This window comes from Oncorhynchus mykiss, chromosome 7 (genome assembly GCF_013265735.2).
Source record: "Oncorhynchus mykiss isolate Arlee chromosome 7, USDA_OmykA_1.1, whole genome shotgun sequence".
Lineage (NCBI taxonomy): Eukaryota > Metazoa > Chordata > Actinopteri > Salmoniformes > Salmonidae > Oncorhynchus > Oncorhynchus mykiss.
This window is the reverse complement of record NC_048571.1, coordinates 57,322,470-57,448,669: the sequence shown is the minus strand read 5'-3', so window position 1 is coordinate 57,448,669 and position 126,200 is coordinate 57,322,470. Positions and strand designations below refer to the sequence as shown.

At 42.2% G+C, this 126,200-nt stretch overlaps 3 protein-coding genes across 9 annotated transcripts in view; 1 reads left to right on the top strand and 2 right to left on the bottom strand.

Annotated features, from left to right (window-relative positions):
• Positions 1 to 6,670: 6,670 nt before the first annotated feature.
• On the top strand, positions 6,671 to 42,923 carry LOC110528043 (ethanolamine kinase 1). 2 transcript variants are annotated; one of them, XM_021609827.2, is made up of 9 exons: positions 6,672 to 7,169; positions 19,391 to 19,528; positions 19,756 to 19,877; positions 22,267 to 22,407; positions 25,191 to 25,333; positions 37,122 to 37,205; positions 37,281 to 37,441; positions 37,567 to 37,640; positions 38,178 to 42,923. In XM_021609827.2, exons 1-9 carry the CDS (start codon positions 6,966 to 6,968, stop codon positions 38,248 to 38,250), a joined length of 1,140 nt encoding a protein of 379 aa, XP_021465502.2. In that variant the 5' UTR covers positions 6,672 to 6,965; the 3' UTR covers positions 38,251 to 42,923. The 2 variants fall into 2 exon arrangements, with proteins under 2 accessions (XP_036839497.1, XP_021465502.2); XM_036983602.1 differs by having other exon boundaries at positions 6,671 to 7,169; positions 37,122 to 37,441.
• Positions 42,924 to 43,416: 493 nt separating this feature from the next.
• Positions 43,417 to 112,072, bottom strand: LOC100135783 (rtSox23). Of its 6 annotated transcripts, NM_001124181.1 has the most exon segments (19): positions 43,422 to 45,795; positions 45,797 to 45,844; positions 45,846 to 45,936; positions 46,368 to 46,584; positions 47,288 to 47,458; positions 47,813 to 47,918; positions 64,000 to 64,118; positions 66,216 to 66,378; positions 69,016 to 69,089; positions 73,043 to 73,157; positions 73,257 to 73,325; positions 73,844 to 74,016; positions 74,544 to 74,630; positions 75,176 to 75,284; positions 77,124 to 77,257; positions 77,260 to 77,264; positions 77,267 to 77,274; positions 77,277 to 77,343; positions 111,717 to 111,871. In NM_001124181.1, coding segments are annotated over 18 exon segments (1,758 nt in total). In that variant the 5' UTR covers position 77,343; positions 111,717 to 111,871; the 3' UTR covers positions 43,422 to 45,792.
• A 13,550-nt stretch (positions 112,073 to 125,622) lies between these two features.
• Positions 125,623 to 126,200, bottom strand: part of snrpe (small nuclear ribonucleoprotein polypeptide E) — a 3,379-nt gene continuing 2,801 nt past the window's right edge. The window contains exon 5 of the mRNA XM_021609826.2: positions 125,623 to 125,884. Within this exon, the coding sequence (XP_021465501.1) occupies positions 125,829 to 125,884 (56 nt within the window). The 3' untranslated portion in view covers positions 125,623 to 125,828. The remainder of the gene's footprint in view (positions 125,885 to 126,200) is intronic.

Here is a 126,200-nt window from a genome sequence, read left to right as displayed (position 1 = left end):
GGATGGTCTGGAGGGGTGCTACTGTAAATATGTGTAAAAAAAAGCTTCAAGATATATTCTAGATATAGGACAGAGACACTTCAAAATCTTATGATACAAATTGTGACTGTCCTTTTTGACATTTATGAATGTGTTATTCTATGGCGTGTAGTAGTTAAGGCCAAATTCAATATTTTATTTAAAAATAAATGTTTATATACAGTACCAGTCAAAAGTTTGGACACACCTACTCATTCATGGGTTTTTCTTTATATTTACTATTTTCTACATTGTAGAATAATAGTGAAACATCAAAACTATGACACATCGTGTAGTAACCAAAAAAGAGTGAGATTCTTCAAAGTAGCCACCCTTTGCCTTGATGACAGCTTTGCACACTCTTGGCATTCTCTCAACCAGCTTCATGAAGTAGTCACCTGGAATGCGTTTTAATTAACAGGTGTGCCTTGTTAAAAGTTCATTTGTGGAATTCCTTTCCTTCTTAATGCGTTTGAGCCTATCAGTTGTGTTGTGACATGGTAGGGGTAGTATACCGAAGATATCCCTATTTGGTAAAAGACCAAGTCCATATTATGGCAAGAACAGATCAAATAAGCAAAGAGAAACGACAGTCCATCATTACTGTAAGACATGAAGAACAGTCAATGCAGAAAACGCCAAAAACTTTGAAAGTTTCTTCAAGTGCAGTCACAAAAACCATTAAGCATTATGATGAAACTAGCTCTCATGAGGACCGCCACAGGAAAGGAAGACCCAGAGCTACCTCTGCTGCAGAGGATAAGTTCATTAGAGTTACCAGCCTCATAAATTTGCAGCCTAAATAAATGGTTCACAAAGTTCAAGTAACTGACACATCTCAAAATCAACTGTTCAGAGGAGACTGCGTGAATCAGGCATTCATAGTCACATTGCTACAAAGAAACCACTACTAAAGGACACCAATAAGAAAATACTTGCTTGGGCAAATAAACATGAGCAATGGACATTAGACTAGTGGCAATTTGTCCTTTGGTTTGACAAGTCCAAATTTGAGATTTTTTGGTACCGTGTCTTAGTGAGGTGCAGAGTAGGTGAACGGATTATCTCCGTGAAGTTCCCAAGTGAAGCATGGAGGAAGAGGGGCTTTGCTGATGACACTCCCTGATTAATTTAGAATTAAAGGCACACTTAACCAGTATGGCTACCACAGCATTCTGCAGCTATATGCCATCCAATCTGGTTTGCGCTTAGTGGGACTATTATTTGTTTTTCAACAGGACAATGACCCAACACACCTACAGGCTGTGTAAGGGCTATTTGACCAAGGAGGAGATTGATGGAGTGCTGCATCAGATGACCTGGCCTCCACAATCACCCGACCTCAACCCAATCGAGATGGTTTGAGATGAGTTGGACCGCAGAGTGAAGGAAAATCAGCCAACAATTGCTCAGCATATGTGGGAACTCCTTCAAGACCGTTGGAAAAGCATTCCAGGTGAAGCTGGTTGAGAGCAGTGATGGAAAAAGTACCCATTTTTCATACTTGAGTAAAAGTAAAGATACCTTAATAGAAAATGACTCAAGTAAAACATTACTTGAGTAAAAGTCTAAAAGTATTTGGTTGAATATACTTAAGTATCAAAATAAAAGTAAAAATAATTTCAAATTTCTTATATTAAGCAAACCAGATGGCACCATTTTATTTTTTATTTTCCGATAGCCTGGGGCGCACTCCAACATTCAGACATAATTTACAAATGAAGCATTTGGGTTTAATGAGTCTGACAGATCAGATGCAATAGGGATGACCGGGGATGTTCGCTTGGAAAATGTATGGGGAAAAAAGTTCAATATTTTCTTTAGGAATGTAGTGAAGTAAAAGTAAAGTACAGCTACACAAAAAAACAATTTAAGTAGTACTTTGAACTATTTGTACTTAAGTACTTTACACCACTTGTTGAAAAAATGCCAAGAGTGTGCAAAGCTGTCATCAAGGAAAAGGGTGGCTACTTTTGAGAATCTCAAATATAAGATATATTTAGATTTGGTTACTACTAAATATATACTTTTCTGGTTACTACATGATTCCATATGTGTTATTTAATAGTTTTGATGTCTTCACTATTATTCTACAATGTAAAAAATAGTAAAAAATAAAGGAAAACCCTTTTGACTGGTACTGTATATATATATTTTTATACCAAAGGGGGTCCTAAAATTCTGAATCAAAAAGCTAAGTTACATATAATATGACCTTAAAACAATTCCATATGTCAGCTTAGAACCCCCCCACCCCCCCACCCCTCATCGATTTTTCAGCATACATATTGCGCTGTCTGTATTCTCCTGATTGTTGATTCATTTTTTAAAGGAACTAAATATGCTTCTCTGCATCTCTGCTGTCACAAACCGGCTCGTAGCCCGTAATAAAAAGGGAGACAACGCAGAGATCAAGGAATGGCAAAAATATATTTATTAACTAAACTATATACAATTAACAATGGTGTGTGTAGTTAGTAATCCGTAGTGCAAGTGAGTGGATGCGTGCATAGATGGTGAGGGGTGTTGAGAGGTGCAAAATACCACAACCAAAAATACATTGTGTCTACGTGGAGGGAGTCTCCTCAATGAATGGGGTAAAGGTGTATTTATCCCTGGGACACACCAGAGCCCAGGTGTGTCCCATTTTGCTGACAACCTTCGTGGCTCTGCCCACCGACATCCTATTAAGGAAAACAGCAAAGAGAAAGAATTCGGCAGACAGAGTGGGTGGGTCGTCACACTGCTAAAATCTGGGTAAAAGATTGAATGGAATGTGAATCTAATTCACTATATTTAGTTATTGCTTGCATTTCTAAAGTCTAAGATAGTAAGACAAGTTAGCTACTATAACTTGATTAATAGCCTAAAATGGCTTCTTGGTAGCTAGTTATGAGGTTGGGAACCTATCTGGGCTGGCTAAATTCATAAAATTGCTAGGTGGCCAGTAGTATTACAGAGAAGCAACAACTAGAATGATCATTATTATTTAAACAGGACAGAGCTGAGGGGGTACGTGCCTCTGTGGCCCCTATGGGCATGGTGCCTCTGTTTACAAGGACTGCATCAAGGCATTTCCAAGAAAATGTATTTGCTCAAACATTATATTTATTGTACACACAAAGTGTCCAAGTTTGTCACACAGGTCCTTTGTTAGTAAGTGGTTATACCGTATCCTGTTGTTTATACTGTTTGAATTTATATCATTGGATTTGCTGTTTAGTTCATCCCTTTTACCATAATAATTGTTGTGCCTTTTGGAGTTTGTTTGCCATCATTAACACTTACCAACAAAGGAACTGTGACAAACCTAGACATTTTCTGATTACAATAAATATGAGGTTTGACTCAACCAATAAATGACATGTCATGCTTTTTCTTGGAAACGCATTGAAACAGTCCTTGTAAAGGTGTGTAAAGGAAGTGGCCTATTAGTATGTTGGGGACATTATTTGACGCCACTACGAAAGTTGAAAACTGTATCTTAAGGCATCTTTCTAGCAGCAGGCTCCTATCACATGTTAGTGACACTATCTCAAAGCCTTTAAATACACCTCAAACAGCAAACTCACACTTGGCTACTTGGTGTAGAAATAACCATTAAAGGGAGATTCCACATAAATAAAACCGTTTTCATTCAATTTCTATAGGATAATAAATGACCAAAAAAACTTCTATACACATTTGGTTCAACATACAAAATGGCTCTAACATTGGCTTTACAAATCAGTCCTTGACTCCCTAGAGTTTAGAAGAAAGCTGTGGTTTGTATAAAATGGACAGCATGTACCTGTTTGAACTGACTGTGCCATGGTAAATGTAGGCAGTGAATGACCCTACCAACCCTGTGTGTGTGTGTGTGTGTGTGTGTGTGTGTGTGTGTGTGTGTGTGTGTGTGACAGATTAATGGTACTCTGATTAAGTGATGACATAGCTAATCATTAACTGAGCACCATCTAAAGACCATCTGTCAACTCTACAATAGAGTTAGATCCCCCAGTCAGTTAGATGTGTGTGTGCCTGTGTGTGTGTGTGTGTGTGTGTGTGCTTGTGTGTGTGTGTGGAAGCGTGTGTGTGTGTGTGTATGTGCTTGCATGCATGCAAGTGTGTGTGTGTGTGTTTGTGTGTGTACCGTGCACTCCCCCTTTACCACAGCTGTGCAGTCAGTTAGATGTGTTAGTGTGTGTGTGTGTGTGCTGTGTTTTTATCTTTGTCTTTTTGAAAGTGTGTTTGCATTTGTAGGTCAGCCATTATGTGATCATGTGTGTGTGCATGTGAGTGTGTGCATGAACCTTTGCGTTGGTATGTCACCTAGTGTTTGACAGTGTGATTGCATGTGTATAAATGAGCCATTCAAGACTTATGTCGAGAGGCAGAGATGCACTACTTCCCAAACACACCCATTCAGACTCACAATCTATCAAACTTAAAATGTGTGTGTGTCAACATGCACTTTGACATGAGAAACTGGGTAGGGCGTGGAGAGGGACAACTGAGTTTAGTTTAGAATGGAGGAGTTGCTTCATTGTGTGTGAGTGTGACTGTGTGTGTGTGTGTGTGTGTATGTGTGTGTGTGTGTGTGTGTGTGTGTGTGTGTGTGTGTGTGAGAGAGAGAGAGAGAGAGAGAGAGAGAGAGAGAGAGAGACAGAGAGAGACAGAGAGAGAGAGAGAGAGAGAGAGAGAGACAGAGAGAGAGAGAGAGAGAGAGAGAGACAGAGAGAGAGACAGAGAGAGGGAGAGAGACAGAGAGAGAGAGAGAGAGAGAGAGACAGAGAGAGAGAGAGAGACAGAGAGAGAGACAGAGAGAGAGAGAGAGAGAGAGAGAGAGAGAGAGACAGAGAGAGAGACAGAGAGAGAGACAGAGAGACAGAGAGAGAGAGAGAGAGAGAGAGAGAGAGAGAGAGAGACAGAGAGAGAGAGAGAGAATGTGGGAATGTAAACATTTCCTCATGGCTCAGATATTCATGGAACGCTGGTGCATTTAAGCTTTGAGCTGCCCCACCTGTGCAGGAACCTGTGCACACACACACACCAGTGGAGGCTGCTGAAGAGAGGATGGCTCATAATAATGGCTGAAATGGCGTGTAATGTCTGGAATGAATGGAATCAAACATATAAAAAACATTTGATACCATTCTATTTACTCCATTCCGGCCATTATTATGAGCCGTCCTCCCCCATCAGCCTCCACTGACATACACACTCTCTCTCTCTCTCTCTCTCTCTCTCTCACACACACACAAACACAGACACACACACACACATACACACACACACACACACACACACACACACACACACACACACACACACACACACACACACACACACACACACACACACACAGTGGCATGTCCAGTACATTTTGAATTGGGTGGCCAAGGTGGGGCACAAACCCAGTTTAGGGGGCCCATAATATTTTGCAACTTAATCGATGAAAGGTGGATTTGTTCAATATAATAAGTTCAAAGCATGAAATGCATCAGCTTCGGTTTGGTACATTTCCCTGTGCAAATAAATCATAAATCAATTCCAAAAGTCTTATTACAGTGTTTGCATTCAAGGCCAGCATTTTATATAAGGGTATTAGCATACAGCAGTAAACTCACTTGAAAGTGACATCCAGAGTGTGAATTACACCATGACATTTGGACGGTCACAATCTTTTTAACGGGACCTCCCTTTTTATGGGATTTATAGTAAAGACATATAATTTAACTGTAAAGAAATGTATTAAAAAATATTATGTAATTTAATGTGTCATAAACACAACCAATCAAGACATTTTGATCTGATTGTCAAAAAAGTTTGTGGAAAAAGTAAGGGGTCTGAATACATTCCAAATGCACTGTAAATACAGGAAAATCTATTTCTTATTGCACTGGGCATTTAAAGTATATATAATTATTGTGTGTATATATCTGTGATTGATTTAGTGATTGTAAAGGGGTTGATAACAATTTCTGTCTCCGGACTTAAAACTAATTGAAGATGACAGTTGATAAGCGCAGATGAAGGATATCAAGGATCTGGAAGGATTCTATATGAAGGAATGTTCTGAGATCTTTATCAATGTGTTCTCATATAACATTTTAGAAAAAGGTTCATTGCGCGTATCCTCGCAAGGTGAGGTATTAAAAGGAATTGAAAACAGGGGTGTCAATAATTTTGACTCCTACCTTTTTTTAACAAAATCTCTTTCTCTAAACAATTGCTTTAGTATAAAATAATATGAATTCCCAATTTTTGGCATATAATTCAGCTCAGTATTTGCTAAATCTTTATTAAGGGTGTCAATAATTTCAGACCCCATTGTATATTGAATGCAATAACATTGCTTGCACTGGTAATCGCCTGGTTTTTGCATTACAACACTGACACCCACTGGATGAAATTGGGGGCGCCCCGCACCAAATTATGTCTAGTGCCTGTGACTACTCAATAAGCCTAAAATGTTGTGCAAAAACAATGACATGTGAGGGCTTTCTGATCCAAAGTAGGTCCTCATTCAAGGTTATAAATGTTGCCCCTCATGTTATTTAATAAGGACTCATTGTATATGATTGGAAACCATAGCGCTGAAGAAGACTCTCTGGTGCTCTTCGGCTCCACTCGGACAAACTCGGCTTAAAAAGTGTGCGTGCTCCCCGTCCGCGGGTTGGAGTGCTGTCGTCACACAAATCTTTGGTTGTCATTCTCCGAGCCCACCGGTGTGCGTGTCGAGCATCGGATGATTTCACGAGGGCGGTGCCAAGTCGGAGGAAATCGTGTCGTGGACTGACCGGCTCCTGAGAAGACCGAAGAGGATCTCACCGGTAGTTGCATCTTCTTCATCAGCGCCGTTGCTTTTCACACCGACAAGCCCCTGGTTTAGCTAGCTCATTTGCTAACCAACGTTAGCCGTTTATACCAACCAGCTCATAAAACAACTGTTAGCTATTTTTTTTATGTCCCGAATTCCAGAAATATCTGTTAATTATTCGAAACGGAAAATTAACCACATTATGGAGACTGAGATACACGTGCCTGTTGGGTCGCCGGTAATTCGAAAATTCCCGATTTTCGTGGAGGAAAATAATGTAACGGATGGAGCAATGAAGCTGATAAAGCAGCTTCGGCCAGCGTGGGACATGAACCATGTCAAGACCAAGGTAAGGTTGACAATTCTCCACTGAATGATGCGCCAATGGTCCAACATCACTAGTTGACTAGCTAGCTAAAGTTAGCATAGCTATCAGACCAGTCCCTTGATATATTCCTCGCCTTGTGCATACATTTTATCATTGGCTTCTCTTGCATTTAGTTTGCAGTTAGGTATTCAAGCTGAGATGAAAGTTAGTGGTGTTAGCTAGCTAACGTTAGCTTGGTTGCGCCCTGGGAGTAGTAGTAACTAACTAACTAACCACTGATGGATTCTTAGGTCGAATGAATAAGACATTTTCGTGTCAGTCTTCAGTGCTCCATAGATATATTGATATAAATGTCATATGTCTCTCGCTCTTTCAAGACGTGACGTATTTAAAAGAGACCGTTACAGCAAATATAGCTATTGATAACTAACCCCTTTTGTCTGTGTTTACAGAAAGTGTGTGTGGATGAAATGTGTCCAGTAATCTGTATTTGTCAGTGACCAGCTGGCAATGACGTGAGTGTCAGGCAGCATTGATGACGTTAACATTAGACAGCAGAAATAGAGCCTGGCTGTATGTATTTGCTCAAAGCCCCTATCTAATTTACATTTTCCACTGCCCTGATAGCTTCTTGTAAATACAGGCACCTTGAAAGCTGTCCACTCAGATAAGATGGACATGGCAGTGGCAACGCTGTGTGTCTGGAGGATTACAAGATCCTGTGAGAGTCACCCATGGTCTGATGACCACTTCATATCCCCATCCTAATTGCCTCACTCCTGACCCCAGACACACACCTAATTTTGAATTCACACAAGACACACCAAACCCCCAACTGCATAGGCACACAAACACGCCTCACTCTTATCTCCATACAAACTGGAATTGATGTCCATTGATAGACCTAGCTAGGCCTATTTATTACCCTGTTTGTGTGAATTACTCTGACCCTGCCATGTTAAGGGTTCCTGTCAGTCATTCGGGGAAATGCATTATTCATTGGCACTAAGCAGTAGGTAGGCCTGCTATCGGGTGACGCTCGTCTCCTGCCCAAATGTCAGCAGTTTTATGGCAATGTGTTGACATGTGAGATATATGACATATGCTACCAAGTCTCACGTCAGAATTAGATGTTCATCCATGTTTATAACGTCAAATGTACAAGTTGTTCCAAACGTCAAATTTCAAAGTATTTAAGGCTAAAGTTAGGCATGAACTCCAAATGGTTAACATAACGGTTAAGGTTAGGCTTAAAATAAACATATCAAAAACAAATTTCTATTGCTGGATTTTAATTTGCGACCTTTGGAATCAGAGGCAGATGCTTACGCTCATCCGCCATCTCTGTCCACAAGTTAAACTTACTTGAAGGTAACAGCACTCAATGTTGCCGCTAGTGGCCGGTTTCCACGTCAGCTCCTGACGTCCTCAGACATGGATGAAGTTGAATACTGACTTGTATCACAGGTGACCTGGATGGAGATATGATGATGACACTAATGATACATGACACACTGGTTTCATTGGGGCCTTGCTAGTGAGAGTAACTTCCCACTCCTCTTCTAGTGCTGACAAATCTAACTCCCCAGTCATTCTGGGTTGTTTTGTACATTGAGGCCAGAATGTGACTGTCCCCGCTGGATATTTACGTGTGTGTGCCTAACCTAATCTGGGCTGGTCACCCCTTTTGCCCTGTAACTGAGATCGTGACACTGTTGACCGCCCGACACAGCTTTTCTCAATGGGAGCCACCCAAACGGGCTTTGTCTGCCTGCCTTTGTCCCTTTAACCCACACAGCCCTGTGCCAGCACAGCCCAATACAGCTGCCCCCCCAGGCATGGGCACATGCCAACTCTGAGAAAGAGAGAGGAGAAATTGAGAGAGAGAGAGAGAGCTGGAGGACAGATGGAGAGGGAGACAGATACGGAGGGAGGCAGAATGAGTCCAACGTATACGGAGACTGGGAGAAACTGGAGGGGGGGGGGGGGTTACTGGAACACAACTGACCTGACTGAGCCACCTGGACATGAAGGGGCGGGGGGCTTTCAGTTACTGTAAATATCTAGTGTCAAGTCCAGTCCCAAACATCCAGCCCTCTATCCCTGAAAACACCAGATGCTGCCAACACCAACAGCCAGTCACACCCCATTCCAATTATTTGAGCTTACAGCTGCTTATTATCACACGTTAATGCCATGTGGCCTTCTGCCTTACTCTGATGTGGGCGTGCAAGAGCTATTTAGTCACTTTTTATGTTCGATAAATGGCCTCAATGGCTAGAAACTTTGTTTCATTTGACCCAAAGCTTTTAAGCTTAGCCACAATAAAGTAATAGCCTACTAAGATATGCAGACGTTCTTTGAATGAGAACAAAACATGTCACCTAAAAGTATAATGTTTGCTAGTAGTTACCTCCGTTGTGTACCTCCACAGGCTTTATTACCTGTGACATGTGGAGCAACACACCACACACACACTGGTGCAGGATGATCACAGGTTTTAGTGGTGCATTGTGTTCTGGGTATGTGTAGACGGTCACGAGATAAATAATTCATTCATAAAGGCAGTGTGTGTGGTCGTGACATGGTGCCAGTGTGCCCATCTCTCTAGTCAACCATGCCAGGAATGCCAGCTATGTTGTGGTGGGTGGCCAGAGAGAGGGCCAGTGTCTATAAGGCTAGTCTCTCTGTGGTCTGTTTAGCTGTCAAATCACTCGTCAGGGATTGTCCACATTCCAGTGAACTTAAATATGGTCAGTTATTAGCTATTGGGTGCATCTCAATGGTGTGAACTGTTTGTAAAGGGAAGGAAAATATAAAAGAAAGCCACACTTGACTAGAGACTACAGATGCAGACCATGGGTTCCCATGTGTTACTTTCTCCCCCAACAGTAATCATTGAATGATGTGGCTGTCACTGATAATGCAAACAGCTGGGCCATTCCACCTCAAAAAGCACAAGAAAGAGGATTTCCACACCCACAATCTCTGTGTTCTGTTAGAGAAGATTAGCATTCCTGCAAAATTATTTTGTTGAAATATAATTAGATCTTTGAGACATTACGCTAATTGATTGCACCCAAATTGGCTATTTTAATTTCTAGGATTTATATAATATTCAATAATTATAGTACCGAACATCCGATTTGAAGCAAACTTTTTTCTAACAAAGAGAAAGCCACCCACAGACCCCCCAACACCAATCCCACCCCAACAACAAGTATATAGTATCACTTCCTCTCTGGGATATATGTGGGACACTATCCAGAGCGCCAAATTCAAAGAAATTACTATAAAAATCTAACTTTTATTAAATCACACATGCGAGATAGCAAATTAAAGCTACACTTGTTGTGAATCCAGCCAACGTGTCAGATTTCAAAAAGGCTTTTCGGCGAAAGCAATCGATGCTATTATCTGAGGATAGCCGCAGAAATAAAAATATAGTTATATGCCTTACCTTTGACAAGCTTCTTTTGTTGGCACTCCAACATGTCCCATAAACATCACAAATGGTCCTTTTGTTTGATTTAATACCGTAGATATATATGCAAAATGTCAATTTATTTGGCGCATTTGATCCAGAAAAACACTGGTTCCAACTTGAGCAACGTGACTACAAAATATCTCAAAAGTTACCTGTAAACTTTGCCAAAACATTTCAAACTACTTTTGTAATACAACTTTAGGTATTTTTTAAAATGTAAATAATCGATAAAATTGAAGACTGGATGATCTGTTTTCAATACAGGAGTAAAACAAACTGTAGCATGCTTTCTGGTCACGCTCCTCTAACAGTACACTTCAAGTGACCCTCGTTCAAGATGGCCGTACTTCTTCATTACACAAAGGAAAAACCTCAACCAATTTCTGAAGACTGTTGACATCCAGTGGAAGCGATAGGAACTGCAAGAAGGTCCCTTAGAAATCTGGATTCCCAATGAAATCCCATTGAAAAGAGTGACCTCAACAACAACAATCTGGATGGTTTGTCCTTGGGGTTTTGCCTGCTAAATTAATTATGTTACACTCACAGACATGATTCAAACAGTTTTAGAAACTTCAGAGTGTTTTCTATCCAAATCTACTAATAATATACAGATCTTATCTTCTGGGGATGAGTAGCAGGCTGTTGAATTTGGGCATGCATTTCATCCAGATGTGGAAATACTGCCCCCTGTCACCAAGAAAAGTTAACAAGGAGTATGGCGCTGCGTATTGTTTCATCCTATGTAATGTATTCTCTTTATTTCAACAAAATAATGTTTCTGGAATGCTTATCTTCTGTTTCTAATTACAGAAATGATTTCAGAACAATCTGAGATGGTGGGTGTCATGGCTTGCTGAAATGACATGGAATGACCCTTCTTCCTTGTCTGGGAGAAGTTAAACAAGTAACCTACCTGTAAAGCCCTTGCCCTTTGGCCCAGTTGTTAAGCTCCAGTGTAACCCAGAATACTGTTACTGGGCAATTGCAAGGGGTTCCACGTGATCAGGTGTGCTTGCGGTCTCAATTAAATACAGTAGGCTATAGCCTATGCACGGGCGCAGAAGCACAGGGCAGTTATCTTTCCAAGGAAATGTACTTCCTAAATCGGATTACGCTATAGTATACTTCATTACCTAGAAATTAATATTGATCATCTGTATTTGTCTCTGTCTGAAAATCATCCCACTCCTAAAAAGTATTCTATAAAGTGCAAGACTCTCCAACTGCTTTCTTCAAACTATGTGTAGTCTGTTGGCTGATATGCCCAGTAATACCAATAGCCAAATAAAATGGGCCATGTGAGAATCTGGTAATTTAACCTATTTCTTAGGTTTTTTAAATGTTTTATATACACTGCTCAAAAAAATGAAGGGAACACTAAAATAATACATCCTAGATCTGAATGAATGAAATATTCTTATTAAATACTTTTTTCTTTACATAGTTGAATGTGCTGACAACAAAATCACAAAAATAATTATCAATGGAAGTCAAATTTATCAACCCATGGATGTCTGGATTTGGAGTGACACTCAAAATTAAAGTGGAAAACCACACTACAGACGGATCCAACTTTGATGTAATGTCCTTAAAACAAGTCAAAATGAGGCTCAGTAGTGTGTGTGGCCTCCACGTGCCTGTATGACAACGCCTGGGCATGCTCCTGATGAGGTGGCGGATGGTCTCCTGAGGGATCTCCTCCCAGACCTGGACTAAAGCATCCGCCAACTCCTGGACAGTCTGTTGGTGGTTGGAGCGAGACATGATGTGCTCAATTGGATTCAGGTCTGGGGAACGGGCGGGCCAGTCCATAGCATCAATGTCTTCCTCTTGCAGGAACTGCTGACACACTCCAGCCACATGAGGTCTAGCATTGTCTTGCATTAGGAGGAACCCATGTCCAACTGCACCAGCATATGGTCTCACAAGGGGTCTGAGGATCTCATCTCGGTACCTAATGGCAGTCAGGCTACCTCTGGCGAGCACATGGAGGGCTGTGCGTCCCCGCAAAGAAATGCCACACCAAGACTGACCCACCGCCAAACCGGTCATGCTGGAGGATGTTGTAGGCAGCAGAACGTTCTCCACGGCGTCTCCAGACTCTGTCACGTCGTGCTCAGTGTGAACCTGCTTTCATCTGTGAAGAGCACAGGGCGCCAGTGTCAAATTTGCCAATCTTGGTGTTCTCTGGCAAATGAAAAACGTCCTGCACGGTGTTGGGCTGTAAGCACAACCCCCACCTGTGGACGTCGGGCCCTCATACCACCCTCATGGAGTCTGTTTCTGACCGTTTGAGCAGACACATGCACATTTGTGGCCTGCTGGAGGTCATTTTGGAGGTCATTTTGGGTTGTTGCCCTCCTACGGCCTCCTCGACGTCTCCTGATGTACTGGCCTGTCTCCTGGTAGCGTCTCCATGCTCTGGACACTACGCTGACAGGCACAGCAAACCTTCTTGCCACAGCTCGCATTGATGTGCCATCCTGGATGAGCTGCACTACCTGAGCCACTTGTGTGGGTTGTAGACTCCGTCTCATGCTACCACTAGAGTGAAAGCACCGCCAGCATTCAAAAGTGACCAAAACATCAGCCAGGAAGCATAGGAACTGAGAAGTGGTCTGTGGTCCCCACCTGCAGAACCACTCCATTATTGGGGGTGTCTTGCTAATTGCCTATAATTTCCACCTGTTGTCTATTCCATTTGCACCACAGACTGTCCAGGAGTTGGCGGATGCTTTAGTCCAGGTCTGGGAGGAGATCCCTCAGGAGACCATCCGCCACCTCATCAGGAGCATGCCCAGGCGTTGTCATACAGGCACGTGGAGGCCACACACACTACTGAGCCTCATTTTGACTTGTTTTAAGGACATTACATCAAAGTTGGATCAGTCTGTAGTGTGGTTTTCCACTTTAATTTTGAGTGTCACTCCAAATCCAGACCTCCATGGGTTGATAAATTTGATTTCCATTGATCATTTTTGTGTGATTTTGTTGTCAGCACATTCAACTATGTAAAGAAAAAAGTATTTTAATAAGAACATTTCATTCATTCAGATCTAGGATGTGTTATTTTAGTGTTCCCTTTATTTTTTTGAGCAGTATATATTCAATGTGCTGGACAAAATTGAGACTATGGTTATGAAGTTGGAGCTCTTCTCTGTCTGCATTAACAAGGACAACACACAGGTCTTTCCATTTTATTATTATTTTTGTGTGCAAATGAACTCAAGTTTACGACAATGTCAAATGTGGTTTTGCGAAGCACCTGAGTGAGGTACGTAGGTACTTTCCCCAAACGGATGACCCAAACAACTGGATTCGTTATCCCTTTCATGCCCTGCCTCCAGTCCACTTACCAATATCTGAACAAGAGAGCCTCATTGAAATTGCAACAAGCGGTTCTGTGAAAATTGAATTTAATCAGAAGCCACTGCCAGATTTCTGGATTGGGCTGTGCTCAGAGTATCCTGCCTTGGAAAATCTCGCTGTTAAGACACTGATGCCTTTGCAAACACATACCTATGTGAGAGTGGATTCTCGTCCTCAATAACATGAAAACGAAATACAGGCGCAGACTGAGACTCTCCAATACAACATTGCAGAGTTATGTGCATCCTTTCAAGCAGCTTTCTGTTTCGATTGGGTTATTTTGCCTAAAATCCATTAGGCCTAACTATAAAAAATAAACAAATGTAAACTCTGCATCTCTGCCCAGCCTGGCAAAAGTGGCCAAAAGGGTGTTTAGCATTCCCAGTGGCTCTGCAAGTGTAGAGAGGATATTCTCCACTGCTGACCTGCTCTCCAGACACCATCACATTAGCCTGAAGACAAAGACTGGCCAAACGCCTGTTTCTAAAAATGTATTCTAAAAATAAATTCAAAGGCTCCAAGTAATTTTTCATTTTAATTTGTATTTAATTAAAAAGTCACAGCCTATATTTGAAATGTATAGACTGTAATGATTTAATACAAAAAAATGGTTTAAATGCTGAGAGCTTCATGTCCCTACCAGCTTATTGTCGCACTCGCAAATGCTTCACAACGTATTTCTTTGTAGGCTATAGCCTTGAAGTAATATGGCCTAAATAATTCCTTTTCATTCCTTCTTAGGATCCCTGTCAACTTCTGACCTATTTAGTGTTTATATGCTGTTCAATATGACATGTAGCATATTTGAAAGGATGTGCATTCACCTTTTTCATGTTTATTCAAATAATTTTAATTATGTAACCTTTATTTAACTAGGCAAGTCAGTTAAGAACAAATTCTTATTTACATTGACAGCCTACCCCGGCCAAACCAGGACAACGCTGGGCCAATTGTGCGCCGCCCTATGGGACTCCCAACGGCCGGATGTGGTACAGCCTGGATTTGTAGTGATGCCTTTTGCCCTGAGACGCAGTGCCTTAGACCTTTGCGCCACTCGGGAGCACGCTCGTTTGGTTTCAATACTTCAAAACCAAATGGTAGGTCCAGGAAGTCACAAAAATAGATGGTTGTTTGTTAAATTGGGATTTTTAAAAAAATGAATGGAGCGAATTTGGAGCGAAGCGGTTTTTAGCAGAGTGGTTGGAATGGACCTGGAGGGTCCAGCCTCTCAACTCCTTTCACATACTGTCGAGAAGGAACCTGCTAGTAAGCATGTCATTGGACGGTGTATACCATGTGTATCCTGTACATACTGTATTAGTAATGAAACTTGTGACTACTATGATTTCCCATTGTGGCCAATTGAATTGCAGTCATTCTGTTACTGATTTTTCGGTCACTAACCAGGTTTCTATCCTCAGGTTTTATGCAAGTAAACTCATACCTTTATAAATAAAATAAATAAAAACAAGACAGCTGTCATGGAAACAGGAAGTTTTGGTACAATTTTACAAATGCCAACAGATCATTTGCTTGTTTGCCTTTATGCAGAAATATTAATATAATAACCATCATATCGAAGTAAATTTGGGAATTAAATAAGTTATGATGAACTTCACAGGGTGGTGAAAGTGCACTGTGATCTTGATGCTCCTTTCCAATAATTTGAGGGTCTTATTCTGTTGACATGATGATCGATGCTTGACTGACGTTTGACAAATAAATATTCTGGCTCTTCTCCATAATAACCTCATCATGTAGACTATACCCTCACAGCCTACCTGCACTGTATCTGTGAGCTCCATAATAACCTCACCATGTAGACTATACCCTCACAGCCTACCTGCACTGTATCTGTGAGCTCCATAATAACCTCACCATGTAGACTATACCCTCACAGCCTACCTGCACTGTATCTGTGAGCTCCATAATAACCTCACCATGTAGACTATACCCTCACAGCCTACCTGCACTGTATCTGTGAGCTCCATAATAACCTCACCATGTAGACTATACCCTCACAGCCTACCTGCACTGTATCTGTGAGCTCCATAATAACCTCACCATGTAGACTATACCCTCACAGCCTACCTGCACTGTATCTGTGAGCTCCATAATAACCTCACCATGTAGACTATACCCTCACAGCCTACCTGCACTGTATCTGTGAGCTCCATAATAACCTCACCATGTAGACTATACCCTCACAGCCTACCTGCACTGTATCTGTGAGCTCCATAATAACCTCATCATGTAGACTATACCCTCACAGCCTACCTGCACTGTATCTGTGAGCTCCATAATAACCTCACCATGTAGACTATACCCTCGCAGCCTACCTGCACTGTATCTGTGAGCTCCATAATAACCTCACCATGTAGACTATACCCTCACAGCCTACCTGCACTGTATCTGTGAGCTCCATAATATCCTCACCATGTAGACTATACCCTCACAGCCTACCTGCACTGTATCTGTGAGCTCCATAATAACCTCATCATGTAGACTATACCCTCACAGCCTACCTGCACTGTATCTGTGATCTCCATAATAACCTCACCATGTAGACTATACCCTCACAGCCTACCTGCACTGTATCTGTGAGCTCCATAACAACCTCACCATGTAGACTATACCCTCAACCTACCTGCACTGTATCTGTGAGCTCCATAATAACCTCATGTAGACTGTACCCTCACAGCCTACCTGCACTGGATCTCTGAGCTCCATATTAACCTCACCATGTAGACTATACCCTCAACCTACCTGCACTGTATCTGTGAGCTCCATAATAACCTCATGTAGACTATACCCTCACAGCCTACCTGCACTGGATCTCTGAGCTCCATAATAACCTCACGATGTAGACTATACCCTCAACCTACCTGCACTGTATCTGTGAGCTCCATAATAACCTCATGTAGACTATACCCTCACAGCCTACCTGCACTGGATCTCTGAGCTCCATAATAACCTCACCATGTAGACTATACCCTCACAGCCTACCTGCACTGTATCTGTGAGCTCCATAACAACCTCTACCATGTAGACTATACCCTCAACCTACCTGCACTGTATCTGTGAGCTCCAAAAATAACCTCATGTAGACTATACCCTCACAGCCTACCTGCACTGGATCTCTGAGCTCCATAATAACCTCACCATGTAGACTATACCCTCACAGCCTACCTGCACTGTATCTGTGAGCTCCATAATAACCTCACCATGTAGACTATACCCTCACAGCCTACCTGCACTGTATCTGTGAGCTCCATAATAACCTCAACATGTAGACTATACCCTCACAGCCTACCTGCACTGTATCTGTGAGCTCCATAATAACCTCATCATGTAGACTATACCCTCACAGCCTACCTGCACTGTATCTGTGAGCTCCATAATAACCTCACCATGTAGACTATACCCTTGCAGCCTACCTGCACTGTATCTGTGAGCTCCATAATAACCTCACCATGTAGACTATACCCTCACAGCCTACCTGCACTGTATCTGTGAGCTCCATAATATCCTCACCATGTAGACTATACCCTCACAGCCTACCTGCACTGTATCTGTGAGCTCCATAATAACCTCATCATGTAGACTATACCCTCACAGCCTACCTGCACTGTATCTGTGATCTCCATAATAACCTCACCATGTAGACTATACCCTCACAGCCTACCTGCACTGTATCTGTGAGCTCCATAACAACCTCACCATGTAGACTATACCCTCAACCTACCTGCACTGTATCTTCGAGCTCCATAATAACCTCATGTAGACTATACCCTCACAGCCTACCTGCACTGGATCTCTGAGCTCCATATTAACCTCACCATGTAGACTATACCCTCAACCTACCTGCACTGTATCTGTGAGCTCCATAATAACCTCATGTAGACTATACCCTCACAGCCTACCTGCACTGGATCTCTGAGCTCCATAATAACCTCACCATGTAGACTATACCCTCACAGCCTACCTGCACTGTATCTGTGAGCTCCATAACAACCTCTACCATGTAGACTATACCCTCAACCTACCTGCACTGTATCTGTGAGCTCCATAATAACCTCATGTAGACTATACCCTCACAGCCTACCTGCACTGTATCTGTGAGCTCCATAATAACCTCACCATGTAGACTATACCCTCACAGCCTACCTGCACTGGATCTCTGAGCTCCATAATAACCTCACGATGTAGACTATACCCTCACAAGCATACCTGCAAAAAAAATGCCATGGAAACATATTGCACTTTAGAATTTTGATTTGGTACATGGAAAAGTACATTTTGTGTGCACTAGGTTATCACGCAATTTTAAAAAAATGTATCTGCAAAAAGTCAATTTGGTGGAAACACCATTAGTGGGAAAATGCACATATCATCTTTGTCTGGATTCTTGAATTTGCATCAATCTGTTGCCAATTGAATGGGAACCTAGTTTCTGTTATCAATTTTGGTATGTGTGATTTTTAATCACTTAATACTTTTGTGTATGAATTATTATCAGTATAAACTAACTAATTGGTAGATCGACCTTAACTTGTTACTTCTGTGAACTTTCATAATCCTCCCTCATGAGGGAGAGAAATGATAAAATCTGAATGCTGTGTGGGTTTTGGTAACAATCACAAGACAATATTTCTTAAACTTACAGAAGGCAAATCATTTCTGCACAACTAAATATACATTTTGATATTACTTGGCAGGGGCCTTCAACATTGTATTTTTATGTATTTCTAATATTTTAAGACTTTTTCTAGTTGATGTTTTTAAGACCCCTTTGCGATCTGTGTAACCAGAAATCAAAGCCTTTGCTTATTCCTAATAATAATAACTTATTATTATTTTATTATTATTATTATTAGGATGAAAAATGGTTGAAAAACATATACCTTCATTTCCCCAAAATATAGACTCTTAACTCATTTGACACCAAATTTGATATACTCTGACAAACTTCACATTGATGCTCATGGGTCCTTTTACATGGACATGACCTACTGTTTCTGCTTTCTCAGCTCAGGAGAAAGTCAGACCTTCTTTTAGGAATTCACTGTTGTGACTTAACCTTCTCATGGTCATCTAGGCCTATGCTTTCTGATATGATTCCTGACAAGGACAGGCTTGTGCCTCATTATCTAGTGACAGTAAACTAGAGTAAACCCAATTTAACGATGGGATAATCTCAATTGCATACTCCTTGTGTCCTTTCATATCCAATGGGTTTTGAGGACATGAGGAGTATCCAGTTGAAATTCTCCCAGAATCTCTCCCTCCCAGTCCCTCTTTCCAGACCTTCACTGGTGATTTTTCTTTTTAAATGTTTTTTATTCTGTATTAAACTCTGTCTCTCCCCTTCTTCCTCTCTCAGCTCTTCACTGATGGGACCACTAATAAGCTGGTTGGTTGTTATGTGGAGGCGAGTCCAGAAGACGTGGTTCTGGTACGTGTGTATGGGAACAAGACGGAGCTGATTGTCGACCGAGACAACGAGCTCAAGAGCTTCCAGGTGCGTACACACGTTCTCTAACACACACCCTTCACAGTTCACACACTTGACACTTCAGAGCTTTCAGGTGCTTCACTAGAGGACATCTATGTAAATCAAACACCAGATTCTTCAGGAAGTGCATCTACACTGGTAGCCAAGTTCAACTCCCTGTGCATGGACCCATGTTTAGGCTATTTCCTGGTCTGTCTTAGGCCACCTGTGTCTAATAATTTGTGTGTTCCTAGGTGCTGCATGCTAACGGCTGCGCGCCGCGGCTCTACTGCACCTTCCAGAATGGCCTTTGCTACGAGTTCATGCAGGGGGACGCCCTCGGAACACAGGACGTCAGGGATCCAACCATACTCAGGTGAGAACATGGTGCAGTCCAACAGGGACCCCTCCCTACTCAGGTGTGATGGTATAGGTGAGGTGTGGAGGTGCCTGTTAAACGGATGAGGGACAATGTTATTCGAAAACCCTCTTCAAGCTGATCCTGATATCTGTCTAGCCTGCAGGTAAGGCAGGCTTTGATTTGTACACCCTCAATTTCAACACCCTCAAACTCCTGCAGGAGTGTATAGTACACACCACTGTGTACTGCTCATTCAGGTCCTTTCTCTCTCCAGCTCTTTCCAGGAAACCAGTATAGGAGAGCATCTTCAATGCTCTAACCTTGAGTTAGTGTGATACATGTTTTTCATCCATGGTCACACTAACTGTTCTGCTGGGTTTATGGGTTAGTTTGAGTGAGATGTTACGGTCAGGACTTTGTTTACAGCAGACTGAACACGGCAGCACATGGTGCAGTGCTCCTCTGTTCTACCAGCAGACAGTGCTGAGCCAACAAAATGTAGCAAGCTAGCCTTTGATAAGTATACTACAGCCAGATCTGTGTAAGTGTCTACAGTCGTGGCCAAAAGTTTTGAGAATGACACATATGAATTTCCACAAAGGTTGCTGCTTCAGTGTCTTTAGATATTTTTGTCAGATGTGACTATGGAATACTGAAGTATAATTTCAAGCATTTCATAAGTGTCAACGGCTTTTATTGACAATTACATGAAGTTGATGCAAAGAGTCAATATTTGCAGTGTAGTCCCTTCTTTTTCAAGACCTTTGCAATCCACCCTGGCATGCTGTCAATTAACTTCTGGGCCACATCCTGACTGATGGCAGCCCATTCTTGCATAATCAATGCTTGGAGTTTGTCATAATTTGTGGGGTTTTGTTTGTCCACCCGCCTCTTGAGGATTGACCACAAGTTCTCAATTGGATAGAGGCCTGGGGAGTTTCCTGGCCATGGACCCAAAATATCAATGTTTTGTTCCCCGAGCCACTTTGCTATCACTTTTGCCTTATGACAAGGTGCTCCATCATGCTGGAAAAGGCATTGTTCGTCACCAAACTGTTCCTGGATGGTTGGGAGAAGTTGCTCTCGGAGGATGTGTTGATACCATTCTTTATTCATGGCTGTGTTCTTAGGCAAAATTGTGAGTGAGCCCACTCCCTTGGCTTAGAAGCAACGCCACACATGAATGGTCTCAGGATGCTTTACTGTTGGCATGACACAGGACTGATGGTAGCGCTGACCTTGTCTTCTCCGGACAAGCTTTTTTACGGATGCCCCAAACAATCGGAAAGGGGATTCATCAGAGAAAATGACTTTACCCCAGTCCTCAGCAGTCCAAACCCTGTACCTTTTGCAGAATATCAGTCTGTCCCTGAGGTTTTCCCTGAAGATAAGTGGCTTCTTTGCTGCCCTTCTTGACACCAGGCCATCCTCAAATTCTTTGCCTCACTGTGCGTGCAGATGCACTCACACCTGCCTGCTGCCATTCCTGAGCAAGCTCTGTACTGGTGGTGCCCCGATCCTGCAGCTGAATCAACTTTAGGAGACGGTCCTGGCGCTTGCTGGCCTTTCTTGGGCGCCCTGAAGCCTTCTTCACAACAATTGAACCGCTCTCCTTGAAGTTCTTGATGATCCGATAAATGGTTGATTTAGGTGCAATCTTACTGGCAGCAATATCCTTGCCTGTGAAGCCCTTTTTGTGCAAAGCAATGATGACTGCACATGTTTCCTTACAGGTAACCATGGTTGACAGAGGAAGAACAATGACTCCAAGCACCACCCTCCTTTTGAAGCTTCCAGTCTGTTATTCAAACTCAATCAGCATGACGGAGTGATCTCCACCCTTGTCCTCGTCAACACTCACACCTGTGTTAACGAGAAAATCACTGACATGATGTCAGCTGGTCCGTTTGTGGCAGGGCTGAAATGCAGTGGAAATGTTTTTTGGGGATTCGGTTAATTTGCATGGCAAAGAGGGACTTTGCAATTAATTGAAATTCATCTGATCACTCTTCATAACATTCTGGAGTATATGCAAATTGTCATCATAGAAACTGAGGCAGCAGACTTTGTGAAAATGTATATTTGTGTCATTCTCAAAACCTTTGGCCACGAATGTATACCATAGTAGACTACTGATGAGTCCAGAGAGACTGAGTCTCAAGACGGTCCTAAACCCTGTTATCACCATGGAACTAGAATTAGAGGTCAAGCAGTCAAGTTAATACATTATCAGAGAAGGATCCAGGACCCAACGGTTTGTAGTGGATATGAGTAATTTTGGATGAGCACATTGTATTTTATTTCATTCATCAGAACAAACATGTTTGCATGAAAGGTGAGTACTGGTATACTGTATTAAGTAGTGTGTAATATAGTGTCTAATAATGTGTATCTTCCTCCTTAGACTGATATCCAGGGAGATGGCTCATATCCATGCGATCCATGCACACAACGGCTGCATCCCCAAACCCAATCTGTGGATTAAGATGAGGAAATATTTCTCTCTGGTCGCTACAGAGTTCACCGACCAAGCCTCCAACACCAGGTAAGAGGACCCTGAAACGAGACACACACACACCACAACAGGTAACCTGAAAACACAGAAGCTAAAGAAACTAGACTGACACTGGCTCAGACACACTTTGACCCCTCTTACTCAGAAGGGTCTTTTCATAACCTGGTTTATTGTTCATACATACTCAGTCATCTGGGAGGATTACGCTTTATTCCCATGGTTATTAAGTCCTCTATACAGGCTCTTATATAAGTGTGATCATAACTACAGTGCAGGGTAGATGTGGATTAGGGAGCCAGAGGCATGCATTGGGATATCAGATGTTTGCATACCACTTACAGTTTATCAGCCTGCCTAGAATGCCTGGGTAATGTAGCACACTGTGTCATTCAGCTATCCTGCCTCCACTGTACACACAGTCCTAGTCACACTCACACAAACGTAGACTCAACAACTGTGCCCAGAGAAGAGAAGGCTTCTGCCTTCTTGAGGGTGGGCGCTGGTTGCGCAACTTGCTCCTATACCCAGCCAACAACAGAGATCCTGGGCAGGCAGGGAGGAGAGAGCTGGGTGAAACTCTTGGAAACTGGGAGCTCAGTAAGAGAGCAGTGGCCTGGGTGCAAATGGTCCTCAGTGGGGATATGCTATAGGGAGAAGCAGCAGTAGTATCATTTGGTGGTTGGTTACTAGTCATAGGGAATATTCCCAATAGTAGTAACTATTGCTGTACTACTAATGGAAGAAAGTTAGAAGTGGGAATCCCGGAATAGAGAGTTAACACAGTGGGAGTCGGTCAGTCCTCCCCCTTCCTTTCTACTCTGCCTCTTCAGGCTAACTCTGGATTAGCCCTTTAAGCCCATTACCACAGGAGAGTGGTCGCTCGATTGGCCGAGACAATCACCCTTGGAATGATCCCTTTCCTCTCAGCACTGCTCCTCTGGGCACTCTCAGGGTGAATACAGTACACACAAATGACCTTACTCTCTCTTACTCTCACGCAAACACACATACAGTACACACATACACACCAAGGTTTATGATAGGAAACAATGGCGCCGGAAAAGTGACCGGGAAGATTTGAATTTATCGGACATTTGAGAAATGTACCGGTCATCCATATGGATTGTGTGCGTTACCCATTAGGGTGTCCACCCACGCAGCCAGCGCCATCAATAAACTAGGGATATTTGCCAAATGGGCCACATTTACCTGTCCTTTAAAACAGCTTATAACAAATTACAAAAACACTTTTCTTGTGTTTCGATGTGTAGCATATGCAGAACGTTTATAGCGTTTTTGTTTTTTACTTTCCTAAAACAATAATTGTCCACCTCACGGTTCAGCTGTTGGAGATTTGCGCACTAAATGCATCAGGGCATTGCATTCATGATATTGATTCCAAAAAATGTGTGTGTGTATATTTAAGCTTAGGATCAGCCCCAGAAAGAGAGATCGCGATATAGGCGTACGGAAGGGGGCTAATATGTTAGTTTTCTATAAAAATATTTTTTTATAATGTTAGATTATAGGAGTGACACTGGTATGCCAAGAACATTCTACCTCAAGTTCAACTGTCGGAGTCAACTGTACACTGCCTTCATATCATACGCCTGCAACATAATAGGCTTATAGCCAGGGTAATATCAAAAGTAAATCAAGCAAAAGTAAATTAGGGTAAAAGTAAATCAGGGTAATAGTTCAAGTAAATCAAGCCATTGTTTATAGGGAAAATACGAGCAGGATATTGTATTGCGGCAAACACATTACAGTTGGAACTTTAATTTGGCCAAAGAAAATGGCTCAACAAAATGAAACAAAACACTTGCGAACGAACTGGTTTAAACCTTCACAATATTGAACAGGCTATATTGCAGCAATTACTAAAAGGGCTAGTGCTTAATGTACCCAAAAAATGACAGCAATAGGCTAATTATATTTATTTTACAACCGGCTTACTTATATACCGATCTTAATCTGAATACAGAGCACACAATCAAAAAGACAGGTCAAACTTAATTTAGCCAATAAATGTTTAAACAGAATGGGAAAAACACATTTAGCATATTTAAAGAACTGGTTTAGATTAATACAATGATAGTTATAATTAGTTATAACAATGAACGCCTACAATGATAGTTATAATTTGTTTTAGCATTATTATTACTCTGAAAACATTTTATAAAGTAAAGAAATTGCATCCTACTGTACCTGAATAGCGAGTTGCACACTAGCTTGCATTTTGCTGCGCCAACATTCTTGTTATCTTAGTTCACTACAATATTGAAACTTGTCCATACGGGGGAGATTCCCCTTCTAGACTTTTCACGATAGGCATACTCTTAACTTTAATTTTACGTCCGTGAAAAGGCCTCCATCTTCACAATCAACAGTAGCTCAACGCTCCTCTCTTGCTCTCTCTCTCTCCTCAGCAGCAAGCTCATTCATGTAAGACATCCCGCAAGGAGTGAGAGAATGGTGCTGATGTGCAAAATTGAGATGTATACACCTCTGGCTACAATTGTATTAGTTGGCTGCACTCCCTGTCTGATTTGAAACTCTACCCTTTTGAGAGAGACTAGTGTGTGTCTGTTTTTGTTCATTCTACAAAGTCCCATGTTCTGTTGGTCCAACAACACTGTATACACTTTGGTGAAAACTTGGCAAAGGTATTTCAGTCACTCTAAATAGGGCCAACTTACTGTTGTTTTTATTTAACAATGAACATGGTGTCCTCGACAACAGTCACAGGGAGGAAACGGAGTCACTGATGTTAGTCTGAAAATGTGGACTCCCCCCACCACCCCTCTCTCTAGGATCCAGCAGGAGGTGCCCAGCCAGGCGGTGTTGGAGCAGGAGATGGTGTGGATGAAGGAGCACTTGTCCAAGCTGGGCTCTCCTGTGGTGCTCTGTCACAACGACCTGCTCTGCAAGAACATCATCCACAACAGCAAAGAGGGTGAGTTGGTTACAGCAACATTAGAACATCATCCACAACAGCAAAGAGGGTGAGTTGGTTACAGCAACGTTAGAACATCATCCACAACAGCATTGAGGGTGAGTTGGTTACAGCAACGTTAGAACATCATCCACAACAGCAAAGAGGGTGAGTTGGTTACAGCAACGTTAGAACATCATCCACAACAGCAAAGAGGGTGAGTTGGTTACAGCAACGTTAGAACATAATCCACAACAGCAAAGAGGGTGAGTTGGTTACAGCAACGTTAGAACATCATCCACAACAGCAAAGAGGGTGAGTTGGTTACAGCAACGTTAGAACATCATCCACAACAGCAAAGAGGGTGAGGTGAGTTGGTTACAGCAACGTTAGAACATCATCCAGTCAAGGTCAAGGACCTCTATCACTGTATTTTTATAATTTTTGACAGTATTTGACAGTGTTTTGTTTTTGAATAATACAAATTCTAAATTTGAAAATTGAGTAGTGCATGAGGCTAGGGTGGCAATACAAACATTCTAAGTGATTTACATGGATCTCTCTCCATTCTGACTGTTTTACAGTGCATTCGGAAAGTTTTCACACCCCTTGGCTTTTTCCACATGTTGTTACGTTACAGCCTTATTCTAAAATTGATTAAATCGTTTTTTACTCATCAGTCTACACACAATACCCCATAATGACAAAGCAAAAACAGGTTTTTAGAAATTTTTAGCTAATGTATCATTAAAAAATTACCTTATTAACATGAGTATTCAGACTCTTTGCTATGAGACTCTAAATTGAGCTAAGCTTCATCCTGTTTCCACTCATTTTCCTTGAAGTTTCTACAACTTGATTGGAGTCCACCTGTGGTAAATACAAATCATGACCAATCAAATGAAAAGGCACACACCTGTCTATATAAGGTCCCACAGTTGATAGTGCATGTCAGAGCAAAAACCAAGCCATGAGGTCGAAGGAATTGTCCCAAGAGCCCCCGAGACAGGTTTATGTCGAGGCACCGATCTGGGGAAGGGTGCCAATTTATTATTTTTTTTGCAGCATTGAAGGTCGCCAAGAACACAGTGGCCTCCATCATTCTTAAATGGAAGAAGTTTGCAACCTCCAAGATTCTTCCTAGAGCTGGCCGCCCAGCCAAACTGAGCAATCGGGGGAGAAGGGCCTTGGTCAGGGAGGTGACCAAGAACCCGATTGTCACTTTGACAGAGCTCCAGAGTTCCTCTGTGGAGATGGTTGTCCTTCTTGAAGGTTCTCCCATCTCTGCAGCACTCCACCAATCAGGCCTTTTATGATAGTGGCCAGACCGAAGCCAATCTTCAGTAAAAGGCACATGACAGCCCGCTTGGAGTTTGCCAAAAGGCAAAGATTCTCTGGTCTGATTGAACTCTTTGACCTGAATACCAAGCGTCACGTCTGGAGAAAACCCCTACTGGGAGGCTAGTCAGTATCAAGGGAAAGATTAACTGGGCAAAGTACAGAGAGATCTTTGATGAAAACCTGCTCCAGAGAGCTCAGGACCTCAGATTGGGGCAAAGGTTCACCTTCCAACAGGACAACGACCCTGAGCACACAGCCAAGACAACCCAGGAGTGGCTTTGGGACAAGTCTCTGAATGTCCTTGAGTGGCCCAGCGAGATCCCAGACTTGAACCCGCTCAAACATCTCTGAAGAGACATGAAAATAGCTGTGCAGCAACACTCCCCATCCAACCTGACAGAGCTTGCGAGGTTCTGCAGAGAATGGGAGAAACTCCCCAAATACAGGTGTGCCAAGCTTGCAGCATCTTACCCAAGAAGAGTCGAGACTGTAGTTGTTGCCACAGGTGCTTCAACATGTTTTTATTTATTTATATATATATATATATATATATATATATATATATATGCAAACATTTCTAAAAACCTGTTTTTGCTTTGCAATTATAGGGTATTGTGTATAGATTGATGAGAGGGGGGTCAATTTTAATCAATTTTAGAACAAGGCTGTAAAGTAACAACATTTGGAAAAAGTAAAGGGGTCTGAATGCTTTCTGAATGCACTGTTCAATTAAACTTGAACCACATTTTTGGGGGGCATTTTCACCAATTTCTGCTTTTCCTGTGCTCATTTAAGATAATTTCCACACTGCCACATAGGACTGCACAATATTGGCTAAATATCTAGGCATTATTTTTAACCAAACGTTGCAGTTGTGATTTGCAATTTAGATCAAAACACTTGGGTGAACGGTTGGGATCATGAAAATAGAATGATTATAATGATATAGTTAAATTATATTAGTGGGCACTTTGAATACAGTGTTTGACATGGCAATGAATGAAAATGCCAGGGAGGAGTTATTGTAACAGGGTAGGAAACAGTGTTTGTCAGTGTTTCCTAGGGGATCCTATAATCTTTGGCTTCATTAAATTTCTCTTAGTTATTTCATGTAGCTAACACATTCATGCTTCGTCTAATCCTCTTTGGTTTCGAAGATACTGTTGCAAAAACAACATGCTGATTTAGGCCTGCATCATCATTGGTATCAGATTGGCTACGTTTGCTCTGACTCAGTTCATTTTATTAGCTAGCTAACGAGCTATTAGCATTAGTGGCTAACACGATTTAGCCACAAATTGTTAAGAAAATACAAACTAGCAGTTTACAGATGTAAGAAACAAACTAATAGTGTAATTATGGAACTCTAGTGGATTTATATTAACTCTTTAGAGCCCATAGCGGCCGCAAATGGCCTTGTTTTTCGAACAATACTATCTGTGTCAATATCGCAAAATGAACGTGCTATCAACCTGTTGTCGTATTCGCGTGGCTGTTGTCATCAACCAGAAACAGGGTATGCTGTCATTTTAATTTTTCAACGTTTAAAAAAAAAAAAAAATGTTGTTGCCGAAGTGGTCGACTTTTCACTGTGAAAAACGCTGTCTTTGTTGGTTACACACATCCTTGCACTTTGAAAGCGTAAACAGCAGATATATGTTTGATGCTGTGAAACTTGGGGAATAGCTCTCAGATTAGAAAGTCCTGTCATGATAACTTGGTTGGTACAGGTTAAAACAGCAGCGGTGGAGCTCAAATAATGTGGACCAAAAGTCAAACATTTAATTCCAAAATCATGGGCAATAATATGTAGCTGGTCCCCCCCTTTGCTGCTATAACGGCCTCCACTCTTCTGGGAAGGCTTTCAGCTAGATGTTGGAACATTACTGCGGGACTTGCTTTCATTCAGCCACGAGCATTAGTGAGGTTGGGCACTGATGTTGAGCGATTAGGCCTGGCTCACAGTCGGCGTTCCAATTCATCCCAAATGTGTTCGATGGGTTTGAGGTCAGGGCTCTGTGCAAATCAAATTTATTTATATAGCCCTTCGTACATCAGCTGATATCAACTGCTGTACAGAAACCCAGCCTAAAATCCCAAACAGCAAGCAATGCAGGTGTAGAAGCACAGTGGCTAGGAAAAACTCCCTAGAAGGGCCAAAACCTAGGAAGAAACCTAGAGAGGAACCAGGCTATGTGAGGTGGCCAGTCCTCTTCTGGCTGTGCCGGGTGGAAAGGCCAGTCAAGTTCTTCCACATGGACCTCGCTTTGTGCAAGGGGACATTGTCATGCTGAAACAGGAAAGGGCCTTCTGAAACTGTTGCCACAAAGTTGGAAGCACAGAATTGCCTAGAATGTCAGTGTATGCTGTAGCATTAAGATTCACCGGAACTAAGGGGACTAGCCCGAACCATTATTCCTCCTCTGCCAAACTTTACAGTTGGCACTGTGCATTGAGGCAGGCAGCGTTACATCCGCCAAACCCAGATTCATCTGTCGGACTGCCAGATCGTGAAGCGTGATTCTTCACTCCATAGAACGCGTTTCCACTGCTCCAGAGTCCAATGGAGGCAATCTTTACACCACTCCAGCCGACACTTGGCATTGCACATGGTGATCTTAGGCTTGTTTGCGGCTGTTCTGCCATGGGCACCCTTTTCATGAAGCTCCCAATGAACAGTTCATTTTGAAATAGTCTCTGAATTGTTGTTTACATTGACATTGACAACTATTCTTACTTGTGTAATAATCAAATAGCCTACTTTGTGTGGGTTTTGAAATAATTTCTGAATATTGTCCTCTGGTCACATTTCGGATGTTTTTTAAATAATTTTTATATTTTAATGTAAATAATACGTGTAAGTATAATATATTATACTTAGGACATTTTGAGTGAGTATGTGAATGTGGTGTCATATTAAAGTAGAGGTTGTGCTCTTTTAAACTAAGTTAATATGTAATTTGTTCTTTGTTTTAGAGCTACGGCTGTTTTTGAAATGTGTGAAAAAATGAGCTTTATCTTGGAAATTCACAGTATAGCAAAATTCTAGAATACTACTGGCGTCTAAAGGGGTAAGACCTAAAGTGGAAACAGCATCATTGTCATCAACATTGTAACATGTGTCGCATTGACCATGCAGACTGAACACAAGTGTCTCGTGGTCGAGCAAAAACAAATGTGCGCCTTGAGTGACTGGGCGGGGCTAGGTCTGTGTGGAAAGCAGCATGGAGGGAAAGAGAACTCAAGTAGTGGAGTAAATTTTTAAAAAATGACTTTACACACAGAGTATCACATGTAACAAACTATTCAAACATTCAAATACCATTACAGAAGGTAAAGTAAAAACTTAAACCGGTCCATGTATTGGTATTTATTAGGATCCCCATTAGCTGCTGAAACATCTACTCTTCCTGGGGTCCACGTGAAATAATATATAGTACAGTATAGTAATACTAACATTATTAGTCAATGCACTGTATGTAGTTCAGTCCTTCAAAGTATTCAGACCCCTTGAGTTTTTAAAAACTTTGTTACGTTACAGCCGTATTCTAAAATGGATTCAATTGTTTTTGTTCCTTGTCAATTTACACACAATACTCCATAATGACAAAGCAAAAAACAGGTTATTTTAGAAATTGTGGCAAATGTATTAAAAATAAAGAACTGAAATACATATTTACATAAGTATTCAGATGCTTTACTCTACTCTGTTGAAGCACCTTTGGCAGGGATTACAGACTCAAGTCTTCTTGGGTGTGATGCTACAAGCTTGGCAAACCTGTATTTGGGGAGTTTCTCCCATTCTCTGCAGATCCGCTCAAGCTCTGTCAGTTTGGATGGGGAGTGTCGCTGTACAGCTATTTTCAGGTCTCTAGAGTCGGGTTCAAGTCTGGGCTCTGACTTGGCTCAATCGGGTTCAAGTCTGGGCTCTGGTTAGGCCACTCAAGGACATTGAGACTTGTCCCGAAGCCACTCCTGCGTTGTCTTGGCTGTGTGCTTAAGTTTGTTTTCTGTTAGATTGGGGCGGCAGTTAACTTTCCAAGGTCCTGAGCACTCTGGAGCAGGTTTTCATCAAGAATATCTCTGTACTTTTCTCCGGTCATCATTCCCTCGGTCCTAACTAGTCTCCCAGTCCCTGCTGCTGAAAAATATCCCCACAGCATGATGCTGCCACCATACTTCACCATAGGGATGGTGCCATGTTTCCTCCAGACGTGACACTTGGCATTCCGGCCAAAGAGTTCTATCTTGTTTTTCATCAGACCACAGAATCTTGTTTCTCATGGTCTGAGAGTCCTTTAGGTGCCCTTTGGCAAACTCCAAGCGGGCTGTTATGTGCCTTTTGCTGAGGAGTGGCTTCCGTTCTACCATAAAGGCCTGATTGGTGGAGTGCTGCAGAGATGGTTGTTTTTCTGGAAGGTTCCATCTCTGGTGCTCTGTCAAAGTGACCATCGGGTTCTTGGTCACCTCCCTGATGAAAGCCCTTCTTGAATTAACTACAGATGGACTCCCAAGTTGTAGAAACATCTCAAGGATGATCAATGGAAACAGGATGCATTTGAGCTTAATTTTGAGTCTCGGAGCAAAGGGTCTGAATACTTAAATAAGGTATTTTAAAAAACATAATTTAAGCCATTTTAGAATAAGGCTTTAACGTAACAAAGTGGGAAAAGGGAAGGGGTCTGGGTTAAAATGGGCAATTCTTTTTGTCCTTTTCTGGGTTGCTTGTTTGTTTCTGAGAGGCTGATCCGAGGGAGACGTCATTGACATTTACATTTGAGTCAAATTTGTCACGAAAGGAGACATTCCTGTCTTTGCAGAGTTTCTTCAGGAACTTGTTTAGGGCAGCTAGGCAGCTGTAATGTTTCATACCCCTTCTATAGCATGGCAGGGGGCTAGAGATTAATGTTCTCTTCCCTTTGCAAACAAGGATGTTCAAGAGAAAGTTGTAGTCCTCCTTCAATTCTTCAGATTGCCGAAAGCGAATTACATTAAATCCAACTTCGGTGCCAATAGTAGAGTAGCTGGCTAGAACTGTTTGCAGGAGGAAGTTGTCTTGGACACGGGTGCCTGGGTAACAATGGACCTTGGTCTGCCCACAGGCCGCAAGCAGGACAAAATCTCACCATTGAGCTGCCCAAGACGGTGGTGGTCATGATGGAATACAATGGGGAAGGAAGAGGGTGAACCGAATGGGCCTGCCTCTGGCAGGGGTAGGAGGTTTGCTTCGACTCTTGCCAGCCTGACTCAACGCACATATACCAGTAGCAGCGGATGGTGTTGGGATCCTCGGGGAGGTGGAAGAGGGCCCAAGACCTTGCTTCCTTTGGTCAGTGACCGGCTGAGCTGTGGAGAAGGGTGCCCCTGGACGGCTGCTGGCGTACACCGTCAATACCGCTGTATATAGTAAAATACAGTATACTGCCTAGCACAAGATAGAACAAAGGGATGTAACAATTCACAATAGGCATTAGTCCCTGGTTCAAATGTTTAAGAGAGACCCCAAAGCAGCGCAAATGTAGCATGCATCGGTCAGGAAATCTATTCAAGCATTATGAATCGCCGATTCACAAATGTTTTGTTCAAATTCCTTTATTTCTACCTTCTGAAAATACCACTCATCATTTGTGACAACTGCATCCTCTCCTTCACTTTGGAACTAAGCATGTAATCATGTTAGATGGTCATTTTGCAAACCAAACAAACCCAGGCAATATTAGTAGCCTAATCAAACTGCACGCTGTGCGCTGATCGAGAGGTATGCCTACTTCTGATCTGGCACATCTGCAAGTCATCTTCAGCATTCAAATGTTAGTCAAATGGGGGCCTACCGAGTAGTGCAGCGGTCTAAGGCACTGCAGTGCTTGAGGCGTCATTAAAGATCCGGGTTCAATCCCGGGATGTGTCGCAGCCGGCCGTGACCCAAGAGGTGACACACAATTGGCCCAGCGTCGTCCGGGTTAGGGTAGGGTTTGGCCGGCCGGGATGTCCTTGTCCTATAACGCTCTAGCTACTCCTGACGCATGCACGCTCACACGGTTGCCAGTTGTGCAGTGTTTCCTCCGACACATTGGTGCTGCTGGTTTCTGGGTTAAGTGGGATAGCCCCCGTTTTTCAGTTTTTGCCTAAAATGACATACCCAAATCTAACTGCCTGTGGCAAGGATATGTATATTCTTGGTGCCTCTTGAGAGGAAACGTGAATTGAATGTAGGATAATATAACACAATCGATCTGGTAGAAGAAAATTAAAAAAAAAATAATAATAATTCCCCTACCACCATCTTTGAAATGCAACAGAAAGGTCCCAGTTCTAGCAATCACTCTGGTTGTAATTTCGATAGTGTCCACAAGATGGCAGCATTGTGTGCTACGTTTCAGATTGATAACTTGAACTATGAGCGAACTACATGACATTTCGTGTGAAGTCACCCAGGTACATTTGGGAAAATCGTGAAGGAGACATTTGCATTCATATTCGATTTTTCTGCAAGAATTTCGTCAAGTCTGTATACTTGGACTTAGATTTAGCTTTTCCAGTATTAGTAGCCATATTATAAGTTCAACATTTGCAAAACAACCAGTTTTCATAACTCTGAATATCCTTATCATTTCTGTCCAAAAGGAAAAGGCATGCTGTCGTACAAGGTTAGTAGCTACATTTTACGACAGATACAGGGTTTCCGGATACTCCCGTAAAGCCCAGCTCATTTGCTATCTAGCTAGCTTTGTTGACCCCGATTGGTGCTTATTTGACAAAGTTAGAGTCGATCAAGTGAAGACCGCCCGCGTCATCGGCGGTGCCATGAAGGCGTCGCTCTCTGACCAAATTTGGTGTCCTATAGGATATACTACACCCCTAATGATATAGTGAAGTCTGGTTATGTTCTAGGATCTCTGAGGAATACATACGAACGTGATTTGACTGGTTGAAACAACGTTTAGGGTTAGATTTTCACAGATTACTTTCTTTGCAAATTGAATGAGTACACTGCTCAAAAAAATAAAATGAACACTAACACATCCTAGATCTGAATTTTCTCTACATAGTTGAATGGGCTGACAACAAAAGCACACAAAAAATTATCAATGGAAATCAAATGTATCAACCCATGGAGATCTGGATTTGGAGTGACACTCAAAATTAAAGTGGAAAACCACACTACAGGCTGATCCAACTTTGATGTAATGTCCTTAAAACAAGTCAAAATGAGGCTCAGTAGTGTGTGTGGCCTCCATGTGCCTATATGACCTCCCTACAACGCCTGGGCATGCTCCTGATGAGGTGGTGGATGGTCTCCTGAGGGATCTCCTCCCAGACCTGGACTAAAGCATCCGCCAACTCCTGGACAGTCTGTTGGTGGATGGAGCGAGACATGATGTCCCAGATGTGCTCAATTGGATTCAGGTCTGGGGAACGGGCGGGCCAGTCCATAGCATCAATGCCTTCCTCTTGCAGGAACTGCTGACACACTCCAGCCACATGCATTGTCTTGCATTAGGAGGAACCCAGGGCCAACTGCACCAGCATATGGTCTCACAAGGGGTCTGAGGATCTCATCTCGGTACCTAATGGCAGTCAGGCTACCTCTGGCGAGCACATGGAGGGCTGTGCAGCCCCCCAAAGAAATGCCACCCCACACCATGACTGACCCACCGCCAAACCGGTCATGCTGGAGGATGTTGCAGGTAGCAGAACGTTCTCCACGGCGTCTCCAGACTGTCACGTCTGTTCAGTGTGAACCTGCTTTCATCTGTGAAGAGCACAGGGCGCCAGTGTCAAATTTGCCAATCTTGGTGTTCTCTGGCAAATGAAAAACGTCCTGCACGGTGTTGGGCTGTAAGCACAACCCCCACCTGTGGACGTCGGGCCCTCATACCACCCTCATGGAGCCTGTTTCTGACCGTTTGAGCAGACACTTCTCAGTTGCTTCTTTAAAATCAGCACAACAGTTTTCAGCTGTGCTAACATAATTGCAAAAGGGTTTTCTAATGATAAATTAGCCTTTTAAAATAAACTTCGATTAGCAAACACCACGTGCCATTGGAACACAGGAGTGATGGTTGCTGATAATTGGCCTCCATACGCCTATGTAGATATTCCATAAAAAATCAGCCGTTTCCAGCTACAATAGTCATTTACAACATTAACAATGTCTACACTGTATTTCTGATCAATTTCATGCTATTTTAATGAACAAAACAATGAGGACATATGTTTTGTAAAATTACTTGCGCAATATTAGGCTTTATTAGTTGTGACAACCAATGTAATTTGCAAGGCAACATTTTATCAAATACGCTGTTAAATGGTGTTTTACCAGAATAAAGTAGCATACTGCCGGAGAGACAACTCTCATATGGTTTTAGGTAGGCAACATGCTGATTGGGGCTATTTTATTTTATTTTGATCAGGTTCACCATCTACAGTAGTTTTGGTAGTTTAGCTTGAAACAGTTGGTGTATATGGCAATTTTTTGATTAACAGGGTGAATCACTTTTGCTACCCGCAATGCATGGTCGAAGTGGGAGAAGAAGCGGTCTAAACCATTAGATTATGGGTGAAATCCAAAATTGTGCTATAGATTAATTGGCTTAGTCATAGGTCATTTTTTAACACTTAATCTGCAAAAATAACTAATACTGAGCAAAAATATAAATGCAACAATTTCAAAGATTTTACTGAGTTAAAGTTCATAAGAAAACCAGTCAATTAAAATAAATAAATTAGGCCCCAATCTATGGATTTCACATGAATGGGAATACAGCTGGTCTGTTGGTCACAGATACCTTTTTAAAAAAGGTAGGGGCGTGGATCAGAAAAACAGTCCGTATCTGGTGTGTTCACATCTCCTTCACATAGAGTTGATATGGTTGTTGTTTGTGGCCTGTGGAATATTGTCCCACTCTTCTTCAATGGCTGTGCGAAGTTGCTAGGGAATATATTGGTGGGAACTGGAACGCGCTGTTGTACACGTCAATCCAGAGCATCCCGAACATACTCAATGGGTGACATGTCTAGTGAGTATGCAGGCCATGGAAGAACTGGGACATTTTAAGCTTCCAGGAATTGTGTACAGAGCCTTGTGACATGGGGTCATTATCATGCTGAAACGTGATGGCGGCGGATGAATGTCACGACAATGGGCCTCAGGATCTCGTCACATTTTAGTGGCCTGTTATTGTCCCCGGCACAAGGTTTAACTGTGTAATGATCATGGTGTTAAATCAGCTTCTTGATATGCCACATCTGTCATGTGGATGGATTATCTTGGCAAAGGAGAAATGCTCACTAACATGGATGTAAAACTTTGTGCACAAATTGTTTTGCAAAATAATATTTTTGCTTGTATGGAACATTTCTGGGATATTTTATTTCAGCTCATGAAACATGGGACCAACACTTTACATGTTGCAATTATATTTTTGTTCTGTATAATTAGTGGGTGATAGTGATTTCAGAATGTGGGGGATGGGGTGGTAGTTGGCCAGTTTCCCATATGGCGTAGCTCAGGTACCCACATACACCATAGACATATACATCACATATACAGTACCAGTCAAAAGTTTGGACACACCTACTCATTCAAGGGTTTCATCATAGCGCTTCATGGTTTTTTGCAACTGCGCTTTCAAAGTTCTTTTAATTTTCCTCTTTGACTGACCTTCATGTCTTAAAGCAATGATGGAATGTTGTTTCTCTTTGCTTGTTTGAGCTGTTCTTGCCATAATATGGACTTGGTCTTTTACCAAATAGGGCTATCTTCTGTATATCACCCCTACCTTGTCACAGCACAACTGATTGGCTCAAACGCATTAAGGAACGAAATTCCACATATGAACTTTTAACAAGGCACATTTCAGGTGACTATATCATGAAGCTGGTTGAGAGAATGCCAAGAGTGTGCAAAGCTGTCATCAAGGTAAAGGGTGGCTACTTTGAAGAATCTCAAATATAAAATACATGTTGATTTAACACTTTTTTTTTTTTTGGTTACTACATGATTCCATACGTGTTTTTTCATAGTTTTGATGTCTTCACTATTAGTCTACAATGTAGAAATAGTAAAAATAAAAACCCTTGAATGAGCAGGTGTGTCCAAACTTTTGACTAGTACTGTGTATATACACACACACAATTCAGCTCAGAGAGGCTCATTAGTAGAAGATTTTAATTTGGAATTGAAAATTATTTATTTATGTAATAAATGTTTGCATCGTATTGCATCATACCGAATCACATCGATTAGTTTCTAACTAAAACGTATGGAATCGGAGCCCGTGTATCTAGATATGTATTGAATCGTCTTCAAAAGGGAAGATGCACATTTCTAGTAGAACATTGTCATCCATAACTGCAAAGGGTCACATCTTGGGAAAAAAGCCAGTAACTTTCCAGTGTTGGACAACATATTAGTAAAAATCTGTAACATTATCAAATTTTCTTTCCATCCTCTTTTTTTCTCCAGGCCATGTCCGGTTCATAGACTATGAATACTCTAGTTACAACTATCAGGCCTTTGACATTGGGAACCACTTCAACGAGTTTGCAGGTAAGAAGAGATACATAGGCTGTATCTTAGTCATGACATGTACTGTACACCATATATTAATATGTGTATGTTCAGGTATGAGTGAGCTGGACTATGGGCTGTATCCTAGCCGTGAGATGCAGCTGGAGTGGCTGCGTGTGTATCTGCACGCGTACAAGGCGTCCACTAAGAAAGGAGAGGAGGTCAGCGACAGAGAGCTCGAGACTCTCTACGTACAGGTCAACAAGTTTGCCCTGGTGAGGAACACGCTCACACCACTGTGGTCACTGCTCGCTCTCTTTCAAACACACACACACACACACGTGTGTTAGTACTGGGCTGATCAGTTTGGACCTGTCTAACCACTGACCTCTCTTTTTAGGCGTCACACTTCTTCTGGGGCTTCTGGGCACTCATCCAGGCCAAGTACTCCTCCATAAATTTTGACTTCCTGGGGTAAGTGCATGTGTGTTATGGTCCCTTGTTAAAATATGTTGGTTGGCCTGTCTGCTTGTGTTGTATGTGAGTGAAAGGAATCTCTTACTGTGAAAGACATACCAAAACTCAGTCAGTCTGTTGTAGAGCAATCTCCACTACACACTGTTTCCACACAGTGAGAGATGGAAAGGGGAGTAAGCGCCTGTGGAAATAGTGAGAAAGGAGCAGTTGATTAGAGAGAGAACTGTCTTGTCCCTGCTTCCCCAAGGGACCTGCAGAGGTGTAACTGACCCACAGGCTGGTGGTTTGAGTGTCTGCAACCCAATCAGTCCTGCAGTGACGACAGAACTGTCCCCCCGGTCACTCTTTGCCCCTGCCTGTATGAGTGACATATTGCTCAGACAGTTTAGCAGCTGGTCAATGGGATCTGTCTGGGCTATTGTTAGGGCTGCTATTGGATAGTTTGTGCACTCATTTAGTCAGAATGGGTGTTTAACTCTCTCTTCTGGTCTCTTTCAACATGTTCTTCCTTCCCTCACACTCTCTCTCCTTCAGCTATGCTGTGCTGCGTTTCAACCAATACTTCAAGACCAAGCCTGCAGCGATGGCCCTACAGATCCCAGAATGAGAGGGGAATACAAGAGAAGAGAGGTTCACCGGCACTGACCAGGGGAGCAGACCCACTTTGCGCAAGAGAGGACTGGGATGGGTGACAAGGGTTGGGGTTAATGTTTAGGGCTGAGTATGTGGTTAAGGCAGCGATGTCAAACTCATTCCATTGAGAGCTTAGTGTATGCTGGTTTTTGGTTTTTCCTTTCCATAAAGCCCTAGACAACCAGGTGTGGGAAGTTCTTTACTACTTAGTGACCTTTATTCATCAATCAAGTACAACGGAACAGCGAAAACCTATAGACACTTGGCCCTGGAATGAGTTTGACACTTGTGGGTAATAACATTAAGGGGACAGTGTGGATGGACCCCAACATAAAACACTATTTTATTCCTATTCAACTCAGTCCACCTGTCTCAGCACTCAAGATCCCAATCCGCCACGGTTGGTGTGTTTTCATTTGTTATATTTGATTTATTCTGTGAAGAATTGATTGATCCAGTGAGATTCATTCCCCAGACAGACAGGTAGCTGGAACACTAGTTTTTGGTGCTGACATGGAGGACAGTGTGCAGACACAGTTATGTATATGTGGGTTTCTGGGTTTACTCTTTGGCTGTCGCTGCACAAAGCGTGTGCTGTGGGACAGAGGAGGCTGTCATCGTCAAGCCCTTACCTTTGGCACTGATCTAATAGGATTTATTTTTTGATTTAGTAATGGAGAGACCTTGAAATTAGTGTATATGGTATACATCAAACTTTACAAAAGCGGAACAAAAAAAAACTTGAAAAAAGGGCCCGCAAACTGAGTGAACAGTAACTTGAAGTCCATTCTCTCAGATCAACACAAAGTGGCTAGGGGTTGATTTAGTACTGGCAAGTAGTTGATTTTCGGTAAAGGGACCATAAATGTGATGGGAAGAGAGGGGCTAGACAGGACAGTGATATGGTAGTTTTAATAATGTCTGATGGCAGAGCATCTTCAGTGGCCAGGAGCAGCTTTGCGTCATTGATGCTAAACTTTAAACCAGTTCTCCCTCTTAGCCTCTTTTCCACCACTTTAGCTTTTATGGTTATGGTGACTCGCTCTGTTAGACTTTCCACCCCTCCAGACCATTCGGAAAATCCCAACCTCAATCACCCTTGTCACACCCCTTCCCCCTGCCCCCTCTTCCTCCCCTTTCTCTCTCCTTCTTCTGCCCTATATCGCTTCCTCCTCTCCCCTCTCTCTTGATTGGCTGGGAAGGGACTTTTGCCTGATGTGCACATACTTACTATAACATCCCAACCTCTCCCCACCCCTATCAAGTTACAACTTCCCTAAAAAGGAGCCAAAACCTTATATAATGAGGTTACTTAAACCTCATTACTGAAACTGTGTGTTAGGTCAGGGCAAATCGAGGCTTCAAAGTGTCTGGGACCAGTAATCCTGGGCTGATGTTTTTGTTCTGAAGCTTGTCTATGAGGATGTGAGTGAGGTGACCAAGGACAAGACAGCAGGAAGTCCACACTAAGCCAGCAGTCACTTCTCTAGCTGGCATCACGGCACACAGGTCTTTGGAGGGTCGCTGGACCAAATAACTCCCAACACCCTTCCTTACCCCAGGCAGCAAGCCCCTCCAGACTAGTTCTGACCTCTCCATCCAGGCATTCAGTCCTAGTTCAGTTTTCTCTATTTGAATTTTTTGCAATTCAGTGCTTTTAAGGGTCACCTTATGTTGGCTCTTTCCTCTCCAACAAGCCCTCTCAGATCAGAGGGTCAACATAAAAAATAGAGAGCCGTGTTAAAGTATGGAGATACGGGTAACTGACAAAATAATGGAAACGCTTGCGTAAATGCAGCATATATTGAAAGCATGTGCTTCCACACAGGTGTGGCTCCTGAGTTAATTAAGCAATTAACATTCCATTATGCTTAGATTAATGCATACAAAATGGTGGGTAAAGACATTTTGGCCACATGGCTATGGATGACAATAGGATGACAATTCCCCCATCCACAGGTCACAAGTGGTCACTGAATGAGCATGAAAACAATGTAAACCATATGCCATGGCTGTCTGTCACCAGATCTCAACCCAATTGAACACTTATGGGAGATTCTGGAACGGCGCCATCAACAAAACACCATCTCATGGAATTTCTAGAGTTCCAGACACTTGTAGAATCTATGCTAAGGTGCATTGAAGCTGTTCTGGCTCGTGGTGGCCCAACGCCGTATTTAAGACGCTTTATGTTGGTGTTTCCTTTATTTTGGCAGTTACCTGTATATCGTCTAGCCTGTCCTGTGATTCTTCCAAATTACCACTAGGGGGAGAAAGGGAGTGCTGACCCCTGCCTTGCCCTCCCCTGGTTTTCTCCTGTTACTGACGGGGTTAATAATTCACCAGTCTGACAGAGGGGACATCAATCATTCAGCAGACCGTGACACTGTGGCTTACCAGCCTGAGCAGGGCAGGCCCATAACTCAGGCCTGGAGTCAAGAAGGCCCTCTCACCTGTCAGTCACTAACATGAGTTAATAATTTATTATTAGTATTTTTTTTAAACACGATGTTGAAGAGAAGGACTCCCTGCAATTCCTGCCTGGTTGTTATGAGGAGTCAATAGCCTCGCATGCCAGGCCTCTTTGTTCCCCTAGTAAACGCCAAAATATGTTGTCTGGCAACGTGGTGAGACTGATGAGTCCCTGAGCAGCCTCTTGGTTGGGACAGACTCGGAAGAGCTCGCCTTTTTGTCCCTCGTCACCAGCCGTACAGGCTGGGAGGGTAGATGGAGTAAAGCCATTGTCACCAACTCCGGTCCTAGATAGCAACAGTATAGATACTAACACACATGGTTCCACTAATCAACTAATCGGTGTGTTAATGCTGTGCTGGAACAAAAGCCTGCAACTCTCCAGGACCAGGATTTTTGACCACTGGAGTAGTGTTAATCAGGGCATCCACAACATATAGAAATGCAACAAATGGAATGGAAATGACTCGTACGTAGGATTGGGTCCACTCTATACGGTACATTTCAATCTGCAACATTCCAAACCTTTTACCCTTCTGAGTCTGTGTTTGAGGGTTTTTATGAGAGAGGAGTTGGTTGTGAGAAGAACCTTTTATTGTAGTGTTTCCTAAATGGATGATTGAGGCCAATCCCTCTTGTATGAAGGTTGTAAGACCATTATGGACAGAGACATTACTTTGACAGGCTTTATGTGAGTCACAACGCCCCATCTGCTCTACGTGATATTTGCCAGTAGACTTTGGGTTGAACCGAGAGCTGACAAGTGCTGATTGAAGAGCGCAATGAATTCTTGTTTATCGTAAATGTATATATGTGAATGTGTTTCCTTTGAATGAACCGTAACATTTCAATTGAAACTAAAACTGTATTCTCTTGTTAGGGTGCATCTCTGTGTTGCTTTCATCCTGTGTTTGGTGATTTTTAAGGAGAGATGAGTAGGGGAAGCCACTTTTAGATTGAGACACCATAAGAGTATGAGGAAGATAAGGTGGTTGAGATGTTCTATGCACCAAAGCACTCACTGGGGTCTGTGGTTCCTATTCAGAAGTCACTAGATGGCCAAACAAGTTCACTGATCAAGAACGTTTTTGTTTTTTGTTGAAGGGTAAATGTTGCAACAGGTATGAATAAGTTGGGATTAATGGTTAAAATCTCATTTGTGATTAGAAAGCAACAACCTACTTCTATCTTTAATAACATGGCCTGACGGTGGTGTTATAAATGAGTGCTTTCTGAATGCTCAATCAACCAAGAATGATCCTGGGTTTTATGGAAATGCACCCACTTATTGAAGGTTAAGGCTGCTTTTCTATTCTCAAACCTGCCCCACATTCTGCCTATGCCCGTGTTAACTCCCCCAGGCAGATTTTAAAGCTTTGGATAAGTGTAAATGGTGTGCACCATTTTTTTGATAGTAAGATGGTGGAAACGCCCTCCTGCCTGACACTCCAATCTTCTCAGATCTTTGAGGGCACATGGACGGGAGCGAGTTGAAGAATCGGACCCTACTGTAGGAGTAGCTATATAGTAGTACCATACACTACATCATATGCCTTCCCTGGAAGAGCATTGATTTCCATTAGTATTACTGAGGGTGTCCAAGAAGACGTTGCACACTTGCATTCAGTCATTCATTAAAGTTAGGTAAGATCCGGAACTGAGGTGTGCGTGCACTAATGTGGGACCTGATTTTGTTATTCCAGCATAGGATATGTGCTGGCTATGGAAGGCTTATATCTTGATGGTGGTGTTTTTAGACTAGAAATGTTTAAAGGAGGTATTTATTGGGTGAACCGGTCATGGCATTTCTTTCATAAAAAAAAAAAACAGTACATACCAAAATGGTTAGCGTCAAAGCTTGCAGTTCATTTGAAATTAACTTGTGTGAATGTACTATACTGGCTTAACTTGAAAACCCACTGTACAGAACTTGATTTACTTTCTAACTGTTCATTAGAATCTGTAAAAGAGGGCCCAACATTTCAAGATGTATGTAATGTTTGTGCTGGCGTGTGTGGAGTCAGCCACTCCTGAAGAGGACGCTGTAGCATTAAAGGCCAGCGGAGAGGAGACAGGTTGTAAATACTGTGAATCTGTCTACAGTGATCCTCCACACTTCTGGGAGAGTCATTTAAGTAAAGTAAATATTTCCATTAAAAAAAAACTTGTATCGATGGCAGTTATTCCGTTTCTATACCATTACCACTTGGTTAAACCATGGTTAAACCATTACCACTTTGTCAGCTGACCTGGCCCTGAGATGGGGAAGACCCAGGGGGGCTCCACTACGGAGGATATCCTCTACTAAAAACACATTCCAATACACAAGACTGCAGCATCCTCACACACTGACACGTTCCAACATCCTCTAGTAAAGTGGCCTCTCGCTGCCCTCAAGACTACAGAGAAAGTGTCCTTTATTTCTCATTTTTATACAGTTGGTTAGTAATTTGTCATAACTGATTATAGCATAGAGGTTGTTTTACTATAGGCCCGGCTGATGAGACTATATAAAAAGCCACCGTTTGAAATCCGAAATGGATGAAGACATACCATAAGGACTGGGGTGGAAAGTGACCTCCTTTGGGAGTCAGTATGGACTCCAGTGGGAAACGGCACACATGATTTCATCTTAGCAAGCAAAGGTGTACACACACAGAAAAATAACTTGGGCACAAATAACAAGCTATTTATTATTTTCTAAAAACAAACCACAACTTGGAAAATGTACACCTTTAGATTACACAGGCTCTTATAAACAAAATAAAGTCTATATTTACATCAGCAGGTGTGACAACAGGTGACAAAGTTTTTCTGTAATTATATAAAAATGTTCATCTGATATTTGTCTATGTACACAGTCTCAGCCTCTCCTAACAGTGCCATCCCCTTGGTTCTGGGTAGAAGTTGTCAGTAGCCACAGACCTAGGATCAATCTACCCCACCCACATAGCCTTAACATTTAATGGTGCAAATGTAAAACTGACCATAGATCAGTGTCCAGGTGCAACTTCATACTATAGTACTCCCCAATCAACGCACAAAGGTTTTACTGCAGTGTGACAGCAACTAACCACAAGCCTGTCTCCGTTAACATGGAGATTACATCAGAAATCTGACCCCTCTCTTCTGTCCAGTACATTGTGATGAAGGCTGCATCCCAATAGTGTAAAGTGGCTTCCTATTTTGGTTTCTCCATCTGCACTGATCTGATTAAGGAAAGGAGAGGAAGCGACGTAGGACTTTTGAGATGGATCCCTGTTTGTGAAGCCAAATGGCCCTACAGTGACTTCTGACTGCAGTACATGGACAGAGAAACAGCTGTGGTCAAGACAAGAGGCCAGAATGTCAGGGTACACAGACAAGGTGTTGAGGCCAACCTTTGAGTTCAATACTCCAACACATACGGAGATACATACATGTTACAGAACATTTGTAAAACATTCTGTGATGAGTACATTGTAAACCCAGGTCCAAAATAAATTGATTGAAAGATGCACTTACAGTTGTACACAACTAGAGAATAGAGAAGGATTAGATTAATCTACAATAAGGGCTTGGAAGGGGATTCCTTAAACATTTCTCCTCATTACACTAGATGTAACTGCTGATAGACTATCGCAAGTGCAATAACTGAAACATTGGGTGCATCTCGATAATCTAAAGTGAATTCCTCACCTCCCCTACTCCACTTGCACCAATGTGAAAAACTAGCAGGAGGAATCTCCCCTATTGCTTTTACTTATCCTCTGTTTTGTTGTTAGTGCATATGAAGAGGAGGATTTGAGATGAAGGCCACTTGACTATTTAGGTGAAGTCTTTGGCTCTGTTTTGGAAAGGAGATGAGTGTTGAGTGGAAGTGCATCGGGTAATGGGGATTATATAACCTATAATCACCACAGACCAGGTCATCTGTAATAATTGAAAATGAAATAAAACATGGGTATTTCACGGTGCTGTGCTCATCCCAAACAGCAGAGGGCAGCACTCATTCAGACCTCTCCCTAACTACTGATACCCGGTCAGATATTTTAATACCTGGCCTTAATGTTTCAGGTTTATAAGGATCCAGTCATCGGATATTGATCTGTGCTTAAGGGAAACATCTACGTCAATGCTTGTAGGGGACAATAATGGACTGCCAGTCTAAACCAGTCGATCTCAACTCATTCCGCTACACATTGTGAATGTGCCCTTTATCACTAGCTACACTCCTACCCTGTTGATTAGGTACGTAGCAGCAACATGAACAGCCCAATATATCATATGACCCATGATCTTTTAGATTCAGCTGCCAGATTCATGTAAAGGACACATACCTTTAATGATGTAACAAACAACTCTCAGTAAACGTAACCTGTCGAGCCAGTCAGAGAAGGATGGGCTCCTCCTCGAGTCCGGTTCCTCTCAAGAAGATGCCCCTGCTAGCACTATTTGGGATTTCATTGTTTAATTGTGAACTATGGGGGAGAATGGGAAATGTTTGACATGTAGAGCTGAATAACAGATACTGGTGGGCCTACAGCAGATTACCAACAACTAACATCTGGGATGACAACATCTGTTTGTAGGAAAAATAAACATACACAGATAGGGTTGATGTGTGTCTCTGTGTGTTTGATCAATGTCCAATTGTATTATTTTATAAGGGTGGGGCATTTACTATGGTCTATTTCCCATCTCTTGACTCTCACTTATCTAAAAGTGAGAACTATTAGTTTAGACCCTAGTCTTCTGTGACCAGATCAGTGATTAGATAAAGAATGGGATTCATCTTAGAGTGTTGGGACAGACACAGGCTCTGCTGACATGGTCATATGACACACTTGATATGGTCCAAGATCCCCTTCTAGAGACACACCCCTTTTTATTCACTTCTCTACACACATACACCTCTTCCCTTTCTTCTCTCTGTCAGTCAGTGAGGAGCACTAGCTCTCCCTCACTTCTCTCTCCGCCGTCGCTCTCCTCCCCCTCACTGTATGGCGGTCTCTCCCTCTCTCTGGGGAGAGGAGAGGGCGTGGCCTGTCCCTCAGGTCTGCGACTAGGCGGAGCCTCCAGCCCTCGCGGCAGGTAGTGCTCCAATAGCGTGGGGTGGAATGGCACTGTTGCCATGGAGACCGCCCCACCACCGCCTGGGTATTGGCCCTCGCCGGGGGTGTAGTGCAGCTGCTGTGGCTCTGATTGGCTGAAAAACAGGAAGAGATGGGACACTGGTGCTGTAACGTACGCCAAATCCCAAATCCTTGTCAAAATCTGAAAGGACTGGATAGGCTTTTGCCCTGAGACATGGCTGTATGTAGGAGGCTACCACCATGTCTCAGGACCCAGACCATACCCAGAGAAGAACAAACCACTAAAAGCTACTGCTACTCAAGTGCAGTTTTACAATCCGAGAACAATACAGCAGAGTTTTAATCACTATGAGAGACTAACATTACCAGCTGTAGCCCTGCACTTCTATTTAACCACAGTGGGTTTGTTTGTGTTCTTACAGAAAAAGCATGTGGGAAGGGAACAATTTATATTGTTTCATTTCACTAAGAGCTCTCTGCATAATAGCAGGTTCTCTTCTCTGCTAGGGCCACACTAACAGAACATCATCTGTGTGAGCGTTACCTGTGTGGGTATGCCCCTCTCTGCTCCTGTCTCCGGTTCTTCATCATGGCTTTGTACTCGCCCACCCGGAGTCTCCGCCCCTCCACGATGCAGGTGCGTTTGGGGCGGGGCTTGTACTTGTAGTCGGGGTAACGCTCCAGGTGCTGTCGGCTCAGCCTGGCCTGCTCCTCATAGTAGGGCTGCTTCTCCTGGTTAGACATAGACTTCCATCTAGTTCCTGGCGGGAGGGAGACAATTTCAGACTAAAGAACAGATGACTTAGTGTGTGAAAGAGTACATCTGCTTCTCCTAGTTGGACATAGACTTCCAGTGACCTACAGAGAAAGGGGTTGGCTACGTTAGATGAGGAGGGAGCGATGGCTTGAGTGCTTCACAATGGTATGGAATGTTTGGTCAGAGGAAAGGGGTGCGGGCAGTGTGTGTGTGGAGGGGGTGGGTGCGTGGTAGGAGGTTCCTGTCGCCAGTGGAAGCAGGTGGCAGATTGTGGCCTCGCATGCCCCACTGTGCCAGGTCTACAGCGGGTGACACACACACACACACACACACACACACACACACACACACACACACACACACACACACACACACACACACACACACACACACACACACACACAGAGTGCACACAAACACAATATGTATACAAAGACTATATATAAATACACACAGTGCACATTGACTGACAGCATGTGTGTGTGTTTTACGTGTCATTAATCCCAGAGGAGCAATTAGTGCATGCTTTATGTCCCCCGTGCGTGTGTGTGTGTGTGGACTCACCCAGTATCTTGTTGATGGAGGAGTTGTGCATGCTTTATGTCCCCGTGCGTGTGTGTGTGTGGACTCACCCAGTATCTTGCTGACGGAGGAGTTGTGCATGCTTTATGTCCCCCGTGTGTGTGTGTGTGTGTGTGTGGACTCACCCAGTATCTTGCTGATGGAGGAGTTGTGCATGTCAGGGAAGGCCTGTAGTATACGTCGCCTCTCGTCTTTGGCCCAGACCATAAAGGCGTTCATGGGCCTCTTGATGTGGACGGAGGAGGGGGGGCTGCGAACCTCCGCAAACACCCCAACACCAGGAGCAGATAGGGGGCCTGCAGGAGGGGAAGAGAATGGTGGGACAGCCAGTCAGTGGCCAACAAAACATCTACTTTCCCTCAACTTCACTGGTAAAACAACAGGAAAGGAGAAAACAAATACCGGACAAGCATCGTCCATGTTGTATCAGTGTAGCTAAAGGAGGAGACGAGGAAATAAAACCTCTCTAGACTACTGCGATGCTTGCCCACTCCCATGTTGTTTTTGATCAGGTAGTGTTGGGGGGCCTAATAATGATAACTTGTATCGAAAGCACTATACAAATAAAGTTAACAAAGTGCTTCACACAAAATAATAAAATGAAAGTACTAACAAAAGGAGTAAATAATTTCAGCATGAAATCAGCCTACCCTCAGAGTCGCTGCTGTGATGATCCTCGTTGGTTTGGAGGGTCTGTCCATCCTCCCCCCGGTCTGGGGGGGGCAGCCTGTTGCTGTGTCCAGCCACTTTATACTCCTACACAGAGACAGAGTTACACACACACACACCTGACACACACAGGCCTACACTTTAACACACAGCTACACAAAAGACAGACGGGATTTGAATGTTGCTGCAGATAAACAGGCCTGAAGAGAGCATTTAACATTATCTGTGTGTATGTGTGTGTGCGTGAGTAGCTATGTTTCCATTAACTTGTCCAGTGACTTTTTGTTGACATTTATAAAGTGTGCATATGGTGCGTTTCCATGGAACTATCTTGTTTCAATAAAAACAGCTGGACGTGAAGACAACACACCAAAAAAATAAATGTTTCTTCACAAACCTAAAGCGTCAAATAAAAATGACATGGTTGAAGTGTTTCCATGACCCGGCCTCCCGGGTGGCGCAGTGGTTAAGGGCGCTGTTCTGCAGCGCCAGCTGTGCCATCAGAGTCCCTGGGTTCGCGCCCAGGCTCTGTCGTAACCGGCCGCGACCGGGAGGTCTGTGGGGCGACGCACAATTGGCCTAACGTCATTAGGGAGGGATTGGTCGGTAGGGGTCTCCTTGTCTCATCGCGCACCAGCGACTCCTGTGGCGGGCCGGGCGCAGTGCGCGCTAGCCAAGGTTGCCAGGTGCACGGTGTAGCCTCCGACACATTGGTGCGGCTGGCTTCCGGGTTGGATGCGCGCAGTACGGCTGGTTGGGTTGTGTATCGGAGGACGCATGACATTCAGCCTTTGTCTCTCCCAAGCCCGTACGGGAGTTGTAGCAATGAGACAAGATAGTAGCTACTACAACAATTGGATACCATGAAATTGGGGAGAAAAAGGGGTAAAATTCAAAAAAAGAAAAAAAAAAGTGTTTCCATGAATGACCCTTTCAGGCAAATTGCGCATTAATAAAAAGCCTGTATTCCCTCACCTACAGTGGCTTCAGAAAGTATTCAGTCCCCTTGACTTTTTCCACATCTAAAATGGATTACATTGAGATAGTGGCACTGGCATACACAATATGCCACGGGCTTGGGAGAGACAAAGGCTGAATGTCATGCCACTGGAAATATGTCAAAGTGGAATTATGTTTTTTGACATTTTTACTATCATTAAAATAAGATGAAATGTCTTGTGTTAATAGGTATTCAACCCATTTGCTATGGCAAGTCTAAATAAGTTCACTAGTAAAAATTTGCTTAACAAGTCACTCTGGGTGGCAGGTAGCCTAGCGGTTAAGAGCATTGGGCCAGTAACCGAAAGGTCGCTGGTTCGAATCCCTGAAGTGGCAAGGTGGGAAAAATCTGCGTTTCTGCACTTGAGCAAGGCAGTTATCCGCCAACCACAACTTTCCCGGGCACCGTTTATGTGGACGTCAATTAATGCAGCCCCCCGCACCTCTCTCATTCAGAGGGGTTGGTTTACATGTGGAAGACACACTTCGGTTCAATGTATTCAGTTGTGCAACTGAATAGGTATCCCCCTTTCCCTTCCTAACATAAGTTGCATGGACTCACTCTGTGTGCAAAAAAAAGGTGTTTAACATGATTTTTGACTTGATACTATTAACTGGAGCTCAGTCGAGCAGTGCATTTCAAACACAGATTCAACCACAAACGCCAAGAATGTTTTTCAATACCTCACAAAGAAAGGCACCCATTGGTATATGGGTTTTTAAAAAATATACACTGTATATATAATTTAAACAGACATTGAATATCCCTTTGCGCATGGTGAAGTTATTAATGACACTTTGGATGGTATATCCATATACCCAGTTACTACAAAGATACAGGCGTCCTTCCTAACTCAGTTGCCGGAGAGGAATGAAACCGCTCAGGGATTTCACCATGAGGCCAATGGTGACTTTAAAACAGTTACAGAGTTTAATGGCTGTGATAGGAGAAAGCAGAGGATGGATCAACAACATTATAGTTACTCCACAATACTAACCTAAATGACAGAGTGAAAGAAGGAAGCCTGTACAGAATAAAAATATTCCAAAACATTCATCCTGTTTGCAAAAAGGCACTAAAGTAAAACTGCCAAAAATGTGGCAAAGAAATTAACTTTATGCCCTGAATACAAAGTGTTATGTTTGGAGCAAATCCAACACATCACTGAGTACCACTTCATATTTTCAAGGTGGTGGTTCATCATGTTATGGATATGCTTGTCAAAAGGAATAGAGCTAAACCTGGTTCAGTCTGCTTTCCAACAGACACTGGGAGACAAATTCACGTTTCAGCAGAACAACAACCTAAAACACAAGGCGAAATATACACTGGAGTTGCTTACCAAGACGACATTGAATGTTCCCGAGTGGCCTAGTTACAGTTTTGACTTGAAAATCTATGGCAAGACTTGAAAATGGCTGTCTAGCAATGATTAATAACCAACTTGACCGAGCTTGAAGAATTTAAAAATAATGTGAAAAACTCACAGATGTAATCACTGCCAAAAGGAAATTCTAACATGCATTGAATACTTTTGTAAATTAGATATTTCTGTATTTCATTTTCAATAAATTTGCAAATATTTCTAAAAACATGTTTTCACTTTGTCATTATGGGGTATTGTGTGTAGATGGGTGAGAAAAAATATCAATCCAGGCTGTATCACATCTGGCCAATATGGAAGCAAAGAATTGGCCCAGCGTCATCCGGGTTTGGCCGGGGTAGGCTGTAATTGTAAATAAGAATTTGTTCTTAACTGACTTGCCTAGTTAAGTAAAAGGTTAAAAAAAGTATAAACATTTTGTGACAACAAAATGTGAAATAAGTCAAGGGGTATGAATACTTTCTAAAGGCACTATATCTGATTCATGTCTCAGGTAGCCTGCGAAAGACAGCATGGATAGAATGCAATAATTTACCATATGCTAATAATTCTCATGTGCTAACGTATCACCAAGGTCCATGCCATGGTGACACTTGCTCTCCTGTAGATCTGAAATAATTGGATGGTGAAACTTGCAACCAGCCAACCAAGAAAGGCAAGGCAATCTTGTCTGCAAAGAAGCATACTTTTTACAGTGCTATATTAACCACGCCCCTCTGCAAACACGCCTTCTCCGATGTTGGTTGCAAGGCGGTAAGCTACCTTCAAAATTATTTTGATAACATTTACTAAAGAAATACAGTTTCCATCATCATTTGTCACAATAAAGAAAGTTAGAGAAAAGAAAAATCTACCGGTTAAATAAAAACAAAAACAAATGTTGTTGATCTTTATAAAAATTATCCTATATCTGCCATTTCCATTACACAATATTTTTGCGACATTGCTTTTGTCGAACAAACCTGGGTCAGTGAGTGAGTGAGTGAGTGAGTGAGTGAGGTCGATGCAGGGAAATGCCTCTCATTTCAGCTGGTGTTTAAAGTTCATGAACAGTCAAAATCATGTTTTTAATGAAATTTGATGATATTTGGATGAAACAAGATCAAAGTACAATGATCAAAGTATGAAAAATGACAGTTGCTTCGACACTGATAAAGTCTGCTCATAACGTTACTGTCCCCTCCCCCATGTCAAACACTTGGCTTTAGGAGGCGGGATTATTAAGGGGATAGGGTGAGATTTGGTAGGCCGTCATTGTAAATAAGAATTTGTTCTTAATTGACTTGACTAGTTAAATAACTCTCATTTCAATACACCAATGGTAACATGATAGTCTCTTTCCGATTTTAAAGAAGTGCTGCCTTGTAACGAACATCAGAGAAGACTTGTTTGCAGAGAGGGGTGGTAAATATACAGTTGAAGTTGGAAGTTTACATTTACCTTGGCCAAATACATTTGAACTAAATTTTTCACAATTCCTGACATTTAATCCTAGTAATAATTCCCTGTCTTAGGTCAGTTAGGACCACCACACAGGAAGAATTGGTTTTGGGGGTGTGTACAGGTCGCAGTGGTGGGTCTTTGGTGACGAAACGGATGGCACTGTGATAGACTGCATCCAATTTATTGAGTAGGGTACTGGAGGCTATTTTGTAAATGACATCGCTGAAGTCAAGGATCGGTAGGATAGTCCGTTTTACATGGGTAGGTTTGGCAGCATGAGTGAAAGATGCTTTTTGCGAAATAGGAAGCCAATTCTAGATTTAACTTTGGATTTGAGATGTTTGATGTGAGTCTGGAAGGAGAGTTCACATTGGACGGGCGAGCAGGTGCAGGCAGCGATCGGTTGAAAGCATGCATTTAGTTTTGCTTGTATTTAAGAGCAATTGGAGGCCACGGAAGGTGAGTTGTATGGCATTGAAGCTCGTCTGGATGGTTGGGATTCGAAATGGTCGGTAATCTGTTTGTTGACTTGGCTTTCGAAGACCTTAGAAAGGCAGGGTAGGATAGATATAGGTCTGTAGCAGTTTGGGTCAAGAGTGTGTCCCTCTTCAAAGGGGATGACCGTAGCTGCTTTCCAATCTTTGGGAATCTCAGACGACACGAAAGAGAGGTTGAACAGGCTAGTAATAGGGGTTGCAACAATTTCAACAGATAATTTTAGAAAGAAAGGGTCCAGATTGTCTAGCCCCGCTGATTTGTAGGGGTCCAAATTCTGCAGCTCTTTCAGAACATCAGCTGACTGGATTTGGGAGAAGGAGAAATGGGGAAGGCTTGGGCGAGTTGCTGTGGGGGGTGCAGTGCTGTTGACCGGGGTAGGGGTAGCCAGGTGGAAAGCATGGCCAGCCGTAGAAAAATGCTTATTGAAATTCTCAATTATAGTGGATTTATTGGTGATGACAGTGAGGGAGGAGGTGTTCTTATTCTCCATGGACTTTACAGTGTCCCAGAACTTTTTTGAGTTTGTGTTGCAGGAAGCAAATTTCTGCTTGAAAAAGCTAGCCTTGGCTTTTTAACTGCCTGTGTATATTGGTTTCTAGCTTCCCTGAAAAGTTGCATATCACGGGGGCTGTTCGATGCTAATGCAGAATGCCATAGGATGTTTTTGTGTTGGTTAAGGGCAGTCAGGTCTGGAGAGAACCAAGGGCTATATCTGTTCCTGGTTCTATATTTCTTGAATGGGGCATGCTTATTTAAGATGGTGAGGAATGCATTTAAAAAAATAACCAGGCATCCTCTACTGACGGGATGAGATCAATATCCTTCCAGGATACCCCGGCCAGGTTGATTAGAAAGGCCTGCTCGCTGAAGTGTTTCAGGGAGAGTTTGACAGTGATGAGTGGAAGTCGTTTGACCGCTGACCCATTACGGATCCAGGCAATGAGGCAGTGATCGCTGAGATCTTGGTTGAAAACAGCAGAGGTGTAGTTAGAAGGCAAGTTGGGTAGGATGATATCTATGAGGATGCCCGTGTTTACAGCTTTGGGGTGGTACCTGGTAGGTTCATTGATAATTTGTGTGAGATTGAGGGCATCAAGCTTAGATTGTAGGATGGCTGGGGTGTTAACCTCTAGCGTCGCGCAATCCCGTATCCGGGAGCGTAATCATAGCCTCAAGCTCATTACCATAACGCAACATTTCCTATTCATGAAAATCGCAAATGAAATGAAATAAATATATTGAAACACAAGCTTAGCCTTTTGTTAACAACACTGTCATCTCAGATTTTCAAAATATGCTTTAACCAAAGCTACACAAGCATTTGTGTAAGAGTATTGATAGCCTAGCATAGCATTAAGCCTAGCATTCAGCAGGCAACATTTTCACAAAAACAAGAAAAGCATTCAAATAAAATAATTTACCTTTGAAGAACTTTGGATGTTTTCAATGACGAGACTCTCAGTTAGATAGCAAATGTTCATTTTTTCCAAAAATATTATTTGTGTAAGAGAAATAGCTCCGTTTTGTTCATCACGTTTGGCTAAGAAGAAAAAAACTAAAATGCAGTCACTTACAACGCCAAACTCTTTTCCAAATTAGCTCCATAATATCGACAGAAACATGGCAAACGTTGTTTAGAATCAATCCTCAAGGTGTTTTTCACAATTCTATTCGATGAAAAATCATTCCTGGCAGACGGAAAACGGAAAAATGCTGCAGCTGGAGATTACACAATAATTGCGACGGCGGACACCAAGCGACCACCTGGTAAATGTACCACCTGGTAAACGTTGTTTAGAATCAATCTCTTATGGTCAATCTTCCAATGATATGCCTACAAATACATCACAATGCTGCAGACACCTTGGGGAAAACGTGGAAAAGGTAAGCTGACTCCTAGCTCCTCCACAGCCATATAAGGAGTCATTGCCATGAGGCGGTTTCAAAAAATGCGGCACTTCTTGATTGTATTTTTATCTGGGTTTTTTCTGTAACATCAGTTCTGTGGCACTCACAGACAATATCTTTGCAGTTTTGGAAACGTCAGAGTGTTTTCTTTCCAAAGCTGTCAATTATATGCATAGTCGAGCATATTTTCGTGACAAAATATCTTGTTTAGAACGGGAACGTTTTTCATCCCAAAATTAAAAGTGCGCCCCCTATATTGAAGAAGTTAAGCATGTTCCAGTTTAGGTCGCCTAGCAGCACGAGCTCTGAAGATAGATGGGGACAATCAGTTCATATATGGTATCCAGAGCACAGCTGGGGGCAGAGGGTGGTTTATAGCAGGCGGCGAAGGTGAGAAACTTGTTTTTAGAGAGGTGGATTTTTTAAAGTAGTTCAAATTGTTTTGGTACAGACCTGGATTTTTAAAAGTAGAGGTTCAAATTGTTTGGGTACAGACCTGGATAGTAGCCTGCAGAGTTCTGGCCTATCTTTGCAATAGATTGCAACACCGCCCCCTTTGGCCGTTCTATCTAGTCTGAAAATGTTGTAGTTAGGGATGGAGATTTCTGAATTTTTGGTGGTCTTCCTAAGCCAGGATTCAGACACGGCTAGAACATCCGGGTTGGCAGAGTGTGCTAAAGCAGTGAATAAAACAAACTTAGGGAGGAGGCTTCTAATGTTAACATACATGAAACCAAGGTTATTACGGTTACAGAAGTCATCAAAAGAGAGCGCCTGGGGAATAGGAGTGGAGCTAGGCACTGCAGGTTCTGGATTCACCTCTACATCACCAGAGGAACAGAGGAGGAGTAGGATAAGGGTACGGCTAAAAGCTATGAGAATTGGTCGTCTGGAACGTCCGGAACAGAGAGTAAAAGGAGGTTTCTGGGGGCGATAAAATAGCTTCAAGGTATAATGTACAGTGGAGGTACACCTAGGTATTGAGTGATGATGAGAGAGATATTGTGTCTAGAAACATAATTGAAACCAGGTGATGTCATCGCGTGTGTGTGGTGGAACTGAAAAGGCTGGAAAAGGTATAATGAGCAGGGCTAGAGGCTCTACAGTGAAATAAGCCAATAAACACTAACCAGAACAGCAATGGACAAGGCATATTGACATTAAGGTGAGGCATGCTTAGTCGAGTGATCATAAGGGTCCAGTGAGTAGTGAGGTTGGTTGGGGTAAAGGCGATTCAGACAGCTAGCCGGGCCATCGGTAGCAAGCTAGCATAGGATGGAGGCCTGTTTTTAGCCACCTCGTGCATTTCCGTCGGTAGATTAGTGGTGTTCCGTGTAGTAGAGGGGATCATTCCAATTGGCAAAATAGATATAGTTATAGTGACCCAAGAAAAATTGTCCGATAGACCTATTCAGATAGCACCCGATAAGACAACTAACGATTAGAGGGCCGCAGATGGGCATTCAGGTAACGTCGCGAGGGAGGGGCCAGTTGGATAACTCCCTCGGGCAAATAACGTCGGTAGTCCAGTCATGAAGGCCCGGTGGGGCTCCGCATCGGCAGTAAAACGGGTCCGGACAGGTGATTGTAGCCCAGGAGTGGCTGATGGAACTCTTCAGCTGGCTAGCTCCGGAATAATTGATGTTTGCTCCGGGATCGACGTAAGCCAATAGTCACACCGATAGCAGCTAGCTAGCTGCGAGATCCAGGTGTAAATGTCCAGAGCTTGCGGTTGAAATCCAGGGATATGATGATTGATTTATTCCACCTTTTATTTCTTTCATCACATTTCCAGTGGGTCAGAGATTTACATACACTCAATTATTACTTGGTAGCATTGCCTTTAAATTGTTTCGCTTGGGTCAAATGTTTCGGGTAGCCTTCCACAAGCGTCCCACAATAAGTTGGGTGAATTTTGGCCCATTCCTCCTGACAGAGCTGGTGTAACTGAGTCAGATTTGTAGGCCTCCTTGCTTGAGGTCAGGGCTTTGTGATGGCCACTCCAAAACCTTGACTTTGTTGTCCTTAAGCCATTTTGCCACAACTTTGGAAGTATGCTTGGGGTCATTGTCCAGTTGGAAGACCCATTTGCGACCAAGCTTTAACTCCCTGACTGATTTCTTGAGATGTTGCTTCAATACATCCACATACTTTTCCTTCCTCATGTTGCCATCTATTTTGTGAAGTGTACCAGTCCCTCCTGCAGCAAAGCAACCCCACAACATGATGCTGCCACCCCCATGCTTCACGGTTGGGATGGTGTTCTTTGGCTTGCAAGCCTCCCCCGTTTTCCTTCAAACATAACGATGGTTATTATGGCCAAACAGTTCTATTTTTGTTTCATCAGACCATAGGATATTTCTCTAAAAAGTATGATCTATGTCCCTATGTGCAATTGCAAACCGTAGTCTGGCATATTTATGGCAGTTTTGGAGCAGTAGCTTCTTCCTTGCTAAGCAGCCTTTCAGATTGTGTCGATATAGGACTCGTTTTAATGTGAATATAGATACGCTTGTACCCGTTTCTTCCAGCACCTTCACAAGGTCCTCTGCTGTTGTTCTGGGATTGATTTGCACTTCTCGCACCAAAGTACGTTCATCTCTAGGAGACAGAATGCGTCTTCTTCCTGAGTGGTATGACGGCTGCGTGGTCCCATGGTGTTCATACTTGCGTACTATTGTTTGTACAGATGAACGTGGTACGTTCAGACGTTTGGAAATTGCTCCCAAGGATGAACCAGACTTGTGGAGGTCTACAATCTATTTACCGAGGTCTTGGCTGATTTCTTTTGATTTTCCCATGATGTCAAGCAAAGAGGTACTGAGTCTGAAGGTAGGCCTTGAAATACATCCACAGGTACACCTCCAATTGACTCAAATGATGTCAATTAGCCTATCAGAAGCTTCTAAAGCCATGACACCATTTTCTGGAATTTTCCAAGCTGCTTAAAGGCACAATCAACTTAGTGTATGTAAACTTCTGACCCACTGGAATTGTGAAACAGTGAATTATAAGTGAAATAATCTCTGTAAACAATTGTTAGAAAAATGACTTGTGTCATGCACAAAGTAGATGTCCTAACCGACTTGCCAAAACTATAGGTTTGTTAACTAGAAGATTGGTGGAGTGGTTGAAAAACAAGTTTTAATGACTCCAACCTAAGTGAATGTAAACTTCCGACTTCAACTGTAGCTAAATTGCTACTATATTAGTGCCAAAATTTGACTGTAGGGTGTCAGCAAATATAATTAAAAGTTTACCCTATTCACCTATGGCAAAGATTATTATCAGACACAGATGGAAGGGAAACATATATTTCCAGCATGGAACAAAAGAGGGGGAAGGGTCGTTCACAACTCGCAGTTGTCATGTCAACACATCCGTCAGTGCTGCTGTGAAACGTATCACAAGATACATGCCAAAACGATGTATTAAAAATGGACATCATTGATGCAAGTTCAATGTTGTTTGAGTTGCTTTGAGTATCACCAAATATGCTTGAGATGATTTTACTACAACACTGCATCCAAGTTGCTTGACATAGGTGTTTCAAAGAGCTGTCAGTCAAGGCGAGCTCATGAATATGTGCTCGACACCCACTCAACCGGTCTGTTCAAACTTCCTGGTAGTTAGCCATTGAAAAAAACAAAAAACAAAATTGCATATTATGGGTGGTATTTTAGTTTCTCAAAAGGCTATTTTACCTGGGAATCAGAATGACTGTTCTTGACCTTTAAAGACAAGTCTGTAAATACAAAGGAAGGAAATAAGAGGTAGGAGACTATAACACAGTGTTAAGTACCTCAAAGGACCGTAAAGGTGATCACTCTACAAACTATCGTCACCGTGCCCTTAAGGAAATCACAAATATTATGGACACATTAGAAATAATGGATATTTGGAGACTAAAAACACTTAACACTTAAAACGTTTTAATAGGAGGCAGAATGCAATCGGATCATCATCTAATTGGCATTAACATAGCTCATAGATTTTCCACGTGGACGGGGATATTGGACATTTTATCAAAGTTTACTGGAGGACAACTTATTTTTAACTAGTACAAAATAATTTATAACTGAATTTTTCAGCAATTCACATTGTTTGGGATACCTTTAAATGTACCTTCAGAGGTCATTCAACTCAATATTCATCAATAATAAAAAATAATAAAAAAGCAGTTTCTGGCTAAAGAGACAAGATTAACAAGGGAAATCCATGAACTAATAGTACAAATAAATACAAACAATACTACAGAGATACAAAATAAGTTAGGATACAAAATAAGTTAGAGGAAAAACAAGATATTGAGGAACTTATTCAATAACGATCTAATGTAATATATTACAAAAATAAAGCAAACTGGATGGAATATGGAGAAAAATGCACAAAATTCTTCCTGAAAATAATTTGCAGAAACTCGTTACTGAAGACGGAATCATCTATGATTTTATTTCAAAAGAGGATCCAATTATTTTAGGCAGATATTCTCTTTTCCGCCTCATCCTCTCCCACTGAAGATTATGGTAAGGAATTCTTTCCAAATAATAAAAAAAATGGAAAATTAACAAATGTACAGAAAGATCTGTGCGAAGGCCAGATTACAGATGAATAACTTTGAGGCTATTAAATCCTTTCAGTCTGGAAAAATCCCAGGGCTTGATGGCATACCGGCAGAGGTATATCAAGCCTTATTTGATATTCCAAAAGCTCTATTGTTAGATTGTTTTAACTACTCCTATAGAAATGGTCGTTTGTCAGGTACTCAGCAGGAAGGTCTGATTTCTCTATTATTAAAACAAGACCCAGATGGCAAATATAAAGACCCGGTCTATCTAAAAAAAACTGGAGACCCCTTACACTTCAATGTTGTGATGCAAAAATACTAGCGAAATGCATAGCACTCAGAATTAAAAGGGTTTTACAAAGTTCTGTTCATCCTGATCAGACAGGTTTTTTATATGGATGATACATTGGAGATAAAATACGACAACTACTAGAATAGAACATCATGAAACATCTAAGAAGCCAGGCCTGGTATTTATAGTGGATTTTGAAAAGCATTTGATAAAGTACGACTGGATTTTATAATTGCCTGGATTTTTTTCAATTTCGGTAATTCTCTTATAAAATGGGTAAAAAATAATTTATAGCAACCCCGTGTGTAAATTAGGAAATAACAGCTACTTCTCAGAGATTTTTGAATTGTCAAAAGGAGTTAAACAAGGGTGTCCGCTGTCACCATATATATTCGTTATGGCCATTGAAATGCTAGTTATTAAAATCAGATCCAATAACAACAGAGGATTAGAAATCCAAGACATGGACGAATGCCGATGACTCAACTTTTATATTAAATCCGCAAGCTTACGTAATTGTACAATATTACGTATTGTTAGATCTTTAAAAAAAAAAAATGTTAAATACAACTTTCACATTACCCTGCAGTTTACCTATAAAATGGGCTGATGCTGAAGTAGACATACTTGGTATTCATATCAAAAAAGATATAAATAAGCTCTCCACAATGATTTTCAATAGAAAACATGTAAAAATAGACATGGTCCTGCAACCATGGAGAGGTAAATACCTGTCTATTTATGGAAAAATTGCCCTGATTAACTCCTTAGTCATATCTCAGTTTACTCACTTACTTATGGTTCTTGTTTTTCAAATTATATGAGCAAAAAATATTTAGCTTTATCTGGGACGCTAAACCAGACAAAATAAAACGTACCTATCTATATAATGAATATGAGTTGGGTGGGTTGAGATTATTAAATATAAAAGGACTAAAGCTTTCTCTAAAAGCTTAATTTATTCAAAAGGTTTACTTGAACCCTAAATGGTTCAAGTGGATTACTAATAAAAGCTCATTGATTGTGTAAAAATTGCCTTTGTGCATATTGCCATGTCTCATTTTCAATTAATTGAAAATTATACTTTTTTCAAAGTATCTCTCTTTTTCAAACGAGCATTGCAGGGCTGGCTACAATTTAAATTTCATCCCCCTGAAAAGATAGAACAAATATTACAACAAATATTATGGCTACTCAAATGTGCTGGTTGATAGAATACCTGTATTTATGGGAAAGATGTTTGAAAAGGGTATTTTGTTCTTAAATGATATTGTAAATTGGAATGGTAGAGTTATGTCCTTCATGGAGTTATCAGAATTGTACGGGAAGGTCTGCCCAATCCAAGAGTACAACCAATTGATTACAGCAGTACCCCAAAAATGGAGGAAGCAGGGAACTGGTCTGTCTGCCCATAAAGGATCCAAACTGGCAGAGGAATAAAAACAGCATAAACAGGAAAGTATACCAGTTTCATTTGAGGACCAGGATGTTGACAACTGTGCCATACAGATTACAAAATAGTTCGGAAGACATTTTTTTATGTACCTATTCCACGGTACAGGGTGTATGAGATGATATATAAAACACCACAAGATTCAAGACTTCGTGCTTTTCAGCTAAAAATATTATATAGAATTCCTGCGACCAACAAAATGTTGAATAATTGGGTCATAAAATCATCGAAGCTCTGCAGATTTTGTTGTGAGGATACAGAATCAATAGACCATTTATTTTGGTATTGCCCTCAGGTAGCCTGTTTCTGGTCTCAGGTTCAGGAATGGCTGAAAATGCATAGCATTGATCTAAAATTGACCCTAGAAATAGTACTGTTAGGAGGTCTGGAGAGACTGGGTCAGTCAATTACTAATATACTAATACTCTTAGTAAAAGTATTTATCTTCAACTCGCAATCTGTGGATTCTATTCGATAGATTGAAATTGTACGTTAAACATCACAGAATAGTTGAAAATATGTGTTGTGTAGAAACCCGAAGTGGGTGGCAAGCAGAGATAGATGGGATGGGCTGAGGGAAGCTGAGGGTTGGGATGTGGAATTGTAGTGGGAGTGGAGTTGCTGTGCGAGAGATAGAATGATAAAAGTTTAAAAAAAGAAAAGTCTAAATAAAACGTAATAAAAATGATGTTTGAATGACACTGAGGGGCAGTGTTTTTACAACTAATGCTGGTTTGCCTGAGGCGGATGCCGTGCAGGTGTTTGTACACATGCATATACACACGCTCTCATTCAAATAAACGCATACAAGAACACACACACACACACATACATGTGTCATGACATTTCCCTCTTTGGGTACAGCAAGCACCATCCCCCTCTCCCTGCTCCTTCAACCAGGAGGTCGTAAATTCTTCAAAAAGATTTTCTCCTCATGGACACAGTATAAGAGACAGAGTGAATTTCTTCCACCTCACAGAACTTGAGATCCGAACAAATTTCATATTCCGGAGAAGGTATAAAAGGTTGGTGAAGAATCCAGCTACGAACTGGTCCGTTTGTTACAACTTGGGGAAGCTCATGGGAGACGGTGTGGCCACATTACCATAACGCTGTTTATATAATAGCCTCAGATATGAGGTTTACATCTAATTGTTGTATATGATGAATAAGTGAGTATGATACTGTTTGTAAAATTGTGTAATGTGATTTTGGACTGTTTAATGAAGGAAACTCCAATTCCCTTTTGAGTTGAACTAAATCAGAGGACTGCCCATGAGCCCAGTTAGGGTCAGGCATCCTGGGACAGCAGCCCCTTTTCTGCAATTCCGAATAAAACCCAACTTTGAGAAATTCTCAGTAGACCATGTTTCTATCAATCACGGGAGGACAAAGGTTGCAGACCATTGCTGAATCTTTTAACCATACCACGTGGTTAAACTCTTAGACTATCGATACCGACAGAATAAGTACAAGTCTTTGATATTAATTACTAGTCTGCAACTAGGAATTCGGTATCATTGAACGCGAAGAACGACAACCGCCGAAACATCCATTCTACATGAATGAATATCACTCTGAACTATCCACTATAACCACGACAGAGAGAGAGAGAGACGGACAATTCTACAAAATAAACACATTTTTCAACAGCGATCAAGACGACACACTGAGCGTAAATATATATATTGATTGCAATTGTTCCCGAATGAGTGAGCGTTCATGTGTAAAGGATTAGCATTTCAATTGTTATAATTATTAACTCCCAATTCCCTTTTGTCTAACAAGCCGCCATACCGGTTTAGCCCACTAGGGCACATTTCCCTATCATTTCTTGTAACCATATTTACTTTGTTTATTTGTGTGTGCACTTCTGTGATTGTTTAGTTAGTTTATAAATAAATGATTTAAGACAATTGATGTATGGATGACTCATAATGAAGACTGGGTTCGTGCAGATAACCAACAATTTACGACTATATACAGTATATACAGTACTTTTTTAGTCTTCGAATTAATGAATTATTTACTTTACTTTATCATTCATAAATATTTTGTACAGTTAAGGTATATTTCAAATATTTTGTATTAAAGGCCCAGTGCAGTCAATGTGATTTTCCTATATTTTGTATATACAGTATAAAGTACTGTATATACAAAATATAGGAAAATCACATTGACTGCACTGGGCCTTTAATACAAAATATTTGAAATATACCTTAACTGTACAAAATATTTATGAATGATAAAGTAAAGTAAATAATTCATTAATTCGAAGACTAATTGATCAGATATAAAATATCTGAAAGGTTATACTGGGAAATTATAACTTTGTAATCTGAATATTTTCCTTGGTGCCCCGACTTCCTAGTTAATTACAGTTACATAATTAATGAGTTTAAATCGCGTAATACTAATTACAGAGAATCTTTAATAAAAACTATAAGTCTTCAGTTTTATGATAGTAAAGACACGACACATGTAATAGTGCCAGACATGCACACAAACATATACAGTTGGCAATGCTGTTCTGATTTTAGTTGTCCTTGATGTCCTATGTTTAAAATGTTGTTTTTTTAATAATATTTTTTTGCATTGTTGTTTGCTGCTTTCTTGTGTCTTTATTTTTTCTCTTTAGTTCATTCTCTTGGTTGTTGGTGCATTGGGGGGGGGGGGGGGTTCTTGGGGGTGGGGAAATAATTGTATTTTTTATTTTTCTTCTTTGGGGGGGAACTGTGGGAGGGGTCTCGAATGGTTGAGGGACAGCTATTGGGGAACTGTGGGGGGGATCTTGGAGGGTTCGGGTTCACGTTTATTGGCCTGTTGGGAGATATGTCAACGTGCCCTTGAGCAGGGCATTGACCCTGGATGCTTCTGTGTGTCGCTCTGAATGGGAGTTCGTTGGATGACTGGTATGATGGAGTTGTTGAGCGGCTTCACTGCAAGTATATCGTATGTTTCGGATATTCATTAAAACATTTTTTGGAAATAAAATAAAGAAGGAAATAAAAGAGGGATGGGGAGGAGAGAAGGAGAGGAGGGGTGCAAGAAATTAGGGTGACAAGAACTCTCCCATATGATGGCACCATATGCTCCACAACAATGACATTGTTACTGCTGAAGATTGAACTCGTCTTGGAGCTTTTGTTGCCATTGTGGGGTCCATGAAAAGTCTACATTTAAAACACACATGGCCGAACTGTTTTTCTATATGTCTGGAAAGGAGAGGAGGAAGAGGGGTGTAGGAAAGAGAGAAGGGGGAGAGGGGGGAAGTGGTGTGTTACAGTGGACAAAGGAGATAGGTGAGTCATCACCATGGTGTTCTAAGAGCACTGTTGTGAGTTTACAGCAGCTGTTGTTCCTGCTGGAGGACATGGCTGAGACATTGTGTGTGTGTGTGTGTGTGTGTGTGTGTGTAGCTGAGACATTCTCCAGTCTATAATAGCCACTGAGACCACGGCTCCCTGTAACCCTAAACCTGGAACTGAACCCAGCCACAGCCCTTAGCCTGCCAGTCTGTGTGTGTGTGATGGGTGTTTAGAGGAGGCTACACACTCCTCCATAAAGAGAGACTGACAAGGACAGTGGTCTGAGAGTGTGTGTGTCTTTGGACAATGGCTTACCATCCTGGCAGTGCTCTCTCTCTCTCGCTCCCGCTCTCTTCCGCCCGGCCCATGACTCCGCAGCAGCTGCTGGGCATCATGGATGGCCTGGGTGACCACATCCCCCTCTCCCAGAAATCCTGCAGAGAGAGAGAAGGAGGAGAGAGAGAGGAAAGAAAAGTGAGGAACAAATCGTCAGATGTTCAGATGTGCAGGGCACCGACAAAGTGTTGCAAATGTCAAGACAACAGAGTACACTTATTGTTTCAGAGGGAGAGTGTGGGTGGTGACAGACTCGCTGATAGAGCATAAGTCCTAAAGTTAAAGGGGGAACAAGCTCTCTCTCACACACACACACACACACACACACACACACACACACACACACACACACACACACACACACACACACACACACACACACACACAGTTGACATGCCTGAAGGTAAAGAATGTCATGAGTGGAAGGAGGTATGTAGTAGAGGTCGACCGATTAATCGGAATGGCCGATTCAAGTTTTCATAACAATCGGTAATCCACATTTCTGGACACCGATTGTGGCCGATTACATTGCACTCCACGAGGAGACTGCGTGGCAGGCTGACTACCTGTTATGCGAGTGCAGCAAGAAGTCAAGGTAAGTTGCTAGCTAGCATTAAACTTATCTTATAAAAACAATCATTCTTAACATAATCACTAGTTAACTACACATGGTTGATGATATTACTAGTTTATATAGCTTGTCCTGGGTTGCATATAATCGCTGCGGTGCCTGTTAATTTCTCATCGAATTACAGCCTACTTCGACAAACGGTTGACGATTTAACAAGCGCATTTGCGAAAAAAAGCACTGTTGTTGCACCAATGTGTACCTAACCATAAACATCAATGCCTTTCTTTAAAATCAATACACAAGTATATATTTTTAAACCTGCATATTTAGTTAATATTGCCTGCTAACATGAATTTCTTTTAACTAGGGAAATTGTGTCACTTCTCTTGCGTTCCGTGCAAGCAGTCAGGTTATTTGCAGCAGTTTGGGCAGCCTGGCTTGTTGTGACCTGTGTGAAGACAATTTCTTCCTAACAAAGAACATAATTAATTTGCCAGAATTGTACATAATTATGACATAACATTGAAGGTTGTGCAATGTAACAGCAATATTTCGACTTATGGATGCCACCTGTTAGATAAATACGGAACGGTTCCGTATTTCACTGAAAGAATAAACGTTTTTTTTCACGAAATGATAGTTTCCGGATTTGACCATATTAATGACCTAAGGCTCGTATTTCAGTGTGTTATTATGTTATAATTAAGTCTATGATTTGATATTTGATAGAGCAGTCTGACTGGTGGTAGGCAGCAGCAGGCTCGTAAGTATTCATTCAAACAGCACTTTCCTGCATTTGCCAGCAGCTCTTCGCTGTGCTTCAAGCATTGAGCTGTTTATGACTTCAAGCCTATCAACTCCCGAGATTAGGCTGGTGTAACCAATGTGAAATGGCTAGCTAGTTAGCGGGTTGTGCGCTAACAGCTTTTCAACTGGTGACGTCACTCGCTCTGAGACCTTGAAGTAGTTGTTCCCCTTGCGCTGCAAGGGCTGCAGCTTTTGTGGAGTGATGGGTAACGATGCTTCGAGGGTGGCTGTTGTCGATGTGTCCCTGGTTCAAGCCCAGGTAGGGGCGAGGAGAGGGAAGGAAGCTATACTGTTACACTGGCAATACTATAGTGCCTATAAGAACATCCAATAGTCAAAGATATATGAAATACAAATGGTTTAGACAGAAATAGTCCTATAATTTCTATAATAACTACAACCTAAAACCTCTTACCTGGGAATATTGAAGTCTCATGTTAAAAGGAACCACCAGCTTTCATATGTTCTCATGTTCTGAGCAAGGAACTTAAACGTTAGCTGTTTTACATGGCACATATTGCACTTTTACTTTCTTCTACAACACTTTGTTTTTGCATTATTTAAACCATTTAACAGGTTTCATTATTTATTTGAGGCTAAATTGATTTTATTGATGTATTATATTAAGTTCAAATAAAAGTGTTAATTCAGTATTGTTGTAATTGTCATTATTACAAATAAATCGTCCGATTAATTTGTATCGACTTTTTTTGGTCCTCCAATAATCGTTATCTATTTTGAAAAATCGTTATCGGTCGACCTCTAGTATGTAGGTGTTGTGTGTGTGTGTAGTATAAATGTGTGTGTGCAGACAGACCCAGGTTAAGTGCAGGTCGTGAGGGGCTGTCTCTATGGTTGTCTCTGGGTCTGTACCCCCCCTGCAGTGTCAACGTGCCCAGCTCAAAGGACTGCGGGCTGGGGATGTTCCCAATGTCCATCCCCTTGGGCTTGGAGGTCAAGTTCAGAGGCTGGCTGGCTTCCTAAGGGGAAAAGATACAAGAGACTAGACCATCAGGGGTGTGTCAGCACAACACAGAAACACAATACACTACACTGCTTATATTTATACGCTGAGTAAATATTTAAAAAACACACAACGTACAGTTCTCATCCATGTCAATATAATAAACACACACACACACACACCGAGGTATGAGGTGGGTGTGTATGTGTTAGGGTTATGCATGACAGATATGTCATCTCACACCTCTGTAGTGTTTCTTTAATCTAACATTTCTGTTGCCTGTTCTTTCTCTTTGTCCTGATTATTTTGTTTAGTTATTTATGTGATGCTCTTTTCCACTTGAGAACCAACTGTGCAGAAAGAGCATGCATTGCGCACACAATTGTGAATGGGGTGTAGTGTACCAGAAACATCCATTGTTAATTTGGAGTGCATTGTTTTGACAGTGTTTTCAAAGAGATCTAGCCTGTATCTGTAGTCCTAAGAGAGCTAGCTTCTTAAGCATAAATCATAGTCCACGGAAGCTGAGGCATATTAGTTCGGCCACAGGGCCAAACATGCACCTCCCCACAATTTCCAACCAACCCGTCTCCCGGTACAAGTCCTCTATTCATTTGAATGTGATGACAGTTGGAGAAATTGTTTGAGCTGAGTTGAGAATTCGAAAAGTATGAAAGCCAACGGTCCAATATTCTAGAACACTGCTGTGTGTACACGTTTTGGACTACAGTATGATGAACCCTTTAGGCCCATACATAGTTCAGGCTTCAGCCACTAACATGACATTTGCACAAAAATACAAGTAAATCTATGCTAAAATAATGCTTGCACCTGTGCAATATTTGCAGCTGTTATTTTCAGGAGGTGAATAAAATACAGAAAAGAAAAGACATGGAACTGTCTTTATAGAAACATTAACATAATTTGCTTCCCTTTTATATTTTATTCCCTTGGCAAACGAACAGGTGCAAAGCTTGAATCTGGACATAGGTGCTACTGTAAAGTATAGTGTATAGTATAGTGTATAGTATAGCCAGTCCCACTGCATTTTTTCATTGTTCCCCTCTAATCAGGGACTGATTTAGACCTGGGACACCAGGTGTACGCAATTCATTATCAGGTACTTTGTAGGGTAAGAGTCAAATAACCCTGGTATAGTGTATAGTATAGTAAATTATAAACTGGGTGGTTCGAGCCCTGAATGCTCATTGGCTGTGGTATATCACGCCGTATACCACGGGTATGACAAAACATTTATTTTTACTGCTAATTACATTGGTAACCTTTTTATAATAGCAAAATCCACAATGGAATGGTTCAAGTTTGTTTGAAAGAGACAGAAACTCATCGCTGTATATGCGTTTCATGATAATTGAGCTCAGTCAGAACTTGTGGCTAGCATTTCATGAAAGCGGTGAGTGATGGCGAGTCAGTGGCTTGAACGACAGCGCTGCGTCATGCATGTTGCGGAGTAATCTTCAAGAAAACTGAAGAAATAAGATCCGGTAAACCTCGAAGCACACGGGCATATCCCTCTCACACTCGCGAAGCCGAACTGAACAGAGACCGCTGTTAAGCAGAGAGCACACTGAACAGAGAGCGCAGGTGTATTTGGCCAAATCAATTCCAGTAATTCATTAAATAATTAACAATTTACGCAGACACGTCGCGACCCACCATTAACAGGTCCGCGACCCAAAGACCCATACTTTAAGAAAGGCTGGTGTACAGTATAGTATACAATGTAGTGAAATGTGTACAGTTTATAGTGTAATGTGTACAGGAAACAGTTTAGTGTAATGTGTACAGTGTCATGTAATATGCACAGTATAGTATGTAACAGTATAACTTTAGACCGTTCCCTCGCCCATACCCGGGCGCGAACCAGGTACCCTCTGCACACAACAACAGTCACCCACGAAGCATCGTTACCCATCGCTCCACAAAAGCCACGGCCCTTGCAGAGCAAGGGGAACTACTACTTCAAGGTCTCAGAGCAAGTGACGTCACCGATTGAAACGCTATTTAGCGCGCACCGCTAACTAAGCTAGCCGTTTCACATCCGTTACACTCACCCCCCTTTTGACCTCCTCCTTTTCCGCAGCAACCAGTGATCCGGGTCAACAGCATCAATGTAACAGTATAACTTTAGACCGTCCCCTCGCCCATACCCTGGCGCGAACCAGGGACCCTCTGCACACATCAACAACTGACACCCACGAAGCATCGTTACCCATCGCTCCACAAAAGCCGCGGGGAACTACTACTTCAAGGTCTCAGACCAAGTGACGTCACCAATTGAAACGCTATTTAGCGCGCACCGCTAACTAAGCTAGCCGTTTCACATCCGTTACAGTATACAGTGTAGTGTAATGTATACAGTGTAGTATAATGTGTACAGTATAGTATGTAGTGTAATGTGTACAGTATAGTGATAATAATATTTAACAGACGCTTTTATCCAAAGTGACTCACAGTCATGTGTGCATTCATTTTACATATGAGTGGTCCCGGGAATCGAACCCACTACCCTGGCGTTACAAGCGCCATGCTCTACCAACTGAGTTACAAAGGACCAGTATGTAATATAGTATAATAAGGGTATACTATAGTATAGGTATATGTCCAGTATAATATGGATGAAAATCACTACCTGTCGGAAGGTACCACTGGGCCTTTTCATAGGGGCGGAGTGAAGGTTCTGCAGTAGATGCATGGGATAGTCCACTGTTAAAGAAAACAGGGGGAGATGAAAGCTTCACAATCACTGTCAGAAGGGAACAAAATCAATAACATCCAAACATCATTTAGAAAACATTATCTGTACTACCATCATGCTGACTGCACAACACATTGAAGGGCAAGAACAGGGAAAAGGGGGTTTGACTGAGAAGGTTACTGACCACAATACCATATGAAATGGACGTCTGGTCGTTGCTCAAACAATTTACACAGTACATAGCAACAAGACAAACAAAACAGAGGGGGGGGGGATTGACATTTACAATACATTAAAAGTCCACAGCGATCACTTAATGTCAGCTCGTTAATTTGATTTCATAGTGTATGAGAGGGTTGAGTGTTTATGATGAACCACTGAGTAATCTAAACAAAGTCACATCCCACCAATGGGCCCCAACCAACCCTCCTTTTTGGAAAGCACTGCATTGGGGACGTGGGCTGTGGAATTCTAGGTAAAAATACATATCTGCTTCAGTCTAGCCTGGGGGACTGCATTCGGTCTTCAACGAGGTCCGGAGGACCACACTGAAAATTGGTTATATTTCCTCAATGTTAAAATTTGCACACACAAAAAAATAAATTCTGATGCTCCCTAGCTTTACAGTCAAGATACTGTATTAATGTAGGTCCATTATAATTTCTACACAGTTTCAAATTGGTTTTAGACATTTTAAAGCATATTGAGTTAGTCCCCTCCCAAAAAGTAAATAAAGACACATAATATATATATATACACACACACACAGTGCCTTACACATTTTGTTATGTTACAAAGTGGTATTAAAATTGATTGAATTGTCATTTTTTGTCAACAATCTACACAAAATACTCTAATGTCCAAGTGGAAGAAAAATAATATAATTTTTAAAAGAATTAATGAAAACCCTAAAACTAATATCTTAATTTGATAAGTATTCACCCCAGAGTAATTACATTATAAAAACACCTTCGGCAGCATTTACAGCTTTGAATCTTTGTAGGTTGTGCAATATTTAATACAAGGAGGCTCCCGAGTGGCTCGCCGATCTAAGGCGCTGCGTCTCAGTGCTAAGAGGCATCACTACACACCCTGGTTGGATCCTGGGCTGTATCACAACCGGCCGTGACCGGGAGTCCCATAGGGTGGTGCACAATTGGCCCAGCGTCGTACGGGTTAGGGGAGGGTTTAGCCGGGGTAGGCCATCATTGTAAATAAGAATTTGTTCTTAACTGACTTGCCAAGTTAATTTTTTATTTAACTTTTTTTATTTTTTATTCTTAAGTTGGTTGTTGATCATTGCTAAACAGATATTTAAGTCTTGCAAAATATTTTCAAGCAGATTTAAGTCAAAACTGTAACTAGGCCATTTAGGAACATTCAATGTTGTCTTGCTAATCAACTCTAATGTAGATCTGTGTTTTAGGTTATTGTCCTGCTGAAAGGTGAATTTGTCTCCCAGTGTCTGTTGGAAAGCAGACTGGACCAGGTTTTCCATTAGGACTTTGCCTGTGCTTAGCTCCATTTTGTTTATTTTTATCCTGAAAAACTCCCCAGTCCTTGCTGATGACAAGCATATCCATAACATGATGCAGACACCACCGTGCTTGAAAATATGAAGAGTGGTACTCATGTTTTTTCATGTTTTTTTCTTCTTCAGTATAACCTTAGTGCCTTGTTGCAAACAGGATGCATGTTTTCTGTACAGGCTATCTTTTTGCACTCTGTCATTTAGGTTAGTATTGTGGAGTAACTACAATGTTGTTGATCCATCCTCAGTTTTCTCCAATCACTTCCATTAAACTCTAACATCTAAAGTGTAATTAATAACTTCACCATGCTCAAAGGAATATTCAGTGGTCTGCTTCTTTTTTTATGAGGCATTGGAAAATCTCCCTGGTCTTTGTGGTTGAATCTGTGTTTGAAATGCACTGCTCGACTGAGGGACCTTACAGATAATTGTATGTGTGGGGTACAGAGCTGAGGTAGTCATTCAAAAACCATGTTAAACACTACTATTGCACACAGAGTGAGTCCATCCAAGCTTGCCACAACAAAGGGGTTCAATACTTATTGACTCAAGACATGTCAGCTTTTCGTGCAATTTTTTTTTTTAAATAAAAAATGTGAAAACATAATTCCACTTTGACATTATGGGGTATTGTGTGTAATCAATTTTAAATTCAGGCTATAACACAACAAAATGTAGAAAAGGTCAAGGGGTGGGAATACTTTCTGAAGGCAATATATACGTATATACAGTGGGGAGAACAAGTATTTGATACACTGCCGATTTTGCAGGTTTTCCTACTTACAAAGCATGTAGACATCTGTCAATTTTATCATAGGTACACTTCAACTGTGAAAGACGGAATCTACAACAAAAATCCAGAAAATCATGTATGATTAAGTAATTAATTTGCATTTTATTGCATGACATAAGTATTTGATACGTCAGAAAAGCAGAACTTAATATTTGGTACAGAAACCTTGGTTTGCAATTACAGAGATCATACGTTTCCTGTCGTTCTTGACCAGGTTTGCACACACTGCAGCAGGGATTTTGGCACACTCCTCCATGCAGACCTTCTCCAGATCCTTCAGGTTTCGGGGCTGTCGCTGGGCAATACGGTCTTTCAGCTCCCTACAAAGATTTTCTATTGGGTTCAGGTCTGGAGACTGGCTAGGCCACTCCAGGACCTTGAGATGCTTCTTACGGAGCCACTCCTTAGTTGCCCTGGCTGTGTGTTTCGGGTCGTTGTCATGCTGGAAGACCCAGGCACGACCCATCTTCAATGCTCTTACTGAGGGAAGGAGGTTGTTGGCCAAGATCTCGCGATACATGGCCCCATCCATCCTCCCCTCAATACGGTGCAGTCGTTCTGTCCCCTTTGCAGAAATGCATCCCCAAAGAATGATGTTTCCACCTCCATGCCTCACGGTTGGGATGGTGTTCTTGGGGTGGTACTCATCCTTCGTCTTCCTCCAAACACGGCGAGTGGAGTTTAGACCAAAAAGCTCTATTTTTGTCTCATCAGACCACATGACCTTCTCCCATTCCTCCTCTGGATCATCCAGATGGTCATTGGCAAACTTCAGACAGGCCTGGACATGCGCTGGCTTAAGCAGGGGGACCTTGCGTGCGCTGCAGGATTTTAATCCATGACGGCATAGTGTGTTACTAATGGTTTTCTTTGAGACTGTGGTCCCAGCTCTCTTCAGGTCATTGACCAAGTCCTGCCATGTAGTTCTGGGCTGATCCCTCACCTTCCTCATGATCATTGATGCCCCACGAGGTGAGATCTTGCATGAAGCCCCAGACCGAGGGTGATTGACCGTCATCTTGAACTTCTTCCATTTTCTAATAATTGCGCCAACAGTTGTTGCCTTCTCACCAAGCTGCTTGCCTATTGTCCTGTAGCCCATCCCAGCCTGGTGCGGGTCTACAATTTCATCCCTGATGTCCTTACACAGCTCTCTGGTCTTGGCCATTGTGGAGAGGTTGGAGTCTGTTTGATTGAGTGTGTGGACAGGTCTGTGAGAGCCGGAATTCTTACTGGTTGATAGGCGATCAAATTCTTATGTCATGCAATAAAATGCAAATGAATTACTTAAAAATCATACAATTTGATTTTCTGGACTTTTGTTTTAGATTCCGTCTCTCACAGTTGAAGTGTACCTATGATAAAACATGACAGACCTCTACATGCTTTGTAAGTAGGAAAACCTGCAAAATCGGCAGTGTATCAAATACTTGTTCTCCCCACTGTGTGTGTGTGTGTGTGTGTGTGTGTGTGTGTGTGTGTGTGTGTGTGTGTGTGTGTGTGTGTGTGTGTGTGTGTGTGTGTATATATATATATATATATAAAATTGTTTTACATAAACCACCCACGGGCCGGATTAGACCCCCCTGGTTTGTAGGGGATTGTCTAAATGAGGTTTGGTGTGGGATGTGACTCACCTGGTTTGCAGGGGATTGGCTGCAGAGGCATGGTCATCTGTGTGTCGGAGGTGACAGGTAGTTGCTGGTTGTTGGGGTGGAAGGCTGGGATCATCACGTAGGGCATGTTCACCTGCTATGACCAGGTCAGACAGAGGGCACAAGGTCAGTCACACCCAGAGTTAACCCAAAGTTACTTCAAAATGATGTTATAAAAATAGCATAAAGGACTCACCTGGATCTGCTGCTGAAGCAGGTTGATTTTGTGCTGCTGCTGGATCAGCTGCTGCTGCTGTTTGGCGATCTGAAATAAACCACACACATTTGTTGTCTTCCTCTGCTCAGATGTTACATGCTTTAATCAATGGTTGTGTGCCACGTCAGACTGTCACCGACTGACAGATAACATATGATTAGTTACAAAATACCTATCGAGGCGTTTTAAGATATGGCATGAATCAGCAACGTCTGGTTGGAGGAACATGCCCATTAAAAACATATGGTCTAGCCCAGGTACACTCAGGTAAGACCAGGTAAACCCAGGTTAGGGGTCAGTGGCCTCCCAAGTGGCATAGCGGTCTAAGACACTGCATCTCAGTGCAAGAGGCGTCACTATAGTCTCTGGTTCGAATCCAGGCTGTATCACATCCGGCCATGATTGGGAGTCTCATAGGGCTGCGCACAATTGGCTCAGCGTCGTCAGAATTTGGCCGGGGTAGGTCATCATTGTAACAAAAAAAATTCTTAACTGACTTGCCTAGTTAAATAAAGGTTAAATAAAAACGAAAAGTGTGTGTATTAGGGGTCAGAGGTCAGGATCACCTGTTCCTGCTGCTGTCTGGCCAGCTCCATCTGCTGCTGTTGTTTCTCCAACAGCAGAGTGGCCATGTTCCTCTGCTCAGAGTGGGCTCCCAGCAGCTGCTCCCTCAGACCACTCAGCTGGTTGATCATCAACAACAACTGCAGCTCCTTCTCTGCCAAAGACTCTGGAGTGCCTGAAAGAGCAAGAGTGCAATATTATTTTTATTTGTTAAATTGGCAGCTAAGCACTGATCATGTCACCAGCATACAAATTAAGACCCTAGATTTTATTGGAAAGGAGCATCAAGCTCATCACGTGCACTTTCACCATCCTGTAGCCTAAACTGCGCATGCTTTTCCAAATCGAATTGGAAGGACCACACAATATAACGGACAAATTGTCTGGCCACATTTATAAAATTGTACTGCCACTTTCTGTTTCCATCACACTTGTCGTGATTTTTGTATATGGCATGACTTTACACTCATGAAAACTGTGGTTAGAGAGAGATGAGTACAAACATGATTATACATAGAGACCATTCGATATAGAGACAGGCAGGCAGAGACTGACAGACAGGTGGAGAGAGACAGGTAAGACAGAGCACTGATGGACGGTATAGATGACGGGTCAGGGATTAGCAGTAAAGGGGTCAGGGGTAAAAGGATGAGAGGTAAAGATGAGAGGTCAGGGCTTAGGGGTAAAGGGGTGAGAGCTCACCTTTCAAGTGATTGCCTCCCAGGAAGCTTTTTTCCAGAAGTTTCTCCCTCCAGTCGACACTCAGCAGCTTCTCTATGGTGGGCATGACTGCCAACAGGACATGGATGAGTTTTTACTTTGTTGTTCAGTCGCCATATTATATGAACAGACAGAGTTAAGTGGTGTGTGTGCATGTGTCTGGGGTGCGTGCATGTTGAGTGAGTGAGTGAGTGAGTGACTGAGTGAGTGAGTGAGTGACTGAGTGAGTGAGTGAGTGAGTGAGTGAGTGAGTGAGTGAGTGAGTGAGTGAGTGAGTGAGTGAGTGAGTGAGTTCACACATGCGTTTGAATCAATATTTCAAAACAAATCTCAAGGTCTGCTACTTTCAGGATTTCAATAGGAAAGTACATTGTGTAAACTCTCTCAAATAAGAAAAACAGACATTTGAAATTCAATGTAATCCTGTAGCCAATGATTAGGAGCACAAACTTGAGCATACTGAGAGCTACGGTAAAATCATCTAGCCTCCTCAGTCTTAATGTGAACTGAAAATCCTTCACATTTACCTCTATCAATGTTCAGGAGAGATCTCCAAAGAGCAATGTAATGATTATAAACATATTACACTGGGGAGCTGACGAGGTGTACCATACCTTCGCTGACAGTGGGCTGCTTGTGTCCCTCTGGTCGGTGGTCGGACCCCCTGTTGCCCCCCTTCATCCCCACAGGACTCTGAAACTGTTCCTTACCCAGAGAGCCCTCCTACCAAGGACAGGGAAAAACAGGGTTAAGGAGAAAACTTACCAGAACAATTGTCAGTCTGTACAGAAGGGGGCTGTTCAATCGCCATTTGTTCACTTGCTGTCGGAGCAGTGTGTTAGAGACCACCCACCGGTGAGCGACTGATGGCCATCATTTTTGCCCATTTCTATATGCAGAACCGGTTTGAACTTGTTTTGCAAATTACGGAAAGCAATCTGTTTAGAGGTGCTAAGTACTCTCATCCGGCAAACGCTCAACAATCCTACTGTCTGGCTGTGCGTTTAGAAAGCTAACAGACTGTAGCAAGCCAGCCTTTGATAAGCATACTACAACCTGATCTGTGTAAGTGTCTACAGTCGTGGCCAAAAGTTTTGAGAATGACACAAATTTTAATTTCCAAAGTTTGCTGCATCAGTGTCTTTAGATATTTTTGTCAGATATTACTATGGAATACTGAAGTATAATTACAAGCATTTCATAAGTGTCAACGGCTTTTATTGACAATTACATGAAGTTGATGCAAAGAGTCAATATTTGCAGTGTTGACCCTTCTTTTTCAAGACCTCTGCAATCCGCCCTGGCATGCTGTCAATTAACTTCGGGGCCACATCCTGACTGATGGCAGCCCATTCTAGCATAATAAATGCTTGGAGTTTGTCATAATTTGTGGGTTTTTGTTTGTCCACCCGCCTCTTGAGGATTGACCACAAGTTCTCAATTGGATAGAGGTCTGGGGAGTTTCCTGGCCATGGACCCAAAATATCAATGTTTTGTTCCCCCAACACACTTAGTTAGCACTTTTGCCTTATGGCTCCATCATGCTGGAAATGGCATTGTTCGTCACCAAACTGTTCCTGGATGGTTGGGAGAAGTTGATCTCGGAGGATGTGTTGGTACCATTCTTTATTCATGGCTGTGTTCTTAGGCAAAATTGTGAGTGAGCCCACTACCTTGGCTGAGATGCAACCCCACACATGAATAGTCTCAGGATGCTTTACTGTTGGCATGACACAGGACTGATGGTAGCGCTCACCTTGTCTTCTCCGGACAAGCTTTTTTCCGGATGCCCCAAACTTATCCCTGAAGATAAGTGGCTTCTTTGCTGCCCTTCTTGACACCAAGCCATCCTCCAAAAGTCTTCGCCTCACTGTGAGTGTAGATGGGAGACTGCTGCTGCCATTCTTGAGCAAGCTCTGTACTGGTGGTGCCCCAATCCCGCAGCTGAATCAACTTTAGGAGACGGTCCTGACGCTTGCTGGACTTTCTTGGGCTCCCCGAAGCCTTCTTCACAACAATTGAACCGCTCTCCTTGAAGTTCTTGATGATCCGATAAATGGTTGATTAAGGTGCAATCTTAATCAAGCAATGATGACGGTTACCTGCAAGGAAACACGTGCCATGGTTGACAGAGAAAAAACAATGACTCCAAGCACCACCCTCCTTTTGAAGCTTCCAGTCTGTTACTCGAACTCAATCAGCATGACAGAGTGATCTCCAGCCTTGTCCTCGTCAACACTCACACCTGTGTTAACAAGAGAATCTTTGATATGATGTCAGCTGGTCCTTTTGTGGAGGGGCTGAAATTCAGTTCATTTGCATGGCAAAGAGTGACTTTACAATTAATTGCAATTCATCTGATCACTCTTCATAACATTCTGGAGTATATGCAAATTGTCATCATAGAAACTGAGGCAGCAGACTTTGTGAAAATTAATATTTGTGTCATTCTCAAAACTTTTGGCAACAACTGTATAGGTGGGGACTAACAGGGTGAACAGCACACCTAGATAAACAAAATAATAGATTAAAATATAGAAATGGGAGGAGTTTCTCTCTTACTGAGGGTGAGCGGGAGAGGGGAGGAGTCAGCTGTCTAGACTCCGGTCTCGCCATTGGCTGATGTCCTGACCAATCACAGGCAGGAGAGGAGCATGGCTCAGCTTTGGCTCCTCCCCCTTCCCCTCCAGACTCCTCCTCCTCCTGCTTCACACCAATGCCCACCATGCTGACATCACCGTTGGCATGGAGATGCAACGCTGGGGGACTGGGCTCAACCATTCTGGTGGGAAAAGGGAAAAGAGTGAATAATAGTACAGGTGAATAGGTAGTTCATTACTGCATTAACTTTACTGCACATCTGGAGCTAACCACACACACAGTGTGATCACCTTTATCTGTCTGTAATAGCTGTAATGAGACCATAAGCCTTTCCAGGTGTGACTATCTCTGGGTCTCTGAACTTTAGGTGTGGGTGTGTATATGGCCACTGCTTTGCATAGGGAACAGAGGACATACTGTGAATAAACACAACTGTACCTTTAGCTTGAAATCCTAGCTTCTAGTCTGGGAGACATTGTAGGTGTCAGGGAAAGTTAATCATGACAAGGTAAAGACTGCACATCACACATACACACCCACAAGCATAAAGAGAGAGAGAAACAAAAGACAGAAAGAGAGAGATGAGTGTAGTCAGGTGGAGAGAGCAGCTAGAGAGAGAGGTTGAACCTTAATGAACTCTAAAATTCTCTGACTTCAGCTGTGTTTTTTCCCCCTCCTCCGCTGCAGGAGGAAAGAAAGCATGCCAGACAGGAGAACAAAACAAACAGGAGAACAAAACAAACAGAACACACAGGGCGAAAGTGCACATATACAGTGGGGCAAAAAAGTATTTAGTCAGCCACCAATTGTGCAAGTTCTCCCACTTAAAAAGATGAGGCCTGTAATTTTCATCATAGGTACACTTCAACTATGACAGACAAAATGAGAAAAAAAATCCAGAAAATCACATTGTAGGATTTTTAATGAATTTATTTGCAAATGATGGTGGAAAATAAGTATTTGGTCATTAACAAAAGTTTCTCAAAACTTTATTATATACCCTTTGTTGGCAATGACAGAGGTCAAACGTTTTCTGTAAGTCTTCACAAGGTTTTCACACACTGTTGCTGGTATTTTGGCCCATTCCTCCATGCAGATCTCCTCTAGAGCAGTGATGTTTTGGGGCTGTACAGGTTCCAACTCCCTCCAAAGATTTTCTATGAGGTTGAGATCTGGAGACTGGCTAGGCCAATCCAGGACCTTGAAATGCTTCTTACGAAGCCACTCCTTCGTTGCCCGGGCGGTGTGTTTGGGATCATTGTCATGCTGAAAGACCCAGCCACGTTTCATCTTCAATGCCCTTGCTGATGGAAGGAGGTTTTCACTCAAAATCTCACGATACATGGCCCCATTCATTCTTTCCTTTACACGGATCAGTCGTCCTGGTCCCTTTGCAGAAAAACAGCCCCAAAGCATGCTGTTTCCACCCCCATGCTTCACAGTAGGTATGGTGTTCTTTGGGTGCAACTCAGCATTCTTTGTCCTCCAAACACAACGAGTTGAGTTTTTACCAAAAAGTTATATTTTGGTTTCATCTGACCATATGACATTCTCCCAATCTTCTTCTGGATCATCCAAATGCTCTCTAGCAAACTTCAGACGGGCCTGGACATGTACTGGCTTAAGCAGGGGGACATGTCTGGCACTGCAGGATTTGAGTCCCTGGCGGCGTAGTGTGTTACTGATGGTAGGCTTTGTTACTTTGGTCCCAGCTCTCTGCAGGTCATTCACTAGGTCCCCTCGTGTGGTTCTTGGATTTTTGCTCACCGTTCTTGTGATCATTTGACCCCACGGGGTGAGATCTTGCGTGGAGTCCCAGATCGAGGGAGATTATCAGTGGTCTTGTAGGTCTTCCATTTCCTAATAATTGCTCCCACAGTTGATTTCTTCAAACCAAGCTGCTTACCTATTGCAGATTCAGTCTTCCCAGCCTGGTGCAGGTCTACAATTTTGTTTCTGGTGTCCTTTGACAGCTCTTTGGTCTTGGCCATAGTGGAGTTTGGAGTGTGAGTGTTTGAGGTTGTGGACAGGTGTCTTTTATACTGATCACAAGTTCAAACAGGTTCCATTAATACAGGTAACAAGTGGAGGACAAAGAAGAAGTTACAGGTCTGTGAGAGCCAGAAATCTTGCTTGTTTGTAGGTGACCAAATACTTATTTTCCACCATAATTTGCTAATAAATTCATTAAAAATGTATATTTATTTTTTTCTCATTTTGTCTGTCATAGTTGAAGTGTACCTATGATGAAAATTACAGGCCTCTCATCTTTTTAAGTGGGAGAACTTGCACAATTGGTGGCTGACCAAATACTTGTTTGCCTCACTGTATACAGTACCAGTCAAACATTTCATTCAAGGGTTTTTCTTTATTTTGACTATTTTCTAAATTGTATAATAATAGTGAATAAATCTAAACTATCAATTAACACATATGGAATCACGTAGTAACCAATAAAAGTGTTAAATAAATCAAAATATATTTTGGATTCTTCAAAGTAGCCACACTTTGCCTTGACAGCTTTGCAGTCTTGGCACACTCTCTTTGCTTATTTGAGCTGTTCTTGCCATAACATGGACCTGGTATTTTACCAAATAGCGCTATCTTCTGTATACCAACCCAAACTTGTCACAACACCACTGATTGGCTCAAAAACATGAAGGAAAGTAGTAACCCCAAAAAAGTGTTAAACAAATCAAAATATATTTAATATTTGAGATTCTTCAAAGTAGCCACCCAATGCCTTGACAGCTTTGCACACACTTGGCATTCTCTCGACCAGCTTCATGAGGAATGCTTTTCCAACAGTCTTGAAGGAGTTCCCACATATGCTGAGCACTTGTTGGCTGATTTTCCTTCACTCTGCAGTCCAACTCATCCCAAACCATCTCAGTTGTGTTGAGGTCAGGTGATTATGGAAGCCAGGTCATCTGATGCAGAACTCCATCACTCTCCTTCTTGTTCAAATAGACCTTACACAGCCTGGAGGTGTGTTTTGGGTCATTGTCCTGTTGAAAAACAAATGATAGTGGGACTAAGCGTAAACCAGATTGGATGGTGTATTACTGCAGAATGCTGTGGTAGCCATGCTGGTTAAGTGTGCCTTGAATTCTAAATAAATCAGACAGTGTCACCAGCAATGCACCCTCACACCATCACACATGCTCCTCTATGCTTCATGGTGGAAACCACATATTCATCTACTCTGCGTCTCACAAAGACACAGCAGTTGGATGCAGAAATCTCAAATATGGACTCATCAGACCAAAGGACAGATGTACACTGGCCATTGCTCGTGTTTCTTGGCCCAAGCAAGTCTCTTTTTCTTATTGGTGTCCTTTAGTAGTGGTTTCTTTGCAGCTATTCGGCCATGTAGGCCTGATTCACACAGTCTCTTCTGAACAGTTGATGTTGAGCTGTGTCTGTCACTTGAACTCTGAAGCATTCATCTGGACTGCAATTTCTGAGGCTGGTAACTCTCATGAACTTATCCTCTGCAGCAGAGGTAACTCTGGGTCTTCCTTTCCTGTGGCGGTCCTCACGAGAGCCAGTTTCATCATAGTGCTGATGGACTCTCGCTTCTCTTTGCTTAACATGGACTTGGTCTTTTACCAAATAGGGCTATCTTCTGTATACCACCCCTACCTTGTCACAACACAACTGATTGGCTCAAACGCATTAAGGAAAGAAATTCCACAAATACATTTTTAACAAGGCACACCTGTTAATTGAAATGCATTCCAGGTGACTACCTCATGAAGCTGGTTGAGAGAATGCCAAGAGTTGGCAAAGTTGTCAAGGCAAATGGTGGCTACTTTGAAGAATCTCAAATCTAAAATAGATTTAGATTTGTTTAACACTCTTTAACACTTGGCTACTACATGCTTTCATGTGTTATTTCAAAGTGTTGATGTCTTCACTATTATTCTACAATGTAGAAAATAGTCAAAATAAAGAAAAAACATTGAATGTGTAGGTGTCCCCAAAATTGACTGGTACTGTATACACAGTTGAAGTTGGAAGTTCACACACACACACACACACCTTAGCCAAATATATTTAAACTCAGTTTTTCTAAATTCCTGACCTTTAATCCAAATAAAGATTCCCTGTCTTAGGTCAGTTAGGATCACCACTATTTTAAGAATATGAAATGTCAGAATATTAGTAGAGAGAATGATTTAATTCAGCTTTTATTTCTTTCATCACATACCCAGTGGGTCAGAAGTTTACATACAGTCAATTAGTATTTGGTAGAATTGCCTTCAAAATGCTTAACTTTGGTCAAACGTATTGTGTAGCCTTCCACAACCTTCCCACAATAGGTTGGGTGAATTTTGGCCCATTCCTCCTGACAGAGCTGGTGTAACTTAGTCAGGTTTGTAGGCCTCCTTGCTCGCACACGCTTTTTCAGTTCTGCCCACACATTTTCTATAGGATTGAGGTCAGGGCTTTGTGATGGCCACTCCAATACCTTGCCTTTGTTGTCCTGAAGACATTTTGCTACAACTTTGGAAGTATGCTTGGGGTCATTGCCCATTTGGAAGACCTATTTGAGACCAAGCTTTAACTTCCTGACTGATGTCTTAAGATGTTGCCTCAATATATCCACATAATTCTCCTGTCTCATGATGCCATCTATTTTGTGAAGTGTACCAGACCCTCCTGCAGAAAATACCACCCACAACATGATGCTGCCACCCCTGTGCTTCACGGTTGGGATAGTGTTCTTTGGCTTGCAAGCCTCCCCCTTTTTCCTCCAAACATAACGATGGTCATTATGGCCAAACAGTTCTATTTTTGTTTCATCAAACCATAGGACATTTCTCCAAAAAGTACAATATTTTTCCCCTTGTGCAGATGCAAACCGTAGTCTAGCTTTTTTATGGTAGTTTTGGAGCAGTGGCTTCTTCCTTGCTGAGCGGCCTTTCAGATTGTGTCAATATAGGATTTGTTTTACTGTGGATATAGATACTTTTGTACCGGTTTCCTCCAGCATCTTCACAAGGTCCTCTGCTGTTGTTCTGGGATTGATTTGCACTTTTCGCACCAAAGTACGCTCATCTTTAGGAGACATTCCTGAGCAGTATGATGGCTGCGTGTTCCCATGGTGTTAATACTTGCGTACTATTGTTTGTACAGATGAACGTGGTACCTTCAGGCGTTTGGAAATTGCTCCGAAGGATGAACCAGACTTGTGGAGGAGGTCTACAATTTTTTTTCTGAGATCTTGGCTGAATTGTTTTGATTTTCCCATGATGTCAAGCAAAGAGGCACTGAGTTTGAAGGTAGGCCTTGAAATACATCCACATGTACACCTCCAATTGACTCAAATTATGTCAATTAGCCTATCGGAAGCTTCTAATTCAATGACATCCTTTTCTGGAATTTTCCAACTTAGTGTTTGTAAACTTCTGACCCACTGGAATTGTGATACAGTGAATTATAAGCGAAATAATCTGTCTGTAAAAACAATTGTTGGAAAAATGACTTGTGTCATGCACAAAGTAGATGGCCTAACCGACTTGCCAAAACTATAGTTTGTTAACAAGAAATTTGTGGAGTGGTTGAAAAACGAGTTTTAATGACGTGATGTATGTATGTATGTATGTATGTATGTATGTGTGTATGTGTGTATGTATGTGTGTGTGTGTGTGTGTGTGTGTATGTGTGTGTGTATGTATGTATGTATGTATGTGTGTGTGTGTGTGTGTGTGTGTGTGTGTGTGTGTGTGTGTGTATGTGTGTGTGAGACAAAAGCCATTGTTAGACGGAGGGAACAAAGGAAGCCGGGACAATGGGCGAGAGACGGACAAAAGCCGCGGGCTGCAGGAAACAGTGCAGATAACAATGCCAGCGGAATGTGCCGACCGGCCCGGGAACAGAGGGGAAAATGCAGAGTGCATAGTGATTAGAGGTCCCCCCATTCCCCCTTTCACATTATGTCTCTACACAAAGCCACCTGCCTGCCAGAAGCCAAGGCTCTAAACCTGAGAGTGAGAGAGTGAGAGTGTGAGTGAGTAGAGAGAGAGAGCGACCTAATACATTCACCAATGGCTTTACAGAGCTTTTAATGTGTTGGACGGGGAACTCTAGTTCTCAACACCACAGATTACAAGCCATAGGGTGGATATATGAGGGGGCGGGGGGATGAGCTTAATAAAGTCTGAACTTCCTGAACATAGAGGATGGGCAATAATGCCTGTGACAACAACCTTTACAATCCACTCAAGTCCCCTCCCTCTGCACACCTCAAAGCCTGTCACCTCAAATACTCTGTTCATTTGACTGTTCGTAATGAGTGATGCTTAAGGAGTGATGCTTTTTCTCTGTATGGTGTGTTGGTGGCAGGAAGTGTGAGAGAGTTTTTTGGGGGTATTTTATTATGATCCCCATCAACTGTTGCGATAGCAGCAGCTACTCTTCCTAGGGTCCACAAAAAACATGAAATAATACAGAACATTAATAGACAAGAAAAACATACATTTTAAACATTACAACATATCAGTACATACACACAACATGTCTAGGTAAACAGGGGAGAGGCGTTGTGAGGTGTTGCTTTATCTGTTTTTTAAAACCAGGTTTGCTGTTCACTTGAGCAATCTGAGATAGAAGGGAGTTACATGCAATCAAAATCAAATTTTATTAGTCACATGCACCGAATACAACAGTAGACCTTACAGTGAAATGCTTACTTCCGACCTCCTAACCAACAATACAGTTTAAAAAAATACAAGTAAGAATAAGAAATAAAAGTAACAAGTAATTAAAGAGCAGCAGTAAAATAACAATAGCGAGACTGTACCGATACCCACCTGTGTACAGAGTCAATGTGCGGGGGCACCAGTTAGTTGAGGTAATATGTACATGTAGGTAGAGTTAAAGTGACTATGTATAGATGATAATAACAGAGAGTAGCAGCTGTGTAGGGGAGGGGGGGGACAATGCAAATAGTCTGGGTAGCCATTTGATTAGATGTTCAGGAGTCTTATGGCTTGAGGGTAGAAGCTGTTTAGAAGCCTCTTGGACCTAGACTTGGTGCTCCGGTACCGTTTGCCGTGCGGTAGCAGAGAGAACAGTCTATGACTAGGGTTGCTGGAGTCTGTCAATTTTTAGGGCCTTCCTCCGACACCACCTGGTGTAGAGGTCCTGGATGGCAGGAAGCTTGGCCCTAGTGATGTACTGGGCCATACGCACTACCCTCTGTAGTGCCTTGCGGTCAGAGGCAGAGCATTTGCCATACCAGGCAGTAATGCAACCAGGATGCTCTCGATGGTGCAGCTGTATAACTTTTTGGATCTGAGGACCTGAGGACCCAGGCAAATATTTTCAGTATCCTGGGGGGGGGAATAGGTTTTGTCGTGCCCTCTTCACGACTGTCTTGGTATGTTTGGACCATGTTAGTTTGTTGGTGATGTGGACACCAAGAAACTTGAAGCTCTCAACCTGCTCCACTACAGCCCCGTCAATGGAGGAGTGCTCAGTCCTCTTTTTCCTGTAGTCCACAATCATCTCCTTTGTCTTGATTAGGTTGAAGGAGAGATTGTTGTCCTGGCACCACATGGCCAGAGACCTGTCAGAGACCTGGCCATGAAATAGACTATTTCGTCGTTGATCAGGCCTACCACTGTTGTGTCATCTGCAAACTTAATGATGGTGTTGGAGTCATGCCTGGCCATGCAGTCATGAGTGAACAGGGAGTACAGGAGGGGACTGAGCATGCACCCCTGAGGGGCCCCTGTGTTGAGGATCAGCGTGGCAGATGTATTGTGTCACCACCTGGGGGCGGCCCGTCAGGAAGTCCAGGATCCAGTTGCAGAGGGAGGTGTTCAGTCCCAGGGTCCTTAGCCTATTGATGAGCTTTGCGGGCACTATGGTGTGGAACGCTGAGCTGTAGGTCATTGAATAGCATTCTCACATAGGTGTTCCTTTTGTCCGGGTGGGAAAGGGCAGTGTGGAGAGAAATAGAGATTGCATAATCTGTGGATCTGTTAGGGCGGTATGCAAATTGGAGTGAGTTTAGGGTTTCTGGGATAATGGTGTTGATGTGAGCCATGACCAACGTTTCAAAGCACTTCATGGCTACAGATGTGAGTGCTATAGGTCGGTAGTCATTTAGGCAGGTTACCTTGGTGTTCTTGGGCACAGGGACTATGGTGGTCTGCTTAAACCATGTTGGTATTCCAGACTCGGACAGGGAGAAGTTGAAAATGTCAGTGAAGACACTTGCCAGTTTGTCAGCGCATGATCGCATTACACGTCCTGGTAATCCGAATGTTGACCTGTTTAAAAGGTCTTACTCACAATCGCTGAGGAGAGCGTGATCACACAGTCTTCCGGAACAGCTTGTGCTCTCATGCATGTTTCAGTGTCATTTGCCTCGAAGCGAGCATAGAAGTAATTTAGCTTATCTGGGAGGCTCGTGTCACTGGGCAGCTCTCGGCTAGCCCTGCCACATCCGATGAGCGTCACAGCTGGTGTAGTACGATTCGATCTTAGTCCTGTATTGACGCTTTGCCTGTTTGATGGTTCGTCAGAGGGCATAGAAGGATTTCTTTGAAGCTTCCGGGTTAGCGTCCTTGAAAGTGGAAGCTCTACCCTTCAGCTCAGTGCAGATGTTGCCTGTAATCCATGGCCTCTGGTTGGGGTATGTACGTATGGTCACTGTGGGGACGACGTCATCGATGCACTTATTGATGAAGCCAATTACTGATGTGGTGTACTCCTCAATGCCATCGGAGGGATCCCGGAACATATTCCAGTCTGTGCTAGCATAACAGTCCTGTAGTTCAGCATTTGCTGACCACTTTTTTATTTATCGAGTCACTGGTGATCCTGCTTTCATTTTTGCTTGTAAGCAGGAATCAGGAAGATAGAATTATGGTCAGAATTTCCAAATGGAGGGCGAGGGAGAGCTTTGGTATGCGTCTCTGTGTGTGGAGTAAAAATGGTCTAGAGTTGTTTTTTCATCTGGTTGCACATTTAACATGATGATAGAAATTTGGTAAGACGGATTTAAGTTTCCCTGCATTAAAGTTCCCGGCTACTAGGAGCGCCTATGGATGAGCGTTTTCCTGTTTGCTTATGGCGGAATGCAGTGCAGTCTTAGTGCCCGCATCAGTCTGTGGTGGTATGTAGACAGCTACGAAAAATACAGATGAAAACTCTTTGGTAAATAGTGTGGTCTACAGCATATGATATACTCTACCTCAAGCGAGCAAAACCTTGAAACTTCCTTAGATATCGTGCACCAACTGTCATTTACAACTGTCATTTACAAAAATACAGAGTCCGCCACCCCTTGTCTTACCAGACGCCGCTGTTCTGTCCTGCCGATACAGCGTATACAGCGTATAACCAGCCAGCTGTATGTTGATAATGTCATCGTTCAGCCATGACTCCGTGAAGCAGAACATATTAGTTGTTAATGTCCCATTGGTAGTTTAATCTTCCGCGTCGGTCATCAATTTATTTCCAAAAAGACTGCACGTTAGCAAGCAGAATGGAAGGAATTGGGGGTTTATTCAATCGCATACGAATTCTCAGAAGACAGACCGTTCTCTGGGCCATTTTTCTCCGCCTTCTTGTCATGCAAATGACGGGCCTGTTCTGGGCCTGTTCCCTGGAAAGCAGTATATCATTCACGTCAGACTCGTCAAAATAAAAAAAAGATTGTGCCAGTCCGTGTGGAGTAATTTCAGTTCTGATGTCCAGAAGTTATTTTTGATCAAAAGAGACAGTAGCAGCAACATTAAGTACAAAATAAGTTACAAACACAAAAAAAACTAAAAAAACACAATTAGTTAAGTAAAACGTGAGCCTTGTTCTCCGGCACCATCTTGTTGTAATCATGGCTCTAAATCAGGGATCACCAACTAGATTCAGCTGCAGGCCAATCTTTTCTTGTGCGGATAATTGTAGAAGCCCAAACAGATATAATATTTGACTAAAACAGTCATTTCAAACCTTGATTACATTTGTATACAGTCTTTCTATTATGTGTGGGAATAGCTGGGAACAGATTTAGATCACTTGGAGCTGATTTCCTGGTGTTTTTACAGTCATGTCCAACAATGAATTTGCACAGAAAACTTTGGGGGCAAAATAAAACCACCTGCAGGCCGCCAGTTGGAGAATCTTGATCTATATAAAACTGTACGTTTTCTTGAATTTGTTCTGGATTTGGAGACTGTGAAAAGACTCCTGGAGGCATGTCTGGTGGGGTAAGTGTGTGTCAGTGCTGTGTGTAAGTTGACTGTGCAAACAATTTGGAATTTTCAACAAATTAATGATTCTTCTAAAAACAAGAAGTAATGCAGTCAGCCTTTCCTCTACTTTGAGCCAAGAGAGACTGGCATGCAATCCCGATCTGTTCACCGGATGTGCTACTGATCCAGTTTCTGCTGTTCTGCCTGCAGCTATGGAACCCTGACCTGTGTCCTGTTCATGCTACTCTGCACCTACTGTCTCAACATCTGAATGCTCAGTTATGAAAAGTCAACTGACAATTACTCCTGAGGTGCTGACCTGTTGCACCCTCTACAACCACTGTGATTATTATTTGACCCTGCTGGTCATCTATGAACATCTTGAAGATTGATCTGGCCTTAATGGCCATATACTCTTATAATCTCCACCCGGCACAGCCAGAAGAGGAATGACCACCCCTCAGAGCCTGGTTCCTCTCTAGGTTTCTTCTTAGATTCCAGCCTTTCTAGGGAGGTTTTGCTAGCCACCGTGCTTCTACATCTGCATTGCTTGCTCTATGGGGCTTTAGGCTCGGTTTCTGTATAAACACTTTGTGACAACTGCTGATCTAAAAAGGGGCTTTATAAATGTATTTGATTCATAGTATTGATATTAGCCCTCTGAACACAGTGAAGAGCAAGACATGCCGCTCTGTTCTGGGCTAGCTGCAGTTTTTCTAGGTCCTTCTTTGCAGCACCTGACCATATAACTGGTCACCCCTCTCTCTGTGTCCATGGACACAAAGGCAGAATGAATCTGATTGAGTTACAGACCTGCTGACAGCCTGGTTTGCACTAAGGTGTGTGTGGAGGTTGAGGTCCGGGGTCCATATCTAATCTTAGAGTTAAACAATGCTGTAGCGTAAGAGCTCAGACAATGCTAGGGCTTGCCTCGTCTCGGGCCTCCCATGTAGAATTGTAGTGTGATTTGAATAAATTGTTACATGTCATTTCAGCAAGCCATGACACCCACCATCTCAGATTGTTCTGAAATAATTTATGTAGTTAGAAAGATAAGACTAGCAGGGGGAAAAACATCACCAGATTCACAGGGACTACATTTCATAGGATAAAAAGGAATACTATAAGAAGCAGCTCCATACTACTTGTCTGACAGAGAACTGATACGGTATACTGGTTGTTGGGGTGGGAGTGGCACAGTGGATGCTCCTCAGAAGAGGAAGGGGAGGATCATCCTCCTCAGTGAATTTCATAAAAATAAAAATTCTAAAACATTTAAAATAAATCCTTTTTAGATAAAACTATACTAAAAGTATTAACGTCACCAAATAATTGATTAAAACACAGGTTTTAAGGTCTACAGTAACCTCAACAACACTCTTTAGGGTAGCACCATTGTGTAGCCGGAGGACAGCTAGCTTCCGTCCTCCTCTGGGTACATTGACTTCAATATAAAACCTAGAAGGCTCATGGCTCTCACCCCCTTCCATAGACTTACACAGTAACTATAACAACTTCCGGAGGATGTCCTCCAACCAATCAGAGCTTTTGCAGCATGAACTGATATGTTGTTCACCCAATCAAAGGATCAGAGAATGAATCTAGTACTGAAAGCATAAGCTACATCTAGCTAGCACTGCAGTGCATACAATGTGGTGAGTGTTTGACTCAAAAATAAAGGAGAAGCAAGAGAGAGAGTCATTTTTTAACTTTCAGTTTCACTCACTTAGCTAGCAAAGGCAGCTAGCAAAGATAGCTATGTTTTCGTTTTACTAATTTATTGCCACCGGGGCCTCACGGTGTAACTGCTAAACTTCTTACTGACTATAAACTAAACGTTACCTTATGATTGAAGCGGGTTTACTATCTCCTTAGTTCTGTTAGCTATGTTGACTATGACGTTACTTTAGCTAATATGGCAACAACGATGTAGGCTGTGTGTAGCGGTTTTGATATGGTTTGGCTTGGAAAGTTTTTTTGCCTGGTCACATACAGCTGATGTGTTGTGCATTGAAGTCCACAAGTAAAGGGAAAAGGTGAGGGGAGGAGAGAAGGGAATACAACGTGGCTGCTATGTAAGTAACCTGTCTTTATGTGTGATCAGGGATTTATTCATTACGATTCTGTTGAAAAACATTTCTTAAAACGGAAGCAAACAGAACGAAATGGGGATAAACATACCTGAATTTGTCCAATTTAAACTCTGTTGGACTAAAAATGTTGCAAGGGGAAATTGTATGGGTCACGGTTAGTCCATGTGTCACTCACTGTCTGTCACTTCAAATTCTTGACCTGTGTGCAACTACTTTGTAAACGTTTATTCATAGGCTTGGTTGTAGCAACCTCATGATGGGTATAGGGAAAATTTTAGTATCATGTAGTAGCCTAAACCTATGGATGTTACGTTGAACTGGTTGAATGAAATATGAATGACAGTCATCCAATACGCCGTAATAGAAATAACATTTCTAAAATCCTCCTTCCTCATCATAAACGGCACCGACAGCCACTGGATTGGCGTGAGTTGTAGTGGGGTCCATGGGTGGCATTTGATCATTTTATTGGATTCCTCATGTTTTACCTGTTGTTAGGAATAATGATGTTCCAAATCGGATGTTGGGTACTATATGTATTGAAGATGATATTAAAAATGTAGGTGCAATCAATTAGGCATAATTTCTCAGACTTCAAATTAAATTAACATGGCTCATAGGTTATCTGTGGTCAGATCTATGGAAGTCCTAAAACTATGCTGTGTTATGATAGGCTGCAGTCAGCTGAACTACTGGTAAATGCAGTAGCTTGGGACTGTCATGACATCATACACGACTAAACTGGAGAACGTATTTAAAAGGAACAATTCAAAACATTTACATACATTTAGGACAGTATTGCAGTTAAACAGCGTTAGCATTTTTCTAAAGTGCAGCAACAAAATACTTCTCCAAGACTGTTGTAGAGAAGTCCAAATAGAATGGAAACTCTGAAACAGGTGAAAGCCACCTCCACTACATTGCGTTCACCAATCCAGTCATGTTGAGATCAGTGATTACTTCTAGGAAAGGAGGAAGGATGAAAGCGGGTGGAGGAAAGGGAGGGAGCATGTCTAAACCTCAGAGATAAGATCAGCACTGAATCTGAGCTGTGACACCTCTGAAATCGAACTCTTCCCATGAGGCACTAAAAAGTCGACACAAAAGATTCAGTTACCAAACATGTTGTAACTTGTAAACCCAACATCTCACCCCGGGGCATCTGCAATGCAAAGGCATTCGGTTGTTCTCCCTCCATCTTTAGTTTGCTTAGTGTCGTCTTTGTTGTTTTCCAAACATGGTCTGAAGGGGACCGGGGGGGGGGGCTTCTAGAGAGAGCACTGAGCCAGTATCATAACAGCACACGATGGCTGATCAAGTGAACTCTGAGACTGACAGCTCTATAGACAAAAGCTCTGCAGGGACTCCTCTGGGTAGAGAGAGAGACACTCAAACACAGAACTAACTTGACACACATCTCCTGCTGGAAGAAACATTTCCAAACTGTTTAAAGTTGTGTTAAATTGTCCTGAGCCTTTACATATCTCAGGCTGGATACAATCAAACCTGCTTTAGGAATGTTTAAATGCTCTGGCAAAGATAGCATGTTAACCTGCAGTTATTCTGCAGCCCAGAGTGGTTGGTTCCCTTATGCCCGGGGGCCTGGCACAGTGGCAGGTGAGGCTGGCGATGCCAACATTAAAGCCTGAACGGTGGCTGGGACACAACCCTTAACAGGTGCACCATAGCACAGGTGCATACGCTTAGTGGGACTAGTCCCATAGTCTTCCCTGGGAATCCCTGGGAATGAAGTTATGAAACCCCTGTAGAGCCATTCACTCTACCTAATGTTTCATATCTCTTTATTACACAGTCATACGCTTCAGTTGGTGTTACTGTTAATATGTAATAATGGCAATAACTTCACGCTAAATTGTATTTTGTGTTGCTGGTTCATCTGAATCCCAAACAAAACAAAAAAGGTTATTGTTCATTAACAATTTTACCATGAAATGTCTATATTTCCACACCAGCTAAACAATGCAGTACAATACATCATGATATTGTCACAAGCAAGTTGTTAATGACAACTCTGGAGAAACAAGCAGTCGGTAATTTACATTTATCAATCAGAGAGAAAAGTAAAGGTTAAGGAGACTCTTAGGTGTGGAGGTCTACAGACTTAGGAGGACCCCTCCACAGCAGAAACAGGTCATGTTGTCAGCAGGCAGGCTCTTTCTCAGCACAGAGCCACTCTGCAGACTGAACTCTCTCCGTTTCCTTCCAACACTAACTCTGTCTCTCTAGCTCCCTCCCTCTCTATGTCCCTCTAACCATCTCTTACTTCCTCCCCCCCTATTGGTCTTCAGGTTTACCTCCAGTCATGGCGACAGTGCCTCTGAATCAAACAATCCAATACTTTGCATCATCTAGGTTTTGCCCCTGTGACCTATAACATTAATGTGTGATAAGGATCAAATAGCTGGACCCACAGGTGTGGTACAGCACTGTGATGTCCAGGATCACATAATTAACAATGCCACCTTTATGCTTTATGGGGGTTTCTTGGCCGCCTGCCTGAAACGGGGACACAATAAATGAAGGAAAGAGAGGAATATCACACATTCAAATATAACACAGGAGCTGGGCTAGAAACAATATGTTAATGAAAAGAGTATATATATTTGATCTATTCACCGTTTTCTGCCCCCAAGCTGGATTTTTTAATTGACCTGAGCAACATTTGTGTGGTCACAGAGTTTAGTAAGACGATATGGTTGTATAAACTGATTCAAATAAAGATCACACTCTCCTCGGGAGCAGCAAACAGCGAGTGGACGAACATTCACTCTCCTTTCATTGGTGACACAAAATATTTAATCTGCTTCTCTCCAGCCCACATAACGCAGTGGATTGACACACACACACTTACTAGAGCTGTGGATTCCACCCCACTGTGGATTCAACCCCACTGTGGATGCTGGATCTCACTGAAGATGACCATCAATTAGTATCTGGCTCGTTAAAAGGCCACCAATTAACTGAAAGACACTTTGAATCGCTCATTTAGAGATTTTCTCTGAAAAATATAGGACAAATGCCATCCCTTTAAAATAGTTAGCAAGAATATTTCAAATAGTTTAACATGGGCTAATTAACGGAGTTGAGATGAAGACCTGGATCCACCGTGGGTTCCCAGGACCATGTTCCTCTCTCAGTCCCCCTTGGCTCATAGACAGCCTCAGGCCCAGACCATGTGTCAGGTATTTAGTACACTAAGCCTTGTTGTGAGAGAACAACTCAACACATACATATGTCTGTTATGATGACCCCAACATGCGAAGCCTGCTGTGTGTCTGTCTTTACTTGATATTAGATTTTATGGAGGGAGGGGTTGGCAAGATGACAGAAACTCAATCTGATACAGTGTTGTGGATGGCATGGTTGGTTGTTCCTCTTATAGTGTTCTGCGGGACAACATTTCTCTCTCTCTCTCACGCACGTACGTACCCACACATACACACGCTTTCTATCTGCCTCAGCATGGGTAGGGTCTGAAGCAGGTTTCTTGTGTTGGGTTGCTGAATGGGTCTCATTAGGAACTGAGCTCTCAAGGCCAGACATACAAAAGCTTTCCTACCCTTCCTCTCCTCTCCCTCCTGGCCGAACCCAGGGGGCTACCCACTGGCCACAGAATACACTCACACAGACAACAGATTCATTCAGTTAATCTCACACACAGGCCTGCTGTGAGGAGTTGTAAAGTGTGATACCGCCAGAGGAGAGGTAGCTGATGTTGAATTAGTATTGTTCTCTGTGGTTGATGGCCAGATATCATCACAAAAAGAGCAGTGTTGGGAACTTAAGGATACACCGGGAAAAACATTTTTAAATCCATGTGGAGCTCAGGGATGGCCCCAAGGCACACTAATGCCACATGTTCACTTTGTTAAAGATGCACTATGCAGAAATAACTCTGCCATTTCCTGGTTGTTAAAATTGGAATAAATTGCCTAATTTCAGTTTGTGACTCAAAACAAGCAAGTATAGCGTAGAGAATAATTGTACTAACTGCTGTGAAATACATTTTCCATAATCAAAAATATTATATTTTCAGGTGTTTAAAGCTGGTGTACAAAACTGAAAGTAAAAGAAGCAAGACTAAACTTACAGTGCATTCAGAAAGTATTCAGACCACTTCCCTTTTTCTACATTTTGTTACATTACAGCCTTATTCTAAAATGTATTAAATATATTTTTTTCTCATCAATCTACACACAATACCCAATAATGACAGTAAAAACAGGTTGGTAGAAAGGTTTGTATTCAGACCCTTTGCTATTAAACTCGAATTTGAGCTCAGGTGCATCCTGTTTCCATTGATCATCCTTGAGATGTTGCTACAACTTGATTGGAGTCCACCTGTGGTAAATTCAATTCATTGGACATGATTTGGAAAGGCACATACCTGTCTATATAAGGTCCCACAGTTGACCGTGCATGTCAGATCAAAAACCAAGCCATGAGGTTGAAGGAATTGTCCGTAGAGCTCTGAGACAGGATTGTGTCGGGGCACAGATCTGTGGAAGGGTACCAACACATATCTGCAGCATTAAAGGTCCCAAAGAACACAGTGGCATCCATCATTCTTAAACAGAAGAAGTTTGGAACCACCAAGACTCTTCCTAGAGCTGGCCGTCCGGCCAAACTGAGCAATCAGGGGAGAAGGTCCTTAGTCAGGGAGGTGGCCAAGAACCCGATGGTCACTCTGAGAGAGCTCCAGAGTTCCTCTGTGGAGATAGGAGAACCTTCCAGAAGGACAACCATCTCTGCAGCACTCCACCAATCAGGCCTTTGGTAGAGTGGCCAGACGGAAGCCATTTCTCAGTAAAAGGCACGACAGCCCTCTTGGAGTTTGCCAAAAGGCACCTAAAGGACTCTCAGACCATGAGAAACAAGATTCTCTGGTCTGATGAAACCAAGATTGAGCTCTTTGTCCTGAATACCAAGTGTCAGGTCTGGAGGAAACCTGCCACTATCATTACGGTGAAGCGTGGTGGTGACAGCATCATGCTGTGGGGATGTTTTTCAGCAGTAGGGACTGGGAGACTAGACAGGATTGAGGGAAATAGGAACAGAGCAAAGTACAGAGTGTTCCTTGATGAAAACCTGCTCCAGAGCACTCAGGACCTCTGACTGGGGCATAGGTTCACCTTCAAACAGGACAACGATCCTAAGCACACAGCCAAGACAATGCAGGAGTAGCTTTGGGACAAGTCTCGAATGGGCCAACCAGAGCCCAGACATTAACCTGATTGAACTCTCTGGAGAGACCTGAAAATAGCTGTACAGCGACACTCCCCATCCAACCTGACAGAGCTTGAGAGGATCTGCAGAGAAGAATGGGAGAAACTCCCCAAATATAGGTGTGCCAAACTTATAGCATCATACCCAAGAAGAGTCGAGGTTGTAATTGCTGCCGCGGGTGCGTCAACAAAGTATTGAGTAAAGGTCTGAATACTTATAAATGTTAAATAATGAGTTTGTTATTTTTAACAAATGTGCAAACATTTCTATAAACCTGTTTTTGCTTTGTCATTATGGGCTATTGTGTGTAGATTGATGAGGGGAAAAAACGACTTAATCCATTTTAGTGTACGGCTGTAATGTAACAAAATGTGGAAAAAGTCAAGGGGTATGAATACTTTCCGAATGCACTGTAAGAACGAGAAGCATAGAAATAACCCACATAGAACCGATCTACCGCTTCTTAGGCTTGTTTTCAATGACAATGAATGATCTAAAACTCACATTTATGTGAATTTGGTTGGGTTGCCCAAAAAGTTACAATTCGCAGTTTTAATTATATAAACCTACAGTTTGAGCACGCTATGCTCTCCTTTTGCGTCCACCCTCTTCTTTCTCTGCGTCCTCCCTCTTCTTTCTCTGCGTCCTCCCTCTTCTTTCTCTGCGTCCTCCCGCTTCTTTCTCTGCGTCCTCCCGCTTCTTTCTCTGCGTCCTCCCGCTTCTTTCTCTGCGTCCTCCCGCTTCTTTCTCTGCGTCCTCCCTCTTCTTTCTCTGCGTCCTCCCTCTTCTTTCTCTGCGTCCTCCCTCTTCTTTCTGTGCGTCCTCCCTCTTCTTTCTCTGTGTCCTCTCTTCATATAAATAGGCTGATGACACAATCACACTTTTCACAAAAAGAGAGAAAGGAGAAAAAAGAAAAGGAAATAAGAGAAAGGGACTGGCTCTGGCACAGCGGCTCCTTTCTTCTGCTTTCAGAAATGCAGGTTAAAAAGCAGCCTCTTTTCATCCTCTCTCTCCATCTCTCTCAGACTCAGGAACAGGCAATGTATTGTGATGGATAGAAAAGGATACTGTGGCATTTATCAGAGAGGAGGAAAGGAAAGACAAAATATACTCCCAATCAAGAGAAAGAATAAGAGAAGGGGAAGAAAGGATGTGTATGAAGGGCCCCTTTTTGCCCAAACCCCACCCCCTCGTACCCCTTCAGGCTAACTCAGACAAAAGGGTAGGCCCACACAATGAGCTGTCTCCTTTAGCCTCGGCACACTTTGTATCTAAGGCCCATTCAGGACCACAACTTTAGGTCACCCACATGTTCACAGAGCATATGTGGCTGAGAAAGGGTGTGGGTGTGTGTGTGTGCGTGTATAGGTCCCCGTTTGCTGAGGGCCTTATAGACTGGAGGGCCATGGCTTGGAGGCGTTGTCATGGAGATTTCTTTGCGCAGTAAGGACAACATCAAGTGATTCTAAAGAAGGCACCGATGCTACATGTGGTATCGCTTGAAAATGTCGGCAATCAGACGTCTACAGCGGGTGGTCCCTAAAAGACAGCGAGCTGAAAGATTGGCACTGCTTTACACACTAACACACATCTAACCTAACAGAAAAGACAGTGAATGTGTGTGCCTCAGCCTCTCCAGAGTTTATATATCTTCAAGAGTCTCAAATCCACCCATATCACGTTTAGTATTGAGATATAGTGAGTGAGAGAGCGAGCTGTCATTTCCATAAATTGGAAATGGGGCCGGAGGGTAGGACTGACATTTTATTGGCTCTTAACCAACCATGCTATTTTGTTTGTTTTTTTGCGTTGGTCATAACTTATTTTGTGCATAATGTTGCTGCTACTGTCTCTTATGACCGAAAAGAGCTTCTGGACATCAGAACTGGGATTACTCACTTCAAATTGGATGAAGAGTTCTTCTTCAATGAGTCGGATGGGTGGGATATACTACTACAGACACCTGACCAGGCCCAGATCCCCGTGATTCGCTGGAAAGGGAAAAGGACGTTTTGCGGAAAGAGATTGGGGTGCCTTGTGAGGATCAAGCAACGACTGGCTAATCTGCTCTTGCCTTCCATCCTGCTAGCTAATGTTAAATCAGTGGAAAATAAATGGGACGAACTGAAAGCACGTGTACCCTACCAACAGGACATTAAAAACTGTAATATCTTATGTTTCACAGAGTCATGGCTGAACGACGACATTAACAACATACAACTGGCGGGTTATACACTCTATCGGCAGGACAGAACAGCAGCCTCTGGTAAGACACGGAGCGGGGGCCTATGCATATTTGTAAACAATAGCTGGTGCACGATATCTAAGGAAGTCTCAAGGTTTTGCTCACCTGAGGTAGAGGATCTCATGATAGTGTGGTCTACAGCTTATCTACCTAGAGTTTATCTGTATTTTGTGTAGCTGTCTACATACCACCACAGACCGATGCTGTCACTAAAACCGCACCCAATGAGCTGTATACCGCCATAAGCAAACAGGAAAACACTCATCCAGAGGCGGTGCTCCTAGTGGCCGGGGACTGTAATGCAGAGAAACTTGTATCCGTCTTACCTCATTTCTATCAGCATGTTAAATGTGCAACCAGAGGAAAACTAATTCTAGACCACCTTTACTCCACACACAGAGACACGTACAAAGCCCTCCCTCACCCTCTATTTGGCAAATCTGACTATCCTCCGGATTCCTGCTTACAAGCAAAAATGAAAGCAGGAAGCACCTGTTAATAGACTCAGTCTATTAAAAAAAAGTGGTCAGATGAAGCAGATGCTAAGCTACAGTACTGTTTTGCTAGCAGACTGGAATATATTCCGGGATTCCTCTGATGGCATTGAGGAGTACACCAAATCAGTAATTGACTTCATCAATAAGTGCATCGATGACGTCGTACCCACAGTGACTGTACGTACATACCCCAACCGGAAGCCATGGATTACAGGCAACATTCGCACTGAGCTAAAGGGTAGAGTTGCCGCTTTCAAGGAGCGGAACTCTAAATCAGGAAGCTTATAAGAAATCCCGCTATGCCCTCCGACGAACGATCAAACAGGCAAAGCGTCAATACAGGACTAAGATCGAATCGTACTACACCGGCTAAGATGTGGTAGGGCTGGCAAATTATTACAGACTACAAAGAGAAGCACAGCCGAGAGCTGCCCAGTGACACAAGCCTACCAGACGAGCTAAATAACTTCTATGCTCGCTTCGAGGCAAGTAATACTGAAACATGCATGAGAGCATCAGCTGTTCCGGACGACTGTGTGATCACGCTCTACACAGCCAATGTGAGTAAGACCTTTAAACAGGTCAACATTCACAAGGCCGCTGGGTCAGACCGATTACCAGGATGTGTACTCCGAGCATGCGCTGACCAAATGGTCTTCACTGACATTTTCAACCTCTCCTTGTCTGAGTCTGTAATACCAACATGTTTCAAGCAGACCACCAAAGTCCCTGTGCCCAAGAACACTAAGGTAATCTGCCTAAATGACTACTAAGCTTCCTGCCATCCAGGACCTCTATACTAGGCGGTGTCAGATGAAGGCCCTAAAAATGGTCAAAGACTCCAGCCACCCTAGTCATAGACTGTTCTCTCTGCTATAGCACAGCAAGTGGTACCGGAGCATCAAGTCTAGGTCCAAGAGGCTTCTAAACAGCTTCTACAGCTTCTACCCCCAAACCATAATACTCCTGAACAGCTAATCAAATGGCTACCCAGACTATTTGCATTGCCTGCCCCCCCCCCCCTTCTATGCTGCTGCTAATAATCTCTGTTATTATGTATGCATAGTCACTTTAATAACTCTACATACATGTACAAATTACCTCAACACTGGTGCCCCCCCACATTGACTCTGTACCGGTACCCCCTGTATATAGCCCTGCTATTGTTATTTACTACTGCTCTTTAATTATTTGCTATTCTTACCTCTTACTTTTTGGGGGGGTATTTTCTTAAAACTGCATTGTCGGTTAAGGGCTTTTAAGTAAGCATTTCATTGTAAGGTCTACACCTGTTGTATTTGGTGCATGTGACCAATTAAATTTGATTTGAGAGAGTTGCAAAACTGCTTCTTCTCCTTGAACTGGGTAAAATTGGCTGAGCCAAAGCCAATCTCAGACAAATGCATGTGTGCTTGTGTGTACCGTCATGTATAGGTCAGACAGATACCGACATGAACATAAATGACTAAACAAATTACAGTCAGAGAGTTACAAAAGCAACAAGACACGTCATAGGCTATTGATTCTGAGCCAGGGAACCCAATTAACCAATCAATCAACAAATCAATCAATTCTTAAAAGGGGTGTGCACAGATAAAAATGGTTTAAAAATCAACATTCTCCTTTATAGAAACATAGCAAATTATTGAAGGATTAACAGTTTGTTTTTAAACCAATCATGACATACGTGTTCTCTTTTTCTTTGTCCAATATGTAATGTAATTCCCAATAGAACTTGATTTCTCAGAGCAGACCTTGCTTTTTTCAAAATTTTATATAGGCTATAATCTATAGCCTAAAATAGCCAGTATTCTGGATTTACTTCTTTGCACTGCAATCTTTTGACTGTTTATAATTGGTGAAAATGGTCTCTCACTCAGGTACAGTTCAACAGTAATGATACAGCACATCATTCCTTTTCAGATGTGTTTCCTGGTATATTTACCTGCTGTCCAAATCCATATTTTAAATAGAGGTGAGATAGATAGCTATGATGGATAGAAATGTAGAGATTAGAGGTCGACCGATTATTCAGAATGGCCAAATAATTAGGGCTGATTTCAAGTTTTCATAACAATCGGAAATCGGTATTTTTGGGTGCCGATTTCCGATTATTAAAATATATAAATATATATATATATATATATATATATATATATATATATATATTTTTTTTTTTTTTTTTTAAATACCTTTTATTTAACTAGGCAAGTCAGTTAAGTACACATTCTTACTTTCAATGACTGCCTAGGAACTGTGGGTTAACTGCCTTGTTCAGGGGCAGAACGACAGACTTTCACCTTGTCAGCTTAGGGGTTCCAATCTTGAAACCGCACAGTTAACTAGTCCAACGCTCTAACCATTGCACTCCGAGTAGGCTACCTGTAACGCGAATGCAGTAGAAGCCAAGGTAAATTGCTAGCTAGCATTAAACTTATCTTATAAAAACAATCAATCATAATCACTAGTTATAACTACTAATCCAGTTTAGCAGGCAATATTAACCAGGTGAAATTGTGTCATTTCTCTTGCGTTCATTGCACGCAGAGTCCGGGTATATGCAACAGTTTGGGCTGCCTGGCTCATTGCGAACTAATTTGCCAGAATTTTACGTAATTATGACATACATTGAAGGTTGTGCAATGTAACAAGAATATTTAGACTTAGGGATGCCACCCTTTAGATAAAATACCGAACGGTTCCGTATTTCACTGAAATAATAAACGTTTTGTTTTCGAAATGATAGTTTCCGGATTCGATCATATTAATGACCAAAGGCTCGTATTTCTGTGTGTTATTATGTTATAATTAAGTCTATGATTTGATAGAGCTGTCTGACTGAGCAGCAGCAGGTCCGTAATCATTCATTCAAACAGCACTTTTGTGCGTTTTGCCAGCAGCTCTTCGCAAGCACAGCGCTGTTTATGACTTCAAGCCTATCAGCCTAATGGCTGGTGTAACCAATGTGAAATGGCTAGCTAGTTAGCTGGGTGTGCGCTAATACTGTTTCAAACGTCACTCGCTTTTAGATTTGGAGTAGTTATTCCCCTTACGCTGCAAGGGCCGTGGCTTTTGTGGAGCGATGGGTAACGATGCTTCGAGTGTTGTCGATGCGTTCCTGGTTCGAGCCCAGGTAGGAGCGAGGAGAGGGACGGAAGCTATACTGTTACATTGGCAATACTGTAGTGCCTATAAGAACATCCAATAGTCAAAAGGTATATGAAATACAAATGGTATAGAGAGAAATAGCCCTATAAATACTATATTAACTACAACCTAAAACATCTTACCTTGGAATATTGAAGTCTCATGTTAAAAGGAACCACCAGCTTTCATATGTTCTCATGTTCTGAGCAAGGAACTTAAACGTTAGCTTTCTTACATGGCACAAATTACTTTCTTCTCCAACACTTTGTTTTTGCATTATTCAAACCAAATTGAACATGTTTCATTATTTATTTGAGGCTAAATTGATTTTATGTTTTATATTAAGTTAAAATAAGTGTTAATTCAGTATTGTTGTAATTGTCATTATTAAAAATATATATATTTTTAATTATTATTATTTATTTATTTTTAAATCGTCCGATTAATCGGCATCAGCTTTTTTGGTCCTCCAATAATCGGTATCGGCGTTGAAAAATCATAATCGGTCGACCTCTAGTAGAGATAGAGATATAGGCTGTATACAGTTCCTAAGAAATGGCAATGCACTTTTACGACTGAAAGTAGAGTATTCAACTATAAGGTGCTTCGTTTTTTGCTCTAATAGCTGTGCAGTTGAGGAACAAGCACACGTATATTTGTTTTGTTTGGAACACAACCCTGCATCCCCAGCATCACACAATTACTGCTGTTGTTGACACAATCCAAAACCGTTCTATTGACAACAATTTTGGTGTGCATAGAATTGAGTCATGCGTGCATTCAGGTGCGTGCTCCGGGGCAAATTTTCTTCACATAGGCTCATTCTGTTCAGGACAACCCAGGGTATAACGCCATGTCATCTTCTAACTGTACATCAAACATAGTGATCAGAAATGTTGAAACTGTATGACATGGTTTTATGATGTGGAAAAGTGAAGTTCACATTTGGACTCACAGGTGTTTGGCTTGCTTGTATGACATCAAAGCGCTATTTATTATAAATCCTCAACTTCTCATCTTTCATTATACATTCCTACTAATTTATAGCATTTCCCTGACTCATAACAACAAACATTTTTGCAAAAGTTGGCCAAATAGCAGGAGGAATGAGGGCAACATTTTGTCAGGTGTGGTGTTCAAATTCAGAACAGCTGTCAGTCGAAACATTTTTAAAGTTGTGAAGCACAGAGCCAGAGCGCTGACATGATTTATAGCATGTTACTGTATAGCCACTTCGTTCCAAATTACGTGCTCATCAGTGCCCAAATCTGCCATTTTCAACCCATATGGGTACGAGTGTAAAGGGTTAACATCACAAAAAACAGACAAGCACACAAAGTTCTTTCTTATTAGCTTTCACTGATTCCAAAAGAGATACAAATCATTCTCCAAACAGAGAGATAAACAAATCCACTGGGTTGTGACAAACCACTATGTGACATTGACACACCTGACAGCCATAACAAACATCTGTGTCGGAGACGCCACAACAGGATACAAATATTCATGGTTAACAATAACACAAAATTATCAGAAACAAATTGAGAGTATTTTTTGACTAGGCCATTTATTAATAACTTAGCCATACATTCTCCTCCATGAAGAAGTGATACAGTGAAATAGTGTATTTTGAATCTGTATATTAAGATATTGTATATTCTATCAATATAATTATTTTGAATGTATTTTTACTCATTTATATATTTAGGCTTAATTTAACCAGGCCAGTCCCATTAAGACAGCAGTTTATTTTGATAGGGAGCCTGGCCCAAGAGGTAGTAGCATCACAATCATCCATACAAATACAGTACAGTGGCATTCCATTAACCACAGAACCACGTGAAGACATTTCTATTGTATTGTGTGAAATGTACTGCCTCTCCCCATTTGCGTCTTGGAAAATGCATTGTAGAGAGCAGTCTGTAATATTGTTACTTAGTCACACCAGCCACTCGTTAACTTATTGTTATAGAAAATAAAATATTTCCCTATATGTGGATGAATTTGACAAAGACTGTCTAAATTGCATTGCTTATGTTTGTGTAAACATAAACAATTCAACACTGAAAAACAATTGTATGTTGCACATTCCTTATAATTAGGCTTTTTTTTAATAGACTTGTGAGAGTAGAGTCAGTCATGCATTGATGAATGAATCAAGTAAAATTCCACTGTCTGATGTGACGTCGCTCACATTACATGAACAATGAAATAGGCGAAACACATTTTAGCCAACAAAACATCCTGGAGAAATGTATTTAGATAGAGGCATGGTGAAACACACCTTGGTCCTGTAGCAGCTTGCTTTCTGCCGCAACGCCCCACTTCATGCCCTCTCTGCACTAACACACACCTGCAGCAGGTACAGGAATACACACACACACACACACACATACACACACACACAGCCCAGACTTGTGTATTCTGAGAGGGATTAAACGTTGTTTAGCTGTGGCATGAGAAAGTCAAAGCAGCGTTCACAGCAGCTTCCGTTCTTTCTTGTTCAGACTGATTTATTACCGTGAGTGAATAGCTCCTTATAGCTGAAGACGCCACGGACTTAAAACACCACTATAGGACTGTTGAATGTACACCCACGGTTCACACCAAGGTAAAGATGCACAATACAACACCAGGTGGGGTTGATTTTATTCCCAGGAATTGTAAAGAAATTTGAGGTATATGACTCCTACTACCATTAAGTATTATTTAATAACACTACACCTGTGCTCAGAAAGCTGTCTAAAATACATTAGACTGTATTTTAGACTGTTAGAAATGTGACATTATGCTATATTTATAAGACTGGCACAAAATGTAACAGAAAGACACCACACAGATGAGATGACTGGAAAACAGCTAAATAAATAAAATGTCACAGGCAAACCAAAATGTTCAATAGAATTACTGCAACTTTAGGCTAACAAAATAAAAAAAGTTCAGTATGCCACAAACAAGATGTTACTGCCTTAGTTAAAACTTCATAACGTTGCAAATTGAAAACCCTGTTACAGATTGTAACCTCAGTTCTCGTTTTGGATCAAACTTATTTTTCAGTCATTTTACTTTATAATATTGTATATTAATGACTGAAGTGGAATCAGTTTGGTAGAAAGGAGTCTTACCTTGAAATGTCAGAGAGGCTGATATGCAAGGCAGTAGGTAAGATATGTGTTCTCTAGTCTCGGACTGAGATTACTACTGACTGACTGTCTCTTAACTGTGTCTACGGTCTCACTGCGTCTCTACTGATTGAGCTCTATGAGCAATGCTGAGTCTGAGACATCCTCTGTTTCCCCCAATAAGGTACCACCGAGACAACAACAGGTGGAGACTGTTTGTGTGTGTGTATGTGGGTGCATGAGATAGTGGGAGGGAGGAGTCAGAGGTCCATCAAAAGTCAATGATCTGCTAACTCTCCTCCATAGCATGAAGTCTGCATCGACCAATCAGTGGAACAAAACACTAAACTGGGTTTACTCATGACACAAAACCAGCCTGTGTTATTTTCAGTGTTAGGACATCTCCTACTGAAGTGATGTGGTGCATTTCACAGTTATGTACAAAGATCAAGTAACTCATGAAATCAAAGTATATTTTAAAATATTACCTCAAGATCTCTTTAAATCATATCATGCCTCAAGAAGGAAAGAGCCCATTCCATGAGAACTTTCTCTCTCACAAACACAGGGATGGTGTATAAAGCCATTTTCTTCCATTGCATGCCTCTCTAACCTGGTTGGACCTGTACTAACACACTTAGTCAACTTTAGTCAATGATTACTGGTCTCTTTGTCAATATTCTATCATTTTTGTCCGGTCACAAAGAGAAAAAGGCCAGTCTGGCTCATTAATCTTGTTATCCAACAGGAGACAACATGCAGTAACATTTCCCCACAGGCCTTTCACTCCCCTCATTATAGACAAGAACACGGCTTATCAATGTACCCTGTGACACCCTTCCCACAACATCCCTGACAGATACGCACACTAAATCTTTTAAAAAGTGGTCTAAGAGGAGCTTTAAAACATCCAGTTATCTTGCCAAGGACTATATAAAATGTTCATTTTTGTATTCAGTTTTGATTATAAATTATTTTTTTAAAGTTTCATCTGTTTTACCTCATTTCTACCAGCATGTCACATGTGCAACCAGAGGGAAAAAAACTCCAGACCACCTTTACTCCACACACAGAGAAACATACAAAGCTCTCCATCGCCCTCCATTTGACAAATCTGACCAAAATGATATCTTCCCGATTCCTGCTTACAAGCAAAAACTAAAGCAGGAAGTACCAGTGTCTCACTTAATACGGAAGTGTTCAGATGACGCGGATGCTACGCTACAGGACTGTTTCGCTAGCGCAGACCGGAATATGTTCCGGGATTCATCCAATTGCATTGAGGAATTGGATCAATAAGTGCATCATCAATAAGTGCATCTACGACAACGTCCCCACAGTGACCGTTGGTACCCCAACCAGAAACCATGAACTACAGGCAACATCCGGACCGAGCTAAAGGCTAGAGCTGCCGCTTTCATGGAGCGGGACACTAATCTGGACACTAACAAGAAATCCAGCTATGCCCTCCAATGAACCATCTGTCAATACAGGACTAAGATTGAATCCTACTACACCGGCTCTGACACTTGTCGGATGTTTATTTTTTTTATTTTACCTTTATTTAACTAGGCAGTTAACTAACAGTTAAGAACAAATTCTTATTTTCAATGACGGCCTAGGAACAGTTAACTGCCTGTTCAGGGGCAGAACGACAGATTTGTACCTTGTCAGCTCGGGGGTTTGAACTTGCAACCGTCCGGTTACTAGTCCAACGCTCTAACCACTAGGCTACCCTGCCGCCCCAGGCTTCCCTGCCAGATTTGGCAGGGCTTGCAAACTATTGCGGACTATAAAGGGAAACCCGGCGGCGAACTGCCCAGTGATGCGAGCCTACCAGATGAGCGAAATGCCTTTTATGCTCACTTCGAGGCAAGCAACACTGAAGCATGCATGAGAGCACCAGCTGTTCTGGATGACTGTGTGATCACCCTCTCTGTAGCCGATGTGAGCAAGACCTTTAAACAGGTCTTGCTCACAAGCCCACGGGCCAGAAGGATTACTTACGAGCATGCGCGAACCAACTGGCAAGTGTCTTTGCTGACCTTTTCAACCTCTCTCTGACCGAGTCGGTAATACCTACATGTTTCAAGCAGACCAACATAGTCCCTGTGCCTAAGAAAGCAAAGGTAACCTCCCTAAATAACTACCACCCCATAGCACTCATATTGGTAACCATGAAGTGCTTTGAAAGGCTGGACATGGCTCACATCAACACCATCATACCGGAAACCCTACACCCACTACAATTTGCATACAGCCCCAACAGATCATGCAATCTCAATGGCACTCCACACTGCCTATTCACACCTGACAATCACAGGTGATAAAGGTAGGCAACAACACATCTGCCACACTGATCCTCAACACTGGGGCCCATCAGGGGTGCATGCTTAGTCCCCTCCTGTACTCCGTGGCCAAGCATGACTCCAACACCATCATTAAGTTTGCTGAAGACACAACAGTGGTAGGCCTGATCACCGGCAACAATGAGACGGCCTTTTTTATTTAACCTTTATTTAACCAGGTAGGCCAGATGAGAACAAATTCTCATTTACAACTGCAACCTGGCCAAGATAAAACAAAGCAGTGCGACAAAAACACAGAGTTACACATAGGATAAACAAACGTACAGTCAGTAACACAATAGAAAACTATGTACAGTGTGTGCAAATGTAGTAAGATTAGTGAGGCAATAAATAGGTCAGTGGCGACACTGGAGTGAATAGAATATGTGCAAGTAGAGATACTGGGGTGCAAAAGAACAAATAAAATAAATAACAATATGGAGATGAGGTAGTTGGTTGTGCTATTTACAGATGGGATGTGTACAGGTACAGTGATCGGTAAGCTGCTCTGACAGCTGATGAGTAAAGTTAGAGAGGGAGATATAAGTCTCCAGCTTCAGTGATTTTTGCAATTTGTTCCAGTCATTGGCAGCAGAGAACTGGAAGGAAAGGCAGCCAAAATAGTTGTTGGCTTTGGGGATGACCAATGAAATATACCTGCTGGAGCGCGTGCTATGGGTGGGTGTTGCTATGGAGACCAGTGACCTGAGATAAGGTGGGGCTTTACCTAGCAAAGACTTATAGATGACCTGGAGCCAGTGGGTTTGGCGATGAATATGAAGCGAGGGCCAGCCAACGAGAGCATACAGGTCGCAGTGGTGGGTAGCATATGGGGCTTTGGTGACAAAACGGATGGCACTATGACAGCAAATTGGATGTTGTCTGAGTAGAGTGTTGGAGGCTATTTTGTAAATGACATCGCCGAAGTCAAGGACTGGTAGGATAGTACGTTTTAAGAGGGTATGTTTGGCAGCATGAGTGAAGGAGGCTTTGTTGCGAAATAGGAAGACGATTCTATATTTAATTAGAGATGCTTAATGTGAGTCTGGAAGGAGAGTTTACGGTCTAACCAGACAGTTTGGAATTTGTAGTTGTCCACATATTCTTAGTCAGAACCGTCCAGAGTAGTGATGCTAGGCGGGCGGGCGGGAATGTTGTATAGCATTGAAGCTCGTCTGGAGGTTTGTTAGCACAGTGCCCAAAGAAGGGCCAGATGCATACAGAATGGTGTCGTCTGCGTAGAGGTGGATCAAAGAATCACCAGCAGCAAGAGCATATCATTGACATTTACAGAGAAGAGAGTCGGCCCGAGAATTGAACCCTGTGGCACCCCCATAGACACTGCCAGAGGTCCGGACAATAGGCCCTCCGATTTGACACACTGAACTCTGTCTGAGAAGTAGTTGGTGAACCAGACGAGGCAGTCATTTGAGAAACTAAGGCTATTGAGTCGGCCGATAAGAATGCAGTGATTGAGAGAGTCGAAAGCCTTGGCCAGGTCAATGAAGACGGCTGCAGAGTACTGTCTTTTATCGATGGCGGTTATGATATCATTTAGGACCTTGAGCATGGCTGAGGTGCACCCATGACCAGCTCGGAAACCAGATTGCATAGTGGAAAAGGTACGGTGATATTCAAAATAGTCGGTGATCTGTTTGTTAACTTGGCTTTCGAAGACTTTAGAAAGGCAGGGCAGGATAGATATAAGTCTATAACAGTTTGGGTCTGGAGTGTCAAATAGTCTGGGTAGGCATTTGATTAGCTATTCAGGAATCTTATGGCTTGGGGGTAGAAGCTATTCAGAAGCCTCTTGGACCTAGACTTGTCGCTCCGGTACCGTTTGCCGAGAAGTAGCAGAGAGAACAGTCTGTGACTGGAGTCTGGAAGCTTGGCCCCGGGGATGTACTGGGCCATACGCACTATCCTCTGACTTGGTACCCCTGTATATAGCCTCGTTATTTTATTTTTTACTTTAGTTTATTTGTAAATATTTTCTGAACTATTTCTTGAAATGTATTGTTGGTTAAGGGCTTGTAAGTAAGCATTTCATGGTGAGGTCTACACCTTTTGTATTCGGCATGTGACTAATAGATTCCTTGTTATGCTTCATGACTTGACGATCCAAGAGCACAATACATTTGAAGGATCAAAGCGACCAATCACTTTATTTAATTGGTCTGAAACACACAGACACAAACAGCAGGAGCATACACACACAAAATCACACACACGTCTGTCTCCATTGTGGTGCGTCTCTGTGGACCCCTGGTTCAATAGGACAGGGAGAACAATGCAGACTGCAACAGAAGAGGTCAGAGGAAGACAGAGGAAAACCTTTGTCTGCTCTGCTGCCCTTATGGAGCTGTCTGGTGTAGGCCCATCGGAAATGGGGCACACACACACAAGTACACACACAAACCACACACAAAGGCAACAAAACACACACACACAAACACACAAAGAAAACCCATAAATACTGCCCTTGGGTTCTTGGTATTTGCAAATTGGAATGAAGTGGAGCAGAAACCTATATACTTCCTGACCAAAAGTATGTGGACACTTGCTCGTAGAACATCTCATTCCAAAATCATGGGCATTAATATTGAGTTGGTCCCCCTTTGCTGTAATAACAGCCTCCACTCTTCTGGGAAGGCTTTCCACTAGATGTTGGAACATTGCTGCTATAACTGCCTCCACTCGTCTGGGAAGGCTTTCCACTAGATGTTGGAACATTGCTAAAGGGACTTGCTTCCATTCAGCCACAAGAGCATTAGTGAGGTTGGGCACTGATGTTGGGCGATTAGGCCTGGCCCACGGTTGGCGTTCCAATTCATCCTAAAGGTGTTCAATGTGATTGATGTCAGGGCTCTGTGCAGGCCAGTCAAATTCTTCCACACCAATTGCAACAAACCATTTCTGTATGGACATCGCTTTGTGCACGAGGGCATTGTCATGCTGAAACAGGAAAGGGCCTTCCAAAACTGTTGCCACAAAATTGTAAGCACAGAAACGTCTAGAATGTCATTGTATGCTGTAGTGTTAAGATTTCCCTTCAATGGAACTAAGGGGCCTACCCCGAACCATGAAAAACAGCCTCACACCATTACTCCTCCTCGACTAAACTTTATATTTGGCAATATGCATTGGGGCAGGAAGCGTTCTCCTGGATTCGCCAAACACAGATTTGTCTGTCGGACTGCCAGATGGTAAAGCGTAATTCATCACTCCAGAGAACGTGTTTCCATTGCTCCAGAGTCCAATGGAGGCAAGCTTTCCACCACAACAGCCGACGCTTGGCATTGCGCATGGTCATCTTAGGCTATCGTACAGCTGCCATGGAAACCAATTTCATGAAGTTCCCAACGAACAGTTATTGTGCTGACGTTGCTTACAGAGGCAGTTTGGAGTGTTGCAACCGAGGACAGATGATTTTTATCCTCTATTCACGTCAGCACTCGGCGGTCCAGTTCTATGAGCTTGTGTGGCCTAACGCTTCATGGTAGAGCCGCTGTTGCTCCATGACGTTTCCACTTCTAGATAACAGCACTAACAGTTGACCGGGGCAGCTCTAGCAGAGCAGAAATGTGACGAACTGACTTGTTGGAAAGGTGTCATCCTATGATGGTGCCACGTTGAAAGTCACTGAGCTCTTCGGTAATGCCATTCTACTGCTAATGTTTATCTATGGAGATTGCATGTCTTTGTGCTGGATTTTATATACCGGTCAGCAATGGGTTTGGCTGAAATAGCCGAATCCACTAATTTGAAGGAGTGTCCACATAAATGTATATATATAGTGTATGTCACTCAACAGACCAACACTCAGAGAGCTAGCTAGGGACCCTAGAGTCAGCAGGATACATGTTAACAACAGGTTATTAATACATAGTAACTGTATTCAGCAGCTATTGAGTCTTCGACAAAGCTTTAATTAACAAGGAAGTGTAAATACTATTTCAATAGAACTTGATAGATGACTAGATTTGACTTGGAGAGAGAAAGTGCATCCAGGTCACCTCTCATCCTGTGTGAACCCATTCACCTGGAGGCACATTGCTCAGAGAGAAGGGGGTGAGAGGTTAGAGGTCAGCGGTCAGTCCTCTCCTTGTAAGAGCAGCACACACAGCTTACCAGTTACTGTGGTTAATCCCCACACCCAAACAGTGTGTCAGTGTGTTATTTTCTACCAGACCCTCTCTGCTACTGACATACTGTATGTCAGTGTGTTCTCTTCTCTACCAGACCCTCTCTGCTGCAGACAGACTGTGTCAGTGTGTTCTCTTCTCTACCAGACCCTCTCTGCTCTGAAAGACAACTGGAATTCAACACAGCCAATGGGGCTTGCGCAAATAAGACCCTGCATGACACACACACACTATCTCCCTTTGACACTTCTAGAAGATTTCACTGTCCGCAGTCTACTCGATAAAACTGACAGACACACAAAGAGAGAAAGGAGAGTGAATGAGACAAAACAGAGTGGGAATGAGGACGGCAAAGAAAGATAATAAGAAAGCAAGAGAAAATTGAATGAGGAATAGAGAAAGGAGATGGACAGAGAGAAAGGTCAAGGACTCCCCACTGACAGGCAGCTTTGTGTGCAGCCAGTCACTGTAAAGGCACACACACACACACACAAAATAGGTTGGCAAAGAAAGCTTTAAATCATCTGAAATTGCCGAACTTCAGACTTCTGAGTCCCATCATACACACAGTACCAAGACCTTGCTTGCTCAACGTGATATAAAACACATACACAAACACTACCCAGACCCACACTCAGAGTGACTTGCTTATACCTTGCACATTCATTGCCCATGAAGACATATCTGCAGTCTAGTGCTGTCAATCAACCTATTCCAGCCTTTAAGACTGACCACCACTAAGGATGCCACCCCTGGCTCATTTTCACCGAGGGCTATGTCCATAGTGATCTAGAAAAGCAGATTGCACATAGATTCTACCAAGGGAAGACTTCACTGAATTATGAAGAATGTTCTCTTTCCTTACCTACTACAACCAATCATCTACCACCACCAAAAGAAAGATACTTCCCGAATCTACTAATCCAAACACCTAACACCCCTCAGGAAAAATACTTTAAAGGATAAATAGGCCACGACTCACGATAAAACAGATATAATGTAAATATATTCTGTGTTTTAACATTCGCAGCTATTCTCGGGAAAGTAGTTGATAGTTTAATTCTCATCTGGCATCGTCACTAGTTATTGCGTGCGCTGTCACCTTACAGATACGATGCTGTGACTGTTCTGCCTATTTAAAAAAAAAAAAAGGACTGTCAATTTATGGCACACGCAGACTACAACTCAAGGCAAGGCGAAACGGACCTGTCTGTGTAACTTGATACATATGTTATTTCATTAGCAGGGCTACTCATGTTCGAACATTTATGAAATAGAGCGAAAATATTGCCTTGTATTCGAAACACTCGCGATCCAGGATGCGCGCATGATGTTTGGGTGGAAACGCATAGGGAAACAATCCAAAAGTACACGAAGCGTATGAAATTGTATGGACAGTGAGTTATATGTCCTGTCGTTAACAAGTAGCCTAGTACAGTGTGTGTGGACTCATCACACTAATCCTGGGTAAAGTGCCCCGCTCTGTTCTTTTCACTCACCACTCCTGAAGCTCGCGGGCTTTCCAAAACGTCTGTTTCTGTTTTTCCCGAGCGCTCACCGCTGATTGCTCAACGAATGCAAAGCACGAGAAGACGCGTTGTGTCGGCTTCTCTTCCGTCTACAGGAAAGACGAGGACAGGGTTACAGAAGGACCTATCGTTGCTATCAACTTCACGGTAGTTCTGCCCAACACTCACACAACCTCACCCCGCTTTCTCTCCATGACTTTCTGGTGTTTTGTTTCTAACATTCACTCTCCCTTCCACTCACCTCCCCCTTAAAGGGAAAGGACCTCTTTATCTGTCGCCACAATGGGATTGGAAGAGAAGGGATCATGAGAAAGGGCCAGGGTATCAAATCAATGGGATCATTAGACTGGAAAGAAAGGCCTTTTATGCACTCGATTCTCAATTGAAACAATAACCAAACTATCAGTAAGGTATCCCATCCCCTACCCTCCAATATAGCACAAACAGACACACACAACAAGGGTAGACCATACATTCGTGTTCGAAAGTACCTAACACTGCTCAACACAGGACTTGAACATTCATGGGAAACAGCATTCCTTATTGGAGTAAGTATTCCAAACGTTTACCTTCTTCGTGACGTTGGTCTACACTGGGTCAAAGTGTAAGTAGGACGACATCACCCTAAAGCAACCTGGTCTCAATGCATTTCGTATTATTCTTTACGTAAATCCGGGACATGCCTTTTAGTATTATATGTTACGTTTTGTGTGGTATGTATTCATTTGTGGATGTCCATCACCAATTTCATATGATATGTTGCGAATTACAATTTGTGTTATATGTTACGAATTTTCAAAATGTACAATACGTTACGAAGTTGCTAAAAACATCTTATAGGTTACAAATTTGCAAAACTTACAATATGTTTCGAATTCTAGCTAGGTGGCTAGGAGTCAGGTTTAAGGTTAGGGTTAAGGTTAGGAGTTAGGTTAAAGGGTCAAGGTTAGTATTAGGGTTAGGGGAAGGGTTACCTAAAAGGGTTAAGGTTGGAGTTAGGTGAAGGAATAGCTAAAATGGTTACGGTCACAGTTAGGGGAAGGGTTAGCTAAAAGGATTAGCTAAAATGGTTACAGTCACAGATAGGGGAAGGGTTAGCTAAAAGGGTTAGCTAAAATGGTTACGGTCACAGATAGGGGAAGGGTTAGCTAACATGCCAAGTAGTTCCAAAGTAGCTCAAAAGTAGTAAGTAGTTGAAAAGTTGCTAATTAGCAAAAATTCTAAAGTTGTCCATTATGAGATTCGAACTCGCAAGGGTTGCTAGATGTTCACATTATATGCTTAACCATCCACCCTACTTTTGTTGTTGCCTTAATTAACCATCTGTCTTATGTAACCATACCAAACATAACATACCATACTAAATGGAGTGTCTCAGATTTACGTACAGAATAATACTAAATGCTCTGAGACCGGGTTGCCTGAAGTTGTATCACATAGTACTTTATCTGTTACAAGGATGGAAGCTTTGCAGTAGTGCTGAGCGATTAGTGCTTTTTGAGGTCAGTTCGGTTTCGGCTCGATTATTTTTGATGGTTTTCGATTGTGATGTCCTTTTTCAACATTAAATGCATTGTGCGTTATGTGGGTTGAATGTTGTAACAACACAGAATAAAACAATTAGTCTCATGATGGTAGTGACAACCCATTGCTGCTCACCACTTATAAACCATCATTTATTCACATATAATAAACTATTTCAGTTGTTGTGTATGTTACTTTTGTTTTATTTGATGACTTTATTTACTTCCGAGTCATCTCATCTCCATAGAGCTGCTGCCTGTGCTGTCTGACAAAAACACAATTTTGTAGTTAGCCAGAAGAGGACTGGTCACCCCTCATAGCCTGGTTCCTCTCTAGGCTTCTTCCTAGGTTCTGGCCTTTCTAGGGAGTTTTTCCTAGCCACCGTGCTTCTACACCTGCATTGCTTGCTGTTTGGGGTTTTAGGCTGGGTTTCTGTACAGCACTTTGAGATATCAGATGATGTAAGAAGGGCTATATAAATAAATTTGATTTGATTTGAATTTGATTTGAAGTTCTTCACTGTAAATAAGACTGCTGAATACCAACTATCAATCACTTAGATCATGTATTTTCAGGTAGAGATACCTCGTTAATCTACAGCTGCTCTCTATATCGCCTCACGATCGAGCATTCTTCTCTCTTCAGTAGCAGGCTTAAAATTAACACAGACTGACAAGTATATGCGCTATGGATTATGGTAATTGTAGTCCGTTGTGAAAAACATACCCAATAGTCATACTTGAGTAAAATCAAAGATACCTTATTAATTGAATGACTCCAGTAAATGTGAAAATCACCAAGTAAAATACTAATTGAGTAAAAGTCTAAAAGTATTTGGTTTTAAATATACTTAAGTATCAAAAGTAAATGTAATTGCTAAAATATCCAAATATCAGAAGTAAAAGTATAAATAATTGTATTGAGTAAAAACTACATTATTTTCTTTATGAATGTAGTGAAGTAAAAGTTGTTAAAAATATAAATAGTAAAGTACAGATACAAAAAATAAACTACTTATTTAGTACTTTAAAGTAGTTTTACTTAAGTACTTTACAATACTGATTGTAGTTAATTACCACGTTTTTGTGCTAAACTAAGTAGAATATTGGCCTTTTGGAAACTACAACTCCCGACTACATTGCACAGTTCAGACTGTATATGATTTATCTCTACAGAAACTGTGCGATGTCCGCATTGAGCTCACAGAAGAAGAAAAAATTAAATGGAATTCAAATAATTGAACCAAAGTAGGTTAATTAGTTATTTAAAAAATAACCGAAGTGTCGGTTAATCGCTCAGTCATTCACACAGTCATTCAGTCAGTAGTAAGTGAATCGATCAGTCTGTCAGTATGTTATAATCAGCCAGCCTGGGCTGCCCTGGCCTGTGTTTACATTCAGCCCACTTTCCAGAGAGAGAGAAAAAGAGAAGTGAGGTCCCTGATAGAGGGGGGGGGGAGAGAGAGAGAGAGATAGAGATAATTGGGAGAGAGAGAGAGAGAGGGAGAGAGATAATTGGGAGAGAGAGAGAGAGAGGGAGAGAGAGAATTGGGAGAGAGAGAGAGAGAGGGAGAGAGAGAATTGAGAAAGAGAGAGAGAGAAAGAAAGAGGTGAGGGCGAGGGCCGGGAGAGAGGGAGAGAGACTATAGCTAGCTATAGCTGGGAGCGAACTGATGTGCCATTTCTAATCCCCCCTGTTCCTGCCTTTGTGCTGTGGCCCAGCAGGAAGTGGGAGCTGGGCAGACAACAATTAACAAAAGAGCTGTGAAGAATACAATTAGCCATCAATGGCCAACCACAGTCCTTTGTGCCTGTCACCATGGTGATGGCCCAACACCACTATTGCAGAACCCTTTCTCCACTTCTCCTTTTTACTCCCCTTCGCCTTTGCTCTCTCTCTCCCCTCTCTCTCTTATTTTCTTTTCTACCTCTCAATCTCTCCCATCTCTTTTCTTTTTTTTCTCCCTCTCGCCAGTTCATCTTTCCTCTTCTCTGTACACACTCTCTCTCTCTGTTTATTTGTGCGTCACTCTGGTGTCAGTAAGCAGCAGTGAGACTGTTTGCCTGTCTTAGGATCTGGCACCCTTATTCTCTCCTCTGCCTTTCAGGCCATGCATCTTTGTCTACCCTGCCTGCTGAAGCCAACCAAACTGGGCTGAGCTTTGATATCAATAGAGAGAGAATGTGAAAACACTACTCCAGGGGTGGGCAACTCCAGTCCTGGAGGATTCACAGTGTGTGTGCACACTTTTATTCAAACCCAGCACTAGCACACCTGATTCAAGTAATCGACTTACCATGGTCTTCAATCTCGATAATGATACATTTAATCTGGTATGTGTGCGTTGATCTGGGCTTGCACACAAGTCTGCACATACTGTGGCCCTCCAGGACCAGAATTGCCCATAAGCAAAGAGACAAGCTTTATATTGGTTTCAGTGGGACCTATCCCCACAAACCAAACTTTTTAAGTCCGTTATGTGTGTTTGCATCAGCACCTAGCCTCCATGCCATATATGTTGTAACAGACACAATCCAAGCTGAATGAGATTACCACACTCTCTTCCTGTGTGCCAGGTTGTCTCTTTGCCTCACTTTTGTGGGGTTGGCAGCCCCCTGCCCTTCTCTGATGGCAAAGATCTGTATCAGACCACACGGCTGCCTGCTCTCTGCCCTCACTCATTAGATGTCTATCTGACTGTGGGCCTCTCTGTTCTCTCCTGCATCTGATCTGTCAGCCTGCCTGCCTGTCTAATCTAACAGCACTCTCAGCACCATGGTTTGGTTGGACTGAAGCACAGTTTTCAAATGAATATCAACACACTGTCTGTCTCTCCCTGTGGTGCTGGTGGAACCCAGTCCATATCTAACACTGCACACCCACTATCCCAACCAGTGTTCACAGCAACACAATGTACTGAAGACCTTAAGTTAAGCACGAGCCCACTAAAACCATGACATTGGTCAGCAGGGGGTTCCAATGTCGGGGCAAACTTCTGGGTATTAAGAGACTGGAAGATGACTGGTAACATTGGTTGTTAATGAACGGGTCATAGAAAAAGGGTCATAGGAAAAAAAGTTTGGTGAGCCACCAGTTTTGGGGATAAAGAAGAATCATACTCATAATGCTTGCTTGTGCTGTATCACACTGTCAGCCAGAACATCAAGCTCAACCATTTTGTTAGCAATGCTAATGTTTAAAGAAAGCCCTAGTGAAGAGAGATAACAGTCAGATAAAGCTGTGGGGGAAAGCTACTCATGAGGTTGACTATATCCTATTATTCTGCTTAGCTGACACTACTGTATATTTGATGGCAGCCAAAGCGATAAGGCAGATTTGCCTATGTGTGCACTTAAACAAACCAAGGTGTCTTCACCAACATGCAAAAGGCGAGGTGGGAAACAGAAGAGGTCGGATACACACACCGACCGCATGGGAGAAGTAGGCTGAGAATGTTATCGAAAACAGCAAACACATCACTCCTGTGTGTGTGTGTTTGTTAGTGTGCGTGATACATGCTTATACGATAACAAATGCTCACATTATTTCTCAGAAGCGAAGGGACCGCAACACCCCCTGTTCCAACACCGCTTCCGCAAATTCGAGCAAAACAACACATCTAACATCGGAAAAACACACTGCCGCAGTAACACTCCCTATCACAAACATTACCCTATTGAAACCACAGTGACCCGATTGAGCTGATCGTTATACTAGTTCATGCACAGAATTTAAAATAAACTGTTATAATGTGACAGCCAATCTTTTTGTGACAACAATTTGGGTGATAGCCAACAGAAGGCCTCAAACCAGTGCCTTTGTACTTGTCAAGCCTCATATGGCTGTTCAATTGGTGGAGTCAGGTGTGGTAGTGGTGGGCTGGAGCAAAAGCCTGCACACCATGCCGCTCTTGAAGACCTGTTTTGAAGAACACTGGTGAAGACAGTGAAATCAATGTCTATCTAACTTCTCTCTGTCTCTCTCACTATCTCTCTATTTCTCAACCATTCTATTTCCCTGCCCTAACATAAGGCAAACAGCAAGCCACGTAAAGATCTGCTCCCTCTCCACGGGCACACACTCACACCAGTGGATGCTGCTGAGGGGAGGACGGCTCATAATAATGACACACATGGAAACCATGTGTTTGATGTATTTAATACCATTCCACTTATTTTGCTCCAGCCATTACCACGAGCCCGTCCTCCCCAATTAAGGTGCTACCAACCTGCTGTTACACACACACACTCAGGGCAGCGGCGCAGGGCAGTTTTGCGGGGCACCCACGCAAGGTCCAAGCAAGGCCTCCTTAGGGTTTTTTCTCCTTCCATGGGGCAGAGAGAAGAATGTGCAGTATTATAGCTAATCTCATGCTATTTTACACATTTTGAGAGAATGTTGTTGTTTTAGAGCTCAGAGATTTTTGAAAAATGGGACAATCTCAACAATTTCCACAAATATGTGTCTTAATATTAAATGTTTTTTAAATATATATTTTGATAGACCAAAGTATTAGCTATCACACCATGTAAAGGAACAACCTCCTAATTATTATTTTTTTTCCTCATAAGAAGCAACTAACTGGATTATGTCAACTCTGTCAGACACCATCATCAAATTAATTACAAATTAAAGCTGAACTGTGAGTCAACAAGTATTCAACAAGTATGTTTTGGCAAGCCTAAATAACTTCATGAGTAAAAATGTGCTTAACAAGTCACATAAGTTGCATGGACTCACTCTGTGTGCAATAGTAGTGTTTAACATGATTGTTGATTGACTATCTCATCTCTGTATCCCACACATACAATTATCTGTAAGGTCCCTCAGTCGAGCAGTGCATTTCAAACACAGATTCAACCACAAAGACCAGAGGTGTTTTCCAATGCCTAACAAAGAAGGGCACCTATTGGTAGACGGGTATAAAGAAGGGAAAAAAGACATTGAACGTCTCTTTCAGCATGGTGAAGTTATTAATGACATTTTGGATGGTGTACCAATACACCCCGTTACTACATGAGGCCAACAGTGACTTTAAAACAGTTAGAGTTTAATGGCTGTGATAGGAGAAAACTGAGGATGGATCAACAACATTGTAGTTACTCCACAGTACTAACCTAACTGACAGAGTGAAAAGGATGCCTGTGCAGAAAATATTCCAAAACAAGCATCCTGTTTACAACAAGGCACAAAAGGAGCTGCAGGTAGCATTGGTAGTTAGAGCATTCGGTGGTAACTGAAAAGTTTCTGGTTTCAATATCCAAGTTGAAAAATCTATTGGTGCCCTTGAGCAAGGCACTTAACCCTAATTTGGTCTAGGGGTGCAATACTACTATGGCTGACCGTGTAAAACAACACATTTCACTGCACATTGATGAATAAAAAAACATTCTTAATGTGTTTATTTTATTATATTTATTAATGATATTATGAATAGAAACAGAGGAGTTGTCACATACGCAGCTATCAAAAATATATGGGAATATCTGCTCAATCCAAATTTACAAGCAATTGATTGCAGCATTACCACAAAAATGGAGGAAAGTGGAAAAGGGAGAAGGTAGGGAACTTGTTTGCCTGCCATATTTTAAAGATACAAATTGGCTGAAAGGAATTGGCATAAATAGAAAAATATACCAGTTACATTTTGAGGACAAAAAGGTTGACAGCTGCGCCATACAGGTTGTAAAATAAATGGGGAGAGATGTTTTATGTAACGATTCCATGGCACATGGTTTGTGAACTGGTTCAAAAAACACTTGATTCAACACTTAAGAGTTTTTAAATTTAAAAGATTATATACAATTCTTGCCACCAACAGAATGCTATATATGTGAGGCATACAACAATCTCAGCTCTGTAGATTTTGCTGCGAAGAGACAGAATCAATAGATCATTTATTCTGGTATTCCCCTATGTAGCTTGTTTATGGTCACAGGTTCAGGAATGGTTCAAAAAAATCACACCACGCACTTACAATTAACCTTACAAAATAGCATTGGTAGGACATCCTAGGTCAATTGAAAAATATATGGCACATGGAAACCAAATGTAGCAGAAAAGCTGTAGAAAAAAATATATATATATATTTGTCCTCCAAAGAGGGGGGGATGGGTTAATACATTTTCTCTATTTTTCATGAAAACATTTTTTTTTTTAAATACATAAAGTGAATTAGTCCCAATACTTTTGGTCCCCTAAAATGGGGGGACTACATACAAAAAGTGCTGTCATTTCAAAATGGCTCACCCGATATGGATCAAAATACCCTCAAATTAAAGCTGACAGTCTGCACTTTAACATCATAGTCATTGTTTGATTTCAAATCCACACTTCCAGAGTATAGAGCCAAAAGAAGAAAAAAATACTTCACTGTCCCAATAATTATGGAGGCACTGTCTATAAAAGCCGAGGGCCCCTTCCCCACGACTTGTGGGAGCTGTGAGGGTGTGTGCTACGCCAGTGATAGGGGGGCAGGAGGGGTACAGTCTCTCGGCAGGGATGAGGGGGGTGGTGGGGTTGAGGGGAGGTGAGTACGGCACTGCCCCACACAAAGCCAGCCCTGAAATAGCCCCTCACACAATGAAACCTGCCACTCTGTCTATGAGATAATGTCTAATTGAAAACACTGCAGCCATTGTGCTCCTGTCACCGGCATTATTGTCCAGATAGCCCTCCCCCACCTCTTTTTCCATTGACGCGGCACGATTGTTCCTTGCCATTGTGGCACCCGCACCCTACTCTCTTTCTCTCTCCCTCTCCCCGTATTGTTATAATTTCATTACTCTGCTTCTCCTTTCGCTCCCCTGCAGATCTTTTGTTCAACACATTTAGGCACTTCATTTGGAACCACTGCCAGTGTGTATGTGTGTGTGTATACAGTATGTGTGCTAAACAGCTGTCAGTTTCATGAGATAAAACAGGAAGTAAATCATCTGAAGAGATATGTCTCATTCTGTAACATCATAGGGTGCTATAAAGCTATATATACCTGCAGATGTCAAGAGAAAATGTAGGAAATCTATTTTTTGTAATGAAATCACATGGTAGTTATGAAGAGATAAGTAGTATAATCTATTCACAAGTGAATCAACAAACCTTGTTTGAACACAGTAAACCACATCAGTGGTCACCAACTCTGGTTCACTAACTCTGGTCCAGAAGAGCTACTGTGTCTGTGCTGCCCGAATACATGAGATTCAATAAAATATCAAGATCTTGATTAATTGATAATCAAGATTCGATAAGGCATCATAAGTAGCTGAATCAGGTAGCCTGTGTTAATATGATTCCTGCAGCCTATTTTCCCAAAACCTTGGGGTGACTTTCTAACACCTCTGGTACAGGTTTGGCCTCAACACCCTGCCACTGTAGATCAGATCCTGTGTGTTACAGCCAAAGAGTCACACAATGAAAAATTCCTGCACATTTCCTCATTTTCACAAACCCTATTTCAAACAAAAAGGCCTTACCGGACCTGCGTATTGTTCACAGTGTTAATTGGGGGGAAAATAAGTGTGTATTGTGCATTGCGACGGCTCTGTGAAAACAAGATAAGAGCCTTATAAACAGGTTCAAGCCGATGGCCATTCAATGGATTGTTTGATAGAAAGAGTGTGAACAAGTTGAAAACAGGTTTTTTTCACGTTTTGCTATGACCAAGTCTGTCTGCCTGAGGTGAACGGTCTGGAAGTCCCCCAGGTCTGTTCTGAGAGCTTCTCCTGGATGCTGTCAGAGATGGTGACAGATGGCTGTTTGACACAAAACATCCCTGCATAGGTCAAAGGTAATGTATATTTGATTGACTTGATTGATTGGCAGGTAAAAAACATACAGAGACAGAGTCAAAAAAACATCCTGAAGTCATCCAAGGTACAGTATTTACAAATTTTCTCAATTAATTATTGTCACTCCATCATGCCAAGCACTAGCTAATTGAATGTTGTTTAACGTTACACACTTACACACATTCTCCCTTTTTCTCTCTCTCACACACACACAAACATGTGCATGCACACGCTTGCAAGCACACACACACACACACACACACCACAGATTTGTGTGAGGAATAACGCAGCCCACCCTGAAGACAGAGATGGCTGTCTCTTTCTGCTGACACCGTCACCATGCAGTAACCAGACACAGTAAGCACTATTTGCATTACCACAAACTATCGCTAGCTGCAGCTGCTGCTCCAGTTTGATTTAGGAATGGATAATAGCAGTCTGGTTAGATTCATTTTAACAATTTCTTTGTAAGGAACATATTCAATTTACATTACAAAGACATGTCAAAACATTTAATTCCTACTTTCTTTTTTTGTTTCTGACACAGATAAAAAAAGTGTACTGCATGTGTTCACACAAACCCTCTGTATTTGGAAGAATTGTGGTGGCAGCATCATGTTATGGGTATGGTTGTCACTGGCAGGGACTGGGGAGTTTGTCAGGATGTAAAGAAATATGAAAGAGCAAAGCCCAGATAAAAAAAGTTAGAAGAAACCCTGTCTTCTGAATACATAACCTTCGGATAGAGTTGAATTATTTTTATGCCAAAAACACAGCAGAATGGCTTTCCAATAGGTGTTGAGTAGTCCTGAGTGGTCCAGTCTCAGTCAGACTTAAATTTTCTACCAACTAAGATTCTAAGTTGGTAGAATCTTATTCAAAATGATTCATAGCTGTAGGCAACCAAAGTAGCTTCCACCAAGTATTAACTCTGGCGTGTGAAAACATACGCAATAAAGACATCTTCGTAATCGCTTTTTACATTTCATTTGAAGGCAGCAAAATGTGAAGACTGTGCTAGGGGTGTGTACCCCCGTATCGGTACCCCTGTATATAGCCTCGTATCGTTAATTTCTTTTTACTTTACTTTATTTAGTAAATATTTTCTTAAATCTTATTTTTCTTAAAACTGAAATTGTTGGTTAAAAGGGCTTGTAAATAAGCATTTCACAGTAAGGTCGACACATGCACCTACATTCAGTGCATGTGACAAATAAAATGTTATTTGATTTGGGTAGACTTTCAATAGGCACTGTATGTTCATACAGTAAGTTAGAGGTAAAACATTTTTCAATTTCAATGTGTGCTTTTTTGGGGGCCAGTGACTGATGTCATAAGTCTGACACATTTCTGTGTAATTGTTTTCCTTCCTTTTCCACTTGTAAGTCCAAATACATAATACCACCCACCCACCCTAAACACACATAAACACACAAAAACCCAAAGAAAGTACCCTGAATACATTTTTTATAAACCGACCAACCAAACATCTCTGTTTTGAATAAACAAACATGACTATAATAACAATGTATCAAGTAGCTCTTGGTTCTATTCTTTCCTAGTCTCTCAGTCCAGGTCATGATATGATGCTATCAATGGGTGCTGGCTTTACAGGGACACACAGACTAACAAACAAACTACCATGAGAATCAGAATAGGTACCAAGGCCACCCAGAGTTTGAAATAACAATCACATTAGAATACATCTGCCTTGATGTTATGTATTTGAACTTTCGGCATAACATTTATTCATGGAGTTTTGATACAGGCCATAGAGAGAGCAGATGTTGAAAGAAATAACCACACAAGAGTCTGCGCCCAAAACATGTTCAATGAGGGTGCTATGAATAGACAGACAGAATGAGAGAGTGGGAGGTGGGCAGGATACAGACCCACACCTGGCAGAGCCAGGCTGAGGTAGGAGAGGGGTCAGGTGTCTTAGGGATGGTCAGACGGATGAGAAGGGGGAGAAAAGACAGACACACACACACAGCAACAGGAAGTGGTCTCTGGAGAGAGAGGGGGGTTGGTTATCTGACCCAGGCACTGTTTCCTTTGTCTGAAAGGGGGAGACACAGGAAAGACTGAGGAAAGACGGATGAGATGTAGGCCTACATATGTATAAGTGTGTGACTGTGTGTGTGTGTGTCTGGTGAAGACCTTTAAAATAATTTCAATTGGCTTACTACGTAGAGAAATCCTCTAGTAAAACTTGTTTGCTAGAACCGCACCAGTGCGACGGTCAATTGCCAACGTTCTCAGTCGGACTTAAGAAGGTGTGGGAGGCGTGTCATTGAGTCAGCCCATTCCTCCTCATAGCACAATGAGGGTCATCTGGCACTTGACAACGATGCATGTTGCCTTCCTTTTAAGATGAGGCGCAGGGTTCCCCTCCTGTACTCCCGTAAGACGACACCTCAGACCTCGCTGCCGAGGCTACTTGCTCCTTTTCTTTCTCCCACTTGTGGACTACGGTCTGTCTTCGGCAGCTCGTTACCATCACATGTTGTATGTTTATATTATTGTAAACTGCAGATTTAAAGGAAAGGCTCACACATCTGGAATACTATATTGTTTCGTGCATCTATGAGTGATGTTCTATATTTTACCTGGGTCATTTCATATTTTCATATGCATCTGAGTTATTGGAGAAGAGTGGACAGAAATCCGTCCGGTATGACGTAGCACTGTGATAAAGTCCCCGCACTACACTGGAAGTTAATATGAATACAACGTTTAGATCGCGAAAACGTCTAGCATGCATGTCAGATTTCAATACTGGCCGATGTCATTTCTCGGGAAGATGTCTTCTCTCGAATGAGCCATTGATCATATTTTTGCGATAGGTGTACCTCGATAAATGTGTCATTTAACAGAGGGTATAGCACAGTTTTCCTACTTCTCTGCTTCTTTAGTCCAGGGTGCATTGCATGGTACTGTTGCCAGAGATATTATACAAAGGAGATAGGAAGCAAATGAATGAAGGAACGTGTAATGCCCCATCCAGCAGACTGTGACCAATCGCTTTCACGTTGTCATGCTGCATCACGCGGTTGCTAAGCTAATCGTCACGCAATCGCTTTCAATCAGTGTACATGTCTAGAAATGCGCCTATTTTCCTCAAAAGTACGTCATGTCACAATTCCAACAATTTTAGATAGCAAGATAATCTCACGCCTCTGAAAAGATTTGTAATGTTGTACTTCTTGATGAAATTTGTGCTAATGTTGGGTTTTTGAGCTAGCGCCCAATTGACTCCCATTCACTCCATGAAGGAGGGCGCTCCTGGTCCCAGAATTACCCAGAATGCACCGCGATGCCCATTGACGTAACATGAACAACGTTTCCCATATCCTCAAATTATCTGCCGTTGTAAATGCCAGACTACACTCTGAGGCACATCGATCTGCAGGTTGAACATGGTGAAATTGTAGACTCCTAAATTGATAGTAGTTTGTTTAGGCGAATAATATTAATAAATAATATTGTTGTTCTCATATGTGTTACACTGTCAATTAAAGGAATGAGTGGTTTTGGGTGGATTTTTCCTTTAAGGCTGGCCTTCCTGACCTACTCAAGATCATGTGTTACAGGTATATTGTACACAACAGTGAAATGGCCAGGTCGTGCTTTATATAGTCTATTAAAACCATATGGGAATACTTTGGCCATTTACGATAAGATGCATGGTAATGATGATTGACATAATGGCAGTCAGCACTGTCGTTGCAAGCAACATTTCCTGGATTCTCAAAATGAAATGAGAAAAAGTATTGCATCCCTGTTGAAAAATCTATCCATACATTTATGTGAGCTTCATTGAAATACTGTATGGGCATATCACCTCCTGGTGGACCATCGATGTATTGTCACAGTCCAGAAATACAGAGTGTACAAAACATTAGGAACACTCCTAATATTGAGTTGTACCCCCTTTTGCCCTGAGAAAAGTATTCATTCGTCAGGGCATGGACTCTATAAGGTGTCGAAAGCATTCCACAGAGATGCTGACCCATGTTGACTCCAATGCCTCCCACAGTTGTCAAGTTGGCTGGATGTCCTTTGGGTGGTGGACCATTCTTGATACACACCGGAAACTGTGTAGCATGAAAAACACAGCAGCGTTGCAGTTGACACACTCAAGCCTGGTGCCATAGCCCATTCAAAGGCACTTAAATATTTTCTCTTGCTCATTCAACCTCTGAACGGCTCACATTCCCACACCATGTCTCAAGGCTTAAAAATAATTATTCAACCCGTCTCCTCCCCTTCATCTACACTGATTGAAGTGGATTTAACAAGTGACCACAGCTTTCACCTGGATTCCTCTGGTAAATCTAAATCATGGAAAGAGCAGGTGTTCCTAATGTTTTCTACACTCAGTGTGTGTGGCTATGAAAGTCAATATTGCAGGAGAAGAAAATATATCTAGAAGCATATCTCAATCAGTAGCCCATGCAACCCAACAGCTGAACTTATTTCAATTTGTTTTTTACAATTCTTTACAAAGTTACAGGTAACTATGTTCCCACTGAGAAACTAAAGAGTAATTGGTTGAGTAGATATTTCAGATAACAAAACATTTATTAGAGGAATAGTTGGCAAAAATAAACAATTACATTATTCATGTAACACGAACACCATTGAGCTTCAATATTGTTAGCAAAAAAATCAAACATAAAAAAAATAAAAAATACCAAAAAGGGGAAAGAAATATCCTAGAAAATGTATGTCGGCTGGAGATGGATGGACTTGGTCCTTTTGGGCTGAGTTAGGTGGCTACACTCTGTAGCAGGGTGATGTTATCTCCTTTCAGCATGATCCTCCCTGAGAGAGATGGATGGAGAGATACAGGGAGGAATTGAGAGAAGTGAGGATAGATGGAGAGACATGTGATAAGCCTACAGTAAGTGACACTTCAGCCAACAGTCATGATGACCAGACTGGTTGATAGGACACACTTGCTCAGACTGCCAAAAAAGGAAAGTTGTATGATCATCAACAACATATGAGAAGTAACTAGAGAAAGGTGTTAAAAAAAAAAAAAGTATTCAGCTTTCTTATTAAGTCCTTACTCAACTTGTGGTTTTTGTCAATCCGATGGCATTAATAGGCCCTAGAAGACAATTAGTATGGAGTGTCA

What these genes read in the sequence shown, in the direction of transcription:
- LOC100135783 (XM_036981840.1), bottom strand. Translation starts at nt 95,567, where the DNA reads ATGAAGAGAGGACACAGAGAAAGAAGAGGGAGGACGCACAGAAAGAAG. An exon ending in GGGAGGCAATCACTTGAAAG is followed by an intron (nt 74,017 to 74,543) that starts GTGAGCTCTCAC and finishes TTGCTCTTTCAG; the next exon opens with GCACTCCAGAGTCTTTGGCA. An exon ending in AGAGGGGCATACCCACACAG is followed by an intron (nt 45,937 to 46,367) that starts GTAACGCTCACA and finishes CCTGTTTTTCAG; the next exon opens with CCAATCAGAGCCACAGCAGC.
- LOC110528043 (XM_036983602.1), top strand. Translation starts at nt 6,966, where the DNA reads ATGTCCCGAATTCCAGAAATATCTGTTAATTATTCGAAACGGAAAATT. An exon ending in AGGTCAACAAGTTTGCCCTG is followed by an intron (nt 37,442 to 37,566) that starts GTGAGGAACACG and finishes CTCTCTTTTTAG; the next exon opens with GCGTCACACTTCTTCTGGGG. An exon ending in ATAAATTTTGACTTCCTGGG is followed by an intron (nt 37,641 to 38,177) that starts GTAAGTGCATGT and finishes TCTCTCCTTCAG; the next exon opens with CTATGCTGTGCTGCGTTTCA.